This window comes from Narcine bancroftii, chromosome 10, assembly GCF_036971445.1.
Source record: "Narcine bancroftii isolate sNarBan1 chromosome 10, sNarBan1.hap1, whole genome shotgun sequence".
NCBI classification, from domain to species: Eukaryota; Metazoa; Chordata; class Chondrichthyes; order Torpediniformes; family Narcinidae; genus Narcine; species Narcine bancroftii.
Window position 1 is genome coordinate 100,574,738 of NC_091478.1, and position 144,179 is coordinate 100,718,916.

Here is a 144,179-nt window from a genome sequence, read left to right on the forward strand (position 1 = left end):
TTATGGTAATATATTAAAAAAATCTAATCTCACTTCCAAACGGAAGCTGTTTGGCAAAGAGAGAGAAAAAAGAATGACCCTTTGCAGGAATACCAAATCAAAGATTTTGAAAGTAATCTAAAAAGGGTCCGTATAGTGTTTGAAAATTTAAATTCAAATCGATATTGAGCTTTGAATCTTCTCTAAATCTAAACATGACGTTATGCCACGTAAACATTGAACATGAGCAGATGGAGAAACGTCCCTCCATCTGAGCAACACCGCCTGCCTGGCCATGTCATGAACTGTTTGCTGTGCTATGTAGAAACTCTAAGAATAAACTGGACAGCACGGTTAGCAGAGCCCCGTTATTGCATCGGAAAGAGCAAAAGTGATTATACACAGGCATGAACTCCACAATATCGGTACCGTTTTGAGACTCGGGCTAAAATTTGCAATATTTGCATAACATAATGTAAGTATGGGCAATAACCATCTACTTGACGGGATCAGAAACAATGGGATGCCCAAATCCTCCCAACCACTCTCATGAGGAGAGCAGGCGTGAGGAAGACCGTGACCCACACGTTGCCCTCCAAGTTTCACAGTATTCCCATTTGGAAAGGGATTGTGTTCCTTCATTATTAATGGTCAAGATCCTGAAGCAGCCTTCAGAACAGACTGTCGGACTATCTTCACTAGGGGGTCTACAGCAATTCGAAGGTGGCTTCACGACACTTCCTCAAGTTCAGTTGTGCATGGGAAACCATTTCTGGCTTTACTTATGATGTCCACATCCTGTGAATGAAGTGTCCTGACTGAACCCTTCTTACCAGGTAAATGGAGTAAAAGAAATCGATGAATAGTGGGGTCTTAACCTGAAGTATTGACTGTTTTGATACCTCCATGGAAGTTGCCTGACCTGCTGTGTTTCTTCAGCAGTTTTAGTTTGCTCCAGACTCCAACGTCGGCAGTCTCTGCTGTCTTGACAAATAACACAACAGCTCTGCTTCTCGTCCAAAATGAATTACTTGTCTAAAAAAAATATGGAATGTATCTAATTAAAGGCAGAATACATTTGATGCAGGACAATCTGTAGCTTTGTAGTTTGGCATGACAGACTAATGTTTTGCCTATGTGGATAAAATAATGGATCAGTTAATACTTATAAAACCCTTAAAATCTGGGCTTAAGATAAACTGACAGGCACATTATTAGAAACAAATTTCTGGCAAAGCAGTTATGTACTCTCTGATTCTCGCTCAGAGTGTGGAACAACTTTGGCAAATGATTATGGACATTTGGAATTCAAATGGATTCAGCCTGTTTTATCTGCTATGCCTGTTATAGTCATAGAACATGGAACAGACCCTTCGGCCTGACTCATCCATGCTCACCAAAAGCAAGATGTGTTCATTTGAAGCATCGATAATTATACCAAATTTATGAAAGGGAGAAATTCCACAGATCTGTATGACCTCAAGATTTGAGGTATAATTTGTAATATTAGTCCATGTCGGCCCAAAAATCATTTTGATGTTAGAATTTTACAATAATTGCTTTTTGCCATTCAGTTTGATCCTTGCTAAACTGTGATCTTGAATTAAGACCATAAGATATAGGAGCCCATTCAGCCCATCAAGTCTGTTCGACTATTTCAACATAAATTCATCCATTCTCCCATTCTATCTCACTTACCTGTCTTCTCCCCATAACCTTTGATACGTGGACTCTTCAGATACTGCTCTGGCTTTACAATCACCTTTTCTTCCCTCTATAAAAGGGCCTATAGACAGTCTGTGATTCACTATTGCACTGTGGTTACAGTGAAAAATTATTATTAATATTATTTATTTGTCTTTTAATTCAATTAATTTTTACAAGTATCGCTTGGCTGCAGCAAGTAAGAATTTTGATGGATGCGTAGATCACGCAATGTTTCTGACAATAAACTCATCTTCACATTATCTTAAGCCTGACATTAAGCTCTGGCCCTGTGAGAATGGACTGTGGGAAAAGGGATTGTCTGAGTGACCTGTTTCAATACAGTTCTGCTCCAGGATTATCAACATTATAAAGCAAACTAAATTTCAATTAGGAATGTGGATGAGACTGATGCTGAGGGATTTGATGCACAAACGGTCCGTTTAACTGCACAAATTCATATAACTGCTGCTCGAGGCAATATGGAGCTTACTGTCTGATGTTTCCCACAGTAAGGGGGGTGGGTTGAGGAAGAAAATTAAATTTGTTGCTCATTTGTGCAAGGAGATTAAATGGCCTTGTAGCTGGTTCTCGGAGCTCTGTTCCTTCGTTGCTTTTTATGCAAATCTTTGGCATGCACCAGGTATATTTTTGGACTCCTGGTCACTTGTGTCTCCAAGATGCAGCATGTGATTTCTGCACAGGATTCAAAGCACAGAGAATATATGGTACATTTGTTGCAGATACCATACTTGCACCTATCACACTGTGGATCTCGACATGTTCTTGCAAAAAGACAACAGAGTGCAAGATTACAGGGTTACATCAAGAATGTGGGAAAGAATTTAATGCAAGCTTCTCTTTTTTTTTGTCAGAAGAGAAAGATTGATGGTCATTCATCTTGGATATCACAATGAGAAAATTGAATTTAATTGTCATAATTGAGCAGAATGGAATTAATTGGTCTCATCCAAAGGGTAGATTCAGAACTGCTCGACTGAATAGCCTCCTCCGGTGATGTCTGACTTTGAGGGTTACGAAATGGTATAAGCTAACAGAATAAACTCGTGGATCTTACATCAGAAATTTTTGGTTATTCTCTACAATCTGTGCTTGTTGAACCAACGTAACATCAGCCAAATAGATTGATCCCTTTGAGTTTTAATGGTTTTACATCTGCTGTGGTACATACTGTAGCTAATTAAACTGATCATCTGTGATATTTTTTGGCATATTTCTGATTGAAGCAAATTGCAGATTAGTGGCTCTCTATATGGAAAGGCTGAAATGACTCTCTTGGTTAATTGTAGAAATGAAGCATCAACTTACACAAGCAATATCTGCTTGTCTTTAACAAAATTATGTGCTATAAGAGCTCCAAGAGATTTGCAAGTGAATAGGTGGTTGGGCAAAAAACAGTGTATATATGAACACAGAAGCAAGATCAAAGTGGGTAGTTTCATTGGAGTAGGGAAGAGCAGAGTGAATGAGAAAGTTTGCAGCTGGTTGGTCTGTGGAAGGCAGAAGGTGTTTGATAAATAATCTGTCAAAGAGTTGTCTCAAAGGTGAAATTGAAAATCTCTCTGTGAATGGGTATCAGCTCCACCAGTTCTTTCCTCTCCTTTTTTTTAAATACAAGGCTTGTGCTAAAATAATGCCCAAGTCAAGTTATCAACTAACTGCCCAAATGTAACCTGATGAAATGGCAAATACCAGTCCCTAGTGCAAAACGTGGTGGATGCAACAACACACATACAAGCAATACATATGCAGGACAAGTATTTATATATGCAAATTAATAAATAGATAGATGTTATTTCATGGATTTGAGAATCTTGGAGGGTTAGTCTGAGCACTTCCATTGGTTGTTCAGCATTCTCACTGCCCGTGGGAAGAAGCTGTTCCTCAGTCTGGTGACGTTGGCTCTGATACTCCTGTATCCCTTTCCTGATGGGAGGAGCTGAAAGATGTTGTGTGAGGGGAGTCAGGGGTCCTCAACAATGTTGCGTGCCCTCTCCAGACAACAATCCTGGTGGATCATGTTGATGGGGGGAGGAGGTGGGAGATTCTCTGCCACTATTATGGATTATGGGTTGACCTCCAATCTATTTCTCTGTAGCAACCATATCACACGGATACAGCCAGCCAACATGCAAGTTAAATTTACAAAATTTGCTATCTGTAAATTGGAACATTCCAGCACAGTACAGGCTCTCCAGCCCATGTTGATGTGATGACCTATGTGAACCTACTCCACAACTAACTAAATCTTCCCCACCTCACATTTCTTACATCCATGTGCCTATCCAAGAGACTTTTAAATGTTCCTTTTACATCCACCACCACCCCTGCACTGCATTCCAGGCACCCATCACGCTCCAGATCTGAACCTCTGATACAATCAGAAACCCTTCAGTATGCTCGACACCCTCTCGCATCCTGGTTCTGATACCTGGCATCCCTTCAGCCAGTTTTGAGCCGGTCTTCAGCAGCCTTCAGTCACCAGCAGCCTGCCACCTGTGTGATTCCTTCAGCCACTGAAAACCTCACTGGTGCACCGCAGTGGTCGCCATCCCGTGGGTTGTCTCCTCTGCTTCTCCTTCTCAGATGGAGGTTGGTTTCCCTGTTTTCTGGTGCTCTCTGACGGCCTGCTTCCCTGGAGTCTGCAATCTCTTGATGCTGCTGCCGATCACAGGTGCTGCCATCTTGGTCGTGGTATTTTAGATAAAACTACTGTCGGCTCTTTTAACAGGCAATTCAAAGCCTGTATAGAGCTGACAGCAGTCGGTTGGATCCTGCAGAATTGCTGTGTCTCCACACCAGCTGCAGCGCTGCCATTTTTTCACTTTTTATCTCTTGATTTAACTGGTGGTTACTGTGTTCTGTGTAAATGAGAACTACATTTCCCAGCATGCTATTTGCACAGTTGAGCAGAAACAGAAATGACTTGAAGAGAAATTGGTTGAAGCAGCTCAAGGAAAATAAAGTTGGTTAATTGTTAAACCTACGTAAAGTCGTTCTTTTTGAAAGAACAAGCATAACATGGTGTCAGAAGTGTTTGAATGAGTAAGGGAAGACAATATTTTCATAAGCATGGATAAGTTGAGTTCTCCCACACAGATTCAGTTTGCTGGCAATCTAGCCAACAATTGGAAACATTTCAAACAGAGATTCAACATTTATTTAGAAGCTGGTGGAATGGGAGAGATTGATGGAAAATGGAAAGCGTCTATATTTCTACACGTGATGGGTGAAGATGCCTTGGACATCTATAACAGTTTTCAAATTGATGAGACAGTTTTCACTTTGGACATTCTGATGACAAAATCTGAGGAGCATTTTGTTCCAAGTAAAAACATCATGTTACAGAGATTCAAGTTTTTCTCCTGTGACCGGAAACGGGGTATGAACTTTGACCAATACTTTGCTGAGGTTCACACACTGAGCAAGTCCTATGAATTTGGATTGCTTAAGGTGGGATGTGAGTGGGAAGGGAAGGTTGAGAATCACTGCTCTAGACCCAATTGTTACGGAAATATTTTGCTTGAGAAAAATTGTCATTGGCTCATTTCCTTTGGAGTTATGAAACCGTGTACATGACGAGTCAATTAGGTACAATTAGAACAGTGGTGGAAAGAAAAAGGTTGTGAATCAATGATCTAGAAGATGCAAATCAGGAGTATGTTTGAATCTCTTCCATTTCCTCAGAGAGTTTGTTTGCATCCACTCCATTTGCTCAGATCCATGCAGCTGCATTCATTTGATAAATGTTCATCTTTATCCAGGTCAAAGTAGGCTCTTTGATGCATTATTCATCACCCAGGAAATTTATTCTTACCACTACCAATGCATTAGACCACACTGATAGCACCATGCAAGCCTACAAACTCCACTAGCTGGAAGGACAATGGTCTTGAGGAGATGAGAACTCCATCACTTGCAGATCCTACTCCAAGCTGCAGATTGTGATTGTACAGATTCTATTACCAATGTGTATATGTACATATGTAAAGATTGTAGTGTAGGATGACTGTGATTGGCTGAGAGTGTAGCCACACCTAGAGCAGGTCTTAAAGGATTGATCCGAGCCAGACCAGGTCATTCTGGACTGGTCGACCTACTTGTGATATGCTCCAGTCTTTTAGTTAATAAAAGCCTTGGTTTGGATCAACCAGTCTTTGGTTCTTTCGACGCGCTCTACACAGATATATTGCTGCTCCTTCACTGGCCTTTGCTCTGAATCCTGGAACTTCTGTCCCAACTGCACTATTGAAAGTAGATTCACATGAAGCGCTTCAGTGGTTTAAGGAAGTGGCTCACCTCCTTCGCAAAGGATGTGCAATAAATGCTGCGCTTACCAGAGATGAAAAATTAATAAGATGCCATTGCAAATGCTTTATAAATCCCACCTTTGCCCTCTTTGCTTACAGTTCCCTTGGAATGTTATCTTTAGCCAAGGTCTCAAATTTTTTTTAAAAAGTTACATTTCTTTTGACATTGTTCCAACTTTGAGAAACAGTGACAGATTATCTCCCACAATACACAAAAGGCCTGGAAAAGGACAGCAGGCTACTCAGCATACAAAAGAAATAAAAGGCAGTTGACGTTTCAGGCTTGGGCCCCTCATAAGGTACTCCTGAATAAAAATGCGGGAGAGTGGGAAAGTGGAAAAGACCTCTTTCCTGTTGGCCTGTGCTTTTCCCTTTCCCCTTCCTCTCTCCTTTCTCATTTCCCTCCTTCCACCATTTATTCAGGCACCTGCATGTTTTTACTTCTGCCCTTTGAAGGGTCTGGGCCTGAAATATTGGTTACCCTTTACTTTCTGTGGATGGTGTGTGACCTGCTCAACCACAACACCTGGGGGAAAAAAAAGAGATGATCACCATTTTCCATAAACTTCTCTAAGGTCTCCCCTCAGCCTCCTGCCTTCTGAAAGAAAAATCCAGATTTTGGTAACTTCTCACAGATCTTTGAATCCAGTTTAATATCTCTCCTACAGCTGGGTTACTAGAACAATAGATGTGGCCTCACTATCATCTTGTACATTGTAATGTGATGTCCCTGTACTCGATGGCATTCTCCCATTCCACAGATGGTGCTGTGCCACTTCATTCCGTCCTGACCCACCTGGAGAACAATGCCCATACGGCTGACTTCAGCTGGGCGTTTAACACCATCAGCTGGTGGAGAAGCCGTCCTCGTTGGGACTCAACACCCCTCTCTGGAACTGGATCCTGGAAAGATCTTTCCTCAAGGAAAGATTACAGTTTGTCCTGGACATTAGCAGAGTGCCCAGCCCCATCAAGCTCAGGGCTGTGTACTCAGCCGGCTCCTGTTCACAACATTGACCCACGACTGGATCGGTAGTTCCAGCTCCAACAGTGTCATTAAGTTTGCAGCTGACACAAGGGACTCATCACCAACGACGATGAGTCACATGTCCGAGAAGAGGTTAAAAAATATGATGAAATGGCGTGAGAGTAAGAACATGAGTCTCAATGTGGACAAGATGAAAGAGATGATCATGGACTTCAAGAGGGCCAGGGATGACCACGCTCCACGACACATCAACATTTCTTTAGTAGAGACAGTGGAGAGCACCAAGTTCACTTAACTAGTGATCTATTGGGACATCCAACATCTCACTTATCAGGATGGTGCTCCAGTGACGGCACTTTCTGAGAAGACTGAAGGGGGCAAGTCTACCAGCCACCATCATATCAACCTTCTATAGGAGTTCTATCAAGAGTGTCCTGGCTGGCTGCGTCACAGTGTGGGTACGGTTGCTGCAAAGAAATAGATTGGAGGTCAATCCACAGGACCATAAGAGTGGCAGAGAGGACCAGGGGAGTCTCCATTCTCCCCCACCCCCATCAACTCGATGTACTGGGTTTGTTGTTTGAAGAGGGTGCGCAAAATCACTGAGGACCCCTTCCACCCTGCATCTTTCAGCTGCTCCCTTCGGGGAAGATATACAGGAGGATCAGAGCCAGCACCACCAGGCTGAGGAACAGCTTCTTCTCACGGGAAGTGAGGATGCTGAATGACCCAAAGGACTGCTCACACTAACCCCCCCCCCCCCCCCCCAAGACTCTTATAATCATGAAACAACATTTATTTATATGTATAGATGAAATACTTGTCCTACATCTGTATTGTTTATCTGTATGTGTGCTCTGTCTGGTTGTGTGTGTGCGTGCTTTGCACCGAGGACGCTGTTTTGTTGGATTGTACCTATAAAATCAGATGACAATAAACTTGTCTTGGCCGACAAACCCCTTCTTCACTGCCTTGTTAATCCGCTTCACTGTGCTATCGTGCTACCCATTTCATTGACTGTTTTGGGATGCTCTAAGATCCCCAGTGCCAGTGTTTCTTTCCCTTCCATCTTCTTTCTATTAATTAAATCCGACTTGCTTCAACATTATTTCCACTCCCCAAAGAGAGCTTAATTTTTCAGCTCTCATCTTTGCCAAAACTTCCTACGTGGTTTGTTTGTTCATAGCTCGGCAAAGGCCAGTTAGCAATGGTCAGTAAATGCTGACCTTGTCAGCAACTCCCACATATTGGGAGCTAATTTAAAATGAATATTCAGCTATATTCTTTACAGTCAATCGCCACCCTCCTCCCTGACAATCATTCATTGAAATCTGAAAATAGGTTTTGTTAAAATTGCGGTGACAGCTTGAAAGTGCTCAGTGAGTCGGTCTGATGATCATGGGTTGACGTGGAAAATCAAGATGACTCATCCTTAAGCTTGTGATTTTTGCCTCTGGTGACCATAGTTCTCTGCAGTCAAGGCTGCAGTGACGACAGCAGTATCCATCAGTTCCTTAATGCAATTGACAGGATTCAATTGAAAATAAGGGAGATTAAAAACAGAAAATGCTGAAAACTCGGCCAGATAAGTAACAGCGAGAGGCAAAAGAAACCGAGTTGGTGTTTCAGCTGCAAGATCCTTCATCAGAATTAAAAGCAAGCAAATTGATGTCTATGTACAAAGAGGGCAAGTTTTTAAAAATGGGGATTTGTTCAAGAGGCTTTCCTTCTGTAAAGGTGTACATCTTTTTTTAAATTATTTGTGTGCTGTCCAGGTCACGGCGAGCATTGCTTTCGCATTTGCCTTGATCAACTGCACTATACTGGTCAGACTGCTCAAAGCAGTGGCCACAATATGAGCTTGTGTTTTCACATAAGCATGCAGCTCGAGAGGTTCATCTGTGATGCCCAGATTATTCAATATCTCAATGACAACGGAGAGAAAAAAGTGGGATTGGAAAAAATGTTGCAAGGTACTGATTCCTGTGAGGAAACAAAAAAAAAGATTCTTGTACATTTTGAATTTCCTTACAGCGCCAGAGGCCATTTGGGCCCTCAAGTCTATGCCAGCAAGTTTTGCGTTCAGGTACTAAGATATAACGATACAGGTTGTGACATGTACGTAGGATGGCCTGGTTGGCGTAGCAGTTGGCACAACACTATTACAGCACCAGCGAATAGGATTCAAATCCAGCGCTGTCTGTAAGGAGTTTGTACATTCTCCCCATGTCTGCACAGATTTCATCCTTTCAAAAATATGCGGGGGTTGAGGGTTAATTGGCATCAACCACCCATCTCTCTGATCTGTTATAGAGCGAATGACACTCAGCGATTGTTTCAGGGATCTCGTGCCCCTCTTAAACATGTTAACTTCTTTGTCTGTTCTGTCCTGAGAGTAAAAGTAAACTTTAAATTTTGAGACTTGACGCTCCTTTTATTTTGAACGATGCATAATCTTGCAGAAAATGGGTTATTGATTGAACAACATGAAGTTCCCTCTGAAAGACTCGAGCATGTATCTGCAAATGTTTACCTGTTGACAGAACTGTGATGTTATAGACAGCTCCAGGAATCAAGACTAAGTGAGGTATTGAATGACATGATTCCACAAGAGCATAAATTGTATCTGGCAGGGTTGTATATTTTTTGTAATCTTCTTGGGGGTGGGGAACAAAAAACATTGTCATTTTTGTAAGTGTTATTGAAATATCATCTGTATGGCACCAGCTTAGTAATTTGTTGATTTTTTTTTAAGAAACTCATGGAAAGTTTGAGTCACAGAGGTTAAAAAGGCAAATTATTACAAAGCCCTTTTCAGTGATTGCTTTAGAAAATATGAAATGCCCAAATGCAAGGTGCATGAAAGCTCAGCAGAGTTTACCATGAATACTCAGCAGGGCAGGCAGCTTGTATGGAGAGAGAAGCAGTGTTCATGTTTCTGGTCATGCATCAACCTACCTTGAACAGTGCAAGATCTCTTGGCAAACTCTGCCTTTGCTTCATTTGTTTCATGAGTTTCTCTTTTTAATATTGAGGGTCCATCAAGGTGGTAGTGTTAGAAATAGATGTACCTTTAAAGAAATTGCTCGAGACAAAAATTGAGAACAAAGAACATTTATTACAACAACAATGCAAAGTTGGGTGCTTCCCCTTACCCTGGGAATACACACATACACTGGGGCTCACCCAACTTTTATACAGTCAATTTCAGTATCAGAATACCCTCCCCCTTACATTCTTCTGCCCCCTGGATGGGTTTGGCAGAGGCAATCCTTCCTGCCTATGTGCAGTTTCAGTAGACTTGGAGGATCAGGGGGTATCCTGTCGGTGTCTTCTTATGCCATTATTCCCATTGTCCTTATTCACATCCTAGCCCTTGTCCCCATTCACACCTTCCCGACTCTCAGGGCTGCAGTCCCTTCATCTGCAGGGTTCGATAATCTTGTCTAGGGTTTACTAGTTAAATATGCATACTTGAAAAATCTGTTGTATGGCTTACTAATTATATATGTATAACTTGCTAATACTATCTAAGGTCTTCTAATTATTGATGCAAGCCTTGCTAATTCTATCTGGGGCTTGGCGACCCTTATCTCGTTCAGACTAACTCTACTTCTATCCTCAATTGTCTGTCCTTCTCTCCTTCATTCAGTGAACTTGCTGCTGTAGGAGATTCTTATCTTACTCAGACAGTGTCAGCTTCCTGCCTTCTAATATCCATGTCTCATGTTGTTTGCACTGGCTTCATTCATTTACTTATGTATCAATTTTATTTTCTTCATTTCTTCATGTTCATATTGCAATGTCAGTTTTTCTCATCTCTCACAGTAGCAATGAGAAGAGGTTGTGACCAGGGTGATGGGTGTCCTTTATGATGTTGGCTGCCTTCTTGACGTAATGCCTCACATGGATGCCTGTAATGGATGGGAGGTCAGAGCCTGTGATGGGTCTAGCTATGTTTGTAATTACATCGGTGAGTCTTTTTATTCTTTCTCTTTTCCATAATGCAAATATAATTCACCGTCAGGAGAAGCAGGGCCTGTGACAAGGACTTATTACCATAAAAGTGACTCCTGGTTCATAGGAATTGGAGCTAAATATGTGATTATTGCATTGGTCTGTAGGTCATTTGGGAGTAATTGGTTTAAATGTGTTTTAAATGGTTGTTGTTATGTAATCACTACTTTTAAGTGGTACACGTTAAAGGAGAAATTTAGTTCAATTGAAATCTGCACAGATTAATCCAGCAATTAAGGGACATTTTTAAATAGCTAATTCTATTTTTCCATAATTGCTCTCTGCCAGCGATATAAAGAGGAAGCCTGCATATCTAAATTATATAAACATCCAAAAGAATGTTTAACATCGGACGAGGACATCTGGTTGGAGAAGATAAGAAAATAAGAAAAGAAATATAGGAGGTTTGCAGTTTAATTGGTATATTTGGAAGGTGTGAGCCCATGGACCTGAAGAGCCTGTTACCATGCTGTATCTCTAAATTTAGAAAGAAAAATGGGGAAACAAACACAAAAGCTGCAGATGTTGGAATCATGAGTGGAGAAAGAATCGCTGGAGGCACTCAGCTGGTCATACAGCATTCAAGGGTAGAAAAAGTTAGCATTTTGAGTCAAAACCCTTTAAGAAGGTTGAGATGAAATTACATATATAAAGGGGAAGGGAAGATGCCAGCCCTGGGCCCCACCCCCATCTTCTTTCCCCCTTATATATGTAATTTTGCCTCCTTATCTTCGTCTTGATAAAGATTCAAAACGCAGACTGACCATTTCTACTCATGGATGGTGCCGGACCTGCTGAGTTCCTCCAGCAACTTTTATCTGCACCAGTCCTGCTTCCATTCAGTCCCTCAAACCTGTCCTGCCATTCAATATAATCAGGGCTTGGGCCTCTTCTGTGCCATTTCCCCATAGCCCTTATAGATAAGGCAAGAAGTCACAGCATTTTTCCCAGGGTACAGGAATCTAAAACTTGAGGGCATCGATGTAAGATGAGAGGGCAAAGCTTTAAAAAAGACCTTATTTCTCAGAGGGGTGGTGCATGCCATGAGCTGTCAGAGGCAATATTTCAGAAAGGTAGACAGGTACTTGTATAAGAAAGGTTTAGAACAGTGGTTCTCAACCTTTTATTTTCCTCTCACATACCACTTTAAGTAATCCCTTACTAATGACAGAGCTCCTATGGTATAGGACAAGTGCAAACAAATGGGATTAGATAGACAACCTGACCAATATGGACAAGATAAGCTGAAGGCTTGTTTCAATGCTAGGAAATGCTATAAGTCATGATGCAGTTATCCAGAATTCAAGCAACCAGAAAACTGGAAAAAAAAGGCAAAAAATAATTTTTTTCAAAACCCACATTTAAAATTGGCTCATTTCATGTAACATGCAATCTCAAGCAATATGAAAATTCACTTATCCGGCATCTGTCAATCCCCGTAGGTACCAGGGGTCTTACTGTATTTCAATAGCATTTGCTTTAAATTGCTCCACTGATCTCACCTCCACAACCCTCCCTGGTAGAGTTTTCTAGAGTTTAACCGGTCACTGTGGGAAAATTCCCACTCTGCTCAGTTTTAAATGGATATGTTTTTCTTTACATTCACCCACATGTCTGTAAAACATTCGAAAGCATGTTTTGTGCTTTAAGCCATTCAGAAATTATAGGAACGATTTAGAAAAATATGAGCCAAATGCAGGGAATTGGGACTACCTTGGCAGGCACTTTGTTCTTTGCAGATAATTTAGGCTGAAGGGTCGTATGACTGGATTTATTTGGGTTATGACATCTCTGAAAGGATGCTGCGGGTAATGTCAAAGCAGTCGTCAGATCAAATGGAGATGGTTGGCTAATTCCCCAGATCAAGCATGATAACCACATTGCTGTACATAACTGTGGCTGATTTAAGGTGCACAATTGGAATGTAATTATCGTTGACTTATTGTAGTTCCCTAGCTTTATAGAGAGAAGCTCCTATAATTTCTGTCACCTTGCTCTTGAAGCAAACTCTGCATTTGGAGTAAATTGACTTTTTCGCACAATTAACCAATTATTATGGGTTTGACACTCTACCTGACATTTATGTCAATAAATACTTTGAAAGACTAACCAACTTTGACCATTCCACAGTTCCAAAACCAATCTAAATGTCTTCTAAATGCTTCAATAGTCGCTGCCTTTAGCAAGTTGTTCCAAATACATGCCACCCTCTGTATGTCAAATATATCCCTCAGTTCCCCTATAAATCTTTCCCCTCTCATCTTTAATCTATGTCTTTTTAAATTTTTTCTTAAATTTAGGCATTCAGCACGGTAACATGCCCTTTTCCGCCCACAAGCCCGCGCCACCCAATTACACCCAAATGACCAACAACCCCTGGTATTTTTATTGGAGGGTGGGAGGAAATCAGAGCCCCCATGGAGAACCCACGGTGACATGGGGAGAACGTACAAACTCCTTACAGACAACATGGGATTCGAATCCCAATCCCGATGGCTGGCGCTGTAACAGCATTGCACTAACCACTACATGAACTGTGCCACCACCTTATAGTTATCGCTACCACTGCCCTGAGAAAAAAACGATGACTTTTTAGCTGACCTTTACCCTTCATAATTTCATAAGTCTCTAGAAGGACTCCCTCAGCCTTCTGCACTCCTGAGAGAAAAGTCCCAGCCTATCCATCCTCAATTCAATCAAAGGATCAAACAATATAATTAATTGTTGTTTTCCCCTTGCCTAAAGGGCTATTGTCCTGAAGTTGCCATTACTTAGTTATTATATTTGATGGTATTTCTAATTTAAGAATAACAAATTCATTACCTGTGTGGTAAATCACTGGCCAAGCATGCCTTTTGGCCATTTGTACCTGTGGCCCCTCCTCACAGGCTCCTGTATAAAGGCAGCTGTTTCCACAGCCCCTGCAACTTGGTGCAGGACAGCCAAACAGTTCTCAAGTGAATTAAAGCACTTTGGCTTCTCCACAATAGTCTCTCTGAGTGATTGATGGTGCAGCAACCTGACTTTGTCAGGTGAATTGGAATTTTCCAACACTTCGAATGAATGCTACTAAATTTTAATATTTCTTTTTATTTGTCAAATCATCCAATTCTTCAATCGTAGTTGTACATGAATCTGATGCCACCAGTACCAATCAAAAATAAAACTTTGAGTGCCCCAGAAATAAGAAAAGGAAGCAAGGCAAAGCAGTGAATGGAGATTGACTCGACGAAGGAGGAAGCAAAGTGATTGTAACTCAAGGGCAGGCAAAGATTACATCAGGTTCTCTGGTTATCATCTCTTCCCTTTCACTTAACAATTTTGATTTACCTGGAACATTCCAATCTTGGGGCAAGGTCTTTGAGCTGAAACATTAATTCCATTTGTCTGCCCCACGGTTAATGCCTGCTGAAGATTTCCTGTTTCCGATGAAATCCTTGCAGCTGCTGTATGCAATGCTATTTTCCCAATCTTTCATCTTGATTAAGTGAGAAACGAATAATGTTCACCTGAATGTTTTGACTTGGTCTAAATATTGGGATGCTGTATAAATTGTTAAGGAATCCGATGTACATTTTGGAGACTTCAATTTCAGGAAAATACCTCCTTTGGGTTTAGGACACATTTCGAAAAACTCAAGTTTTGAGATATTTTCAATGCCACTAGTTATTTTCTATGTTATTCGTATGTTACTCTTTCTCAGGAAGGTGAAGAGGGCAAGGCTACCAGCCCCCAACATGACAAAACTCTACAGGAGCAAAATTAAGAGTGTCCTGTCCAGCTGGATAATCGTGTGGCATGGCATTTGCATAACATTGGCTGGAAGTCAAAACAGAGGATTATCAAAATGGCCAAAAAATATTGCTGGGATTTCCTTTTCCTCCACTGGGAGCATTGCTTAACAGGGCTCAAAGAATTATAGAAAACTCTTTCCATCCAGCACACAACATGAAGAAGGTACAGGATCTCCAAAATCAGGACTGCCAGCCATCTCACTCCAGAAGGGCATGGCACCCACCTGTCTCAAAATGGCATCAATCGTACCAGTGCTCAAGAATTATTTGGTAACCTGTCTAAATAACTATCGACCAGTGGCACTCACATCAACAGTGAGGTCCAGGACATCACAGGCAAACCCGATCCCACCTTCGAGAGCATCTACAAGAGATGCTGCCATTGCACCAGCAATCATCAAGGATCCACATCACCCAGCACACGCTCTGTTCTCAATGCTGCCATCAGGAAGGAGGTGTAGGTGCCACAAGACTCGAGCCATCAGGTTCAGGAACAGCTGCTCCCCTGCCACCATCAGACTCCTCAGCAACAAACTCAATCAGGGTCTCACATAAGGACTGTTACCTTTGCACTTTATTGTGCAATATAGAGAGGAGAAAAAATATCAAACAGTCAGTTGTTTACATTTGTTTACATGTGTACATTGCATTTTTTTTTTTCACTACCAATATGTGGCAATTCTTCCTGGTCCAAGGGAGAAAACAATTTCTCTGAAGCCATGTAGGTACTCTGACCAAAAATCTGAATTTCTACTTATCGGTAATTATAAATTGTACTCAAGAAAAAGATACATTTGCAAAAGAGAAAAATGTAAAGAAAGAAACAAATCATGCAATAAGTTTTTTTAAAAAGTCAGTAATAAGTAAAGTGCAAAGAATCCTTAAACAAGTCTCAAACTAAATGTTATTTAGGAGTTTGATGGTGGAAGATTAACAACTGATCTTGAACCTGGTGGTGTGAGTCTTGTGCACCTATACTCTTCCTGATGGCAGCAGCGAGAGCAGATCATGTCCTGGGTGGTGTGGAACCTTGATGATTGCTGCTGCTCTCCCACAGCAGTGTTACCTGTAGATTTTCTTGATGGCAGGGAGAGTTTTGCCTGTTATGTTCTGGGCTGGGTCCACGTGCTTTTGCAAGGCTTTCCCCTTCAAGGTATTGGTGCTCCAACACCAGGCTGCGATGCACCACATTTTCCACTACACATCTGTAGAAGTTTGCCAAGTTTTCCAATGTCACCACAAACCTCGCAAAGTTCTAAGAAAGTAGAGCCGCTGACATGTATGTTGGGCCCAGGAAAGGTCCTCTGAGATGGTGACTCCAAGGAATTTAAATTTTCTTACCCATTCTTCCTCTGATCCCCCAATGACCACTGGATCAAACTTGCATTATTACACAAGTAACACAGAGGAATGAAATAATAATCTTCCCTGCTGTTCTCCATGGCAACATACTGTTCTTTATGACTGATCTATTTGCAAATAAATTTACCTTGCTGTTTATCTCTAACTTTAAAATCCCTGAGAGAATAACAAATGGTTAAAAAATGGTTTTTTTTTAACCAATAATCTGTATTTTAAAATCTAGCTATTGAACTGTTTAGAAGAGCATAATTTTACAGCACCTCAACTGATTTGTTTTTGTTTGTAGCGAAGAATGTACAAAGCTTGATATATGCCAAATTTGGCATTTCCATGATGGATGATACCTGCACAGAAGACCCAATAATGCTGTTAGTTTCATTGAGAAATGATCACATTTTTAGATTTGTTATCAAACACTCATTTTTTTCCATTATCTACAGATGAGAGAACTTTTATGATCTCCATTGCATAGATTTCCTAAGAGGACTGATAATAATTTAATTGATGTAATTTTTAATTTATAAACTTTTTATAATGGTTCAGTATCTAACATTCATGATATATTGTTGGGAATAAGAGAGGCTCCCTCAGATAACATTAAAAAAAAGCCTGGAAACAGGACCTGCAGCTTTTAATTTCTGAAGAAACTTAGAATGTAATTTTCGAATTGGTTAATGCCTCTTTTTTATGTGCCTGCTACTCTCATCTACAATTTAAAGTAGTCCATAGGGCTCACGTGTCCAAAGTCAAACTATCTCGTTTTTATGTGGATGTATCTCCTCAATGTGATAAAAGCATCAATGGAGAGGCTTCATTAATTCATATGATCTGGACTTGTCAGTGTCTTGAGAAATATTGGATCAAAGTATTTCAAACTTTCTCTGAACTTTTTCAAGTTAGTTTTAAGCCTAATCCCTTAACTGCTTTATTTGGTATTGTTGGAGAGAGTGATGTAACTTTAACGGCATCTGAGCTGCATATATTAGGTTTAATTTCTCTTATGGCTAGGTGAGCGGTGTTGCTCAGATGGAGGGTCGTTACCCCACCTCATCAATCTCAATGGCTGCGTGACGCCATGTCATGTTTATATTTAGTGAAGATTAGATGCTCAATTTCTGATATGAATGTAAATTTTGAAACACTGTGGGGTCCTTTTTGAAATACTTTTATGATTGTTGATTTGTTATGAAGGTAGAAATGTTGACTAATGAGGTAATTTATCACTCATTAGAAATGTCTTCTTTTTAACCGAACAGCTGCTTTCTTGGTAATGGGTTTAGATTTTCCTTTTTATAATAATAAAATATCAATATAAAATAATCTGCTTGATTAAAATATGAGGTACCATAGATAAAATTATATGATTTAAGTGTAATATATCTTTTTGACTTTTAACACATATTCATATGTGTTTTGGATCTAAAATTGCATTGTTAATACAGTACAACTCCAATTATCTGAAATTGCATTATCCAAAATTTTTGGACCCAGACGTGATGTCTGTTTGGCTCTGAAAATATTTTCAGATTAGATAAGTTCCAGCTTGCTTTTGTATATTTAGCTTTATCTGTAGCGAAAAAATGTATTGCTAGTACGTGGAAAGATACAAATAGGATTGATATTAATAGATGGCATAATGAGATGAAATATTGTTTAATAATGGAAAAAATTACATGTTTTGCCATGATAATTATAATTTTTAAATTAATAAGTGTCTGTTATACTCGGAATATTAACATTTCAATTTATATTGATTAGATTTTAATATGTATATTTATTTTTTTATATATTCTTTCTTTTTACTTTTTTATGGCTTTAGGAGAGTTGGCTGAAGGGGGGGTTCTTTTCTTTTTCATATATATATAGAGAGAGAGAAAGAGAGAGAGAGAGGGAGGGAGGGGGAGGGAGGGGGAGGGAGGGGGAGGGAGGGGGAGGGAGGGGGAGAGAGGGAGGGGGAGAGAGGGGGAGAGAGGGGGAGAGAGGGGGAGAGAGGGGGAGAGAGGGGGAGAGAGGGGGAGAGAGGGGGAGAGAGGGGGAGAGAGGGGGAGAGAGGGGGAGAGAGGGGGAGAGAGGGGGAGAGAGGGGGAGAGAGGGCGAGGGAGGGCGAGGGAGGGGGAGAATGTTCATGTTCATGTTTAATTGCTGTATACGCCAAATATTATTTGTTTTTTGAATGAATAAATAAAGTTTTTTTTAAAAATTGTGGATTTCAGGAAAAATCAGAAATCTTCATTTATCTGAAAAATTTCAAAGCCAGATAAATGAGGATATCTGAAACAATCAGAAATCCTCAGTTAACCAGTTACATTCAAGACACTAACACAAATTAGGCACCACAAAGAGATAAAAAAGAGTAATCAATATGAAAGGAAGTGCAAATGTTTCTGAGTACACGACTTTCCCCATCATCCAGTCAGAATACTTTAGTCCACGTATTGAAGTTTGTTAGTATAGTAATGTGCCAAATCTCTTCAAATTGCTTGGAAAGTAAAGGCTCCTTCGTGGAGAGTAAACAACCGGGGGATACGGTGTCAGTGTAAGAGACCAGATATTTATCAAGGAAAATTGTTCAAAAAATGTTTTCACTCAAAAATGTCGTGAATGTTTCACACAGTGGGAGCTATAGAGTCATACAGTTTAGAATAGACCTTTTGCCCCAACTCCTCCATGATGCCATTCTGGACTAATCACATTTTCTCACGATTGGTTCATATTCTTCTATCCTTTCTATCCATAACTCTGCTCAAATATCCATACTCCATACTAACATCAGTTTCAGACACGGGAATCCCTTAACAAAGTTTTTGATTGGAAATTAACTCCACACTGGACACTAAATCAAGATGGCAATATTATCGAAAGCATCTTGCTTACTTGTCAAGTGAGTGATCGTGTTAACTCTGCTGCTTGCAGGAGGGTTGGTCATCACATAATTAGGCTCTCCTGATATATGAGGTAGCTCTTAGCAACCTACAGCTTTTTCTCTCTCTCTCTCTCCAGAACAAAGAAGCCAAAGTCCAAATCTCCAAGGTGAAAAGCGTTTACTTTGTGACAACAAAAATGGCCATTTATATTTCAAATTGATTTCATTTATACTGCAAAAACAGTATCCATTTCTACTAACATATTGTTTGCTCATTGCAAAGCTCTTTCTCTGTATTTGCTTCTTCTTCTTTGGCTTGGCTTCGCGGACGAAGATTAATGGAGGGGTAAGGTCCACGTCAGCTGCAGGCTCGTTTGTGGCTGACAAGTCCGATGCGGGACAGGCAGACACGGTTGCAGCGGTTGCAGGGGAAAATTGGTGGGTTGGGGATGGGTGTTGGGTTTTTCCTCCTTTGCCTTTTGTCAGTGAGGTGGGCTCTGCGGTCTTCTTCAAAGGAGGTTCTTAGGATAAACAATAGGTACACAAAAGGAAAATGCTTTCCTGATACACTTCAACTGATGGGTTTTAGGAGGTTGTTCAAGGATAAAAATCACCAGAATTGGCTGAAGGAGAAGCGAATAGTGACATGAGGAAACGTATTTTTACTCAGCTAGTTCTTTCAGTGTGAAAGGATCTGCCTGCAGATGTGATGGAGACAGATTATATTGTGGTCCTGGATACCTTTAAGATGGGGAAAAATTTGCAAGGCCATGGATAAAGGGCACGGGGAAAACATGTGATTTGTTCTGAGTTGCAGGGTCCATCCACCAAGTCCAACTGCTTTCACCCACATACAGGCTTTAAATGACCTGTGAATGGAGCCGTCGGTGGCTTCATTTAGAGATTCTGCCACCGTGGGGTCGGCATCCAAGATTGGGGAGCCTATGTTCAGCGGCCACCACAAGAGGTTGCAGACTCCAGGGAAACAGAGGACTCTTATAGGGCACCAGAAAACGGGGAGAACACCCCTCGTTTGAGAAGGAGAAGCAGAGGAGACAACCCACGTGATGGTGACCACGGTGGCGGACCAGTGAGGAGTTCCGTGGCTGAAGAATTCACAGGCCGCAGTCTGTTGGTGACTCGAGGCGACAAGCCAGTGCAGGCTGTGGACTCCTGATGACTACGGCTGAGGGATTCACACCAGGTGGCGGGCAGCTGGAGACAGGCTGAAGGAGTGCCAAATATTGGAGCCAGGATGCCAGAGGGTGCCGAGGACACTGAAGGATTCCTGATTGTTATGGAGGTTTGGATCTGGAGCTTGGGCTGCCGATGGTTTGGACTGGGTTCTGTATGGGTGGGGGGCTATGGCAGCATTGGAGGTGAATCCATGGACTCGGTGGGGGGGGGGGGGGGAGGGCAGGGAGGGAAGACTCTTTTTTACTTCTCTTTCTCTGACTTTGAGGTGCTTCTGCTGATGTAGAATCTGTCTGGCATACAGCACACAAAAGCAAATTCCTTGTAATATTGCCCTATTTTTATTGCCTGACAATAATCTGGAGATGTGGCATGGATACAATGAGTTTGATGACCTCATTCTGTGGAACCACTATTCCATGAATCTTCCTTTTTTCCCCTCGTCACTTTAGGAACATGCTGTTTGAGGGTCATTGGGAGGGTGGGATGAAATGGTTCCATTAAAACCGATTCTATCGACACCTTTCATCTTAGAACTGTGACCATTATAAATGATCATGTGACAACCTTGGGGAATAGGTTCCTGGTGTGACTGTAATGTAATCCAATAGTTGTCTGTGACTTCTAAGAGATGAATGAGAAATAAAGATGGATGTTCCTCCTCGCTGGCACATGGTTGTTGAATCCTCAACCATGATTGTGCTTTATATCTTTCTTTGGCTTGGCTTCGCGGATGAAGATTTATGGAGGGGTAATGTCCACGTCAGCTGCAGGCTCGTTTGTGGCTGATACTGTCTACTTAATATTCACAAGCTGATGAATGATACCATTATGTTCACTCGGAACCAAGCATCCTTTTCTCAGGCAACATGGGAAAATGGTCAACTTTGCAATGAACAACTAACTAATCATGGTCCATGGACAGTTCCTGGTCTAATTTTAGAGCCATCAAAATCATATTACCAGATCTGTAACTTTGTTAGCGGAACCACTGGTAAGAGTTCAAAGCTCAGTAAAAACTAGGTTCATTAGATATAACTAGTTTCTTGCAATGGTAGTCATCAAGCTATATTTGTTGTAGAGCTTTCTACTTTATTCCTTACCATTCTTCAGTAAAGGAAACCATCTAAAAGCTCCTTGGTACTACTTTACAGTGATATGAGATGGTCTTTGAGATGATCGTGTTGGTTGAGGTGATTAAACTAAAAGCAGACAGCTCAGTATATACAGAGACATGAAAAAGCTGCAGATGCTGGAATCTTGAGCAAGCAAAGGATCGCTGGAAGAACTCAGCAGGTAGGCAGCATCCATGGCTAGAAAACATCAGTCAACATTCTGGGTCCGGACTTTTTATCAAGACTAGAAGGTAGGGATAATTTTAAATTTAGATATACAGCACAGTAACAGGCCATTTTGGCCCACGAGTTTGTGTGCGGTGATACTCCATTGTATACTGTTACTTGATTACTAGCACTGTGTATATGTTTGGTTCATAGGTATAGCTGGCCAGCCTTCCCTTGGTGACTCCATCCCTTGGAATCCCCTAATAAAGGCAGATAATCCAAGTCCCTCCCTCAGTACAAGTCCTGGGATCGGGCCAGAACAGGAGCATGGTCCAAGTCCTATGGTATTAAAAGCCTGTTGTCCTGCAACTCCAGCCTTTTGGTATTATTGATAATGTCTCACTGTGCTGTCCAATTTACACCCTATTGACCTACAACCCCCAGCACGTTTTGAACAGTGGGAGGAAACTGGAGCCTCCGGGGAAAACCCACACCGACATGGGAGGAACATACAAACACCTTACAGACAGCATGGGATTCAAACCCCGGTCCCAATTACCTCCAGCCAAGAGAGAAGGCAAGGCTTGGAAGGAGTAGACGACGAGATTTTGGAGTTTAAGTGATTGCAAGGGATTTGAAGCCACAGCCTAATAACAAAATACTACCCATGGAGTCAGAGCTGTCAATCTCCAAATCGAATCAACTATGGTCTGACCGAACCACAAGTAAAACATGATTCTGGACTCTCATTCCCATTCAGAATGGTTGCACACAGAGATCAAGACTACCCGGAGCAGTGGTAAGGGTCTACCTGGAAAGGTATGGAGCTTATTATGAGGGAGCAGGTTATGCTAAGGCAGGTAAAAGCTTCTAAAAGGTTCCAAAAGATTTTTAGGATCAAGCACAAAATACTAAACAAACATTTATTGCATACCTGCACTAAATCCCTCCCCACTGGGGATGGTCACTTGGAGCTGCTTCTCTTCCTCTTTCACTGTAATGGGTACAAGGCGACATGAATGGTAGCTCTTCATATGCCTTAAGGCAGGCAGAAGATCATTTTTAGTTCTGCATTATTGCATGACAATAAAGATATCTTGATATAAAGCAGAAATAATGTTGCCTTCTCAGGAACATCACTACTGTGTATCTTCTCACAATTTGATGAGTTCTACAAACAACTTTGAAGATTCTCTCCGGCGACTATTACTCCTGGAATCCTGGATCACAATACTTGCAGCATTGGCCCTTTATCAACTTCAGGCTTCAGTCTGAATCACCATTTTCAAGCCACAAGGCTCCTTCCTCAAGGAATTCAGCCACACATTCACCTTGTCAATAACATTGAAGTTCACCACACAGACTTATCTGTAAAGGCATGAGATCAGCGATAATCATGACCTCATCAAGATTTGAACCAAGGACTAGGATTGAGCAGCGTGGTGGCTCTTTGGTGTTTAGTCTGCCCTGAAGCCAAGTTCTGTGAGCTCATTTCTTCTGTCCAGAAAACACAGAGAAAACAGGCTGCGCTAATTAATACTTGCGTCCTTCAGTTTGATCTGCCATATTTATTTCCTCCCAAAAATAATCTCCGTTTCATTAAAAGTGAGAGGGGGTCAGTTTATGGATTCATCTTGGTATACTCCTGATCCCAAGAAATTGAAGTCTCAATGAAAACTGCAATCCCCTGATAGTTCTGAATGAGGTAGAAATTATGGATAATTATAGTTGCAGCCACAAGTGTGCGCCAAGTGGAATTAGGCATTTTGGAAGTGCACTCATATCTTATCCCAATAGCTTTTCTGGTAATGTCATTTCTTATTTAAACAGGAGGAACAGATGTTTACACTGAGCCTTTCATGTGGAATTTTGCAATGCTCTCTTCAGGAGTGTATCCAAATACTATAAAGAGTCTGCTTGAGCTCACTTAACTGTACAAAGGACCATGCCCAGGACAGGAAGAGACAATGGTACCATAACCTTGCGTACCATATTTTCACTCCTATGATGAGCACACGTGCGGAAAATCTTAAACCATGTGATCAGTTTGTATATATCCAGGTAATCCATTGCCCTAATGACTGCAGTTTTTTTAGGAAGAAGGTTGAATATCTTGACTCGTATGCTAATTAAACACTTCATTGTGGGGACTTCTGTTAGAGTAAATACATAAATAAATAAATAAAACAGCTCCATAGCCAAGAAAGCCCAGCAGCGCTTCTACTTCATGCGAAGGCTGAGGAAAGTCCATCTCCCACCCTCTATTCTCACTACATTCTATAGAAGATGTATTGAGAGTATCCTTTGCAACCATATTATGGCCTGGTATGGAAGCTGTACCACCTTGGACCACAAGACCCAGCAGAGGATAGTGAAGTCAGTGGAAAGGACCATTGGGGAAACTCCTCCTAGCATGGAGGACATCTATAACACTCAATGGAGGCAGCAAGCAAAAAACATTGTGAAAGACTCCATACACCTCTCACGTAAACTGTTCCCCCTGCTGTCGTCCTGCAGGTGGTACCAAAGCACTTGGGCCCTTAGGTCCAGAGTGGGAAACAGCTTTTTACCCCAGGCCATCAGGATCATGAACTCCCAGTACAGATATAGATAGAGCTCAGTGTGTACATCTTTACACCTTAATATTTTAATGTGTTAACTGCTTTCCTAACTTATATCTATGTAAGTAGGCTCTGTGGTCCTGGAGAAGTGGTATCTCATCTTTACTACACGAGAACTTTATGAATGATAAAATAAAGTTGACTTGACTTGAAATAGTTGGTCTCAAACTGACATTTAATCAAACCTACCACCACTCCATCCTGAAAAAAGGTATCAAGAGGCAAAGCAGAACAAAAGAAATGGTAAGCAAGTTACATATTTTAGAGTCACAGGGCAAAGATCAAATATTAAATGAGTACTTTCCAGAGGATGTTGGAAAAAATATCCACAGAAGCAGAGGTGTTAGAGGTAATGGATAGATGAGATGTACTGGAAAGACTGCAGACAGGATTATTATAGGACTCTGGATTATTGGACTCACTGATGGAGATAAATGACTTGGAAATGTTTCAAAATATGCCAAGAATTGCGATGTGACAAACAATGAAGATGACTACAACATGACAGTCAAGTGGCAAATGGAATTTACTAGGGGAAAAGTACGAGTTGATTCATTTTTAATAGAAGGGATGGGAAAAGCAAAGTGCACATAAGGGAGGTGTTCTAGTGTGTGGAAGAACAGAGGTTCACGTGTGGATCTTTGAAGGTGTCAAGGCATATTGAGAGAGATGTTGGCAAAGCATCTGGGTTTTCGAGCTTCATAAAAAGGTTGAATGTCTTGACTCGTACACCTACAATATACTGTGTTATTTAGGGGTCTTCTATGAAAGTAAATGGTTTGTTTCAAAATAACTATTTAATCATTCTTAACACCAATCACAGCTTGTAAAATAGTACATGGGTAGCAAGAGACAAGATGGAACTAAAGAACCATGTACAAAATTGAGGAAGCGACATCGAGATTTTTTTTGAAGTTCTGATTAGTCCACAAATGTTGCAAATCTCCATTTTTGGTCACTCGACTCTACCAGAGATGTAAATTTATGCCCAGTTGGCAAAGATTTCCCAAATGATTCTGGATGTCATGAATTTTAGTTGCGAGGTTGGGAAGGAGAAGCTGGTGCTATTTTCACTGGAAATAATGTCTTGTGATGGAAGTGGTTGCAATGGGTTTTGAAAAGGAAAACTACAGGTATCCCCCCGGTCTTAAAGAGTTCGCTTTACACCATTTTGCTTTTACAAAGACCTGAGCTAGTACCTGTTTTTGGTCACCGAAAGAAATCAGTTAGGATTATCAGTTTTACGAAAAAAGGCGAAAAGCGAAAATAGCATTTGTTTTGCAGCGAGGCATTTAAGAAGCAGCGCTGTCTTGCCTAAAATCTGGAAAGCAGAACTGAGAGTGGGGGAGATTTAAACAAGAGGGCATGGATTGACAGTAAAAGGGGAAAAGTTTAGGGGAAACATGAGGGGGAATTTCTTCACGCAGAGGGTGTTGGGGGTGTGGAATGAACTTCCGGCAGAGGTGGAAGAAGCAAGATTTATGTTACTATTCAAGGAAAAGTTGGATAGGTATGTAGGGTTATGGGCCAAATGCAGGTCAGTGGGACTAGGTGGGAGAAGATATTTGGCACGGGCTGAACTGGCCTGTTTCTGTGCTGTAAATGGTTATATTATATGGTTATAAATTAATGGTAATCGCTTCTTCACTTTATGTAATATCATCTTACGAAAGGTTTCATAGGAACGCTCTACTTTCAGATAGCAGGGGGAACCTGTATTTCTTTTAACGTGATTCGGGGGCATGTTTTTAAGATTTTAGGCAAGAGACGAAGGGCAAATGTAAGAAAGAAGTGAAGTTACCATGATATGGAATGTGCTGTCTAGAGGGAAGAGGAAATCAGGATGATCAACGATATCAGAAGGAATTTGGACAAACACTTGAGGGACATAAACCTGGAGAGGTATTAGATTAAGCAGAGGGACTGATTGGATTACTCTTTACAGAATCACTTTGGACCAAATGGCTTTCTCCTGTGATATAATGAATCTTTGACTCTCTGACCTTTATTGATTTTTTTTATTTCTATATGTATTCATATTATGTGAGCATACAAAAAAATTCATAGATCACATAACAAAGGTATACAATGCATCAATCTATCTTATTCGAGTTCTGTTCACAGAAGCATCACAGATTTGGGCACCCGATTAACCTTATTCTAACCATCTTTTAATATCTCTATTCACTGAGAACCAAGCTGGATTCAACACATGTTAAAATGTTAAAAAGTAATCTTTTTAATCCCAGGATCATTCTGACGTATCCGTGTTTTGAAGTGGGAAAGAAAATTCTCTTTGGAGTCCAAACTGATGTTTAGCCCCAAAACAACATCGTTAAAGGAAGATGATCTGTTCATGATCTTAATCCAATTTGTGGAAGGTCGTAAAATTGGCTGCAGTGATTTCCAGCACTAACAAGTTTGACAATACTCTTCACACAAAAAAGCAGACCTGACGACAACAACAGTATTTTGTCAGGCTGTGTCATGCATGGGTCCAGATAAATCAATAATTCACCCGGATTAATTGTTACAATCGCTGGAGGGTTTGGTTACAAAATCAGAGAAAAGAAAAGGCCCTTTGTGCCAGTGGGGGTGGGGAGGGGGGCACGGCCAACATAGTGGTTAGAACAACGCTATTACATCACCAGCGACTCGGGTTTGAATCTGCGACTGCCTGTAAGGAGCCTGTGCCTGCGTGAGTTTTTCCTGAGTACTCCGGTTCCTCCCACCCCTCCAAAAACATATGGGGGTTGTGGGTTAATCGGAGTACTTAGATGGGACAGGCTAGTGGGCTGGAAGGGCCTGTTTCCATGCTGAATATCTAAATTAAAAATTAAATTATCTTGATTAAAAAAGCTATAAATCTGATATTAAAAAGATGAGCATATGGGAAATACTCAGTGGGTCTGCTAGGTTTGCCAGTGCTGCTCCAGAGGGGTTAAGCAAGTGAGAAAGGAGGATGAGAGCTCAGAGTAGCATTTTAGCAAGTGGGGGAATTGAAACAAGATGGGGCTGGGGGGTTGTGGAAGGTGTTATGCAGTAAATCCAATAGAAAGAACAATTTGGTACAGAATTGGCTTGATGGTAGGAAACAGAGGGTGGTACTGGAGGTTTGTGATTTTCAAGGAATGGGAGAAATACCCTTTCTAACCTCTTCATTGTACAATCAGGACATTCCCCCCACCACCTCCAACCCCCCACAGTCTACTCCACTCCAAGAAAAACAAAGTCAGGCTACCCAGCCTCTCCTTATAGCTCCAATCCTGGCAACACCCTGGAAAATCTTCTCTGCACGCAAACGATGTTGGTGACCCCTGACGCAGTATTGTGAAGTACCATGATGGCTGTAAATTGAGTTGGATGCTGAAGGTCATGGATGCTGCTGTGTAAATGGAGGTGCCTTGCCTGCCTTGAGTCCAACACAAGGCTCTGCAATGGCAGAATCTTGCTGAGTTTAAATAGGAGATCTTGTACAGATGCATGCCATTCAGCTAATTTGTTACTGATGCATTTTACTTTCCACTAGAAACTTCTTCTTCAGTATATTATGCCTAAATCTCTGTAATCCACATTCCTCTGATTTAGACAGCATCCCTTTGAATACTTTATCCACTGCAAGTGGCACAAAATCTACATTCTCACTGTCTATGGGTAAAAATTTTATTTCTGAAATATCCACTGCATTTTTTGATGACATGCACTTATAATAATAACAATGTTGGTCTTGTGGAGAGACCATAATGAGATCATTTTATTTCTCTGCTTTCATTGAAATACTATGGTGTAAGACTACTTTTGTGGAGACAATATTTACATTTCAGCCTCCTTGTTATTTTTAAATCACTGTTTTATATTTACACGTGGTGAACCAACATTATACAAATGCAAAACTTTTAACCATTTACTGTGACTAATGTTTTGCCAATCATCTGGTTTTGATGAAGTTTTGAAAAGCACCGGAGCGGGAAGTGAGGAATTTTCAATTGGACACGCTCGAACATGGCACTGAGAAAGATCATTTTAAATTAAATTCAATTTAGACGTACAGCAAGGTAACAGCCCCTTTGGGCCCATGTGCCCATGCCACCCAAATACAGCAATTACCCTACAAACCCCATATGTTTTTGAAGGGTGAGAGGAAACCAGAGGAAACCCGCACAGACATCGAGAGAATGTACAAACTCCTTCCAGAGAGGACCAGATTTGAAGTTAGGTCTCTGGTACCATAACAACTTTGCGTTAACTGTTGCACTAACTGTCAAATCCAGATTATGCGTTGAACCCTTATCCCCTCTGATATGAGATAGAGCCTCCCTAATTAATAAAAAGATTTGTGTGGACCATAATAAGAAAGGCCAATGGCCCTTTGGTCAGGTTTCATGAAAGAATGGGGCCATTGTTAATGTGAATCTTAATTCATCCTCCTGTGTGGTGATAATTCATTTGTCTCGATGGCATATTTTTGAAAACTTCAACAAATCTCCTGCTGAACTGCTGACTGGGAGAGAGTTTCAGATTATCGCCACTCTTAGTTTCTTTGTAACACCAAACTTTAGTATTCTTACTGTGAGATTCGGTGAAAAGCATTATTTTGCAAGCTAACTGAGCTAGTAATTCTTCTTCTCTCTGGATGATTCACTGGCCCACACTCTGAGGATCAAACCATTTTCCTTCCTCAATACGTCACATCTCTTTGTTCCTAAACTTTCTCTGACTATTATCGCACTGAGTTCAAGAGGTTAAAGATTATGAAAAGATCTTGATCATATTAAAATGATTAAGTAGATGGAGTGAATGTATTCACATGGGTAGAGCAGTCAAGGCCAGTGGGTGAAGGGAGGGGGCAATACGACTGAGCGATCAAGAGATCTCACCCGATGTGGCTTCTCCTTCAAGGTGAATAACTTAACCCAACACATGTAGCAATCTATTTATATAACATTGGAACAATTATAGCAATTTAATAATAACTAATTTAATATAAGTACACCATTCATTGGAATTATGGATAGTTTGACCAACCCCTCTGTAGACACTAAATCCAGCAGGAATCCAAAGATCAGATACTGTAACAGAAACATTCCAGAAACAGAACTAAAATAAAATCTGGCACGAAACACACTCTGATATCACAAAGTACTTACAGTTACGTTGTCACTATGAGAAGGTTATGTGGGTGAAATTATACTTTTTCTTTAATCATTATGAAACAACTCCAAACGAAAGTTGCCAAGTTGTCTTCCAAATCTCTGCCAGGGTTAACACCTGGCACATACAGCTCATGTATAAGAACAAATGCAGCTCGGCAAAAATCATTTTCACATTCAAGTTAGAAGCTTACTGTTTCAAGTATTACTGCAAAGAGTAGGACAGAGTCGAGACTTGCACGTGGCACAAAGGCAATGGTACGCCTTTGGAGGTGCTACCTTTCAGATAGGATGTTAAACTGAGGTCCTATTTGTAGGTTAAACATCCTTTGACATTATTTTAAAGATGAAAGGAGTTCTCTCCGTTAACCCTGTCCAATATTTATAGTTGTCAAAGTATCAAGATAGACAACAATTCATTCCATTGCTATTGAGGGATTATGCATTGATTGCCAAATATTTTACATTTTCAGAATGGTACACTTTAAAAGCACTTCATTAATCACAAAATGCTTCACAGCCTCCCAAGGGCATAAACGACAACCAATGCAACTCATGAATCCAAATGCGCTGCTTAACGTCCGATCAGGAACATCTGACTGCATATACATCCATCGTCCGTGGTGCGATAATGGAGTTCAGTCGGAAATCCCGATTGGAGGACGTGAGTATGGGACGTAGCAGATGTAAACGGAAGTGAAGAGGCGAGAGAAAAGTGTTTGCTGCATATAAAGAAATCTATGAAGAAAAGTAAAAGCAAACACCACTCGAGTTCTTCGTGAAGAAGCCAACACCACCCCAAGAAGATCCTCAGCCAGGTCCTTCAGGCATTGGACCTGAAGCTCTTCCTCATAGTGGAACACTGTGAGAAAGTTGAGAACAGTGATGTGGATGAGCCTGATCCTCCTGGTTAAATTGTGTGTGACGTAGGCTAATAAAGTGTTTACTTAAAAGTTTTAAAGTATAAACAATTAAACAGTTTAATTTATCATAAGTTCAAAATCTCATATAGTTTTGCTAAATATGTACAGCAATATGGTGCTCACTCGACATCCACATTGCACACCCCCAGTTTCACAGAACGTATTGTGGACATTAAGGGGCACATACTTAAAAACACTGTATTTCTAAATGCACTGTAGTGTACAACGTAAAAAATGCAAGGTTTCCTTTTAATGATTATGGCTTCAGTTTTCCTGGAAAATGTTGCCAGGGAAGGTTACTGAAGCACATTTAAGAGGCATTTGGACAGATGTATGAACAGGTAGGGAAAAGAAGGATATGGACTACGTGCAGGAAATAGGATTTGTTTAGATTGGCTCAGAAGGGCATGTCCCTGTACTGTTCTATGATCTTTGTTCTTTGGCAACAATCTACAATGCAAGGGACAAAGTGTACTTGACAATAATTAAACTTAATATTAATAACAGCTTGACTATACCATTGCACCCTGAGATGGCTTGTGTATTAGTACTCACAGATGGCTATATTGCAGAAACACAAACGCAGTCCTCTTTATTTGGTTGGTTTACAGGATCAAAAGACAAGACTCAGGTGAAGACAAACCTGTAGTCTACCTGAACACCACCACTATCTTTCGAAGTCCGCGTTCATCAGATTCATTGGACAACAAAGATTTTGCTTCCTGAACATGTTGGTGTGTATTTCATGGATTCTGGGCAGCTAATCATGAAAATCACCTTAACATTTTGCTATCACATACCATTTTTTGATATAACTGATTTTTGTGATTTCCTGTTACATTTTAAGTCTACTACTGTAGTATATTTCCCACAAAGCAAGCTGTTTTGGTCAATCCTGGGCATGCACTCAGTGTAGGTGCTATGCAAATGTTGTCGAAGCAGAAAATAGCATGGAAAGCATTTAAAGATGTTGTTGAGAATTTTCTTGGCAACAAAGGAGTATCAAACTACATCCAGCTGATTGTCAACATGCTTCAAGCATACAAAACCATGAAGGGCAGCATGTTATTGAAAATTCCTTTTCTGCATTCTCACTTGGACTTCTTCCCTGCTGATCTTGGTGCAAACATGGTGAAAGGTTTCACCAGGATTTTGTGACCATGGAAAAAGTGGAATCAGGGCAAATGAAATCCTTCAATTGTTGGACACTGACATAAGAGGCATCAGATGCTGAGTACAAATGAAAATCAGTGGCAAAACATTTTTAGGTCAGTGGAACAAACACAATGGGTCATCATCATTATGCAATTTAACAAGTTAAATTCAATGAAATTTAGATGAATATTTCTCAAACTTCCTACATCATAGCAAATCTGAAATTATCTTTGTGTTCAGCCTGTTGTTGTCAATCATAATCCCCAATTTTGTTTTCAGGAAGCAAACCTTTTGGAAAAACAATTGCTGTTCAGGGTTACTTAATGCGTCCAGGGCAGTTGCAACATGTCTAGTATTGCTTCTACATGTTTGAAACCTTGCAAAGGGCATGAAGAAGCACTCAAATATAAACTCCCAAATCCAGTCAATGATCTTTACTTCAACGCTCTATCGCAAAAATTGAATTGAACTGGTATAAGTGCTTCCAAGCATTTATAGAGTGTTGGTTCACCATGTGTCAAAAAAAAAGCATCCTCTGTGTCCGTCCAAGAATAATTAAGATGTTCTGAACCCATTGATAAAAAATAGTCCATTGACGGAACTCAAGATTCTCTAAAATTCAATAGAGCATGAATAACATTCATTTTTTTTTAAATTGAAGCTCATGGCTCCATCTCCTTTGGAACTAATGAAGGCCATGGATATCATTCTGAAAATATATAATCATATGATATTCAGGCCCTGAATATGGATCATTCTTACCTTCCCTCCTGCTTCTTCCTTTGACACAGAACAATTTTATCATCCGTTAATACTTTTTTTGAATTGACTTGTGATGTTTTGACGAATTAACATGGAAACGTAGAAAAATAGGACCAGGAGTAGACTATTCATCCTTTCAGACCCTCTCCACCATTCGAAAGGATTTAAACATAAATGTATTGACAACATGCTAGAAGGCAATTCTGGCCAAATGAAACCTGTGTCATCCAATTACATCCATTTAACCAAGCAATCGCGTACGTTTAGAGGGTGGGTGAAAACTGGATCACCCGGAGGAAAACCCTTGCAGGTCAAGGAGAGAAAATACAAACTTCTTACAGACGGCGCTGGATTTGAACCTGGGTTCATTGACACTGTAATAGGGACCGCACCAACCGCTTCGCTAACTTAGCTGCCCAAGATTACGGATAATCATCCAATTCAATAAACTAGAGAAACTCAGCAGGTCCTCCAGTGTCCATAGGAGGGAAAAATATATAACCAATATTTTGGGCCTGGGCCCTTCGTCAAGCTCAAGACATACTTTGACAAAGAGCTCAGGCCCGAAATGGGGATATATATCTTTGCCTCCTCTGGATATGGCAGGACCTGGTGAGTTTTTCCAGCACTCGTGTGTTTTAACTACAGTCACAGCATCTGCAGACTTTCTTGTTTAACTCAATCAAATTCAAGTGCCCTATTCTCACTTTCTCATTTCCATCCCTTGGTCAATTGACATTTAAGAAATAGTTATTCCTACAATGAATATAGAACCATAGAATATTTCAGCACAGCAAACAGGCCCTTTGGTCATTCTAGTCTGTGGCAAATTATTATTCTGCCTGGTCCCACTGGCTGCACCCAGTCCATTGTCCTCCATTCCCTTCCCATCAATGTACCTGTCCCAGTTTTTCTTAAATGTTAAAATTGAGCCCACATTCACCACTTCAGCTGGCAGCTCATTCCACACTCCCACTACTCTGTGTGAAAAGATTCCCCCTTATGTCCACCTTAAACTTTTCTCTTTTCACCCTTTACCCATGTACTTAATCCATGTCCTCAAGTTGGTATCTCACCCTAACCTCAGTGGAAAAAGTACTTGCATTTCCTCTCTCTGTACCCCTCATAATTATGGATACTTCTATCAAATCTCCCCTTATTCTTCTACGGTCCAGGGAATAAAGTCCTAACCTTTCCCTGTAACTCAGTTCCTGAAATCCTGACAACATCCTTGCAAATGTTCTCTGCACACTTTCAATCTTTTTGATATCTTTCCTGTAGTTAGGTGACCAAAACTGCACACAATGGTACAAATTTGGCCTCACCAATGTCTTATACAATGCCACCATAACATCCCAAATACTATAGAATACTTTGATTTATGAAGGTCAATATCAACTCTTTACAACCCTACCTACATGTGACCAATGTTCCTTCTAATTTTTAGTAGTCAGTGTACACAAAAATCTTATGTTGTGGAATTTTTTTTCCTGTGACAAAAGTATGTGCGCAATGAATGCTTGTGCAAATGTAAACTTGAAATTGTTTCAAGATAATTTTGGCACAGCCTATCTCCCATGGCTAATAAAACTGTATTGGCATATTTTAATATAATATAGGTATGATTGCATTCTACGAAATAACAGATTTAGTTAAGATTTTATTCTATATTTTCAACTACGTTAAACTACATTATTTTAGGTAATGAACTTTTTGTGCACATCTTGACTTCCTTCGTGAGCTGGTTGCAAAATGTGTGTGCGCACACAGGGTAGAGTGAGCAGTGCCTGTGACACTACTTTCAGGGAATTATGTATCTGCATTACCAATACCTTCAGTTCAACTGCATTCTTCAGTGCCCTACCATTTACTGTGTATGTTCTTTCTTAGTTTGTCCTTTCAAAATGCAACACCTCACACTTGACTGAATTAAATTCTATTTGCCATTTTTCAGCCCATTTTTCCAGCTGGTCCGGATTCCTCTGCAAACTTTGAAAATCTTCTTCGCTGTCCGCATCACCTCCAATCTTAGTGTCATCTGCAAACTTGCTGATCCAATTTACCACATTATCATCCAGATCATTGATATAGATGACAAACAACAATGGTGCCAGCACCAGTTCCTGCGGCACACCACTAGTCACAATGATGGAGAAGCAATCATCCACCACTACTCTCTGGCTTCTGCTGTCCAGCCATTGTCAAATCCAGTTCAATAATTCACAATGAATACTTAGCATCTGAACCTTCCTGACTAACCTCCCATGTGTCAAAGGAGTTATTAAAGTCCATGTAGACAACTTTCCTGGTAACCTCCTCAAAAAATTCTATAAGATTGGTTAAACATGACCAAGCATCCACAAAACCATGTTGACTATCCATAATCAGTTCCTGGCTATCCAAATAATTGTATATCCAATCTCTTAGAACACCTTCTAATAATTTCCCCACTACCAATATCAGGGTAATTTGGAGCCTTTTATAAACAACAGAACAACATGAGCTACCCTTCAATCCCCTGGCACCACACCTGTGGCTAAGGACATTTTAAATATTTTGGCCAGAGGGCCTGCAATTTCTACACTAACTTCCCTCAAGGCCCTGGAGATTTATCCACCCTTATTTGCTTTAAGACAGCAGTAACCTCCTTCTCTTTAATCTGTATCAGTTCCATGACCTCACTGCTTGTTTTCCTTATTTCCATGACTCTGTGCCAGTTTCCTGAGTGAATACTAATTAAAGAAAATCTTTTAAGATTTTCCCATCTCTTTGGCTCCATAGAAAGCCGATCACTCTGATCTTCAAGGGACCAATTTTGTCCCTTACTATCTTTTTGCTCTTAATATTGTGACAGAGTGTATAGAAATGTTTTTGGGTGATAAATTGGGAAAAGGTTTGTTAGGGTAAGTCACATACAAACACTTTAAAACAGATCTTATTTGAAATACTGGAGACATAGTGGCATTTCACACCTTTTTGCAAGAACTTTGAAGAGTGCTCCAGAGATGTCACTAATGGATTATTGTTTACCAAGGCAACAGATGAAAGAGCAGGTTGGAGCCGCTATTGTCTGCAGGAGACTTTTGCTGTTGTAAGAGAGTCATGTGGTTTTGCAAGCAGAGAGAGTCAAACAGACTTTCTCTCAGTCTCAGTGTTTGTCTGTGTGTGTGTGTGTGTGTGTGTGTGTGTGTGTGTGTGTGTGTGTGTGTGTGTGTGTGTGAGAGAGAGAGAGAGAGAGAGAGAGAGAGGCAGAAATCACTTGACAGAGTCAGCCAGCAGAAGTTGCTGGGACTGAAACAGGACAAGCTGGCAAGCTTTTGGAAGACACCCTGGTCGAAGTCCTTGTGGTTCATGCAAGAGGAGAGGATTGGCTGTCTAATGTTTCCCTTGGAATAAGGGAAACAAAAAGGAACTCTGTGGTAACCTGAAAGAAAGAGGTTCTCATCTGGAGAACCCTGAGGGGGCAACTTTTGTCAGCAAGACACTGGAGTGGCTGATGGAAGTACATCAGTTGTGGATATCCTGGAACAACAAATTTCTCTCTGAAAACCAACAAGAACCTTCCTGAGTGGTAACCATTTACCTTTCGAGCCCCAATGCCTGGTGAACTTTATAAATGTTAAATTCTGTGCACAGTAGAAGAATTGCCTGCAACCAGTGAACTTGGAGGAATGAAAAGTAAGATTGGACTATGAACTAAAGAACTTTTCTGAACTTGCACACACATTACATACACATGCGCTTAGAATTAGAAGGGGGTTAAATTAGGTAAAGTAAGTTAATAGTGATAAGTTAAAGTGTTATTATTAAAAATAATTAAAATAAACTTTTGTTTAAGTAATGATTTGCCTTGGTGAATGTCTATTGCTGCTGGGATTTGGGGTCCTCTGGGCTCGTAACACTATTACCATTAGATAAAAAGGGGTTCGGGAACCAGTTTGGATAAGCTTTTATTAATCTTTATCATAGTGTCTTTTCTGCATTTGCCCACTCACCCAAGCAGTCTAAATTGCATTGGGACATTTTTGCATCCTCCTTGAAGCAGAAGTTTCCCATCTTCCCATCCCAGCTTCATGTCACAGAGTCACAGACTGTTCACCCACTTGCTCACTAAAGCCTACACACTGAAATTGCTGCTCTGGAGGGAAACATCCTTTGTGTATCATTTGCAAATTGGGCAATTTATTTCCCTCCTCCATTGTCCTTCACTGGAGCTCATGCACTGGGGCCATTGAAAAACTAGATCTGTATGTTCCTACTCTGTTTCCTGGCCGAGGAACTGTATAAATGCATTTAGGGGCAAATTAAAAAGTGCGTGGGGCAAATGCTTTTCCCTCTGGGAGGGTGTCTGGTAAAAGTGATATTCATGTACTTAAATAGATGCATGAATATGCAGCGAAACACAAATGTCTGCAGACACTGTGACTGTAGTAAAAAACACAGAAATGGTGGAGGAACTCAGAAGGTCTCACAGAGCCCATTGGAGGTGAAAATAGATCGCCGATGTTTTGGGCCTGAACCCTTCTTCAAGGCAAGATAACCGGCATTTTGGGCCTTGAGACCTTGAAGAAGGACTCGGGCCCAAAACATGGTTATTTATCTTTACCTCTTATGGATGCTATGAGACCTGCTGAGTTCCTCCAGTACTTCTGTGCTCTTTACATCAAATCTGGCTATCCATTCCATAGGAGATGATGGTTCCTTTCAGTCAGTTTCTGGCGTTTGATATGTGGATACCCCACTCCTCAGAAAGGAACAGTGTGTGCATGAATGGATATAGGTGAGTTGGGGGTTGCACATGTTCAGACCCACCCTCTCGACATCTCCTCCTGGATCCAGCGGCACGGTGTAGTCCAAGATGACTGGGGAAAGTTCTGTTGCAGTGAATGGGCAGACCAAGCTTTGATGCAAGGGATACCCTTTCAGTACTTCATGGCATGTGTTTTCTAGATGGCCGTTTGAAGTGCCAGTTGATGAAGTCGACAAAGACGATGTGGTCAAACAATAATCATGGCTTTTATTAGCAGAAACTCATGGTACAATAATGAAAGACAATAGATGCATATACAATTATACCCAAGGGGAGTGCCCTTAACAGTAGAGATAATGTACAACTAATGTTAGTGCAGCAAGGCTCGCCAGAGGGGAAACAGGCTGCTTGGCAGACATTCACCACACCTTTGATCCTACGAGAGGGTTCATCTGCCCTTTTTCATTTCACTCTGTTCCCTTTACATGAATATGCAGGAAACAGAGAGAACTGAATCATGTGGATGTAGAAGAGACTTAGTTTAATTTGGCATCATGTTTAGTGCAGACATGGTGGGCTGATTGGTCTATCCCTATGCTGAACTGTTCCACTGTTGTCTTCTCTGTTGTTAACACAACAGTCGCCTCCAAACTCAGCTTTTACAGTCCTTACTCTTTCAGAAAGCACTCAATTGTCTGCATTGTTTACGGGCTTAATTCTTTTCCTAGAGACGCTGTGGTATGTTCATCCAAATCAAAGCTTAAATAATTGCATCAAATTCACAGAAATTTCATTGACCTTCATGAATTGAGATTTGACTCAGAGTCAGATCCACTTGTCTGATATCTCATTCCAGCTTCTAATTATTTGGCTTTATTTGCAATGTTCCTTTCTATCTGCGCATTATTATTCGTTTTTATTTTAATAGCGTTGCATGGTACCAGGCCCTTGCAGCCCATGAAACCTGTGCCACTCAATCTCACCAAATTAACCTACCGTACACATTGGATGGTGGGAGGAAACCAGAGTGCCCGTAGAAAACCCACACGGTCACGGTAGATCGCCGATATTTTGGGACTGAACCCTTCTTCAAGGCATGATAACCAACATTTTGAGCCTTGAGATCTTGAAGAAGAATTCGGCCCCAAAACGTCAGTTATTTATCTTTACCTTCTTACAGACAGCTCTGGATTTTTACCCGGATCACTGGCGCTGTAATCACGTCGTGCTAACTGCTATGCCAACCGCGCCTCTCCATCTGCTTTCCTCAAATTAAAATCCTTTAAAACTACCTCACCAATTATAAAATGTTTTGAGACATCCCAATAATCACCAGTGATACTTCTATCCCTCTGCTCTGAACCATATAGTAAAACTCCTGGTATCCAGCATCTATGGGGATTGTTAGATGCCAGATAAGGGTATTTTCCAGTTTCTTGAGACTCACTCTTACAATGCCTAACTAATACATCTGCATTAAATATAAACAGTTTAAAGGTCAAAAATCAAAAATACTGTACTTTACTTACACTGAACAAACATCACTTGCATCAATATATAAACCTTCAAGCCATATAGCCATATACAGCACAGAACAGGCCAGCTTGGCCCTACTAGTCCATGCCGGAACAAATCCCCACCCTCCTTAAGTCCCACTGACCAGCACCTGGTCAAGCATTTTACTTTATTTTCAGTCACATTCTTTGAAGACATTTAACTGTCGCTGCATCTGCAGGTTCCTCCCCCTCCACTGAGCTGCCCAACATTTAAACAATAACATTATAGATAACTAACATTCTCCCCCCCCCCCCCCCCACCACCCCCAAGCCACTCAGGTTTACAGATAAAGTATCTGACCAGAGTGACTCTTACTAAGCAGGGATAAGGAAACACTTTTAGAGGGTATCCTCAGCCCACACACACCACTGACCCATGACTGCATCACCGGATCCAGCTTCAACAGTGTCATCAAGTTTTCAGGTGACCCAACAGTAGTTGCCCTCATCTCCAACAGCAATGAATTGCACCACAGAGAAATGGTGCGAGTGTAACAACCTGAGTCTCAACGTGGTCAAGACAAAGGAGATGATCGTGGACTTCAGAAGGACCAAGATTGACCACCCTTCACTACACATTAGCAACTCTTTCAAAGATAGAATGGAAAGTACCAAGTTCCTTTGCTGGACACTCAATATCTCTTCACTTGTCAGCAAGTCGCCACAGTCACTGCACTTCCTGAGAAGACTTAAGTTGTCAAGGCTACCTACTGGCCACCATTATGTCAACTACATCACAGTGCAGTACAGTTACTACAGTGAAATGGATCACAGGTCAATTATAGGACCGTAAGTGTGGCAGAGAGGATCACTGGAGATTCCCTCCTCCCATAAATGTAATCTACAGGGGTTGTTGTCAGAGGAGGGCGCGCAAAATCATTGAGGATCCCTTCCACCCCACACACAGCCTCTTTCAGCTGCTCCTGTCGTGGAAGAGATAGCCAGCCGGCACCACCAGGCTAAAGAACATCTTCTTCCCATGGGAAGTGAGAAAGCCGAGCGACCAATTGGAACTGCTCACACTAACCATCCGAGACGCTCATATGTACAAAACAATATTTATTTATTTAGATAAAATACTTGTTCTGCATATGTACTGCTTGTCTTTATGTGTATCATGTCTGGTCGTGTGTCTGCATGTTTTGCACTGAGAACCGGAGAACGCTGTTTCATTGGGTTGCACTTGTACAATCAGATGACAATAAACTTGACTTGTGTATTTTTAACCAATTGTTTTATTCTTAATTTTTAAAATTTGTTTTCCTCAATTTTTTTTTCCAGTTACTTGAGGCTGCAGATTGTTTGAAATCCAGAAACCATGGGTTTTACTGCTTTAGGAATGGTTTATTACTTTCAGCTCAGACTTTTCTCTTGAGGTGATTTCTTCTCAACATCGATATTATCCCCCCAACTTATGATTTTAATCTCTTCCTGAATGTGGAATTTACAATTCTCATTAAATTCAAGAAATTTCTCCCCACAAAATAAAACATGCACAAGAAATGTAACTTATCCTAAATACTGTAAGACATGGGGGTATAAATTTTCAATGAGGTCCTTGGATAAATCAATGCATGTGGGAAGCGGAGGTAAAGCTGATTATATTTGTGTTAGAATGCAAGTGGACATATTGGGTGGAAACCATTCTCTTGTGAAACGAGTAAATTAAATTAATTTGCCGATTGCTTTGAAGTAACATTTTAAAAATATTCCGTGAATTTGTACAGCATTATTTCAGACCAAGGAGAGTATTTTGTCCAATATGATAGAGATCCAGCTAAAATTTGTGCGACGATAAACATTGCGACTTTTGTGGAGCAGTTTTGTTTTTTGGACAGTTCTTTGTCCATAGAAAATTACATTCTAACAAAAGTATTTTGACCAACAGTAATTGTGCTGGATTAATTAAGAACCAACAATCATTGGGAAAGAGAGAGCTGAAAGAGTTCTGATGCAATAAGCAGTATTTGCCTTTGGTCTTTAAATAAGTTGAGGGTGAACAGAAGGACAGAGCGAACGTAGAAGAAGGATGTATGTGCTCTTTGTACCTTTGGTAGCATGCCCCCCGCTCAGCGCTGCCACCCCCGTCTAGTGCCACCAACTACCCCCCCCCCCCCCTATCCAGCACCACCACCAACCCCACCCCCCCCTCCTCATCCAGCACTGGGATTCCATGCCTGGGGCTTGATGAGGGATCAAGAATTCCATGGAGGTGTCGATGGGCTGAAAAGTTTGGGGACCCTGGTTTTAAATCTTAATTGTTGTTGTTTACTCCTTTCCTTATTGTTCCTCTCTCTGTCATCTGCTCTCGCTTTGTCTGCTACTGACCACTCACCTGCCTCTATTCATAACTTAATCGTCACACCCCTTCCTCCACTTGGTTTCTTCTGCCTGTCATCATTCATTCTTTGGTCCACTTTGGTCCCTGTCTCACCCCTCCTCATCTCCTCCTTCTCCTGGTTCCCCCCCCACCACCCTTTCCACATTCAATCTCGATGGAGGATCTCAATGCGAAACACCAAGACTCGATTTCCCTCCACAGATGCTGCCTGGCCCCTTAAATTCTCCAAGCAACTCAATTTTGCTTTGCATTCATCCAACAACACACCATCTCTTGGGTCCTAAGTCTCAAAACTTCTCTTGATGGTCATCTTCTTCTACAATAAAGAATAGTGTCCATTTTGAAATACTTAGTTCCCTTTTTAATATTCATTTAACAGTAGTTTCTTTTTGAATCATGTGATTTTCCTTTATTAATCAGCAATTGACACATTTTCTTTTTTTAAATCTTCAATTGCTTGCAGTTTAGTTGGAGCAGTCAAAATTCTAAATTTCTCACACCCTGCACCTGACCAGAATCTCTGTCTTGGTCTTTGCAAATGGCCAAATATCTCACTGTAAGAATAATAGGTGGAACAAGATTCCAGGAGTATTTAAACTAAACTTTAACTTTATAAATAATAGAATCAAATTGGTCGGCATGGGTAATGTAGTGTTTAGCACCGAGCTATTTCGCTGACCTGGGTTTGAACCTGACACTGTCTGTAAGGAGTTTGTATGTCTTTCCTGTGTCTGCATAGGTTTCCTCCGGGTGCTGCAGTTTCATCCCACATTCCAAGGATGCACGGGGTTAGTAGGTCAATTGGTCACATGGGTGTTTTAGGGCAGCATGGTCCCATCAGTTGGAAGAACCTATTACTGTACTGTATCTCTCAATCAAATTTAAAATTAAAGCATTAAAATGATTCTTGAAATGTTGCCAAAAATACTATGTATAAATTAATTGAATCTCAGAATCACTGTCTGCTCATTAAGAATGAAAATATATTGACTAATAGTTAAGCTTCACTCAACATCACAGAAACAGATGGCCTATTTATTGCTATTTATGGGAGTTTGCTGAATACATAATTGATAATGTACTTCCTACTTTTTAACAGTAAGAGGATGTAATGATGGACCGTAATGAGGAAGGTTAATAATGCAGGTGCAGTGATACTTCAAAAAGGAAATGGAACATAATCCTTGATTGCAAAGGGGATGAGGTCAAAAGTGGTGGAGTCTTGCCCCAACTATGTAAGGGCATTGGTGAGACCACACTGGGTGCAATCTATAAAGCATCAATCTCCTTATTTAACTTGCATTGGAGACAGCTCAGAGGAGATTCATTCAGTTGATTCCTGCAAAGAAGAGACACAGTCCAGTGCAAAAAAAAACCCCACTGTGTCAATGTCAAGCTCTTTGCTTGTATACTCTAATCCCATTATCTGCTTTGGGAAGTATCCTTCTGTGCTTACTAAGTTAATGGTCTGTCTATTTAAATGCCTCTCAAAGATGAGAATAATCTACATGGGGAAAAGGCAGGGGGTAGGAGGAGTTGAGTTCACGGTCAGATCAGCCGTGGTCTTATTGAATGGCGGAGCAGGCTCAATAGGCCGGATGGCTGACTCCTGCTCCTATATCTTTTAAAAAAAAATTTAGACATACAGCATGGTCATAGGCCCTTCTGGCTCACGAGCCTCAATTAACCTCAAAAGTCAACCCTCGAACGTTTTGAAGGGTGGGAGGAAACGGGATCACACAGAGGAAACCCACGCAGACATGGGGAGGATGTACAAGTACAGGCAGAACCTGGCTCGGTGCGCTGAATTGCATTGTGCTATGCAATTGAGATTATTATATTGATGGTTAGGCATGGCAAAAATCAGAAACACTTGAATCAGGTTTGCGTTGGCCAAGCCAGGTTTACCTTTCCACCTGGACCTTTGCTCCAGACCTTTCCTTTTGGACCATGGGTTTCTGCTGAGGCACGGTGGATGGCGCTCCCTCACTCCTGTTCTAATTTTGCTTTATTATTAATGGCAACTTTCACTTTACATTGCCAAAGTTCAAGCTCTGACTTGCCCATTTGATAGCGGAATGACAAGGGGTGCAGCGTGGAAAAAGAGGACGCACTGAATAAATTCAAATCAAAAACCCTGTCGATACTGGAACTTTGAAACAAAAACCAGGGAAGTCATTCAATGATTATATCAATATTCTTAACTGCTCCACTTGCTCAAGTGACCCAATAGATAGTCCCTCTGTTTCCCACCTTCTCAGCTGGAGAAGACAAACATGTTTTTTTTAATCCCTGTATCTCTTGGAGGGTCCAATGGCTACCAGCTGACTTGCTGAGTGTTTCCAGCACTTTATCTATGATTTGTTATTGCCACGTCACTCGTGCACTATGAGAGGAGAGGGCGAGGGAGACGTGTCAGCATCATAAAAGATCCCATCATTCTAATAACAACGTGGACTCACTGGTCCCTTCGGGTCGAAGCATAGAACACGACAGCAGGTCCTTTGGCCCATTTAGTCCATGATGAACCATTATTCTGCCGAGTCCCACCGGGACTCCCACACCCCTCGCATCCATAGGAGCCTGTCTGGTTTAAATCTGCCTTGTGTTTCACGTTAAACGGGTCGAGTAATAATTTGCGTTTAACTTCATGAACAACCCTATCGGGATCCTACTTCAAACATGACATTTCTGAGCCAACTTGGCTGGGCTGCAGGGGAGAGATGTGGTGCATTTGCTGCTCACATGTGACCAAGCCATTCATTCAGTTCCTTGGCATACTCGATGAGCATGAAACTCATTCAAGCTGGAAACAGATTTAAAAGAAAAACCTCTCAGTAATTTGAATTGTTTTAATATTAATGGAAATATCGTCCATGCAACAAGCCCCAAGGGTCAAAGGCAACAAGGTGTAGAGTAACAGCAGGGCAGTTCCACCCCGTTTCCCGGCTCTGGAGGCGGCGTTTGGGAGGCTCGTTCCCTCCTGCCTCTTCATTGACTTTAAATGCAGAGAAGGTTTGAAAGTTTGTTCAGAACCTGAGATGCGTCACTAGATGTTTGCACCTTCGCCCTGCGGAGTTGATGGGCAGATAAGGGCGACTCGCACGCCAGGAGGGAGAGATCAGACAGGGAGGAAAGCTCTAAACCGGGAGGGTTGCAAATCGGTGGGGGGAGAGGGGGGAGAAGGGGGAGGGGAGACGGGGGGTAGAGGGGAGACGGGGTGTAGAGGGGAGAGGGGAGAGGGGAAGAGGGGAGAGGGAGAGGGGGAGAGGGGAGAGGGGAGAGGGGGGGTAGAGGGGAGACGGGGTGTAGAGGGGAGAGGGGAGAGGGGGAGAGGGGAGAGAGGGAGAGGGGGAGAGGGGAGAGGGGGAGAGGGGAGAGGGGGAGAGGGGAGAGGGGGAGAGGGGGAGAGGGGGAGAGGGGAGAGGGGAGAGGGGAAGAGGGGAGAGGGAGAGGGGGAGAGGGGAGAGGGGAGAGGGGGAGAGGGGAAGAGGGGAGAGGGAGAGGGGGAGAGGGGAGAGGGGGGGTAGAGGGGAGACGGGGTGTAGAGGGGAGACGGGGTGTAGAGGGGAGAGGGGAGAGGGGAGAGGGGAGAGAGGGAGAGGGGGAGAGGGGAGAGGGGGAGAGGGGAGAGGGGGAGAGGGGAGAGGGGGAGAGGGGAGAGGGGGAGAGGGGGAGAGGGGGAGAGGGGAGAGGGGAGAGGGGAAGAGGGGAGAGGGAGAGGGGGAGAGGGGAGAGGGGGGGTAGAGGGGAGACGGGGTGTAGAGGGGAGAGGGGAGAGGGGGAGAGGGGGAGAGGGGAGAGGGGGAGAGGGAGAGGGGGAGAGGGAGAGGGGGAGAGGGGAGAGGGGGAGAGGGGAGAGGGGAGAGGGGGAGAGGGGGAGAGGGGGAGAGGGGAGAGGGGGAGAGGGAGAGGGGGAGAGGGGAGAGGGGGAGAGGGGAGAGGGGGAGAGGGGGAGAGGGGGAGAGGGGAGAGGGGAGAGGGGAAGAGGGGAGAGGGAGAGGGGGAGAGGGGAGAGGGGGGGTAGAGGGGAGACGGGGTGTAGAGGGGAGAGGGGAGAGGGGGAGAGGGGGAGAGGGGAGAGGGGGAGAGGGAGAGGGGGAGAGGGAGAGGGGGAGAGGGGAGAGGGGGAGAGGGGAGAGGGGAGAGGGGGAGAGGGGGAGAGGGGGAGAGGGGAGAGGGGAGAGGGGGAGAGGGGAGAGGGGAGAGGGGGAGGGGACGGAGGAGAGGGGGAGAGTGGGAATGAATCTGAGATAGCGAAGGGGAGAGACGACAGCCTTTCCCTCCCCCTGACACCGCCGCGTCCCCTCCAGCGGATCGTGTTCAGCTTCGGAGCGCAGTCCCCCCCGTGCTTCTCCTGGCGCTGACGGGCTTATCCCAGGGTGGCGAGGTCAAGCTCCTCCGGCACTTGAGCGGGGGCTTGCCCGGCCCCCTTGAAGAGGCGACGCTTGAGCCGGCTCCGCTTTCAATGCACAAGCCATGGAGAAGTACGAGACCCTGGCGTCCGACACCGCCTTGAGCACCTTGGTGGCGGTGCTGGTCTACGTGGTGCTGAAGGTGAGCGTGGACGGGTACCGGCGGTGGCGAGCCCGGACCCGCGTGCTGGTGGTGGGCTCGGGTCCGGTGGGACTGGCCGCCGCTCTGATCGCCGCCCGCTCGGGCAAGGTGCAGCGCCTGGTGCTGCTGGAGGAGCGCTGCCGCCCGGCTCTGCTCGCCAGACCGCAGCAGATCGCGCTGGACTCCCGCAGTGTCCGCTTCCTCCTGGCGCTCGGCGTGGACTTTGACAACATGGAAGGCTGCTGGCAGGGCGAGCACTTCTTCACCAAGGTCGGCGTCTTTCAAGAATACCTGCTCAGTCTGCTGGAGAAGAGGAAGCAGGAGATGGAAATCCAGATCCACCTTGGGACCAAGGTAAACCCCCCCACAACAGGCCCTTCGTCCCATCGCGCCCATGCCAACCCAGTCCACCGCTTGCTCTTTGCCCCCCCATCCCGGGACGATTTGTGCAGGGCGTTTCTGGATGGGCTTCCTCTCCAAGGACTTTGTGGTGGCTCCTCCCAAAAGCAACGGATGATTTGTTTGTGGATGTAGCGCTATTGATCCAGAGAGTTGTCTATTAATAGGCTTGAATCACCTTAAGACCTCTCCCATGTTGCTGGCCTGGCTTCGGCAGGGACTGAGGGCGTAACAGAGTTCCTGGAGGGAGGGAGGGAGGAGTCGCAGGTTCAGGGCCAGCTCGCAAAATGCCCCACGGTGGACATGAAGACTGGTCCTGCGTGTTTTGCACCCAGAACGGTGGATTGTCCTTGAGAAAAGACTTGAATTCCGAAGGGCTGGAGAAACTCAGCAGGTCTCGCAGCCCCCGCAGGAAGAAATGGGTAACCAACTTTTCGGATCCCTCTGCGAGTCTCCCTTTCCCTACCCCTCTCGCCAACTCCCCATCCCCTTCCTTTGCCTCTCCTACCCCCAACACCTGGGCTGTTTTTCTCCCCTCCTACTTGCCTATTACCTGCCGGTCTGTATTCTTTCCCCTACCCCTTCCTCCCTCCCTGTCCTGCCTGAAGAAGGTCCCAGACCTGAAACTTTGCTTCCGATGAACACTGTGTGACCTGCTGAGTTTCTCCACCACGTTTGTATTGCACTGGACCAAACCTCGGCAGACTTTCTTGTTTAACAGCAGTGGATAATTATCAGTTTAGAAAGGAGTGAGTGATCAGGATAATGCCACCTGGGATTACTGTATTTTGGGTTTTATGCATCCACCTGGATGAGATGATGCCTTGGTGGGTTCATTGTCTTTAGTACTGCCCTGGGATACCAACCCCAATGATGCTCTCCCCAACGTGCAATTTGAACGAATTATTTGAAGCTGCAAGAATGTCTCTATTGAAGCCAATAAAGTGGCTCTTTCAGCAATTCACTTGCCTGATCCTGCCTCTCCCTTCACCTTTGTAGTTGGGTTTCTGCCCTCTTGCCCTTCCTGAAGAAGGGCTTTGACTTAAAGTGGCCACTGTCCCGTTGCCTTCATGGATGCTGCCTGAACTGCTCGAGTCCTCCAGTATTTTGTGTGTGGCTCCATTTTTCCAGCATCTAAGCTTTTTTGTTTGCCTCTTTTAGGCTTTCGAAACCTGTGGTGCATTTTTATGGCTGGCAGAACTCGCCCTCGATAACTTCTTTGACTCATCCCACTTTCTCTAGGTCAAAGGGGTAGCCGTGAGTACCCGCATGGGCCCTACCTAGGCCTGCCGTTTTGTTAGCTACATGGAGCAATCCATGTTAAAACCCTACCCTCAATTCTTGCTCTGCTACATTGACAACTAGTTTGGTGCTGCCTCATGCCCTCAGGAGGAGCTCATCAACATTGTCCATTCTGCTGCCAACTTTGACCATGACTTCAAATTCACTTGGTCCATGTCTCTGTCACCATCTCAGGGAACAAACTCTTGGCAGATCTTCCACAAACCCAACCACACTCACGACTACCTAGACGATAGCACTTCACACTCTGCCCGCTGTAAGGATTCCATTCCCTTCACTCAATTTCTCCATCGCATCTGCTCCCATGAAGCCTTCCATGCCAGATCATCAGAGATATCCTCCTTCAAACAAATGTGGCTTTCCCTCCACAGCCATCACCCACACATGTGTCCTGGTCCCCTCTGGCCCCATACGCAACAAGGACAGGATTCCCTTTGTCCTCCCCAACCATCCCACCAACCTCCATGTCCAACATATCCTCCTCTGCCATTTCTGTCACCTATTAATCCCACAACTAGACACTTATTCCTCGCTCCACCTTCCACAGGGGGTGTTCCCTCTGTGGCCCCCTTGTCCACTCTTTCTCCCCACCAATCATCCCCTTGGCACCTATCCCTGTGACTGAAGGAGATGCTCCACTTTGTTCTCACATAACCTCTCTTCCCATCATTCAGGTCCCCAAACAGTCCTCCCAAGCAACGTTTAATTTACTGCACTGCCATTCTGGCCCAAGAGCCCCTGCTGTCCAAATACCCCATTTAACCTATAGCTCCCATACATTATGATGGTGGGAGAAAACTGAAGCACCAGGAATGAATCTGCAGGGGTCATCTACTGCAACCAGTGCTCCCGTTGTGGTCTCCTCTACATCAAAGAGACTGGGAGATCACTTTGAGCATCTCTGCTTTGTCTACTCGAATAGTGTGGATCTCCCAGAGGCCACCCATTTCAATTCCACATCCTTTCTCCTTGCTGACATGTCTGTCATGCAAGACTGAGACCACCAGCAAATTGGAGGAACAACATCTCGTCTTCTGAATCAAATCAATTCTCACCTCTGCTCTTATCTACCTTTTGTTGATCTGGACATCCCCCCCCTCCCCCGGCCTGTTGCAGTTGTGTACTTACCTTTGTCGGGAGCGGTGCCAACCACTCCTGATGGCGTAAGCAATATGACGCCTGGGGGGTAAAGGCATGCATATGTTGAACATCAGTATACAGGAAATTAATCTCAGATGCAGGAGGAGGAGAGTAAGAGTGTCAGGATCACCTGTGTTGCAGTGAGAAGATCAGAGAAGTTTAGCTGGGTGGTGTTTTTGGGAGCTTCAGAAGGCAATATTGTGTCTAGTGAATAATAAAAGAAAGTCGACTTCATGGTGCGCTGATAGAAACGAGTGAGTGCATTCTTTATTTGTTTGTAAGCGGTGTTAAGTCAGAGCCATTACAGGCCAGTCTTCAGTCTCTTTATTCTTGTACTTTCCTGTTTGCTTATTCCTGGAAGAAGAGCTCTGGCCTGAAACGTCAGTCATGTATCTTTATGAACGCTGCGAGACCGGCTGAGTTCCTCCAGCATTTCTGTGTCTTTACTACAATCGCAACATCTGCAGATGTTCATGTTTCACTATTTTTAATGTATTTGCTTGTCCAGTTTTCCCAGATATAATGCAGTGTAAACTCAAACTTTGGTTCTATTGGCACGTGTAGATGTGAAAGAGTTAATATTGATTTTTAAAAGTCCTTTTTGGAAGGTTCGGAGTACGGAGCATGGAAATAATCCTGAAGCTGCCTACCTTGTATCCAAATTGCTTTTTAAGTTATTATGTGGCAAAATCATAGCCTGTGTATCAAGATTGGCCATAGTACAATTTGTAAAGTAACTGGAAATGTTGAGTATTTTCTACTAGTTAACATTATATTCATCTTGGTGACTTGTGACTGAATCATTATATTCAGTTCTGAGATGGTGATGGGATACATTGCTTCATTCTATCTCAGTGGTTCTCAACCTTTTTCTTTCCACTCACATCCCACTTTAAGTAATCCATCGGTGTTCTGTGATTAGTAAGGGATTGCTTAAGGTGGTAAGTGGGTGGAAAGAGAAAGGTTGAGAACCACTGTTTTAATTGTACCTCATTGACTCGTTATGTGCACGGTTTCATAACTCCAAAGGAAATGGACAGTGACAATTTTTCTCAAGCAAAATATTTCATTAACAATTGGGTCCAGAGCAGTGATTCTCAACCTGCCCTTCCCACTCCCTTACTAATCAGAGCACCAATGGCAGAGGGATTACTTAAAGTGGTATGTGAGTGGAAAGAAAATGGTTGAGAATTGCTATCTATCCACTTTTCTCTGATAACAATTTAAATTGTTTCTATAATTAATTGCCTCAATGATCTATAGAACAAGCAGATTTTTTAAACCATTGAAATATTTTGCCTACTAGTTGTTTGCTTTTCTTTATGATATAAATTACACATAGTTTATTCATTACCCCCCTGACCTAGAAGGCAGTTACTCTGGAAGTTTGTGTGTCACAAGTAAATGTGGGTGACATGGATTTTAAGTTCGTCCCATCAGAGACATTTGGACTGATCATTAGTAATTGACTGAGGGGCATTTAACCCTTTCATTTTGCATTGACTTTTGTTGTTCATTTTTCCTTCCTTCACAACCTTGACCTGGAGCAAATCCCTAAATTCCTATGATGCTCTGCATGGGCCTGCTAACCTTTTCCTGGGCGGTACAGTTAACGTAGCAGTTAGCAACGGGTTATTATAGTGCCTGTGACCTGGGTTCAAATCTGATGCTGTCTGTAAAGGAGTTTGTACGTTCACCCCATGTCTGCATGGTTTCCTCTATGGTCCAGTTTCCTCCCCCTCCCCCCTTCATAATGTAGGTTAATTGGGTATTTGGGTGGCACGGGCTCGTGGGGCAGAAGGGCCTGTTACTGTGAAGTATGTCTAAATTTTTTTTAAATGAAAAATGTGTGTATTGCACATAACTCTCGTGTCTGCAGACTTTCTCGTTTAGCTCAACTTAGTTGAGTCCATCTCTTGTTTTGAGTTGGATGTAGGAAAACTACACAAAATAGCTTTAAGAGCAGGGGTGTTGCCCCTTGCGTTGCTAAAGCACTGATTAACTGGTGATTTGATTATCACTTTATTGGAGATGGATGTCTGCAAATTTGTTGCAGTAGTTTCTACACCCCAGCAGACAATATTTTTAAGCTTAATTGGCTCCAGATGTTAGAATGACTCTTAAGTCATGAACATTCTCATGCAATTTGGATATTTTGCCTTCTGCTCAGTAACAGTATTCATTCGTCTATGTAGCTTGGCAATGTGTGGACCAAAATCACTACCTCGGGAATTGTATTTGCTAGTAAAATTGCCTGTTGGATATTGCTCATATCAGTTTTCTTTGGTAATCTTGAACTATTCACACACAAATGGGGTGGACGTGTGGCATGAAGGACAAACTCCAGAGATCAAAATTTGCTTGGGGGGGGGGGGGATTGAAAGAGCATTATGCTAATGAAGAATCAATTGATGATTTGGGGGAAATTCTCAATGTTTGGGCTTGCTGGATGATTGTGCACCATTTAACATCGTCTGAGTTTCAAAATTGTACTTATCAAAAGTTATTGTTCGTAAATAATGTCGGGTCTTTGATAAGATTCTTGTCACCCCATTTGGATTATTATCTTCTAGGAAAGATCAATTGAAAATGAGGAATTTTTTTGCTGCAGCTAATGAATTCTTTGTGGTTTGTATAATATTTCCTGTTCCTAATTCATGAAGCTACCTTGTCATTATTGGAGTTTTGGAGTCAGAACCACTGAGCTGAGAAACAGATTCCTCCCATGGGCAGTGAGATAGCTGAGCTCATACAAACCCTCTTATTTTAGAATTTGTCTATACACACTGTGGACATGTATCATTTGTGTGTGTGTGTATTATGTGTTTACAGTGATTTACACAAAGCACGCTGTTTCATTGGGTTGTACTTGTACAATCAGATGATAAATGCAGAGTAAAGCTGGCTGAATGAAGTTGGTCAGTTATAAAAGTACAATACACTTTCCCAGGAACATGAAGCACACAAACATTGTAAGTATAACTAACACAGTTCTTCCCCCTCCCCCCTTCTGCCCTCATTGTTTTGCCCCCAGCTCTGCGTGTGCATGTCTCTTCCCTTTCCTCCCCACCCCCCCCCCCCCAATTTCCTTTCACACAGCCAAAATGAGTTCTCGCCTCTCTTTGTAATATCCAAAGAACACCATTTGTTCACCTGGACTCCCTCCACCAGCCAGTCTTCTCTTTATTCTGACTCTTCCCTGTTCTTTGGTTTTTCATGACGAAGGACTCAGACTGAAACATAGGCAATATATCTTTACCTCCTATGGACACTGCAAGACTCGCCGAGTTTCTCCAGTATTTCTATGTTTTAATTGGAAAAAGCCTGGGAACAGGACCTACAACATTTAATCTCTGAAGAAACTTGGTGCTTCATTTTCAAATTGGTTAATACTTCATCTTTGTGTGCCTGCTACTCCCTCCTCCAATTTAAAGTATTATGCAGATGTATTTTCTTGTTGTGATAGATGCAATAATGGAGATGCTTCATTAATTCATATACTGGACATGCCAGAGCCTTGAGAAATACTGGAATGAAGTATTTCAAACTTTTTCTGTACTTTTTAAAGTTGATTTTAAGCCTATAACTGCCGTGTTTGCAACTGGAGCGAGTGACCCAAGTCGAACAGCATCAGATCTGCATGTATTAGCTTTTGCTTCGCTTATAGCTAGGAGTGCAGATGGAAGGACGTTGCTTCACCTACTCAATGCCTACGTGGCGTCATATTTAGATTTAGACAAGATGAGATACTCACTTTCTGATTTAAATTTTCAAACACTGCAAGGACCTTTTATGAATTATTTTCGGAATCTCTGATTTAATATAAATGACGAAGAAGGTAATTTATTACTTTGATAAGGAATTCTTTTTCCTCTCCTTACCAAAAAGCTTCATATTTGGTAGTGGGTTTAGATCTTTTAATAATAAAATAATATATTACTGTCATATAATTTGTTTAATTGAGAATCCAGGTACCTTGGTTGAATTGGTATGATTTAGTGTAATGTACTTTTTAAAACTTTTAATATGTATTCTTATGTACTCTATTTTTTGATGTGGAATTTCAATTAAAAAAATATTGAAAAAGAGAAAGATGCTAAATATTCAGTTGGCTGGAAAAATAAGAAAATTGTGCTGGGTCTGTCATGCAACCAAATTTTTGGTCCAGAAGTCGTGTTGTGTTTGGGGTTGGATGGATCTAGATCCTCCAACCTAGGGTTGCTGGGCCTCTGTACTTTCTGCCTGAGGTAGGAGTGCAAGGCCAGGATGATGGCAATCTTTTCTAATTTAGATGCTTGAGAAGTGAAAACAAACAAATTTCAATATTAGACAGATACTTCCTTCAGAGCATCTTCCTCACACTATGTGGTTTCGGTTTTGAAATTCTGTGCTGCTGCTTTCTAAAACTAGAGCAGTTGAGAATGTCCCACATGGTACAAGGTGATTTATTGGTACTTTTTTTAGTGCCAGTATTTGCTTCGTTTGTTCTCATTGCATTTTTCAGTGGCTCTGATGAGACATTGCTTAACTGTTCAAATCGGCTGGAAAAGGCAGGAAACATGAAAAGTATTTGCATTTTAGAAATTTTGAGAGGTTTACTGTTGAAATGTCTGTAAGGAACATGTGACTTGTGTATGGGAAGGTCTTGTACTGTGAGCCATGCAGTCAATTTGTTGTCGCTGCATATGTGGAGAACCGAGAGGGGTGGGACCTCATGATGGCGTTGGTGAGATCACGCTTACAGTACCGTGTGTCCTGTCAGTCACTAGGGGCATAGCTAGGTTTTAATGTGGGGGGGGGGGGGGAGCGAGAGCACATAAAGGTGCCACAACCACAGCTGTGCGTGCATGTGCAAACAAGTTTTGCAATCAGCGCACACTCAGTGAGAATCCAAATGATACGAGATATTGCATATTGTTTATTCATTTACAAGCTGGCTTCATGATTAGGCATTAAACAAGGAGAAAAGCTGCATCTATATTATCAAAGGTACAGTAAATGGTGTTGCAGTTTCACTGTTGCCAACTCAGTAGGCTCTACACAAATTTTCTAGCTTCAGAATTAATTGGTCCAGTTTTGAAACATTACTACTTAAAATAAAACTATTTATTCTCACTGCCGATGAAAGGTTTCTAGATACTGAAGGGAAAAGATCAATTAGTCTTGGTCCAAGTGTAGAGATTAGCAGACAATATCCCACATTTAAAGGTAGGGTTTTCAGGAGTGAAGTCGGGGAAATACGTCCTCAGACAGAACTGTCGGCATTTGAGGCTCCCTTCCATCCGATCTTTTTTTTTTTCTGAGACAAGGAAAATAGTGTTTATTATTATCCAGAGTAATTTCAGTAATTTGTCTTATCAGTAACAGAAATTGTCCAATACTTTTGTTAACCCAAGCATCAATTATTACGCCCTTGTATTCCAGATATTTTTCCTTTAAATTTTGCTGGCTTTCATCTGGAGATGTTAAGCATTTGAAACTGAATAGAAGACTGGTATTCACAACTGAGTAGGTGAAGGCCAGAGGAGCAGAGTATACAGTCACACGTATTGCATAGTTTTTTTTTATTGCCCATTCTATCTCTATCTCAGGTGACAAACTAGCCACGGATATCTATTACAAACACAGAGACTCTCATGGCTACCTGGATTATACCTCTTCCCATTCCCATCCCTTCCATCTGATCTTAAACAGAAAGAAAAATCCAAATGCAATATTAAAACTGTTTGCGAAACAGAGAGGAATGAAGTTTTTTTAAAAAGTGCTTTTATTTTATGCAATTTTAAAACAAAAACTAGAATTTCCCAGTGAAAAGTCACCAATAACAGATGAAGAGTAGATTGCAGGAACACAACCAACTGCAGATGGAAAATCTCCTACAAGGCAAAATGGTCAGGGAAGGGAGGAAGGATGGGATGGAAATAACCCGACAACGTGAAGGCACACATCTCAGCGTCTTCAACTGAAGTCATTAATAAAATGAAATGGGCTTTGCAAGGAATTCCCTTTGCAAATTTTGCTGCAGCCTGTGTAATACTCCTGAAGGCCTGGCCACATGGATAGCACAAACAATAATGCTACCTTGATTCAAAAACAAAATCTAGGTTTGCATTTTTCATCGTTAAAAATGCATTACAACCTCTTAGGAAAGGTCATGCAGCTTAACGACAGACCGCGGGGAAGGAGGCAAGCTTTGGGGGAAAAAGTCTGACACTTTCCAACACAACGTCTGAGAAAAAACTTGGGCCTTAATACTCAAAAGGGAGTTAAATCCACCACAGTGCTGTTAATGAATCAACTTACAAACAGAATCAGATCCACGTCACCCAAGAATGGACTTTTATGAAATATACTACAAATTCTGATTTAAAAAAAAATTCAAATGGAAAAAAAAATCCAAGGCCAATGTCAATTACTGGATATATAAAAATAAAAGTTGCAACAGACCATCTTGGTGCATGGGTGCACACAAAAGACTCAACATGATCATTTACAAATGAATTCTTCTATGCATCTGCTGGTTTGTTGTCTTTTTTTCCATTGGGTGGGTTGAGTAGAGCAGTGATTGTTGTTTGTGGTTTGAAATGCAGCCCCCGACATCTGACTCCGAACCCTCTCCTTGGCCTACTGCACCTGCATAGCGACAGGTGTTTGGAGCTCTGGTGTAGGCTGAGGGATTCAGTGGTGCCTGATTTTTGAACTGTGAGACCACAGCATCTGCCTCACATGCCGCGGTCTCTAAGCACAGTACAAAACTATGTGGGAGGGATGTGGGGGTTAGGGGTGCTGCCGAGCTGAAAAGGTGGCTAGCTACGTACCCCTGTCGGTTACCCAGTGATAAGCTGGAAGGGGGTGAGGAGGAGATTCGCCAGGATGTTGTTGACACTGGAGGGCTTGAGTTGTTGAGAGATGTTCAATGGGCTGGGTCTGCATTCCCTGGAGCATGGGAGGCTGATGGGGGTGACCTTGTAGAAGTTTATAAAATCAGAGGGACATGGATAGGGTGAATGCTCACAGTCTTCCCCCCCACACCCAAATCCCCAGAGCAGACTGTTCTAAAACACAGGTTTATGGTGGAAGAGGAAAAATTACAAGGTATCTGAGGGATAACGTCACTCTTTCAGTTCATATCAAGAAACTACAGAAGTACATAAAATTACAATATTCAAAAGACATTTGAACAGAAATATGGACCATATCTGACTTGTTGGGTGAGCCAAGAATGCCAACTTGGACAAGTTGGGTCCAAGGCCCTGTTTTGTGCTGTGACTGTCCCTATGTGTGTTGGTAAATCTTGGGTGTAATCTTTTTGAATTGAGTTGAGTGTCCTTCCAATGAATTAAGGCTGACCTTCATTTTCAATGCTCAACAGAGCAGTCGTTGTTTCTGAATTGTAGAACTCTGATCAGTGACCGTTTGGGCTGTTTGAATGCTAAAACTTGTCCTTCACATGAGTCACTGAGCATTTGTAGCATCTCTGCCCTGGAGGGTGGAAAGTACTCCATTGCATTATTTAAAGCTGGGGAGGGCATTGAACCCATGAACTGTCTACTTAATCTGTCAAGCTTTGCAGAAAAAAAATGGAAAAAGGATATTGTGATCTATTTCTAATTCTGATCAGATTTTGTCTCTGTAATTCATCTTAAATTTAGTTTCTCTAATTGAATACTACATCAAGGTGTCATCCGGGAATCTGTGAAGTAATGAGAGTTAAAATTTTGAGCAATGTTTGTGGATGTAATTATTTGTTTATCAGGCAACTTGTTTTTTTTTCTTTTTCAACATACAATAGACAATGCACAGAATACACAGAGAGAATAAGGATACAGGATTGAAAATATTACAATATACAACAATCAGTAAATAGTAACACTCAAAGGAAAAAAGAATTTGCTTTATAGTTTAAAACCCCTTATACTAATCTGAAAGGGTGGTGGGGGGGGGGGGGGGGAAAGCAAAAACTGGAGAGCCTTGGATCATCCTTCATCAAACACAGAAGCCTTGTTCTCACCCAAAGGAGAAACTTAATGGTATCAGATAGGGATGATAAATCAGAGAAAACGATAGAAATTATATCAAACAAAAATATTGTATGAATGGGCACTGTCTCTTCAAATTTAAGAGATCAAATGTTGCACTTTTATTTTTCTAAGTACAAACAGGCGATGGTTTGTGAAAACCAATGAACGATAGTAGGAGGGGTAGGATCCTTCCATTTAAGAAGAAATCCTCTGATGAGCCGAAGCTCGTACCCACTGTTAGAATCCAGTTATGTGAAACACCAGTGGCGTAGTCCAGGACGAAGAGCTGGTTGAACCCGCTATTCATTGGGGCGACTCTCTTAAAGTGTCTCCTTATCCCTGCTAAGTAAGAGTTGCCCAGTCAGAGGCTTCATCCGTAAATCTGCACCTAAAACTCCAAAAAGAGCAGTTAAGGGATTTGGTTGTGAATCAATTGTAAGAATTACTGAAAGAGGACCAAAGATTTTTTTTTTTCAATATCTTTCTAAAACTGGACAGGACTAAAACATCCGGGTCAAAGAAGCCACTTGCGAATTACACCTGTCAGATTGGATTAAAATTAGGAAAAATATAGGCAAGTTTGTCAGATATCACAGGGTCCTTGGTCTTTTCCTGGATTCTAGTTGGCACTGTTTGGTTCTTCTCAAAGCGGACATAGGTGTTCAGCTCATCGGGTAATGAAGCATCGCAGCCATCGATAGTGTTTGCCCTCCCTTTGTAGGCTGTGATGACCTGCATTCCTGCCATAGCTGGTGTGTATCAGTTTCTGTCTTTTAGCTTCTTCCAGAATTGCCACGTTGCTTCGAAGTGACCTTCCACAGGCTGTACCTGGACTTTTTGTAAAGATCTAGATCCCCTGCCTTAAACACCCTTGTTTTCACCCTCAGCAGGTTGTGGTTTCTCTGATTCATCCAGAGCTTCTGGTTGGGGGCTTCTGGTTGGGGAACGCCCGGTATTTCCACGAGGGCACACACTCATCCACGCAGGTCTTGATGAAGTCAGTGACGCCTGTTGCATATTCGTTCAAGTCGATGGATGAGTTATTGAATATGTTACAATCCATTGATTCAAAGCTGTCCTGAAGCTGCTCCTCCCTCGACCACACCTTTGCTGTCTTTACCATTGGTGCTGTGGTCCTCAGTCTCTGCTTGTACATTGGAACAAGTCGTCCAGCCAGGTGATGGGACTTGGCGAAGTGCAGACGTGGTATGGCTCAGTATGCGTTTTTCATGATGGGTAGCAGTGGTTGAGTGGCATTTTACTTTATTTTCAGTCACATTCTTTGAAAACATTTAACCGGCGCTGCATCTGCAGGTTCCTCCCCTCCACAGAGCCACTAGAAGATGAATGATAACATTATAGATAATTAACCCCCCCCCCCACCCCCAATCAAGTTTACAGATGAAGCCTCTGACTGGGGCAACTCTTACTTAGCAGGGATAAGGAGACACTTTAAGCGAGTCGCCCCAACGAATAGCGGGATCAACCAGCTCTTCATCCTGGACTATGCCATTGGTGTTTCACATAATTGGATTCTAACAGTGGGTACGAGCAAAGGACGACCAAGGCACTCTACTGGCTGAATATTTGTTCCCATCTTCTCCAAAGGTTTGTGTTACTTCAGCGAACTTTTAGTGTTACAATTTTAAACTTGCGTGTTTTTACCAATTATTTTGTTTACTTTCCTTTTTTTTGTTTGCTGGTTGCTTAAATTCCTGATACCAGGGGTTTTACTGTATTTATTATCGAACTCTATTACATTTATTGCCATTTAGTTTTTGTAGATTGTACCCTGTACCAGTTCAGCTACAGCAATTTTTAAAAAAATGGTGTAGATGTACAATGTATATGATGTGCAAGCTCACTGTTGCACTTAGTATTGTTGTTACCCCTTTGTTAAGAAAATGCTTCATTAATCAGAGTGCTTTGTTACATGATGTCCCATTTTCCTTTTTAGGTTTTCAAAATGTGAGATTCCTTGCTGCTGTTATCCTGTTTCCAGTTCAGATGTAGCTGGTCCTTAAAATTCTGTCTGGCTTCATTCAACCACCAGCTCATTCCTCTTCAGGGCTGTCACACATTCTCTTCCTCCTGTTTTCTCAATTTAAACAAAGTTTCCTTCATTTAAAATACTTGGAACTCTTTCCCAAAGGGTCGCAGCTCAGTTATAATGTAAAACTGAGTTCAGACAGTGTTTCAGCAATGTTAATTCCCTCCAGCATGCTGCCCAAGTACACCCATGTGACCAGTTGACCTACAAACCCTTTGTTTTTGAAAATGGAGGACCCCCCCCCCCGCCCCGCAGTCATGGGGAGAACGTACATTCTCCTTGTGGATAGCAGTGGATTCTAACATGGGTCGCTGGCGCTGTAATAGTTTTGTGCTGACCGTGCCTTCTCCAAGGATTAGTTGAGTTATATTTGTGGATTCATGGGTTGGGGAAGTGGAAAGCAGTCATTCAAAGCAGCATAACAAATAAACATGGAGATTAAAGCAAAGATGTATACAGCGAGGTCATCAACTATCCTCAATGGGGGCCCTGGGGACTACAGCACATTGAAGTACCTCGTGAAACATGATTTTTCTTTGTTTTTATGTAGACAGAAGAAGTACAGAAACCAAAACTTGACTGCTTCAAAGCAGACAGGGGTTATGGAAGTCATTTGGGGTATTTATACAGCACAGGCATGTGAGCACAAAGGGCCTGTTAACCTGCTGTATGTCTAAATTTAAATTCACAAGGAAGGGTGCCCGTAAACTTTGAGCAGAGTCCTCAGATTTGTTGTCAGAGTACATACATGACATCGCATACAACCCTAAGATTCTTTTTCCTGCTGGGCAGGCAGAGTCACCACTTGATCGTGCAAAGAAAAAAATTGTAAACGTGTAACCAAATAAAGAAATGTAAACAAACTGCAACACAGAGAAGAAAAAAAGTGCAAAAATAAGTCCTTCAATGAGTCTGATTTGAGTTTGTAAACTCTAACCCCTTCCACACTTGCATCCCACTAAATTGGCCATTCAGCTTCTTGGGATAGGATTGGGGGGGGGGGTGGATTTGGCTTTTCACACTTGACCACTCTTAACTGGTTCTCTGAACACTTTCACACTTGCAAGTAGCCATCCCCAGGGTTAGGACTGTTCTACCTTCTACCGATGGAGTTATGACACATCAAGTGATGGTGGATCTTCCCTAAATTCTGATCTTGCTTTTGAACAAAATTAATCATGCCTAGTTATAACATAATTAAGCTTTATGTACAGCACAGTGTTGTTGTGCCGACCTATGTAAACCTTTACAAGGGACCATGGAAAGTGCAAACAATATATAGCAACAGTGGACAATTTTTAAACAGCGTGTGAAAGTTGGTAGCGCTATCGCGTACGATTTATAAATACTATGGGGAGGAGGGAAGCGATGGTGGACCTGCCCTCCCAGAATGCCATGCGGCAGAGAAAAGGCTGCATGCATGGATCATCCATAGAGGTCTTTCTCTGCCACATGCATTCTGGGAAGTCAGGTCTGCCATTGCATTTTTCCCACCTTTTTAATAAATGGTGTGCTATAGCACTACCAATTTTCCCACGCTGTTTAAAAATTGTCTGCCTTTGCTATTTCTGTTTATTGCCTTTCTCACTCTCCCACTGCAACTTTCTCATGGCTCAGTTTATATCTTTATTTTAATCTTCCTGCACTCATGTAAAAACTTGGGTCATTTCAATCCCACAATGCAATCACCCATTTCACACTTGCCTGATTGCAGCACGGCACTTGCAGACAGACGCCGGGGATTGTACTGGGGTCGAGGCCGTCAATCCCTGGCGTGAAATGACATCATCTGACGCCGGCGTTGAGCTGATTTTTTTTTTGCTTTCACACTGGGCACTTTAAAGGCCGATTGGCAGTTAATTCCTGGGATAACTTGCAAGTGTGAAAGCGACTTCTGATACATGCACATCTGTTGTTTCAGAGACTAGTATATCAAACTCTCCCCAATGTAGCATTTAAGAGCAAAGATTTTTTAAAAAAATATCATTGCCATTTGTGAAATTGCACCGCAGACCCTGACAACCTTCTGTGTTCGATGATTCTTCATTGCATAGCAAATGCACTTTTCATTTTGAACAGAAGTCTTTGCTTATGGCCTACTTCTTCTGTTCAGATTATCCTGGTCTATTTTGATACATTTTGTGTCTTGACAGGCCTCTCCTTCAGTGTCCTAGATTTATTTATGAGCAGGCAAGGACAAATCTCCTTTTGCAAGTGATAACTTGTGTACTGACAATAACCACAGCAGCAGTGCGAGTATAAGACACCTTTAATAAACTAATATGTCCACTAAGAGGGTCTTGTCTCTCTGCAAGATGAACCTGGAAGGCGAGACTGTAGCTCTGGACTGCTTTATAGACAAGGTCACCGGGATGACCCCTGGTGACCTAGTGGTGTAATTACATATCAACACAACTTGGAGCAACAGAAATGTATGCATTTCCTCTGTCAATTTATTTGGCTTTCTACGATTAGATTTGTCAATAATTTCTGATTGTCTTCAATGAAACAGGACAAAGATTGCTATAAGTATTCAGTAGGTCGGGCAGTGTCCATGTGATGTATTGCATCAGAAATAAATATTGACTATTACTGTTGCAAAGCTGGGTTGGAAAGGGCAAAGGGAATATTTGTGGCAGTGTGGGAATCTTGTTAAATAATGCGCAGTACCCCTGGGGAGGGGGATAAATAAGATTTGAAATTTTCAGAGGGGAAAGGAATAATGGAAATGAAAAATGGGGCTGGTTATTTGGAAATGTTGAATGACGCTGATTCTGACAAGGCATAGTGTGTCTTATGGGGAAATTAGGCAATCGTCACTGAACCTGTGCTGGCGACCTCTTGGTCAGAAGAGGAAGGAGATGGAGAATTCAAGTGACCGCTCAATCAGACTGAAAATACCTGCAAAATGTAATTGAAGCCAATTAATTCTGAAGTCATTGTTGTGCAAGTTGAGGTCCAGAAATTTGATTGTCATCCATTGAAAGATCCTGTGCCAAGAGTTAGGAGGTACACCTTGTTGACTTAACAAATGCTAATTTCTAATGTCATGAAAACTAGGTAAACCAGAAAATCTTCAGATGCCGGGGTCCAGCGCAGGAGACAAAAGTGTTGAGGAAACTGGGCAGGTCACGCCGCATTCATAGAAATTCGATGTTTCGGGCCCGAGCCCTTCATCAGGAGTGGAGTAGAAGGCTCAGTCCTGGAACGTTGATTACCTTTCACATCCTTTGGGTGTTGCATGACCTTCTGTTTCTCCAGCACTTTTATATACTCCTCTAAATTGAATGTGATTGTTTAAGATTGCTGATCTTAAATATACATTACACACACCTGCGCTTAGTATTAGAGGGGGGATTAAATAGGTTAAGTAAGTAGTTTAAGTAACAAGTTAAAGTTTAATTCTGTTTTCTTGTTCGAATATAATTAAAAACTACTTTTGTTTAAATAACCTTGTGTTGTAGTGCATATCTATTGCTGCTGGGTTTTGGGGTTGTCTGGACTTGCGGAGACCCTAGGAGGGATAGCTGAACTTGAGCACCCCCATCTGTATCAAGAAACTTCAAAAGTTATTAATCTCCTTAAATTCATCCATATTCATCACTCCTTGATAAATTCAATGTTTTGAGAAATTGAAGGAAAAGTGCAAAATATGATGGTTTGCAATCTTTGATGTAAAAGATTAGTTCATTTATGGTGGTATTTGTTTTTACCACAAGGAGAAAGCTCAGATCATAAAACATAAGTAGCTAATGGATTGAATGATGTTTTTGGCAGAATGAAATGATCTTCCAAAAGAGATAGTTGCAGTCAGTTCCCTTCTGTCATTTAAGAGAAGGCTGGATGAGTGGTTGGAGGGTTATGGGCGGAGAGCGGAAGGGTTGAGCTAGTAGAGTTGCGGACTTGAAGGGCCGACATGGCCTATTTCCGCACCGTAAACGGTAATATGGTAATATGGTTATATTGCAAACCTTGCCCCATTTTCGTCATTTGTTTGCCAGATTGGTGGTAAACAAATGGTGTTTGGTTGTTTTGGTATTGCTTTCTGCAACACTTGGGGGTGAGCTTTGAGGTGTTTGATCAGAGTCCGAAGCATTGTTTGAGCATTTCGGAAGGAGCATCGCTGCAGCGCAAAGATTTGGGAGGGGTGTATGTATATGTGTTTCTACAAGAAGATAAATGGATTTGAATACCACCGGCCAGTTACCAGTCTATAAACATATGAGGAATTTGAGGTGTTGCCTTCAAACTGGTAACTACCTGATTTAAAGAACGATGTTGATGCTATTTTGCTTGTGCATTGTATTTTTATATATATATCTCTTTCTCTCTCTCTGGGTCTCGCTCTCTCTCTGGGTCTCGCTCTCTCTCTCTGGGTCTCGCTCTCTCTCTCTGGGTCTCGCTCTCTCTCTCTGGGTCTCGCTCTCTCTCTCTGGGTCTCGCTCTCTCTCTCTGGGTCTCGCTCTCTCTCTCTGGGTCTCGCTCTCTCTCTCTGGGTCTCGCTCTCTCTCTCTGGGTCTCGCTCTCTCTCTCTGGGTCTCGCTCTCTCTCTCTGGGTCTCGCTCTCTCTCTCTGGGTCTCGCTCTCTCTCTGGGTCTCGCTCTCTCTCTGGGTCTCGCTCTCTCTCTGGGTCTCTCTCTCTCTCTGGGTCTCTCTCTCTCTCTGGGTCTCTCTCTCTCTCTGGGTCTCTCTCTCTCTCTGGGTCTCTCTCTCTCTCTCTGGGTCTCTCTCTCTCTCTCTGGGTCTCTCTCTCTCACTCTGGGTCTCTCTCTCTCACTCTGGGTCTCTCTCTCTCACTCTGGGTCTCTCTCTCTCACTCTGGGTCTCTCTCTCTCTCCCTCTCTGGGTCTCTCTCTCTCTCTCTCTCTGGGTCTCTCTCTCTCTCTCTGGGTCTCTCTCTCTCTCTCTCTGGGTCTCTCTCTCTCTCTCTCTGGGTCTCTCTCTCTCTCTCTGGGTCTCTCTCTCTCTCTCTGGGTCTCTCTCTCTCTCTCTGGGTCTCTCTCTCTCTCTCTCTGGGTCTCTCTCTCTCTCTCTGGGTCTCTCTCTCTCTCTCTGGGTCTCTCTCTCTCTCTCTCTGGGTCTCTCTCTCTCTGGGTCTCTCTCTCTCTCTGGGTCTCTCTCTCTCTCTGGGTCTCTCTCTCTCTCTCTCTGGGTCTCTCTCTCTCTGGGTCTCTCTCTCTCTCTGGGTCTCTCTCTCTCTCTCTCTGGGTCTCTCTCTCTCTCTCTCTGGGTCTCTCTCTCTCTCTCTGGGTCTCTCTCTCTCTCTCTGGGTCTCTCTCTCTCTCTCTCTGGGTCTCTCTCTCTCTCTCTCTGGGTCTCTCTCTCTCTCTCTGGGTCTCTCTCTCTCTCTCTGGGTCTCTCTCTCTCTCTGGGTCTCTCTCTCTCTCTCTCTCTGGGTCTCTCTCTCTCTCTCTCTCTCTCTGGGTCTCTCTCTCTCTCTCTCTCTCTGGGTCTCTCTCTCTCTCTCTGGGTCTCTCTCTCTCTCTCTCTCTGGGTCTCTCTCTCTCTCTCTCTGGGTCTCTCTCTCTCTCTCTCTGGGTCTCTCTCTCTCTGGTTCTCTCTCTCTCTCTGGGTCTCTCTCTCTCTCTCTGGGTCTCTCTCTCTCTCTCTGGGTCTCTCTCTCTCTCTCTGGGTCTCTCTCTCTCTCTCTGGGTCTCTCTCTCTCTCTGGGTCTCTCTCTCTGGGTCTCTCTCTCTCTCTCTGGGTCTCTCTCTCTCTCTCTCTCTCTCTCTGGGTCTCTCTCTCTCTCTCTCTCTCTCTCTCTGGGTCTCTCTCTCTCTCTCTCTGGGTCTCTCTCTCTCTCTCTCTGGGTCTCTCTCTCTCTCTCTCTCTCTCTCTGGGTCTCTCTCTCTGGGTCTGTGGGTCTCTATATAAAATGAGACATGCACCAGAGTAACAGGCCCTTCCAGCCCATGAGTCTTTGCTTCTCCAATACCCCAATTGACCTACAACCCCTGTATGTTTCTAGAAAGGTGGGAGGAAACCGGAGCAAACCCGGAAGAAACTCATGCAAACATGGGGACCATCTCTTTACTGACGATGCTGAGTTCAAACCTTGATCGTTGGTGCTGTATCAGTGCTGACCCTCTGGGTCAACATCATTTAATTCCAAATGCTTCCTCTGAAGTATTCTGCCAGGTTCCATTTTTTTATGTCTTGAAAACCGGTTCTGCCTTTTCATGTTCCTCCAAAAAATCTTTTGGTTGAGGAGATCTTGGGAGAATTGCTTGATTTGGTTTGTGGAAAAATGAAGTCAGGTATTTCAAAATGTTTTAATTTCAGGTTTACTGGAAGAGATGAATGAAAGATCAACTAGTGATTAGTTAAATAAGCAGAATGTGCCCAACACAATTCATTGATTCTGCCTGTGGCATGATCCAGTACTTGTTGTTTGACTGATGTGCTCCTCTGGGCATGAATCCAGGATGGAATGCAAGTCTGATTGGTGTAACCTCGTGAGGAGGTAACCACTGTCTGTGGAAGCTGCTTCACTTGCTGCCAGAGCTCGTTTCCTTTGCCACTGCACACAATACCACAGATTTCTTTAGATCCATCTGAGAGGATTGCCCGATTTTCCTGTCTAGCAACTAAGGCAGATAAGATTCAAAGTTAATAGTTCAGATATTTGGATTTAAAATGAGCTCTGGGGTAGTTTGGTCTCTGTGTGTGTTTATACAACAAGCACAATGTTCTACTAACACAAGTGTAAAAGATTGGGCAATGGATCAGGGAAAACTGCCCAGTGAATCCTTTAACCTGGCTTGAAACCATTCTATTCAAGTGATAGAATGGACACCTCATCAACAAATCAGTTCAGATTTTTGCATCCAGAAGTGAGATTTGGAATCATGACCTTCTGGGAGTTAAAAGCGGCTGAGACTTGACGAGTTCAACCTACGATCATTACTGAGAACGTTCCGCAAGTCCCGACTCTGCGTTTGCCATTCAGAATGTATTTTTTAATTTACTTTCTTCACTGGGTGTGGTTATCAGTGGGTGGCTGGGACGGGACAGAGTTTGCCGCCCCCCCCCCCCCCCAGACCATTTCAGTAGGCAGAGTACTGACCTCCTTGCTTCGACTGGAGCTGCATAAAGGGTTGTCCAAGGACAACAGATTTCCTCTTATGAACCAGATGGGAATTTTGAAATCTTAAAGGTTCACACTTGCCACCTACTGAGGCCTCTTTTGTTCAAGTTCAAATGAACCAGCTGCTGTGTGAGATCCGACCTCTGTCTTGGCTGTTGTCGTCCAGTCTATTAACTGAAATGTTTTGCTGAAGCACCTCTGACCACTTTATATTTAAGTAAATAAGCTGATCCACTTCAAGAATCATTGGATCTTGATGATACCAAGGGACCAGAAAACAACCTGAATGTAGTACAGGTACTCCCTGACTTATGACCGTAATTGGGACTGAAGAATCGCTCGTATCTTGACATGGATGTGTCAAAATTTTGCCCTGCGCGCAGAGAACTGAAGTCTTAAAGCAAATTTTTAAATTGACCTTTGTTTGTTTCGTCGTAGATTAGATGATGACAACTTGAAGCTTCCTGAATTTATTGATCAATCTTGGCGAATCTTTCCATATTCTGGTCCATGCTTGCCTTGTTGGCTGGCATCCCAACGACTGAAGGTTGGGCATGGCCATCTTGATTCCTGTTCACATGCGCGATTCTTTGGTTGGTGCATGCATGGCGGGTTTGAGTATTGGAGTTCAGTTGCCGCATGCATGAGAGTTAAATGCCCCAACGATATTAAATTTGCACTCTTAACTCCCTCATTGGTTATGTATCTTTGCTATATAAAGTACATTGTTTGACCTGCTGAGTTTCTCCAGCATTGTTTTTAAATCAAACAGCACTGTTCTCTGAAGTCATATAACCCAGTTTTACTGCCAAGTCAAACAAAGCTCAAAATAGGAAGAATGTGCACCAACTGGATAATCGGTTCTATATAAACAAGGCAGTTGCAAAATCCCAGGAACTCATGCCAGCTTGAAGATTTTTTTTTATATTGAGGAAGTAGGGGGAATATTATTGAATCCTATGCATTCTTGCCAAGATGTGTGGAGTCACTAATCAAGCCAATGAATCACTCACAGAAGGCACTTCAGGAAGTAATTAGCAGATCAAAAAGAATTACAAGAGCAGTGCCCAGATGAAAATTTAATCGGCAGGGTTTCCTGCTTGTACATGAGATATCGGCTGGGCAAAGAAAAGGGCTCATTTTTGATGTGTTTGGTGGATAAAATGGTTGGTAAACTTTTACCTTCTGGACAGATTTTCTAGAACTTCCAGAACCCTTTGCCCATGGTCTCCTTAGAATTCGGTGTGGCGGGGGGATAGAGACGAGGAGAATTAGGGCAAAAAAATTAATTGGTGCAAGGAACAATTTTTAACCTTTTTTTTCAGAATCACTTTTCAAAATCTTGCATTCAAAATGATAGAACTAAAGTTATAAAAGCAACTCCGAATCCAATCCCTAATCCCAATATCCGCACTCTTCATTGCCAAGACACACACCTTGGTTCTCCGCACCATTCGACTCAAGGACCCCAAACCAGCTGCCAGTCTGTCACCTCTGTTGGCCACCAACATTGACCTTCACTGCGATTATTACTTGCCTTTCAAAAGCCTCCGTTAACAATCGCGGAACATTCTCAAAGGCAAGCCCAAAGTGTCTTTTTTTGAGGTGATGCTGATTAAAGAAAACAAAAGTTTCAAAAGAAACTAACATCTGCCTGTCAAAAAATAACAGTATTATTCAGTCATTTTTTTTGTATTAAAATTGTCAAATCTAGCTCGATGAAATGACATTTTCTGCTCCTCGGTGCAAAAACATGCAGACACACAACGAGACATAACATGCAGACACACAACGAGACATAACATGCAGACACACAACGAGACATAACATGCAGACACACAACGAGACATAACACACAGACGTACCATACATATGCTGTACAAGTATTCGTGTGTGTGTATCTCTATTAGTGTGAGTAGTTCCTTTAGTCATTCATTGCTCTCACTGCCCCTGGTGAAAAAGCTGTTTCTCAGCCTGGAGGTGATGTCTCTGATAATCCTGTATCTTTCCTGATCAGAGCAGCTGAAAGATGTTGTGTGCAGGATGGAAGCGGTCATCAATGCTATTGCGTGCCCTCTTCAGACAATGATCTGAGAGAAGATGTAATTGGATATTAAATGATCATTTAATTGCACTGTTGACAACAGCTTTCATCTCTTTAATGGCCATCCTCTTAAGCCTCAGCGATTAGAATACTATAATTTGTCGTCACAGAATATATCCCCTCCACAACTCCTCCAACCTCCGTGTCATCCGTAAACTTAATGGCCCATCCACTTGTCTCTTCATCCAGGTCATTTATAAAAAAAATCACTAAGAGCAGGGGTCCCAGAACAGATCCCTGTGGCAGTCCATTAGTCACTGACATCCATGCAGGATACTTTCCTTCCACTACTACTCTCTGCTTTCTTCCCACAAGCCAATTGGGGAGTGCACAGATGGAATTTTAGGTGGTGCTCCTCCAATTTGCAGGGGGCCTCAGTAATTGAACTGTTGAGTTCACTTGGACAGCAATGCTTGTCTCTTTCGAACCCGTCAACATTGAGTATAATTTTGCCTTTAGGTAGCATCCATTGCAGGCCATCGCATACTTAAAATGTGGAAAGTTGGTTTTGTTGCACCCCCCCCCCCCCCAAATTTGAACTTAATAGTGGGCAAATTGATTCTTTTATTGAAGAAGCATTGTTGGCCTCTCAGAACTAGTGAATTTAAATTCTGTTTCAAAGCATTAGCTCCCATTACGGTTTATCTGAACAGTCGGAATCCCTGCTGTGGCCATTTTGGACTCGCAGATGCATGTTTTTAATTTAGACATGCAGCACAGTAACTGGCTCTTCCAGCTGATGAGCCTGTGCTGTCCAAATACCCCAATTAACCTACAACCGTTGTTCAATTTGAAGGGTGGAAGGAAAGTGGAACACCTGGGGGAAACCCACACAGACATGGGAGAAGGTACAAACTTGCAGACAGTGCCAAATTTTAACCTGGGAGGGGCTGAAATCTTTGGCTTGGCTTCGCGGACGAAGATTTATGGAGGGGGTAAAGGTCCACGTTAGCTGCAGGCTCGTTTGTGGCTGACAAGTCCGATGCGGGACAGGCAGACACGGTTGCAGCGGCTAAAGGGGAAAATTGGTTGGTTGGGGTTGGGTGTTGGGTTTTTCCTCCTTTGCCTTTTGTCAGTGAGGTGGGCTCTGCGGTCTTCTTCAAAGGAGGTTGCTGCCCGCCAAACTGTGAGGCGCCAAGATGCACGGTTTGAGGCGATATCAGCCCACTGGCGGTGGTCTATGTGGCAGGCACCAAGAGATTTCTTTAGGCAGTCCTTGTACCTCTTCTTTGGTGCACCTCTGTCACGGTGGCCAGTGGAGAGCTCGCCATAGAACACGATCTTGGGAAGGCGATGGTCCTCCATTCTGGAGACGTGACCCACCCAGCACAGCTGGATCTTCAGCAGCGTGGACTCGATGCTGTCGACCTCTGCCATCTCGAGTACTTCGACGTTAGGGATGAAAGCGCTCCAATGGATGTTGAGGATGGAGCGGAGACAACGCTGGTGGAAGCGTTCTAGGAGCCGTAGGTGATGCCGGTAGAGGACCCATGATTCGGAGCCGAACAGGAGTGTGGGTATGACAACGGCTCTGTATACGCTTATCTTTGTGAGGTTTTTCAGTTGGTTGTTTTTCCAGACTCTTTTGTGTAGTCTTCCAAAGGCGCTATTTGCCTTGGCGAGTCTGTTGTCTATCTCATTGTCAATCCTTGCATCTGATGAAATGGTGCAGCCGAGATAGGTAAACTGGTTGACCGTTTTGAGTTTTGTGTGCCCGATGGAGATGTGGGGGGGCTGGTAGTCATGGTGGGGAGCTGGCTGATGGAGGACCTCAGTTTTTTTCAGGCTGACTTCCAGACCAAACGTTTTGGCAGTTTCCGCAAAGCAGGACGTCAAGCGCTGAAGAGCTGGCTCTGAATGGGCAACTAAAGCAGCATCGTCTGCAAAGAGTAGTTCACGGACAAGTTTCTCTTGTGTCTTGGTGTGAGCTTGCAGACGCCTCAGATTGAAGAGACTGCCATCCGTGCGGTACCGGATGTAAACAGCGTCTTCATTGTTGGGGTCTTTCATGGCTTGGTTCAGCATCATGCTGAAGAAGATTGAAAAGAGGGTTGGTGCGAGAACACAGCCTTGCTTCACGCCATTGTTAATGGATAAGGGTTCAGAGAGCTCATTGCTGTATCTGACCCGACCTTGTTGGTTTTCGTGCAGTTGGATAATCATGTTGAGGAACTTTGGGGGACATCCGATGCGCTCTAGTATTTGCCAAAGCCCTTTCCTGCTCACGGTGTCGAAGGCTTTGGTGAGGTCAACAAAGGTGATGTAGAGTCCTTTGTTTTGTTCTCTGCACTTTTCTTGGAGCTGTCTGAGGGCAAAGACCATGTCAGTAGTTCCTCTGTTTGCGCGAAAGCCGCACTGTGATTCTGGGAGAATATTCTCGGCGACACTAGGTATTATTCTATTTAGGAGAATCCTAGCGAAGATTTTGCCTGCAATGGAGAGCAGCGTGATTCCCCTGTAGTTTGAGCAGTCTGATTTCTCGCCTTTGTTTTTGTACAGGGTGATGATGGTGGCATCACGAAGGTCCTGAGGCAGTTTTCCTTGGTCCCAACAAAGCTTGAATTTTCCTTGTGATTCTGTTTAAATCCATTGCTGGATGGAATGTCTATAGAAAACTGGCCCAGTTGAATCAACAAGTTCTCTCTTCAAAGAAGAATTATGCCTTCATCAATCCAGATGAAAAAAATCAACTAATCACTAGTTGATTTTTCATTCATCACTTCATTAAACCTGAAATTAAAACATTTAGCTTGCCCTTCCTGACTAATATTACAGGACTTGTTCAGACTTTCTCACTTGGATACAGATAGGGGTCCTTGTAGGATAGCAGTCAGCCTCTTCTCAAAGTTAAAAATAGACTCATTCAACATTGAATATTCCTGAGCAGAAATAATCATGTGGAAATTTGGCTAATTGTGTTGGGGGGAGGGGGGTGGGGCGGGGAAGGGGGGGGGGGTTGAATGTGGACGACGATGACAATTTTTTATATAGTTTTCCCTTCAGCCAAAAATAAATACTCTGTGTAATAAACAAGTTTACAAAAATAGTTACCATCTATTTGATCTCGGTTAAATTCAAAGCACTAGAAAACTTATTAGAACCAGATCATTAAACAAGGAAGGAGAAATAGGATTAGTAAAGCAGCTTCCCTGTTGCTCTTTCCAAGTGAAGAGGTGAATTTCAGGAATGCATTAATCCTATTTAATGAACCAACATTCCTGTCTCAATCTGATTGACAATATTCATGTTACTTGATTGCGATGATAAACTTGGGCAGTGGAGCAGAGGAATTTATTTTGAGAGCATCCAGTGTTCCAAATGTCTTGCAATGAAATAAGCGACTTGAAATGAAGCCATCTCGTAATGAGCAAGCACTGCAAATGCCGGCAAAGCATCAATAGCCAGTCTTGGGAATGATCTGTTTTAAATTGAAAATACTAAGAAAATATCATTTTTCTAGATTAAATGATCTTGTTCAGATGAGGATCTTGAATGAATATCTCATCCAAAAGGTTGTATCTTTTAAATGGATATGTTTCCTCATGATTTTTCTACCTTTTAGTTTCCTTGTGAAGTTTTGTTCTGAACCTTGAATGTATATCAGAAATCTCCCCTTTTAAAAAAAACTTATATCACATCAGGAGATCTCCCCTCTGCAGCCTTGAAATTAAAAAAAAAGCATCTGCAGACTTTATCTCCACAGCTTTCCTGGCCTCTGATTTTGCTTGCTGTGGTTACAACCAAGGTGGTGAAACAATTGATAATTAAACTGAAGCTGAGGAGAATTTTGCTTGCCAGATAGTTGAAATTCAATGAGTAAAATGCTGTTGATGGCTTCAATTTCCTCCACCGACTAGGCTGTTTAATGTCTTCTCCATCAGAAGAACATTGAACTTCTTGATCATCTGCATAAATGTGATGTTGAAAGCCTTCACTATTCTTGAGAAAAATCTGTGGAGTAAATTCTCAAAGCTAATTGATCTTGGTTTAACCTAAGGCTACACCTAATTTGGCCAAGGTTGATAAACCAAGATGTGAACCCTTAATAAATGCACATTGATGCCTGCCATATATGTTTCTGGACTATATCATCTGCGGCAGGCATTAAGGCACTGGAACATGCCAAAAACTAGAAAAATGTCCATGGAAAGATAAGCAAACCAGTATCAGAGCAGTCTCCCAGGCAGTAAGGCTTCAGTTTATTACATTGGGCCAGCCATTTTGTTTGCATACTAGACACCAAATTCTGAAATGGACACTCTTTTCTGAACTCTTTAGAAGAATGAGGAAGGACAAAAAAAAATCAAGGATGGGCTCAATTAGTGGAACATCTTCACTGCTGACTCTTCGGAATCTCTCGGCCAAAGCTTAGGAGCATTTGGGAAGGGATTAAGGATCTACATTGGGAACAAACATAGATGTGCTGAAGCCACAGAAGGTGTGCACCACCTCACATATTACCCATGTGATATAGAGATTATAGTTCCTGTATTGGCCTCTAATTCCATGAAATTGGATTGGTGATTAATTGTTTTGAATGCTTGGGGAATTCCTAAGAAAAACACCATTTATTTTTGGCTGGTACTTAACCTGCTAGCCAAAAGACAAAGTCAGCTTTCACCCATCATCCAAGGTTCTATAACCATATAACCGCTTACAGCACAGAAACAGGCCATGTCGGCCCTTCAAGTCCGTACCGGTTCACTTGAACAACTCCACTAGCTCCTCCGCAAACTCCTCTGGAAGTAGAGGCTTGCTTCATGATGCCATTGGTGTGTTGGTTCCAGGAAAGATCTTCCGAGATAGTGACTCCCAAGAACCTACATTTGCTCATCCTCTCCACCTATCTGTTCAGAAATCTGATGGCGGCAAGGAAGAAGTTGTAAGTGCCGATTTAAGGTGACGGTACAATAGCTCAACTAGCCCATTGGCCTTGTGGGTGATAGGTGTGATGCAGCTCGATCCCCAGCCTGTTGTCGAGCTTTGCCCAGAGCCCAGAGGTGATTTTTCCTGGAAGAATCAGAAAATGCATTAAAAGTGGGACTCAGCTGGTCTTTTTAGCATCTATATTGCTGACATTTCTGGCCTGACCCCTTCAAGGATTAAGCCAGAAGAAGGAAGTCTCAGAATTCAGACAATGCTGGCTGGGGGTGGAATCCAGACCAATAAAAGGTGTTAATTGGTTATGAAAAGGGATGAGGTAAAAATTTATTATGTTCAGGAGATCAAAAGAAGAGATAGGGAAAGGTGATGGGGGAGGGTGGGAGGGAGGGAGGAGGCTTTAACGAAAGCCTGACAAGTGGATATTAATGCCATCCATTTGGAGGGTGCCCAGTTGGAAGATGTGTTATTCCTCTCATTTCCAGATGGTCTCAGTGGTGTCACTTTTGTGTTTTGCTCAGAAAATGTATTTTCAAGATTAATATAACAACATCCAGGTAATTTATGAAGATGTAACAGATACGTGAAGCTGGGGATGAGAACTTTAGTCATGCTTTAAAATGGTAAGTGAGAGGATAACCAGCTTTGATATCGTTGCTTGGATGTTTGAAGATTAAGTGGAAAGGATGATCCCAGGATTTGTCAGATCACCAGCTCTGGCTGGAGCCTGCATGCGAAACAGTAAGGTTAAGTCTGTAACTCCAAGATTGTTTGGAAGCAAGTTTAGTCTTGGTTTGCAGGCTTCACTTTCAGGAACTGGCAAGTTTCCAAAAGCCATCCTTGACGTGACCGTTGGGATGTGCAGCAATTGCTTGATGTTTCCATTCTTCCAGGATCCAGATTGTGAGCAGAATCAGGGAAGCTGCTTACTGCTGTGTTATAGGATTGCCTTTTTCTTCGGTAAATGAATTATTTTAAGCTTTAACTCTTGCTATAAATGCCTGCACAGCCTCATGTACTGAGATCACACACCTATTTGCTTCTGGAGCCTGACTGTACTCAGTCGCAGGCTGAGGTCAATTGCAACTTTTTCCAATAAAGAGATCTTTTGTAGCCTTTAACCACTGCTGCCTGTCAAGCCATGAATGGGCATTTAGTTTGGAGGTGGACTTGTGGTTTAGCAAAGTATGCTTTTTAATATGGATACACAAATGCTGGAAATGGTCAATGTATATAATTTTAAAATGAAGAACTCTTGGTGAGTTGCAGTTCTTTGTCTTATTAGTATTGACGCATTGATTATCATGGTGGCTTTCGAGTTGATGTGGGTTTAAATAGCTCTTTGCTTGTGCGCCAGAGAATCTTCATTAAAATAAAAAATAAAAAATCTGAACTGTCACAGATGCTGTCTATCAGAAGCAACGTTCTCTGCCCAGGTACAGAGAAAATAACCTTGAAAATAGAGCAGCTAAGTTTTCTTTTACTACTTGCTCATGGTGGTACAGTCTGGACCAAACCTGCCTTTTGCTGTCTGTATTGAGTGCATGTACAACCTCTGACTGTGTGCATTACATCTGGGTGAACAGAGACTAGAAGCGCATGCCCCACAGGCTCTTTAGCTCACAATATCTGCACCAAACAATCTATTGATTGATGCATGTCAGTTCATTTCTAGTATTTCGTGTGTCCATCTAGAAGCCTCTTAAACTCTGAAGTTGTATTTGCTTCCACAGCTACCCCGGGCAACCCATTCCAGACATTTGCCACTTTAAAAAAAAAAATCTTTCCTCTCAACATGCTTTAAATGCCCTTGCCTTAAATACATGCCCTATGGTGTTTGATGTTTTTACTCCAGGTGAAAAATTCAGATTGTCTATCCTGACTGTGCACCTCATAATTTTAAAAACTTCTATCAGGTCTTTCCTTAGCCGTTTGCTCTCCAGAGCAGACCACCCAAGTTGGTTCAACTCCTCCTTGTCCTTCTGAACCAGGCAAATCCTGGTAAATTTCTTTATCCTTTCCACATTCTCCTTGCAATGGGTTAACTGGAACTGCCCACGTGTGGCTCAACCAAGGTTTTTGTATGATTTAATATTGGATATTCTAGCTTCCTCCCACATTCAACATGTGTGTAGGGTGTGTAGCCACTACTGACTGCCTCTGTAATGATTGGGACAAAGATTTTTTTTTCCTCTATTTGGCCTTATGCTCCACAGTTTTAAATTTATAATCATACTATTCACGTGATTAGAATGCACATTTCAGATTTTATTCAAGGTTATTTGTATACACTTTTGGCTTGACCATGTAGAAATTATAACACATACATAATTCCCCTATTTTAAGGCAACATAATATTTCGGACATTTGGTTTCACAGATGTTTGTGATTACTCTGGTATATTTAATTGGTTCATTGGTGCAAGTATAAGAGAGCTAGGCATTGTCCAAACATTAGGATCACCAAAATGAACTGTTTGAAATCTCCTCTATGCGACAGAGCATACTGGTAAGCTTAGGAATTGCAAAGTGACTGGTAGGTCAAGGAAGACCTCCACTGCTGGTGTCAGAAGAATTTTCATCGTACTGAAGAAAAATTCTCAAACATCCGTCCATCAGGTCAGAAACACTCTTCAGGAGCCAGATGTGGATGTGTCAATGAGTACTGTTTGCAGAAGACTTCATGAACAGAAATGGTACAAGATGCAAACCACTAGTTGGCGGTTTCTGTGGCTAAGAAGTATTTAAAATAGCCTGCAGAATCCTGGAAAAAAAAGATCTTCTGGACAGATCAGGCGAAGGTTAACCTGTGCCAGAGTGATGGCAAGAGCAAAGTGTAGAGGTGTAAAGGAACTGCCCAAGAGCTAAAGCATAGCATCTCATCTGTGAAACATCGTGGTGGGTGGTTTGGCTCCTGGGTAAGTATGGTTGCCACAGGTACTTACCTTCATGTATCTGCTGATGACAGTAGCAAAATAAATTCTGAGGTGTATAGAAACATCTGATCTGTTCAAGTTCGAGGAAATTCCTCCAGACAGCAGGACAAGGATCCCAAACATACTGCTAAAGCAACAAGGGAGCTTTTCAAAGCTAAGAACTGGAAAATTCTCAAATGGCCAAGTCAGTCCCCTGATCTAAATCCAATTGAGCATGCCTTCCATATTCTGAAGAGAAAACTTGAGGGGAAAAGCCCTCGAAACAAGATGGCTGCAGTTCAGGCCTGGCGGAGCATCACCTGAGAAGCAGGTGAGGTCTGTGGAATCACAGGGTTTAAGCAGTCGTTGCATGCAAGGGATATGCAACAAAGTACTAAACGTGACAAATAAACATTTGCTATATCCAAATATTATGGTGCCCTGAAATTAGAGGACTATGACCAAAAAGTGCTGTAATTTCTATATAATGAAACCAAAATGTACACAAATAATCTTTAATGAAATCTGGAATATGGCATCTAATAGCTTGTTTGATTGTGGGAGCAGGGTCAAATAACAGGAAAATATGTGTCTTTGTCCCAAACGTTATATCGAGGGCAACATGGGAACGTGCAACAAAGGAAAAATAAAAGCATCAATTAAATAGCGAGAGATTCCAGAGCAACCTCCATACCCCTCCCATCCATGACTTTGTCCATACTTTTCTTAAATGTCAAAATTGACCACTTCAGTTGGCAGCTCATTCAACACTCTCACCACTCGCTCCTCATGTTCTCTTTAAATCTCCCGTTTTACTCTTAACCATGACCTCTGGTTCTTGTCTCACTGAACCTCAGTGGGAATGGGGAGAGGAAACCTGCTTGCATTTTATTCATAATTCTGTATACCTCTATCAAACCTCCCTTCATTTTCTTGATGTTCTATGGAATAGAGTCCTAGCCTTTATTCTCAGGAGTAAAGTCCTAACATTTCCCTGTATCTATGTTCAAGTCTTCTCTGCACACTTTTCAATCTTATTGCTACCTTTCTTGTAGTTAGGTGACCAAAGCTGCACAGAAATTTCTTCTGAATGAGAAGGATCGATGGGTGAAGTGCATGTGGCCAAGATGGGGTGTCTCTTACTATTCAAATCAAATGGGAAGTTTGGTTTAATTCCCACAACATAACTTTTTGTGCAGCTACTTTCCCAACCTTTATGTCCTTCCTTTTACTGTGAATTTTGGGATTCCATTTTGCTGAATATTTTTTGATTTACTTGGAAATATTTTGCACCCTTTTATTCAATTCCCTTTGACATGGCTGGTTTAACATATTAAATATTGAGAGGGCCGACATTTATCAAAAGGGCATTGTAAGAGTATTTTTCTAAACAGTTCATTTGCTCGAGGAGCATCACGCCTTTACAAGAATTACGTAATTTTCACTCATTTGGGGAAGAAAAGTCTGCTTTAAGATGCCAAGTATTTTCACAGAGTTCGTTCAACATGGATACGTTTCTTTCTTTTAACTTTTTCTTGCGTTTTCTATATCAATCTTTTTCTTTGGAGTCTTTTCCTGGGTGGTTGAGGTATAACCACTAGGGAGTAAATACTGGATTTACTTTTGTACTTGTATTTTTTAATTTAGTAATTGGCTGCATGTATGGTCAAAAATTTTAAATTATTAAAAAAAAACATGAATACATTTGCTAGAAGAGTTTCCCCCCCCCCAACCCCCAGGTAACGTGGAGCCAAATTGTAAATGTTTCTATGAAAGGATCTTTCATTTGGCCTTTCAGCTGATTTCAAGTCTGACCTAGCTTTCTTTTTCCTTGAAGGGTCAAGCATGCACGCTTTCTAGAACCAGAGCATGAAAGGCAGCATTGACCCGGCATCTCACATCATAGCCAGAGCACTTTTGAAGCTCCTTAACTTTGTAACATTCAGTCTGGCAACCCTCTGCTTTCTGGCATCTTTGGCCTTGATTTCAGTTGCTGAATCATTGAGACCATCCGTCAGATTCTATTGCTTTAATCTTTGGATTTTTTTTCCTCCTGAACCTCCACCTTATCTTCCGTCCTCTTTATATTAAAAAAAAGCTTCTCTATTCACTCCTGGAACAAACTTTTGATTTGCTTCCTGTGGCTCTGTCAAATCTCATTGGAAGATAGTTCCTCTGACTCGCCTTGTTGAAAATAAAAGATAAATATTTTAATATTGAACTGATCTGCTAAACAGACCATTTTGTTTCTTTCTTTTACTGTAAGGGGTACTGAGAAAGACTAATTTGACTCTTTGATCTTTGCCTTATGGCAGGCAGGTCAATCTTGTGTAATATTGCACGTTCCATTACTATAACACAACAATAAAGGAATCTTGAATTGGTCATGATCAGCTTCATTGGGTGGCGTGGTTAGAAAAGCACTATTACAGAGCCAGCGATCCGGGTTTGAATCCACCGTGAGGAGTTTGTACGTTCTCCCCATGTCCACGTGGGTTTCCTCTGGTGCTCCGCTTCCCTCCCACATTCCAAAGACGTGCAGGGTTATTGGTCACGTGGATGTATTTGGATGGCACAGGCTCATGGGCCAGAAGGGCCTCCTTCAGTTCTGTATCTCTAAATTAAATAGTCAAAGGATCATTTTTGACCAAGTGTCCTGTAGAAGGGTGTATGACAAAATCTGCAGTTCTTTCGATAACATTTTGGAATTTTTCTTTTCTTTCTGAGGGGATAGACTGCCTCCTTGCAACATTTCCAAAATTTTGGTACTTTGAACCACAGTTACATGCTTGAGACTTTTTTGAAAATTGTTTAGTTTGGTAATCAAAATGTCAGATACATTTACAACAGTTCCAAAGTTTAGATGTTATCCCAACTGTTATGTAACCACATTGTTGACCACTTAACCTTGTATTTCACAACATACTGAATGACGTGTCTGATTCTGCCTTGCATAGCCACTGCAGATGCTGAATAATTATAATATTGTCTGCTTCTAGTATGGTTGCTAAGGAGATTTGGCTCAATATCTGTGCTTCTGCAGATAAATCTGATTTTATTTTTATAGCCAACTAGATCATATTATTTCCATCTTGTTAAAAATGTACTGAATCAGCTTGACTTGTTACTGTAAGATTAATAACCATATTTGTTTTCTTTCCACCTGCTCACACTCTACCTTTGCCCAGTTCACAGAAGAGTACTTGAAGAAGATCCCAACCAGTGAATTTCCTCGTGTGATTGTGGTTTGTGATGGTTCCTGCGGTGAGTCAAGTTCTGTGCTTGGGATTAGCTCAGACTATATCGTGGAGTCCTGCAATGCTTATGGAGCTAACGCAGCCTTGGAAAGAGCAGACCAGCGGCAGGTACTGTTTCTTGAAGCTTTTTGATTTTTTTTGTTGTTGTTGCCTTGCAGGCAATGTAAATATGCCTCTACTTTGATATCTGATGAGCAATGCATCCAGTGATGCATAGGTTGGCTGAGTATCAGGGGGTACTCGGGATGCTACAACGATTTTGTAATATTGCAGGAAGTAAAGTGAGCCAATTGATGGAGTATACCGGCATCCATAGAAATGTCAGTGCTTCTAGAATTTGGGTAATGGTGACCATGCCAAAACATCAAAAATTCATGAAGGGCTTAACAGGCTGAGCATATTTCCCTAGGCTCAGGAGACCAGAGCCAGTGTTTAGCCTTAAAATAAGGAGTTGTACAGCACAGAAGTAGGCCCTTGGATCTATTTAGATAAGATGTTACTCACGGGATCACGTGTTCTGGGAATTCTCTCTCCCAGAGAACACTAGGTGACTAACACTTCAGGTCAATCTTTCTCATCTCCCTTTGGGTTGATCTGATTTGAGATCATTGAGAGACCTTGCACGTGACTATGTTAGTGATGAGAGAAGACTGATCCAGGAAACATTCATCCAACTTGCATGTAGGCGCCATAATTTGGAAAGCTCTGTGGTGGTCAAGGGCATAAATCTCAGCAGTACTAGATTGCAGAGGACCCGGACAAGAATGTGGACTGACCATCTCCAGCCCTGGATCTATTGTGTTCTTCCAGCAATTGGCTCATTTTACTACTTGGAACATTATACAGATGCGGCTCTGCCCCTAACACTCTAGCTTCTCACTGATTGCTTACAATTCCAGTGTTTGTAACTTTTGTTTCTCTTCAGTAAAACAAGCCATTCTGATAATTTTTATTTCCAATTGAACTATTTGTACCTTTGCATTGCCACAACTTTCTGCACATTGCCACGATGGCACTCCAAGTTGCAACTAATATGGCTTGATGATTAACCAGTGTTTAAATACAAGGTCTCGGCTATCTAATAGAATTGTATACAGCTTTGTGAGACTCTTCTTTTGAAGCACAAAAAGAACACTGATTGATGCAAGCTGTTGCAAATTATCACATTTGCACAGGAGACCATTTGGCCTATCAAGTTTATGCGAGATCTTTGAGCAACCCCTTTCCCTTATTTTCCTGCCACTTATTATTCCCCTTGGATTTTACTACTATTTACCACAAGTTCAAGTTTATTTATCATCTGACTCTACACACGTAACCACAAAAAACAATTTCCTTGGATCACAGTGCACACACATACACAGCATATACATGTATCTATAAAGATATAAATGGAGTAATTGACTTGATTACAGGATACTATTCATCCATCTCAACCTGCAGGATGAAGCTACTTCCCAGTCTGATTGTCCTAATTTTGTACAGTTTTGTCTTTTTTTTTTAAACAAGAGGATTTAACATGAACGTACAGATACCTTGTTCAAATTGTCTTAACTTTGGCAGCCCCTTAAATTTGAGGATGATTTGCTTTGGTTTAGTTTCAGTGAACCTCAGACAAATATAGAAACAGTAGGCTCTCCTGTAGATGTGGTATCTGACCGGATAGGCCAGGTATTGGCAGTTAGTGAAATGTCATGCTGGTTTCATCCTTTGCGCTGGCTCCTAGTGCATGGACTTGAGAGGTTCTCCATTCCTGCCTCAACAATTCCTTCTTGATTAGCAATCATAGGCACTCCCAAGTGTCAATAGAAAGGTCGTGTTGCTTCCCACCAACCACAAAGGCTTTGAGCATGCCATTGAATCTGATTGGTCATTCAGAGTGGGGTGTCGATAAACACAAGCAGGTTTTTTCCCCACTGAGGTTGGGTGAGGTGGGGACTAGAAGATATTGTTTAAGGGTGGAAAAGTTTAATGGGAGAATCTGAGGGAATATCTTCAGTGATGAGAGTGTGGAATGAGCTTCTAGCTGAAGTGGTAAATGTGGGCTTGATTTTGACATTTAAGAAAAATTTGGATAGGAGCATGGATTGGAGGGATATGGAGGGTTATGGCGTAGGTGTAGGTCAATGGGATGAGTTAGAAAAATAGTTTGACACACAAGATAGGCTGAAAGGCCAGTTTCTGTGCTGTGGTGCTCAATGGAAATGAGACTCCTTGCCCACTGAATCTATGCAGGCAGTCAAATAACTAGCTATACTTGTGCTGCTTTGCACCACGTACCATTTTCTTCTATGATCATTAATGTAGCACCTTATCAAATACCACCAGAAATGTAACTGTAGTACATTCACAAGGTCTCTTTCAAATCTCACCCTCTGTTTCTAATTCAAAAAATTCAGAATAAGGCAGTCTTAATTTTGCTCATTAAAAACTTTGTTAAGCTTGTTGATAATATAAAATTCAACATTTGCAAATCCCGATAGTTTGTCATCTGGCCCTCTTGATGCTTCCAATTCCCACTCACTGGAACCCTGGTTCCCTTGCTCTTCTGAAACTTGCCAGGTTTACTGAAGTGTAACTGTGCAGTATATTTTGGGAAATGTTATTTAAATGTACATTAGAAGGTGCCACAGTGATGTTGCCAGCAAAGCCATTGCCTCTGTGTTCAAGACTCAAGTTAAATCCTGACCTTTAATGCACAAAAATGCTGGAGAAACCCAGCAGGTCATTCAGCGTCCATAGGAAGCAAAGAACTAATGTTTTAAGCCTGAGCCCTTCAAGGTATGAGCAAAATGTGCGCAGGTGCCTGAATAAAAAAGGAGAGAAGCAGGGGTAGTGGAAGAATACAGGCCAACAGGCAAGAGGTCATTGGTAGATATGGGTGGGAGGACAGAAAAGATAGCTGAGAGTTGAAGGGGGAAGTGATAGCTCTCTGGATGGAGAGGGAAGGGGGTGAGTAGCAGAAGGGAAATAGACAGAGGAGTAGGGAAATGGAGAGAAACAGAGGAGGGGCCTGAAAGAAACTGGAGGTCTGTGATAATGCCATCTGATGAGTGAGTGCCCAAACAGAATATTAGATGCTGTTCCTCTAATTTATGGGTGGCCATATTTTGGTAACATACAAGACTATGGACAAACATGTTGGTGTGGAAATGGGGCACGGAATTGAAACAGTTGGTCCCCAGGAGGTTCCTGCTATTGCAGCGGACAGAGCGAAGGAGCTCAACGACGCCTTCAACCCAGACCTATTGTGTCTGAATGAGGTTTGTTCATTCACCTTCTGATCACACGGGTTCTTTCTGGTTTTGACCCACTGCCCAAAGCCATGTGGATTGGTCGATTTAATTGGTCATTGTAAAATTGAATCGGCTGCACAAATCAGTGACTAAAATATTAATGAGGAAATGGGAATGCTATATTAGCCAGCATCAACTCGATGGATGGTATAGCCATGCTTGTTGTAAGGTACTGAGGAAATGTGGAGCTACAGCTAAGCTGAAATCATATCACCATATCTCCCCATTTCCTCCCACACTTTATCATGAATAACATGATCTGAAAAATTGGAATTTTCTTTGCTGTTCAGGCCAATACACAATTCCCAATCAACATTTTTGCTTTGTCTCATAATTTATATCCTTATTATTGGAGGTTTTTTTGAAATCTAAAACCTGAATTAAAAATGATTTATGTGCGCTTCTCGTGATATTGGTAGGTTACTCTGACCTACATTGTGCAGAAAAAAAGTATTTTCCGGTTGGCATGCAGCCAGGCCTCCCAAACAGTAGGGACACAAGTTGGTCCACATTGTATCTTGTAGACAGTTTGGAAATATGGCTGCTTGGTAGGACATTCCATGTGAAATGTGGTCACTTCATTGGAGCAGTGTTCACCTAATACTTTTGTGCCCCAATCTTTTGGCCAAGCACATAACTGTGAAACATGACAAGCAAAGGCCAGTGCAATAGAAGAACCTTTTAATGGAAAGTATTAATCACCCATTTCAAAATGAACAATTAAAAGCTCCATCGGTTAACCTTTTAGGTGACTTGCAGACAAAAATCTCTCAGAAAACACAAGAATAGCAAATGCTGGAATATTGAGTAAATGAAGAGGAACTGGAAGATCTCAGAAGCAGATAACATCTATAGAGGATTGGACGGTCAGTTATTTGGGTCAGGACCCTTGTTTAGAAGAATCTCAAAATTATCCTGATCTGAAATGCTGACTCTCCATTCCTCTCTGTGAATGCCACTATGACTTCCCCTATCTATTTCCATATCTGATTTTGTGTTGAATTCATCTATTCTCACGTGCATTTCTAAAATAGAGGCTTGACACTATAATCTTATCATTTTCAAGTGGAAGTTGGTTACTGAGATGAGTCTATACTATAGATTTAGTTGACATTTTGAGTTGGTCAATGTTTTTCTTGCACCCTTGATAATTCTTCTGGTTCCCTTGCTGAACCATGGAAAATTGAGCCAGTAAAGACATAGAATATAAATGAACATTAATGTCTTGGGTTTCTAGTCAATATAAACAAATTCATCTAATGGGTTTATTTTCAGTTTTGTTTATTGAAGTAGCAAAGTTTTTAAAGTTTTTCCACCAGTTAACCTCTTGATTATAAGAATGTGGTTTTATTAAGGATCCAGAGTTGGTTGGGATAGGGTATCTTGCACAGTCCCCAGTTGGGTGTGTGCTTCACTTAAATGTTCTTTCCCACAGCAATTGGCAGTACTGTTAAATTCCATGCTGAGGGCAATGGGTCATCTGGCTTTCTGGTGATGAATGGGCCAGACAATATTTTCCCTCCCATTTCCTAGGTTCAGGAGGGAAGGGAATGTGGGGAGGATGAAATTGAATGAAGTCAAGCCAGATATGGGAATGGAACATAGGATTCAAACATTTATATATTCAGTGTCCACTTTGTGGCTGAGTTTGATGGTCAGTCAGAAATACTGTTAACTTTTTAAGGCAATTTTTATTCATTGGATTGGCCTTTATCAGGCTTTATGGACAATCTGTACTGCAACCTTTCACTGTTGGTATTTGTGGGGTAGTGGTATTTTTTAGAACATAGAACACTTCAGAGCAATACAGGGCCTTTGTTTCATGATCTTGTGCTGAATGATATAAACCTACACCAGTCTAATCCTTCCCTACCTCTATTTTCCTTGTGCTGATCAAAGTTTTCCAATGTCCCTATTGTACCAGTCTCCACAACTACCCCTGACAATGCATTCCAGGCACCATCACTGTGTTTATATCTTTAAAAAAAAATTATTTAACCACTGTCCCCCATAAAAATTCCTCTTTTCACTTTAAAAACATGCCCTCTGGTATTTGCCCTGGGAAAAAAACGTGCTGCCTGTCCACCCTATGTCTCTCTCTCAACATCTATGTCTATTGTCACCTCTTATCCTTTATCTCTCATGGTATTTTCAACCATAGTAATATGAATTGATCTGTACCTTGTAGTTCACAATTTATAGCAGATCAAGTTGTCAGTCATTTACCTGCTGTGATCTACTATTTGGGAGATGATGGGGTAAATCTGGATATCATGTCTAAATGAGAGGCATTGATCGCAATCCTTTCCCAGAGCAAAAATGTTCTAGTGTAGAGGGCATGTGGCGAAGGGATGGAAGTTTTAAGGGAGATACGTGGGGCAGATATTTTAAACAGCAAGCAGAGGGTGCCTGGAATGGGCTGTCAGAAGTAGTGGAGGAAACTGCATTTTTTTTCACTATTGAGAGGATATCAGGGAAGGCTCTTCAAGCAAGAATTTATGGTTTGGGATTGGGAACAAAAGGAATGTAAAATTGCGAGTGGTCTTGTGCAGATGTCCAGTCAACAGCAGGTACAAGAACAGATGCATGGCCAGATATCGGAGAGAGGCAATAATAATAGGTAGGTATGGAACTTTTGGCCGATGAGCTTGAAGCACCACTGAGCTGATCAAGAGGAGACCATTGGCAGTGAGGGAGCATTTTGAGAAGAGTGATCATTACAAAGTGTGTATTCATGTATATATTATTAAATGCATGTTGGTATGATCACTTTGAAATATTATTGGAATCATTCAGACCTGGTAAGATAAACTGGGACCATGGTGCAGGTCTATGTCTGTAGGAGAAATGGCAAGAGTTCAGGCCAATGTAGTCCTCTAAGAGTAATACCCAGGAGTAACCAGTTCAGGAACTCTGGATGTCAAAGGTTATTGAGGCTTGAGTAAAGAGTAAAAAGAAAATTTATGGGAGACGAAAAGCCAGTAAGATCCATTAGGAGTATTTTTTTTAAAAAAAGCTAGTGAAATGCTCAAGAAGGAATTTGGCAGACAATGAGCAGTTCTGAAAAATCACTGGCAGGTAGGATTGGGGTAAATTTGAAGGCATTTTATAAATGTATTAAGGATAAAATAATAACTAGGAAAAGATGGGACCCATAGGAACCACAGGGCAATTTATGTATGGAGTCAGAAACTCGTATTCTGCTTGTTGTCCGAACCACCTTTGTGCACACCCATGTCTCCTGATTATCTTCTTCAATGCATGTGCAAGGATGTCTACTCACCATTCACCTACGACTGGCTTGGTATGACAACACCACCATCTACAAATTCCCTGATGATACCACAGTTATGGGTTGTATACAAAAGGTGATTAGGCAGGCATATAGGATGGCGGGTGAAAACTTAGCTGAATGGTGCACCAACAACAACCTTGCACTATGTTACCAAAACCAAGGAGCTGATTGTTGACTTCAGGAAGGGAAAACCAGATGTGTACGATCCAATGATTATTGGGGAATTGGAGGTGGAAAGGATGAAAACAAAATGTAAGTTCTTGTAAGTTAGTATCTTGGAGGATCTTTCCTGGACCCAATACAGTAATGGTATCATGAAGAAAGCACATCAGCACCTCTACTTCCTCAGGAGGTTTGGTATGACGTTGGAAATCCTGGCAAATTTCTACAGATGTGTGGCGGAAGGTGTGCTAACCGGCTGCATCATGGTCTGGCATGGGGACACCAATACCTCTGAGTGGAAAGCCCTGTGAAAGGTAGTGGCACAGCCCAGGACATCACAGGCAACCTTCCCCACTGTCTGGAACATCAACAGGGAACACTACCATTCGAGAGCAGCAGCAATCATCAAGGACTCACATCACCCAGCATGCTCTCATTGGGAAAGGGGTATTATTGCCACCTTCAAGTTCAGGAACAGTTGCTACCCCCTCCACCATCAGACTCCTCAACAACAAACCCAATCAGGTTCTCATTTTGGGACTCTTGCGCACTTTATTGTGTTCTCTCTCTCTGTATTGAACATTCAGTTTGTTTACATGTCTTTTTTTGTTTACATGTATCCACTGTATACAGTTTTTTGGCACAACCAATAAGTGGGAATTCTGCCTCGTCTGCAGAAAAAGAATCTCAGGGTTGTATGTGATGTAATTTCTTGTCCTGTGACAAGAAATCTGAATATCTCCAGCTGAAGATTGCATGGGATATTGAAGGGAATGAGGTTTGAATTTGGGAACCTTGGGTTATCTGGAGTGTGGATCCTATTTCAGTATAGAAGATATTTCTGCCAAGTTGTGCAAAGCAGGTGCCACAATCAAATTGTGTTTAAAATGTACGACATTTTCAAAATCGTGCCCTAGGATCCTCTGTATCAATTTGAAATGCCTGTATTTTTTTTTTAAAAAACAAAAATATAGAATTGTTGCGTTGAAGTATCAACCTAAATTACTTGCTTAAATTTTTGGAGCATGTCTGAAACTGGTTGCCCAAATCCACTCAGACCCTGACAACCAAATGCTTTCCATTTTCATGCTTTACTTAAAAAGGTTATTTCTGACTATTTTCTCGAGGGTGGGGATTGGATTTTTGAGGTGGTTCTACAGATAATTCAAGACTTCCTTGTATTTGGATTTGGGTTCAATGTTTAGAAAATGGAGGGAAAACTGGTTGGTTGATTATCATAAATGATTGACCAAGGAGTGAATACGTTGAGAACATGAAGTTTCTGGCTGCGTCTTCACCTGACAAAGATAAAGCAGAGCTTTTAATAACCTTGTTCCCCGATCTTCCTCCATGCATCTTGATCCAATCTAGATGCTGCTTCCAGTTATTTTTTAAAACAAACTCAAAAGTCCAGATGTTGAAACTTGATGTATCCTACTTTATAGCTTATCCATTTGGCTAAAGACCAAATCTTGTATTGGCTCTGATAACTAATACATCAACACAAGGAAAGACCACTTTTAATTTTGCAGACCTGTATTACAGGGCATTGTTGCTGAGAAGATGCAATGAGAAATCTGGCTTCACCCCTCTTCAAAAATGATGGGTTCAGTTGTTTTAGTTGAAAAATGTGACCGCAGATTTAACCCCTCCTTTCTGATATGCAGGTTCCCACTCCGGAGATCCGTGCTCACAGTTTATACTTCGACCTTTCAGCCTATGGAGCGGAGTTTGCCTCTTCCAACAAGGAAGCCCAGGGCCTGCAGTCCTCCGCCTTGAGGCCAGGTTCCCACCTGAAGATTTACGGCACTTTTCGGAACCGTTACATGGCACTTGCTTGCCCAATGTCTGACTCCAAGGTCGTCAAGTTCCTGCGTCATACACCGAACTCCTCGGTAGGTGTAAAGTTAAAAACTTGGTTCTAACCTTGAACTGCTCTTCACTCTGCCACCATCGCTGTAGAAGCGAGCACCTGAATGGTTCTAACACCTGACATTCATAAATGGCCTCTGCAAGTCCATCTACCCAATCTGCTGCTTTGTTTCATGTGATCTAGGCATTTGCCCTTCACTTCTTCCTGTTGACCTGTTTCTTTCTGTCATTTCCTCCAAGACTCCATCTGTGTGACCAATCTCCTTCTGACCCTGTCTCTCCCCTCCCACATTCTCCTACTTAAACTGGCTCCCTATCCCCTCTCCAAGATCAGTCTGAGGTTTTTGATCTGAACTGTCAATAATTGCCTTCTCCCCACCTCCTGGATTGCTGAACAATCCACTGAGTTCCTCCAGCTGATTTGTTTTTTCTCATTCGTTGCTGCTTGTCTCTTTGGTCTGGGAAGAACATATCAGGTCTGTGTAATTGCAGCTAGGCATTTGTACCTGCTAATTGTGTGTGTGGGTGGGTGGGTGTCCATCTGCGTGTGTGTCCATGTGTCCGTCCCCAGTGGAAGAAGAAAACTGTCAGCGCGCCGGCGACAAATGATGTAATTTCATGCCAGGAATTAACCACCTTGACCCTCCCCCCCACCTCGTATCCCCAGTGTCAGCTGATGCCAATGAGTGATGAAAATGAGTGGAAAAGGGACAGCAGAATGTCACCCATTTCCAGTTGGAGGCAGAACACTCCGATCCATGGGGATGAGTTGCTTTCAGTAGAAAAGCGATTAGTGGCCCAGTGGAATTGCACATGAGAGAGACAGCATTTGGTGGACATCTGAATTGGGAGAATGTTGGAAATGCTGAAATATCTGGCAGTGTTGGCTGATGCGAAAGAAAGTTAAATGTTGTAGGTAGATTATTTTGAAAGGGGAACAGGTGGGTAAGTAGATCCAAGTCTGTGGTGTTACAGCTTGCATTATATATAAATATGTCTTTAAAAGAGATTATGGGGGTTCAGTGTAGGTTACTTCACAGAGTAACAAAATGCATCTTATTTAAAATGCAAGAGCTTTGCTGAAGCCAGACATTCAAGCACCAGTGATTTTTGCAAAGACAATGGAACTGCTTGGGAAAGAATTTCAAAAGCAAGTTCAAATAAAAAGTTTGGGCTCGAGTGCTGACAAAGAACTTTCAAGGTTTGGGTTTGGAGCCTTGGGAGGGGGTTTGGTTTTTTTTTCTTTTTCACAAGCAGAAAGAGAAGTCGGTTGCTTTTGAGGCTGCAACATGGCAAGCTGGCAGGCTTGTTGAAAACCCCATTTTGAAGATGGATTGTGAGTTCTGAGTTCAGCCTGTTGAAAGACCCTTGTGGTCCTTACAAGAGCTAGTGTTTCTCTTGAAATAAGGGAAACAAGAGGAACTCTGTGGTGACCTGGAAGAAGAGATTATCATTTTGAAAACCCATGATGGGGCAAGTTTCTTTAGAAAGATAGTGAAGTGACTGATCAGAGGAAATTAGTTTGTGTGTCAAATGAGCAACAGATCTCTCCCTGAAACCAACAAGAACTTTCCTGAGCAGTAACCATTTACCTTTAAGCACAAGAGCCTGGTGAAAATTCATAAATGTTAAATTCTGTCCACAGTATAAGAATTGCCTGATGCCAGTGAACTTGAAGAAGTGAATAACTATGAAAGCAAATAACTTTCCTGAACATATACACATTACATACACGTGCACTTAGAATTAGAAGGGGATTAAGTTAAAGTTTGATCCTGTTTTTAAGTTTAAGGTAAATTAAAAGCAACTTTTAAGTAACCATTAGACTTGGTGAATTTTTATTGCTGGGCTCGTAACAGTTGCCACATCATCACCCATTAACATTTTAAAATCTGACCAGGCTCGATGGGCCAGATGGCCTATTCTTTTCCTTCTGTATGGATCTGGATAACTCCGATACAAACAGGATGGCTAGTTTCTGAAAGCGCTGAATTGGGAAGGCTCAGAGAATTTGTCATTCCCTGAGTTTTGCTGTGTTCCTAAAATAGAGTTCAGAATAGGAAAGGGATTAAAAGTTGGGCACGTGAAAGCTCAGTCATCTGAGTGGACTGAGCAAGTTTTTCAAAAAGTGGTCACACAGTCAGCGTATAGAATGTCAATCGGTGCACATAATTCTCCATTTTAGAGAAGGTGACATTGTAAGCACTGAATGGGGGCTAAAAAAGTACATTGTAAATTGCCTGTATCATTTGTCACCAGGATCCACAATATCCAGCGCTGCCCTTGTTGTAGGTTCTTTGTCCCACTCTGAATCATGTAACATTATACCCTGAGCTTTTGTTTTATTTTTGCATCACAGAAGTATTGGCCAACATACTTGGATAGCACACAAAACCAAGGTTTTTTGCTGTATCTTGATGGCTGTGACAATAAGTAATTCAAATATCTGATTTAGCCCATCTTTTACTTTAATAAGGCAGCTGATCGTCAACTTGCTACCACATGCGACATTGTGAGAAGACACCCATCTTGCACTTGATGAAGCTGGGATTTTTTTTAAAATAATCTTTCTACAAATGCTTCTGTGAGCAGAGAAAGTGCTTGGGCTCTGGTTGCCAGATTTCATTATGTACCAGGACTGCTCATGGAAAATTGGCTTTGTTTTTACCCCTCCCTACAATTTCCGTTTGACAGGCAAAAGCCAACTGTATTGAAAAGTGGCACATGGGCTTGATCTGTCCATCAATCACTGGCCCAGTGCTTACTCCTAATGAAGATTATTCTGCAAAGAACAGCTGTTGTACGAGGTTCTGGCTCAAAACATTGGTTATCCTTTGCTTCTTATAGGTGCTGTGTGAACTGCAGTTTCTCTAACACTATTGCAAGTGCAGTATGAGAGTTTAAGTACAATATACAGATCCACCAATGTTGTAAGTTTGCAGCAGCCCTTCAGGTAGTGGATATAAATTCATTTACTCTTCTTAATCTGTGGCTTGAAGTATTTGTTGATCAATTGTGCTGATTTGTTGTAAATAACGTGTCTCGCTAATTGCACGTTAGAAGCCATTACCTCGCTATCTGGGCAGTTCTCTCAGAGACAAAAATCGAGATTGGGGTTAAACAGGGTAGGCACCTCTCGAAGAGCAAGATTGGCTACTATTTTCCCCGCTAATGATGTTCTGTCTGCTTCAGTTTGCAGACTATTTTCGTGTTAAGTCAAGGTTGGCATGTTTCATCCTGCTTTATTTCACTGTTTTTCATTTATCATTGCAAGGACTTTTCAAAGGGGGTTAACCTCTGCATGTTGTGAATTTGATGGCATTTATCAGCTTGCATCTTGAGTAAGGTGCCTATCCCTTTAACCCAGTGGCTCTCAACCTTTTTCTTTCCACTCACATAACACCTTAAGTAATCCCTATGCCATCGCGGCTCCATGATTAGTAAGGGATTGCTTAAGGTGGGACGTGAGTGGGAAGGGAAGGTTGAGAATCACTGCTCTAGACCCAATTGTTACTGAAATATTTTGCTTGAGAAAAATGGTCATTGGCCCATTTCCTTTGGAGTTCTGAAACCGTGCACATGACGAGTCAATGAGGGACGATTAAATCAGTGGTCTTCAAACTTTTTCTTTCCACCCACTGTGAACAATCCCTTACTAATCACAGAGAACCTATGGCATAGGGAATTCTTAAAGTGGTCTGTGAGTGGAAAGAAAAAGGTTGAGAGCCATTACTATTAGATATGAAAATCATTTCAGTTGGAACACTTCTAAATGATCTGTCCACCTCAAATTATTTCACCAAATTTTTATTCTGCACTTTTTCCTGGATTACCAACGCAAGTGTTGAGCTGTCATTTAATAATCTTTTATGGACTCTTTACCAACACAAGATGAAGTTGCAGCTGACTTATTCAAGTACCCATTGTTCAGACTTGACTGTACAGGAGTTAATACTGCTATCTCATGGCTCTAGGAGACCCAGTTTACTCCTGGCCTTGATTTGCTGCAAGAAATATCCCTGCCCTACTTTTTCGATTCAGCTTGTAACTTGGACATAGAAGAAAAGTCTGCATAATCAGTAAAAAACACAGAGAAACATTAATACAGGGATCTGTATTGGGCCCATTGTTGTTCGTTATATACATTAATGATCTAGATGATGGGGTGGTGAATTGGATTAGTAAATATGCAGACGATACTGAGATAGGTGGGAATAGTGGATAATGAAGAAGGTTTTCAAGGATTGCAGAGGGATTTGGGCTGCTTAGAAAAGTGGGCTTAAAAATGGCAGATGGAATTTAATGCTGATAATTGTGAGGTGCTTCATTTTGGTAAGAAGAATCAGAACAGGACATACGTGGTAAATGGGAGAGCATTGATCAATACAGAAGAGCAGAAAGATTTAGGAGTAACGGTACATCGTTCCCTGAAGGTAGAAACTCACGTGAATAGGGTGGTGAAGAAGGCTTTTAGTATGCTGACCTTTATCAATCATTGCATGGAATATAGGAGTTGGGAGGTGATGTTGAGATTGTATAAGACGTTGGTGCGGCCTCATTTGGAGTTCTGTGTGCAGTTCTGGTCGCCTAATTATAGGAAGGATATAAACAGAGTGGAGAGAGCGCAGAGAAGGTTTACCAGAATGTTACCTGGGTTTAAGCATCTAGAGTACAGGGAGAGATTGGACAGATTAGGTCTTTATTCTTTGGAGTGTAGAAGGTTGAGAAGGGATTTGATAGAGGTATTTAAGATTATGAAAGGGATAGACAGAGTGGATGTGGATAGACTATTTCCATTAAGAGTAGGAGAGATTGAAACAAGAGGACATGAGTTGAGAGTTAAGGGGCAGAGGTTTAGAGGTAACATGAGGGGGAACTTCTTTACTCAGAGAGTGGTAGCGGTGTGGAATGAGCTTCCGGGAGAAATAGTGGTGGCAGAGTCAATTTTATTATTTAAGAAAAAGCTGGACAGGTATATGGATGAGAAGAAGGTGGAGGGTTATGGTCATTGTGCAGGTAGGTGGGACTAGAGAGGAGTGTTTGGTTCAGTATGGACTAGAAGGGCCTAATGGCCTGTTTCTGTGCTGTAATTGTTATGTTATGTTACAGGCCATTTCGGCCCATGAGTCTGTGCTGCCCATTTTTCACCCCATTAACCTGCACCCCTGGTGGGAGGAAACCTGACCCCACCCCCAGAGAAAACCCATGTAGACGAGAGGAGAATGTACAAACTCCTTATAGACAGTGTTGGATTTGAACTCTGGTCCTGATCACTGGCGCTGTAAAGGTGTTGTGCTAACTGCTACGCCAACCATGCTCTTCTGCCAAGCTGCAGATGCTGGAGTCTTGAGCAAACAAAGATCTGTACTGTTGAGAATGAGATGGAGAGTGTCAGAACCTTCAAGTTCCTGAGTTCATAACTCCGAAGATCTTTCCTAGAGCCAGCACATGGAGGTTTGATCAAATTTCTACAGACACACTGTCAAAGCTTGGTTTTGCAATTTAACTGCCCAATAATATAGGAGGTTGCAAAACGTAGCCAGGTCCATCGTCCGTGAAGCCAAGCCAAAGAATGTAGGAGGTCGCAAAACGTAGCCAGGTCCATCACAGACTTTGACCACCCATTCATTTGCAGGCATCCTTGTGAGGTGTACTTCAAGAAGGCATCCAAAATCATAAAGGAGCCCCATCACCCTGGTCACATCCTCTTCCCACTTCTACCTTTAGGTAGAAAGTACAAAAGTCTGAAAAGCAGCACTTCTAGGTTTAAGAATAGTTTCTTCCCAATAGCTATCAGACTCCTGAACCTCCCTAACATTTGTCTGTCATGTATTTCTTGTCTTCTAATTTAATTCAATGAGTTTACTATCATAGTTTTTTCTTTCTAAACAGTAAGCATTTTGGGGCATATGTACATGAGACAGTTTGTATGTCAATAAACTCATCATCAATAAAGAATTTCTGGAGGAACTCAGCAGGTCAAGCAACACACATGGGTAGAAATGGTCAGTCAGCATTTCAGGCAGTGATCCTTTATTCAGGGTAAGATGGGGTGGCATACATCTATAAAAGGGGATAGAATCTGACAGAGGGGCCAGAGATGATAGGGCCTATTACCTCTTGCCCTCTTCCCCAGCTTCTTTTCCACTTTACAGATGTATTTCATCTCCATATTAGTCTGAGGCTTTGACTGATCATTTCTGAGATTGTTTTGTACAATCAGATGATAATGAACCCTTGAGTTCATCCAGAAATTCTTTGTTTAACCATTAATAACTTCCTTATTGTTGATCACATCTAGAGTTTTACTTATCGATGTCGGAAACTCCAAGCTGACAAAATCCTTCAATCTCTTCTGATTCCTTATGCCTGAGAAGAATTTTGGAAAGTAAAATGTATGTTGCTCTTCAGTTCAAGAACATGAATTTGGTGATTTCTTGTGCTATTGCAGGAGCTTAATTCAAGTCAATTATCGTGTGAGTGTACAGCCTGAAGAAATGGGTGCAGCTGAAATGTTTATTGATTTGCACTTTACTGCCTTCTGCCTGTCCTTTGTTATTCAGCAGACCGCTGGCAGGAACTAATTATCATCGGAGATGCAAAGGTTTACGCAAGGGCACTGCAACACAAAACCATTGATTCCCTGATTGAACAAAGAATTTGGAGGGACTCAATGGGTTGGGCGGCATCCATGGAGGGAAATGATCAGTCAAGGTTTCATGTTGACTGGACCATGGTGCACACACATACACAGCACACAATAATCCCATTTATACTTAAAGACAACATTTAAAATAAATATATGAATATTTACTCAGTTACTTGATACCATTCATCAATCTAATGGCCTGCGGGACTAAGCTATTTTTTATTTCCTGTTTCTGTCAGTGGTGAAAGATACCGTGTACTGGGTGGAAAGGATCATCAATCATTCTTTGAGCCCTCTTTATGCAATGCACCCGGTAAATGCCATCAATAGCCGAGTGCAGATAGGCTGGTGAAGAAAGCTTTTGGTATTTGTCCTTCATAAATCAGAATATTGAGTACAGGAGTTTGGACATCCTGTTGAAGTTCAATATGGCATTGGTAAGGCCAAATTTGGAATATTGTATACAGTTTTGGTTGCCAAATTATACAAAGGACATCAACAAATTAGAGAGAGTGCAGAGAAGATTTACAAGAATGTTGCCTAGGTTTCAGGGTTTAATTTGCAGGGAAAAGTTAAACAGGCAAGGACTTTATTCCCTCAAGTGTAGAAGATTGAGGGGTGATTTGATAGAGGTATATAAAATTATGAGGGGAACAGAGAGAGTCAATATGGACAGGCCTTTTCCATTGAGAGTGGGGGAGATTCAAACAAGAGGATATGGCTTGAGATTGAAGGGGAAAAAGTATAGGGGAAACATGAAGGGGAATTCCTTCACTCAGAGGATGGTGGGAGTGTGGAATGAGCTTCCAGCCAAAGTGGTAGATGCGGGCTTGATTTTAATATTTAAGGAAAAGTTGGATAGGTATATGGATGAGAGAGGTTTGGAAGATTATGGGCTGAGTGTGGCTCAATGGGACTAAGTGGGAGAAAGTGTTCAGTGTGAAGTCGAAGGGGCCGAAGTAGCCTTTCTCTGCTGTAATTGTTATATGGTTAATATTCGAAAGGGAGACCCCAGTGATCTTCTCAGCTCTTCTGATAATCCTTTGGATTGACTTGCCTCAACATGAAACGATGACTGATCATTTCTCTCCATGGATGTTGCCCGACCCATCGAGTCTCTCTAGTTTCTCTTTGTTCAACCAGGGGATCAACTGTTTTGTGTTGCAGTGCCCTTGCATCAACCTTATTTTCTCAGATGTTTAGTTCCTGCAAGCGGTCTGCTGTATAACCAAGGACTGGCAGAAGGTAACAGAAAATGCAAATTAATAAACATTCCAGATGCACCTGCATAATCCTGGGCTTCCTGTTTGATTTTAATTTCATCTTGCTCTGCTGAACTAATGTGACACAAATGATAATTGATTAAGGACAGACTTGTTTCTTCATAATATTTGACATGTGTAAGTTGAAGTACAGCATCCATTAATCCATCTAGATGATAATTGGTGTGTATTTAGAAACACTGATGCCATTGTGCTTGCACTCTGTTTACTGATTGGTTTATTAATACACCGGCTATAGATGAATATGTACTCGGTTGTCTCGTAAACACCAGGCAACTAGTCTCTGAGATCTAGTCTGAACAGGATAAAGTGGCCAACAAATTATCAGTGATTGTGGAAGAGAAAAAAGTTTATTATTCCATTTAATAGATCAATTGATTCAAAAGGTCAATCTGAGTTGATGTTGGAGCTTTTGGAACAGTTATGGTTATTTTTAGCAACTGAGGCATGTGGTGACCTCTGAGCAACGCTGGGTCTCTCTCTGATGCAACCAGTTGTACAACAGGGAAACAGTCCTTGTACTCACCACGTCCAGACTGACCATCGACCACTGATCCTGCATTCAGCCCATTTCACTTTCCCCACGTTCCCATCAATTGCCATCCAATCTCTACCACTTCCTGCAACTTGGGGCAAAATACAATGACTAATTACTGACCATAGGTCAAATAGGAGTCTGACTTATTTAAGGACTCTCACTTTAGATATTTTTTATTTTTAAATTAAGTTTTAAATGTAGGCATGCAGCACAGTAACAGGCCCTTTCGGCCCACGAGCCCGTGCCACCCAATTATAGCCATTGACCTTCAGCCCCTAGTATGTTTTGAATGTCATGCATATTTATATTCTGTATTGCAATTTGTTTGTACTGCCTTGTATACATTTCTCTTTTGTACATTCATCTTGAGTACATTTTTTTTGCACTACCAATCAGTAGAAATTCTGCCTGGCCTGTAGGAAAATTAATCTCAGGGTTGTATGTGATGTCATGTATGTCTTGCCTGCAGAAGTTGGGGAATGGTGCATTTTTTTTCTTGGACTTGGGTGGTGCCAAGATCTTGAAGTATCTTGAAAGACTTTTGTGTTGGGTATTGGGGATAATGTAAAGAGCTGCATTAAGAATTAGTTGCAGGATAGAATTCAAGGAGTTGAATAAACAGCCAGCAGGCAGTGACTAGTGGTGTAACATAGGGATCAAGTCTGGCTCGAATTGTTCATAATCTGTATCAATCAATTTTAATGTGTTAGACTTTTACCCAGATTGGTGGAATTAGTGACCAGAGAACATGGGTGCAAGGTGAAGGGGAGGCGGGGGGGGAGAGATTTAACAGGAACCTGAGGGGTTACGTTTTTTTAGAATGGGTGTATGGTATGGGCTGCTGGAGGAGATGGTTGAGGCAGGTAATATTGCCACTTATAAGAAAAAATCGGTTGGATAAATGGATTGGATGGGGTTTTAGAGGGGATATGAGTCAAACACAGGCAGGTGCAGATGAAATATAATTTACAAAAATGTGAAATTATCTATTGGTGCAAAAAATAGACAAATTTTGTGAAAGATGGTGAGAGATTGAACACAAGCCGCTGAAAGCCAACAAGTGCAGCACTCGATTGGAATGGCAAATGTAAGTGAGGTTGAAGCCTAAAGAATTAAAAAGGTTAATAACAACCTGGAGAATTGGTGCAATGATGGGACAAAGATAAGTGCCAGGATCTCTGCCTCATGAGTTGTTGCATTTATAGGAGGTGATTCTAATTTTGCAGATGACACCAAGTTTGAAAATACATACAGGATATGGGAGACTCATGGAACATATTACAGATGGATTATGGAAGTAAATGTAAGAAGCAATGTAGAGGGCACAATTTGGAAAGAGGTGCAGAAGCAAATCACGGGAGAAGAAAATATGGGATCTTGGGTTTGGATTGAAGAGTCAAGGTTCATCAAATGGAAGATGCCACAACTAGAATTGTCTACCACTGGGGATTTTGCTGAAGTTGGGGATTTTGCTCAACAAGATTTTGGGATGGAATTTGATGGATAGTTAAATCATGAAATGTGAACCATTGATAAAGAAAAATATGTTCCCATTGGTGAATATTAGGATGAAGGTGATTGGCTTGGAAAATTCTTTTTCCAGAATGAGTGGTTGGGTTCTTGATTTACTGTGGCGGGTGGTCTTTGAAAGAAAGCTGGAGAAGAACTTAAAAATGCACGGATAAGGGGAGAGGACAGGGGACTGGCATTTAGATAGATTGGTCTTGCACTGAATCAGTATAAGCTAGATAAACTAGCATTGCTGCACCTTTTGAGAAAGTGAACATTGCAAAATGAGTTAAATTGGTTTTGTAGACTATTCTGTCAACACGTCAATGCTGTTGTACTGCTGGACTAAAGTTGCAGCTGGCACCACGCTTGAAGCTTAATGGTCCATGTCGTCTGTGTAAGGTGTTTGGTTTTATTGATTGTGACATTTCACTTCCTGCTATTTGAGGATTTCAAAGCAGGAATTGATGGGGGATTGCTGAATGCAATTAACATAAATCACTTTGGTTGTTTCATGAGCACATTTTTATTTATCCACTGAAAAAGTTTGCAGGAGACATTTTAATGAAGGCAGCATGCTGCACTGAATTCAAGGCAATTCACATAAGATTTTGTAAACTGAGGCTTGGCCCAATTCTTCAATGTACACTGGCAACTTTAGTCTCCCGATGGTTGTTGACAGTTGATTATTTCACTGTCGCCCTGTGGTCGACCACATGTGACAGGCTCCGTGCCTTTGCTGGTCGTTGGCAATCCCAGAAAAACTGCACTGTTTCCTTGATCTCAATCATCAGTCTGTCTCGATGGGCTGACAAAGTAATTGAAAGTCAGCAGGCATCATGAGTGAAACTGAATGCTGCCTTTGTCGAGGGGTGGGGGGAAATCGAGGCAAGCTTCAATAACCGTTAACTGGTTCTCTGCGCCCTTTTACATTCACCACCTGGCATCACAGAGCAAAGGGGCACCTATCCTCCAGTAGTGACATCCTGCATAACCCCTGACCTGTACACACTGGGTGAACTGGTATGCCAATTCAAAATGAATCAGGGATACCCGAGGCAGTTCATCCCTGGGGTGATTTGACCCCTGCATGCCGGCTTGCGAGCGTTGATACTGGCATGTCAACCGGTAGATTGGTGGTTAATTACTGGATTAAAGTGTCAGTTCGAAATGAATCCTGTGGACTTGGCCTTGTATGGTGGTCCTTTCTTTTACGAAAGGCTTTGCCAATAAAAATAGTTCCAGTAATAATCCAAAATTTAACAACATACCTGAGATTAATTTAAAAAATGATATTTTGCCATTGAGGTCAGCAACCCCATTCACGTGAATTTGGTGAGAACCAGCAAGGCGCTAGACAGAGTTCGATCCAAAATGGTGTTGAATCCCACGATAATCTCGAAGTGAGGGAGCGGAGAATGTATTGGCCCTCAGCGATGTTGTTAGGTGATGCTAGAGAGTTCTCTCAGCGTAGAGTTCTAGATAATTATCACATGTTGAAAATGCGCTGATTGAGGTGGTTTTGCGAACAGACCAGTAGCCAGCTTGTATGTAATGAGACAAAAATATGGAGTTAAAGATCGGATGGTATGGAGCAAAGGAAATGTTTTGCCAATCCCACAGAGTCCCTCCAGCTTCTGTGTTGGCTCAGGATTCCAACATCTGCAGTTTTTTCATTTTAATTTTTTAAAACTTTAGACATTACTGTAACAGGCCCTTGTGATTCATGAACCTATGCTGTCGAAATACACCAATTAACCTGCACACCCCGTATAGTTTGGAGGGTGGAAGGAAACTGGAACAGCACCCAGAGAAAACCCACATGCAAGTTTACCTTCAGGCTACCCTGCACGAGGACCCCCACTGCATTTGGGGAAATTTCAGGGGTTTTCCCCCCATTTGAAATGCTGTCAGTTGCTGTAATTTAAGAAATACAATGGTCAAGGTATGTGCAATAATCTCCCATAATCCCATGCCACCCAACATACATTTTAAACAATCTACCACTCCCATATGTTTTGAAGGGTGGGAGGTAGACTGAGGAAGCCCACAGGAGAACATATAGACAGAGCCAGATTTGAACTCTGGTCTGTAATAGTGTGGCACTATCTGTAATGCTAATTGTGCTACTATTTTGACACAACCGAGCAACTAAAATGTTCTCCCTTTGGTGAGGTGGATGCAGGGAGCTCTGTCAAGTTCATCCCCAGTGACAGCGTGACAGAGGATTCCCTGATTTACGGACTGTTCCCGGGGACCCACTCTGAGTCCGATGTCCAGAACTGCTGGAAGACCATCAACTTGGTAAAGGACGCCCTCTGGTCGGCCCAAAACCTGGTGGTCTTTCAGCACAATGAGATGTCGGTCTGGGAATGCTGCCTCCTGGCACACTCCAGGCTGCAGGACTGCGCGCTGAGGCTTGGTGCAGCCAATGCGAGGGCACTGGGGGAAGGAGTACAGTTTAGAGCCTTCTCCCCTCCCAAATTACGGGACTCTGAGGGGAAGATCCTTAAACTAATCGGGGGGGGGGAGGAGATGATGAACAACAAGGTGCCACTGGTGATAACTGATGACCAAATATTAAGGCAACAATGTCAAACATGGAAGGTACATCGATAAGATGACTGATAAAATGTAAAAAGTTTCTGAACAGCTTCCCCTGTATGAGTCGAGAGACTCTATGAAAATATTGGTAAATATCGTACTCAATAGGATGTAAAGTGTGGATCAGATTTCAGTCTTGTATTGAACATAATTTATTGCAAATAAACTTGACTTTTGGGGGGAAAATTGTTATGCTATAGTCTGAGTTCTATTCCAGTTGCAAAATTGCCTTGTTCCAAACCCTTGCAGTTCTCGTGTGTGCCTCTGAGGTTAAGAATTGGTCAGATTTCTTCACTTGACCTATGAACACAAGAACCTGGATTGTGAATGCTTAATATACCATTGGACTATGTATGAACACTCCATCAAAAGCTGGTGGAGCTGAATGAAGATGGTAACCAGTGACATCTAAAATGGAAAATCATCCAGCTGTGCAGAGTGACTGTGTTATTCTATGTTACATTAAATGAAGTACAAGATCTATGATCTTTCCTGAAGTTATTCACTCTGGTTCATTTTGAGATCAGCTAAAAATGTGGTGCAGAAAGCATTCAATGATTCTGCAACTGAGTTTGGGGCATCTTGACCCAGTTCGCACTGGATGGATATCTGGGAATAAATTGTTTTAAGAAAAATTGAAATGGGATGTCCATGGATCAAAGCCAGCATGGGGAATTTCCAGCCTCCAGTTTGTGACTGGAACTGAATGTTGTTTTAATACATGACTGCAACGATCTCTTTCCTCTTTTAAGGTTTACTGAAAAAAAACCTCTTGGTAAAAATTTAATTTGATCCCTGCAATGTTTCACCGCTTAAAACCTATCAAAACGTTCATGAAAGTCTATGCTCACGGTGATTAATCGACATTACAGCATGGAAACCAAGCTATCATGTTTTTTTTTAAAATAACAATTTACTTGGCAAGTCAAACACAACTGTTTGCATGGAATTATATGGCAGTTCGGACAAGGAATTCAGCTTGTGTTTTCTTTTCTATATTGAACGACAACTCCCTTCTCACTGGCTGTCCTCCTCCACATACTGATATTTTTTCCCCATCAAAGTGGTTTATAAAATTGAAGCATAGATAGAGTAGACGGTCAGAATCTTTTTCTCAGGGTTAAAAATGCAAAACACTAGAGGACCTACCTTTAAAGTGAGAGAGGAAAAGTTTTGGGTGACAAGTTTTTTTAAGCAAGAGCAGAAGGTTCCTGCATAAGTTCTGGGGCTATGGAGGCAGTAGAAATAATGGAGAATTTAAAAGGCTTCTAGCAAGCTGCATGACTATAATGAGTTTCTTGTCACAGACAGTAAAATCCCTAGAATCCGGCACCTATGGGGATGTGAATGCGGAATATGCAAATTTTCGGTTGATTGAGACATATTCTTCCAATGCCTAACTAATACACCTGCATTAAGAATAAAGTGTTTAAATGACAAAATGTAATTTGAAAATAAAATCAGTATTGCAGTCCTTAATTATGTAAAGTTCACTTTAATCGGGTAATTCCGTAACAAAATTTAAATTTGAACCCCCGATCGCTGGTGCTGTAACAGTGTTGCGCTAGCTGTGTTGCCATCATAATTACCCCCCTCCCTCAAGCCTTACTAATATACTTGATATTAATAAAGATAGACTCCTACTCCGATGGGATAAGGAGACATTTTGGAAGGGGTCACCCGCTTCATACTGGGTGCTGTCATTTTATTCGAACACAACTTTATCGAAACTTTATTCGAACAGCTGCTGTGGGTGGGGATGCAACTGGGCCGCTCTGCTGGCTGAATAGTTGTTCCTATCTTCACCAAGGGTTTGTGTGTTGCTTTGAAGAAGATTTACTGTGACAATTTTAAATGTTTATTTAAATTCTTAATTATTTTTAAAGTTATTTATTTATTCCCTTTTTCTGTTCATTGGGTTGCTAGTTGCTTGAATACTGGGGATTTTACTACACCATATATATGCCACATTGACCACCATCAGTGGGCTGATATCGCCTCAAACCGTGCATCTTGGTGCCTCACAGTTCGGCGGGCAGCAACCTCCTTTGAAGAAGACCGCAGAGCCCACCTCACTGACAAAAGACAAAGGAGGAAAAACCCAACACCCAACCCCAACCAACCAATTTTGCCCTGCAACCGCTGCAACCGTGTCTGCCTGTCCCGCATCGGACTTGTCAGCCACAAACGAGCCTGCAGCTGACGTGGACATTACCCCTCCATAAATCTTCGTCCGTGAAGCCAAGCCAAGAAGATATATATATGCACCAAAATTCTTTCTTGTTGCAACTGAACAGGTTCCGGATGTGATGGTAGATAAGACCCATGCTTATTTCCCCCAAAAATTAGCTCAAAAATATCCCTGGGTCTTGTGTGCAAAGTTGAAATTAGGGTGAGCAAGATCACCGGCTACTCACCCAACTTCAGGAAGCCCGCGGAGGTGTTGCGGCTATCCAGGAAGTGAGCCTGCGGCTTTGCGGGCCACCTTCCCTCGGGTGACCTGTGCTTTCCGGAGCCGCCGCTGTTGCTCACTTCCCTCCCCAGTGAGAAGGCCAACCACGGCAGCCCCTGCTAGCAGCACAAGACCGTACTTTTTGGAACCGCCAAACCCCCACTGCCCTCTTCATCCAGAGATGCTGCCTCTGCTCCAGCAGTGCAAGAGGTGCAGGAGGAGCTCATTTGGAAATGTCACCAACACCCGCGAGTTGCTGGTGGCGGAGGGTGGGGGGGGGGGCCTGGTCCTGGGCGACCTGCCAAGGAGAAGTCGCACAGCAAAGTGAGTGAGAACTGAATTAAAACATTCTTCTTGCCTGTAAATACACTAAATATTGTGAGGCAAAGGGTCTGTTTCATGCACTGTGTAATGTACCATGATGAAGGGCTCAAGCCCAAAAGGTTGGTTATGGATCCTTATCTTTGCTACATAAAGTATACTTTGACCAGTTCCAGCATTGTGTTTTTACTATTGTTCCATGTAAATTGGTTGTCCCAAGGAGAGAACTCTTGAATATATAAGCACCATTAAACCCTAACCCAAATTGTGTTCACTTAGTGAAATTCCTCATGATTCATAAATCACAGGGAGGAAAGCAAACTCTGTAGATCTACCCTCCTTCATGTTTTTGGAACTGTACACATCTAGATTAGAGGGCGGATGCAGGTGGGCCAGGTAGGGGTCCCCTGCGGAGGGCGGATGCAGGTGGGCCCATCCGTGAAATGCATTTCACAGTATATTGCTTTTTACCTTGCAGATAATGAAGAATATATTTCATCAATCCTTCAATGCGTATAAAACGGACATTGAACCCAGGGTGAACGACCTGACTATTCACCTTCTCCAGTGCAGCCGAAGATTATTCGAAATTATGCTGTCACACAGGAGGATCACGGCAGCTTACATTGAAGGAGATAATGTTGTAGTCACCATCGAAGGGGAAGCAGCTAGAGTCTTGAACTTTGACACAGGTAATGTTTGTTGTGTCACAGCATAGTCATCCTGAGTTGATGGTTCTTGGTTTCAGGAATGAAGAATTATTGTGTTGGTCTCTGGTCATCTGACCCTTTCACTTTCTCCCTACCACTGTGAAGTAATATGTGCTTTATGCTCTGGCTCTTCTCGCCAGAAATGTCCACCATTCCTCGCAAGATGGGGCGAGTAAACCTCGCTTTTGAAAACCACTGCCAGTGCCTGATACTTCGGGGAGTTGGGATTTGTGGGATTAACTATCAATATTAGGGCTTTTCACATTGGAAACTCTCTAAATTGGCATGTGAATGACCTGTTTTTAAAATCCAAGGGGGGGGTTATTCATACTGAACCAAGAAAAACTGGTTCAGTGCACCCTTTTACATTACCTCTCCAGGACAAAAGGGTGGCCCAACCTCCGGCAGTGATGTGTTATGCAGTGCAGTGAAATTGTAGTGGTAATAAAACACGCACAATTTATGAAAGATCTTGGAGGAAAAATGGGCACAATTTATAATCCCTGCTACCTATCGTTGGGGGCTGGTGCCGAGCTGTTGGTGAGGGAGTGGGGAAAAGGTTACAGACTGTTCAAACTGAGGATCCTGCACCTCCCCACCCCTGTCCCCAATTCACCACCATTATCCTTAGATCACTACTAATGCCCACTCCTGCCATGCTAGAACTGCTGAACCTGCCTTCACCACCTTTTCAAAGTGATTAACTGTCAGCACATCACTAATAGGAACCTAAAAACTGGTTCGCCCATTCACATTGGAGCTGATTCACAGCAGATCGGGTCTGATACTACCTCCCTAGGTGGTTAAGTCTCGGGGTCGAAATGGACCTCCCCCTCCCCCATACCAGTTTGGCACCATAGCTCAGTCAAGAAGTAAAATATAATTGCAGGCAGAATGATCCAATCCTGCAGGAAATAGTGGTGAGCAAGTGTGAGGCTGAATAATGTTGACCATTAAAAAATTTTTTGGGTCTCTGTGCTTCCATTTTGATGTGGTTTGCTGAGACTGTGGGAATGGGATGGAAATCAACAAGTGGTTTTATTGTAGAGCTTTTGGGTCAGGAACTTCATCCTTTTCCAGAAACCTTGGATGCTTTCCTTCCTTTAATTGGATGGGGCCCTTCTCCGTGATCTCCCGATTTCTCCTTTGTTCCACCAGGCAGCCACTGAAGGCTATGCTTGTCCCTCCACCCTCTGCCAAACTTTCTGCTCATTCCTCCAGTGTGACCTTAGTTCAGGCTTTCATCATTGACCTTACAACTCATTAAATGGAACTGGCTGACAGGGGAAGTGCCACTCTTGTCTCTGACTTGAGACCAGCAAGACTATGGTAAACTACACCTGGAAATGCTCAAGCAAGCTGGAGCTAATCGGGGAAACCACTGAAGCAAGAAAAGGCTATTCAGTAGATGATGGGTGGTCTTTCAGCTCAGCATCACTTGCTCTATATTTGGATAGACATGTGGATAGGATAAGTTTAGAATCATTCTCAACCTTGTTTTAGGTCATGGCCTCCTCAGGCCCCCTTAAAGTTTATGGGTCCCTTCCCTGTGAAGCATTCAAGTTTAGTTGGTTTCTTCCAAACTTCTCTCCTACAGACTATATCAAAAACCTAAACAATATTTTATGATTTCAGTCTGTGTCTTTCCCCCCTCCCCCACTTAAATGTGCTGTTGCTCCTGGAGAGGAGGGGGTGTGGTGGGAGGTTGCATGCCTTTAATTGAGAATGGACGGTTTAGAACAATCAGGACCAAATTAAGGCAAATGGGTCGATGTTCTAGAATGCCATATTTGTCAGCATGGGCAAATTGGGATGAAGGGTTGTATGACTGAATCTATTTCTCATTTGCCTTAATGTCCTAAATCCATTGACCCATGAATATTGTAAGAGGCCTGGTCTTTGGCCTTGCTGTAGAACAAGGGAAAGTTGACTCCATTGTGTTTTCTCTCCCGTCTTCAGCTAACCATCAAAACTGATTGCTGGTAATTCAATTACATTGCTTATTGATCATTATCTGCCTCTGCTCCACATGACTGCATCTTAAAAAGCCTTTTAATTAGCTGGGTTGTGCTTTGGGTCATCTTGAAAATGTTTATTTTAAATCGTGTGGATTGCAGTGTTTATCGGAGGGGGGGGAAGAGGGTAATCTATCTTCTCATCTACTCTGTTTACTGGTGACATTCTTTGCTTGCTTCCAGGTTGTGGAGTTAACCTTGGGTTAAATGGCTTGGAATCCTTGGAGGAATTTATATACAAGATAGCGACGGCTGTCGACCAGAATGATGTTTTTGAAGCGCTCTCTGGGAAAATCAGACACTCTAAGCAATTAACGGAAGAGTTCCGCCAGAATGGCTTGACTCTGACCATGTTTCAGTGAGAAATCAGTGTGCCTGAGGTTTGGGGAGATCTGATGACTGGCTGAGAATAATGAATGTGAACCCTGTCCTGAGTGGATCACAAGTGATGGATAAATATCTGGTCATTGGAGTTGAGTAGACATTTAACGGAAGTACATGGGTACAATGTGAGGCTTAGGCTTGGGCAAACATTACAAAGCCAAGGAAATGGCTGTGGAAAGCCTAAAGAACTATTCATGCCCACGCTTTTCCATTAGGCCTTCAGTCATAGTGGTTTAATTAATAGAACATTTGCATTATTTAATTTCCCAATATAATTAACATCTCAAGACATGGGAATTGGTGCTCGGTTTAGGGGTTGGCGGTTCAGAGGGAAACCTTCTTTGTGAGAGACAGTGGATTGTGGATCTGCAATGCTCCTTGGGGAGATCAATCAATGACACCGCAGTTCGTTCTTTATTAACCCTGCCCTGCAGGTTGGTCAGAGTTCTTGAAATATCAGTCACTTTCACATTTCTGTTGTGCATTTTAAAAGGAAATAAATTGGATCTCACAAAATGTCTGGTGGTCAGACTTGAGAAACCAACAGCATGGATTGAGAGGTGGACGTTGGTTTGTAGTGTTACGTTGGAAGATCAGTGGATTTTGAGTGATGTGATTATTGCTGCATTGTTTTCAGGTAGAAGGCATTTTCTTAACCAACAGATGCTATGGACTGCAACAATGATATCTTTCAAACCTGAGAAGTTGTAGTAAATCAAATATTTCTGAGGAAAAATTAATCCAGTCAAAGCAGATGCGAAATTTGGCCTGAACCATTGGTTACCCTTCACTTTCTATGGATGTTGTGTGATCTGCTGAGTTTCTCCAGCACATTGGTGTGTGGCACTACAATCCCAGCATCTGACTGCTTCGCTGCTTAATACTATTCAAGAATGAGTTGGATTTTGTGAGCATTATATCTATTGGTTCCTGTAAGTGTAAAGGATAATAGTTAACATGGTCCAAGAAAAGTGGCGTTATGATGGCATCATCTACCCAAAAAATCCTGATGAAACTTACCAAGTCATGCAATGTTCTTTAAGTAGATAGATGTGTCACCCACATTTCAGGTCTGAACCCTTTGTCATGGCATGAGCAGAAAGTGTCACGTATGATGCAATTTCTAATTGAAATACTCGGGAGATAAACTGATAAGGGATTCATTTGCATCTTTAACTGGTGGGATTGTACAATTTCTCAGCTGAACCCATTAAAGCAACATAACAATGTGAATTTGTTGCTTTGCATCTTACATTGTCCGTTTCAGGGAACAATTGTTTATTTCAGTGTTTGAGGTGGTAAGAGCTGCTTGCCAAGGGAATGGTAATATATCTGGGAGTCGAGGACTAGATGCCAAATGATCGCAGACAGGAGGAGTCAGGAAAAGTTCATGTGCATCAAGAACTGCCAAGAAAAGCAAGTCTCCTGACGATGCGGGGATCTGACATGTGTCATTCCTCTTTGCTCTCTCCCACAAGATAAGTTTAAATAAGAATATTAGCTCCCTGTAAAGAAAAGCTGGGGTAAAAGGCTTAGGGTATTGCATGCTCATGAATGGTGCCTCATCGACAACTTGTGTGTAAATTGACACTGGAAAGCTGGACAGAACCACTTGGAGATGAGGCTAACATTTGGAAAAAGTGCCTCACTAATCCAAAATACTCAAGTTAGACTTCTAGTCCACAGTTACTATGTTTGGTGGAGAGATTGTGCTACATGGAAGGTTACACTTCACTATTTCTTAACCGTAATATTGGCCCCACTGGGTTAAGGTGAGTTTTTTTTTTAAAAGCCAAGGTTGAGAGTTAGAACCACAGAATATTGCAGCACAGAAAACTGGCCATTTTGCCCTTCTAGTTTGTGTCTAACTATTAATCTGCCTTATCTTAAGGGATTTGACAGGCTGGATGCAGGAAGATTGTTCCCATTGTTGAGCAAGTCTAGAATCAGGGGTCACAGTTTAGGACTGAGATGAGGAAGAATTTTTTCACTCAGAGGGTGGTGAATTTATGGAATTCTCTGCCACAGGAAGTGATTGAGGCCGGTTCCATAGCTATATTTAAGAGAGAGTTAGATTTAGTACTTGTGACTAGGGGGATCAGGGGGTATGGAGAGAGAGCTGGAACTGAGTGGATGATCAGCCATGATCAAAATGAATGGCAGTGTAGGCTTGAAGGGCCAAACGGCCTACTCCTCCACCTATTTTCTATGTTTCTATCCCACTGACCTGCATGTAGTCCACATCTCCAAATTTTTCTTAAATAGTAAAACTGAGCCCGCTTTCAGCTTGTTATGCACCCACCTTGCCTTGTGAAGAAATTTCCCCTTAAACTTTCCCTCTTTCACGCTTAACCTGTCTTCTGGTTTGTATCTCACTTCTTGGGGGAAAAAAGCTACTTGGATTTACTCTGTACTGACTGGAACCAGTCAAGGATATTAATGAATACTGTATTTATTTTTAAAAGCAGTTGATAAACATCATGGTTCATAACTCGAATTTGAACTTGTGCTGGATTTTTAACTCTTCAGATCAATGGTAAGCATAAGGTATGAGCATTCATAATTGGACTGCACCATCTTTATCTTGCTGTGCAAAAAATATCACCCTCACTGCCTTTGGTTCTTCGGCAATCACTTTAGATTTAAGATTCTTTAATTGTCATGTAAAAAAAAAACCCAGAAAATGTAATATATTACACAAAATTCCCTTTAGTCTACCATAGGGCAGACAATCAGCTAAAATTTCAGTCAGAGAAAGTGAAGTAAAGGAGATTCTTTCTGGAGTTACTGAGTATCCATGGATTTGCTTCCCAGATTAAACCTCAGCAAATATTTGTGTACTAATCAGCAGGTCAGAATCCCCTTGGAGGCTGGGTGAAGTGATCTCCCTCATTTTGTTAACGTCAAGTCATGCCACGACAGAAATCCTCAATGGCTAATTATGCACGACTGTTTGGCTTATAAATTAACCCCAGCTAAATTGCTCTATCACTTTGGACTTCAACCTTGCCTCAATTACTCTTTAAGCTGTCCACAATGTGTGGAATTTGAAAATGTATACAACATTTTCATGTATTTATGAAATCTGACCATCAATGCAGAATAGTCTTTAGAAATGTGGCAATATGGTCCATTTTCATTTCATTTCCTCTTTTCATGTCCTGACTGTATCTCAAGGCACAAGCTTTGTTTCCCTGAGGGTGGTGCATACTGGTGTCCTAAGAACTTTATCTGCATCTATTTCTGGTTACCTTTGGATGTCACAGCAAACATGCTTTCATTGCCCTGAGAAGTGGGTGAGAGGGAGTAAAGACTAATCGGAGAACGTCACAACCTGAAGGAGTCCATTCAGCCTGCCTCGCCGATCGTACTGATTCCCTTCCTGCTCCGCGTTAGTGGCTTATCACAGACCTCCTATCACCATCTCCAAATGCTCATTTCCAATGGTGTCTTAAATGTGCTTTCAATTAATTTTATTTTGCATTTTTGTTTTAAACCATCAGCCATTCTCAACAGGGGCCGCAGCATTTTTAAGTTTTCTTTTCAATTCATGTAACCGCAATAATTTTCATGTTTATCATTATCATATAGTTGGTAGGAGAGAAGTTTAGAAGAATCCAAAACTTGGCCCATAAACTTTGAGCAGAGTCCAGTGATTGGAGAAAGGGTCGATGGTTGGAGGGCAGGGATGAATCGTCAAAAATATGTTGAGAAAGGGTGCTCTATAGTTCTCTTGTTGTTGAGCATCATCTCATTCAGCCTCCAGGATGAAAGGGATGTGAATACAGGTGGACATGCTGCTTGGGAGCTAGGAGCCCGAGAAAAATTCTGAAGTTGCCAAATTTGGTAATTCTGTTGTGATAAAATCACAACAGGGGGGAATGAGGAAGTTGGCTAAACTGTAGGTAGAGGTAGGGACTAGTATAGTGTAGTCGGCCTTTGCAACATGATGGGAAAAGAGCAGAAGAAATAAATTAGCAAAAAGCTGACACAAAATATGTCACAGCAGCATCTGAGAGAACAATAGAGCACTTGTTGATCAGCACATGTGCTGATTACCCCCTGAGACTTCGCATATGCGAGAAACCAGCTACTAGTATTGATAAGCTGCAGTTTTATCATTGGTAAAATATTATACAGCAAGCAGACTAACTTAGAGATACCTTGTATATGTGAGGAACTAACTACTGGATATTAAAAGATGAGGTCATTTATGATTGGTGTAATGCTACAGATCAGGATGAAAGAGAATGTATTGTAGATGTTCTAGGGGACTTTGGTCACTGTCTCCTGAATGGCATTTCAGCAGGTAGCGGTGAATGAAAGTTACCCAATCTGCAGATTAAAGAACGATCCAACCAAGACTGTAGTTGAAGTCAGTAATTTTGTGCGAGCACCCTATGGACCCAAAATCCACAATTCCAGACTGGAATTAGCATTTTATTAAAGTTTGCAAACCAAACTGATGTTGTAAAGTTTTTCCCAAGGTGCGAGTTCAGCTTTCACTTCCCAATCCGCTCCAATTATGGCTGACGTCTCGCCCTCTGAGGTGGTGGCTTTCAATATTGGGATAACAGAACACAAGAAACATATTCGATTTTTACCCAGACTATTTTCACCTGTTAAGTAAATCAATAAAAACCAGATGAATATGGGATCAGATTTTTCTTAAAATATCTAATTGAAAGCATCATTTTCAGTTATCTTTCAATGTAACCTATTCTCTCTTTTGGATTTGAACATCTGTAATCTAATATAAAAATGATTGCTGACCAACGCCATGAATAGTATCAGCCAGTGCTTGTAAAAATAGATCTGAATAATTCAGTTAATGTTTATAATGTAATTTCACCCAAATGTTTGGGGAAACTCATTGTCCTGCATTCCCCCTCCAGACTGCTACTACTACTGGCCATCCATCCCATAGGTCAGTTTGTGGGGCTTGATATGAGGATACCCCACTCCTCAGAAAGGAACAGCGTGTATGTGAATGGATTTAGATGAGTAGGGGTTTTGCAGAGGTCCAGACCCACCCTCTTGACATTCCCTCCCAGATCCAGTGGCATGAGACGGCTGGGGAAGTTCTGTTGCGGTGAATGGCCAGGCCAAGCTTCGATGCAAGGGGTGCCCTTTCCGCACTTCCGGGTGTTTGCTAGATGCCCGTTGACCCTACAAGAGGATTTGTCCGCCCTTTGACAGGTCTTGTTCTGCAAGGTGTCTAGCCACTCTCCCCACCAGACAAGCCTGCTTCAGTCGCTGACCACGTAACAGGTAGTACTGGGTTACATGGTACCAGTAGCACTCAGACCTGACTAATCGTCCCTTAGTAGATCTCTGCCTTGTCGGAGACCCTGGTTGTCTTATCATCCCTGTGTTTTTCATTCATCTGCTATTTTCTAGCGCAATAAAAATAAACAGGATGAAATATAAACTGCAATGAAGGGTTAATTCAAAAACCTGTTCAATGCTGCCACCCTGTGGAGTGGTAGAGGAACCTCCGCTTGGCCTGACAGCCCATGTACTTTCAGAGGAGACCATTTGATGCTCAGCCAACATGAATGTGGAGAAGGATGTGCATAGCAAGGAGGTATGAAAGGACTAGGCAGAAAACTGGATGGAATTCCAAGGAGGACATCAGGGGTAAGTGTTTTTTTTTACACAGAGTTGTGGGTGGCTGGAATGCCTTGCTGGAGATGGTGGTGGAAGCTGCAACATTGGGGGCATTTAAGAGACAAATGGATGAGAGAAAAATAAGGGGTTATGGGGTAGGAAGGGATCAGTACATGTGAGAAGACAAAGAATATCCAGAAAAGGAAGAATTCTGGGGGGACAATAGCATAAATGAAGGGATCTTGAGGCGAAGGAGGCTAAGGGAAGATTTGATCATGTACAAGATCATGACTGGTTTTAGACAAGATTTAGAAAGTGCTTCCCTTTAAATAAACCAAGGATATGGTGAACAAAGAGAGGGAGTAAATGAAGGAATTCATTATTAATGTAAAAAAACATTGAATTAATGGAGCTAAAGGCTGACAATTCCCTGGGGCCAGATAATCTGCCTTCCAGGACACGAAAGGAAGTGGGTCAATAAATAACGAATTTGTCACTGGTAATCTTCCAAAACGTTTTGGGAGCATTTCCTACAGGATTGGAAGGTGCAAAGTGGTAACACCATTATTTAATAAATTAGGAAGGGACAGAGAGAAAAAAAACACAGTGGATTACTTGCAAGCGAAATAGAAATGCAGAAACCTATTAACAAATGTATAACAGTATCACACTGGGAAAGCATTCATGGGTTTGGATTCAATCGGCATGGGCTTGTGAAAGGGAAATAATTCTTCAAGTTCTTGAGGATGCAACTAATGAAATAGTTTGGGAGAACCAATGGATGTGGAGTATTTGGACTTAAGGAAGCTTTTGATAAGGAGCCAGCAAAGAAGTTAGTGAACAACATAGCCGTGGATTGAACATTGGTTGATAGACATTAAGCAGAGAGTATGAATAGGTGGGTCCTCTTTTGGGTGGCAAGGTCCCTGCTGTTCACAAGGTTCAGCACTGATCTGATAGGGGAGCTAAATGTAACATTTGTAGTTGACAAAAGGCTGAGGGTGTTGAGCTGTGAGAAGGAATTGGTTTAGGAATTGATTTAGTGGGCAAATGCATTGCTGATGTCATCTTGTATAGAGACATTAGAGGTTAGGCAAATTCGATCAAAATTCGGGGCCCCCTTGACTCCTAACTGAAGCTAGATGTTCGCCTGGCCACTTTTGTGTTCCCTTGCCCAGTTAGCCCCTTAGCAGAGTAGTTCCGGGACTTCATTATCTCACAGTGACCATATACTGTGGTTTTTCTCCCCACCTCCCCCCCCGTCCCATTTTCAAATACCTCTCCACGTTGGAGGGTCGGCGTGGTGGCCTCATGGCAGGCCTGAGATCGTGTGGTCATTGCAAAGGCATCTGCACGCAGGGAGGAGGAAATGTGTCATAGGACTCATCACCATCCATCCATGCATACCCATCCCCCAACTGCGTGTTGATCCCATCCTCCCCTGCTGGACAATGACTCCGACTTACCCTAGGTCAAATTGTAAGCCAGACCAGCAAGCTGCTTGCAGCTGCTGTTTCAATCAGCTTGGAAGCTGCTTCCATGACTTTCATTTCTAGGTTGGTCACTTGGCCTTGGGCAGCTTACACTGCCTCTTGCAGAGCACAACAGAGATTCTATCTCCCTATCTTTCTGTGCGGCCTGATTACATGATACCCCACTTGCACCCAAGTAATCATAGGGCTCCTCACCAACCCTCCCCAGCCTCAGGGAAATCCCTGTAATTCCAGGTGGGAGACCATGTGATACCTTAACTTCTTTCTGTGAGGGTCCAACCTATTGAGCCAGTTGACTGGCATGGCACGGCTTGATTGACACAACGTCAAACGGCTGAACCCCTGATGGATTTTATAATCCGATTCCGGGGTCTCTTCCCTATCTATGGATCGCCTCCTGCTGCCCCCATTAGTGAGCAGGTACGCAGTTACACATGCACCCAACAGGACACTCACGTGCACTTGTTAATAAGATCTCCCACATTGTTAGTATGATCTTCCGCTCCCATAAAACTCTACGTGTGTCCAGCCAAAACTTTTTGAATCCTGCTTGCAATGCCAATTGTCATGGAGGGAAGGGTATAAGGTTCAGTGGCTTCACAGAGAGATGAGTCTGGACACAAGTGTTACAATCACACGTAACTTTAATTCACACACGGGAGGCAAACGGGTGAATGTTAAATGGTACTCGATTACTATTTTCACTTAAGTGACGATATAGACATTCCCCTTAGAACTAGGTTGGATTCTGTTAGTAGTGAACCTATACTGGACATGCTCACATGTGTGTGTACACACACTACAAACAGGGACTCTTACACACAACTGGGATATGGCTCCCTGCAAGTATTGATCTATTCACAATACTATGGCTGTGGTCTGCACACCTTCATTTATTTTAATTTAATTCCGGCAAGTACAGTCCAAGACGACTCTATGACCCCTCATAAGCTAATCCCCTCACCTCTGGGATCAATCTGGTGAACCTTGTCTTCACTGCCTCCATGGTGAGCAATAAAGGAAATGTTGGCGGTAATGTACAGTTACAGTGGTCTCCCCTCAGTTTTCTAAATTTCAAGAAAATTGAATCCTAGTCTGTACGATCTCTGCTTCTCCACCATCTCTGCCACTCCTGAAGGCAGCTGACTGTCATGGTCATAATTGATCCTTTTTTTTTAAGGAGACTAAAACTGTATATGTTATTCCAGGAGGTGTATCGGCAAGGCCCTAAAACCTTTGTGATAAATTTGTAAGGGGTAGCAGGGAGTTAGTGATTGAAGGAAGGAATGGTGACCAGGTTCAAGGCAGTGAAGGGGTAGACGTTACAGGTGGAAAGGAGGGGAATGGAATGAGAGGTAGAGGCAATCAGGATAATAACGTCGAGAGGATGGAAAGCTGGAGGGAGTAGAGGGATGTTGTGAGATTGAAGGTTGTTGGAAGTTGTGTGAAGGGGATTAGGGAAGTGTGGGTAATGTGAGTGGAGGAGGTGTGATAGAAGTGTTTGGGTTTAACAGGAACAGAGTTGGGGATGAAGGCTGGAAGAGATTTGTGAGTGAGGATTATTGAGAGGTATGAGATATGGAAGTGTGAGATCTTGACATTGGGTAAGGATCAATTTTTACATATTCTCCCAGCACTAGGATCCAGACTAGTGAGGTGGGTCGCTGCTATTATTGGATTCTCTTGGGTTAGGTCAAGACCTTTACCTGTCGAGAGTATACTTCAGTGGTTCTCGAACTTTTTCTTTCCACTCACATACCACTTTAAGTATTCCCTATGCCATTAGTGCTCTGTGATTAGTAAGGGATTGCTTAAGATGGCATGTGGGTAATTTATTCAGATTCTGTAACTCTTGTTGCTGGAGACGAGGGGTAATGTCCTCTCTGTCCCCACCCTTTCATCTCCAAGAATTTTCAAAGTTTCAATAAGATCACCTCTCATTCTTCTAAACACTCGAACATAAGCCAGACTTTTAATTTCGCTTCAAATGGAAAATGGGTCATTCTTGGAGCTAGCCTGTTGAATTTTCATTGCCCTTCCCAATGGTAAATGATATTGATAGAGATTCAAGATTCCTTTATTATCAAGTAATAGAACAGAAATAGCCTTCTGGCTGTCGTAAGCCAGACAAAGAATCACCATTACTGTTGCCTGCCACTCCTTATAGTAAGAGAGAAAGAAAAGCAAAAGAGTCCCTTTGCAGTCACCATGTGTCTGTGGATTCACCTCCAGCATTCCCGCAGGCTCTGCAGTTGCACAGACATATTTTTGATCCATCGGCAACCTGAGCTCCAGATTCAAATCTCTAACACAAACAGAAAGCCTCAACGGGCAAGATTAAGAACAATTGGGAGCAAGATTTGAATAGAGCATTCTTGGATGAAGATTGGGACACAACTCTTAATTTGATCAATGAGTCTTTATTTTGTGCTGGACATTGTTTGTTGCAATTTAAGGTGGTGCACAGAATAAATATGTCTAAAGTTAAATGATCTAATTTGTATCCTGATATGGATCCATTATGTGATGAGTGTAAAAATATTTTGAAGATTCATTGATTCATATGTCTGAACTTGGAACATTTTTGGAAAGATATTTTCTAAACTTTATCAATGACTCTTGACTGAATTAGAACCATGTCCTTTGATGGCTTTATTTGGTTTTTATCTAGAAGAGGATATATTTCTGTCCTCAACCCAGAAGCGAATCCAAGCTTTTGCTTTGTTGATAGCTATATGAGCAATTTTGATGAAGTGGAACGATAATGTTTCACCCACTCGCATTCAAAGGTTACACCAGTTGTTTCAACCCTTTTCTTTCCATTCACATACCACTTTAAATAATCCCTCTGTCATCAGTGTTCTGTGATTAGTAAGGGATTGCTTAAGATGGTATGTGAGTGGGAGGGAAGGTTAAGAGCCACTGCTCTTGACCCAACTGTTACTGAAATATTTTGTTTGAGAAAAATTGCCATTGGCCCATTTCCTTTGGAGTTATGAAACCGTGCACATAACGAGTCAATTAGGAACAATTAAAACAGTGGTTTTCAAGCTTTTTATTTCCACCCACATACCACCTTAAGCAATCCCTTACTAATCACAGCCTATGGCATAGGGAATACTAAATTGGTATATGAGTGAAGTGACAGATTATAGATATGTTTTTGGGAGATAAATTGGGGCAGGTTTTTTAGTGTAGCCACATACAAACATGTCAAAACAGATCTCATTTAAAATACTGGAGCTTTGCTCAAGCCGGACAGGTCTGACTCCAAGAGCCTTTGCAAAAGCTTGGAGAGTGCCTAAGAAACTTCACTAATGGATTGTTTTGAAAAGCAACAGATAAAAGAACAGATAAAGGAGTAGATTTGGAGCCGCTGTCTGGGAGCACTGCTTGCTGTTTTAAGAGGGTTATGTGGTTTTACAAGCAGAGAGGGAGTCAAACAGGCTTTTCTGTGTGTGTGTGTGAGTGTGAGTGTGAGTGTGAGAGAGAGAGATCAGTTCTACATTTCTACAGTTCAGCAGCAGCAACTGGGACTGGAACAGGACAAGCTGGCAAGCTTGTGGAAAACCCCATTTTGAAGATGGGTTGCAAGTACTTTGTTCAGCCTGGTCAAGGCCCTTGTGGTTGTCTTGGGTAAACTTGTACCTCTCATTTTTTGTTCGTTTTAGATTGGTCACAGTGTTTGAACTACCGAAAGAAAATAGACACACACACCGAGAGCAGTTCAGATTATACAAATGTTTATTACTAATTCAAAAGCTGATTTCACACTACAATACGCAAGCCCTTCCCAACTATACTTATCAACGCTTGGACTGGTCCCAACTGCTGAAGCGAGGCAACGACTGCACACTTGTAGTAGGTTGTCAGGGTGCTGGTAGCAGCTTCTCCACCTCCCCTGACCGGGACGTTGGCTGGACTCTAGAAGTTCGTCTTCTTGCTGAGAGATGTTGCCACCTCTCGAAGAGTCTCTCTCTCCAGCAGCGGGACCTTTCCTTATATTACCCAAAAACTGCTTACCCAAGCACCTATTCCCAGCACAGCAAGAAAGATAAGCAAGCAAGCTAGCGTGCTAGGTTTCTAACTAGTAACATAATTTTCAGCTTATCACTTTTAATACAATGGTTTATTCTACATCAAGGCTAGGCTCTGACAGTCTGTGACCAAAACAAGCAGGAAGATTAAATGTTCTTGGTACACAGATGTCCTTTCTTCAGATAACAGCATCTCTGGCCCCTCGGTGGAATTTTGCTTATGTCTGCTGATTCTAAAACACAAGCAGGTTCTCAGCCTTGCAGAACCCAAAGCTGCAAGTCTTTAAAAAAAGGTTCTCAGCTCTACAGAACCAAGAGCTGGGAATTAAGAAAAAACAGGTTAACTAAAATAGGTTAAAATCTTCCATTACAGTGGTTCATACGAGAGGAGAGGATTGGCTGCCTAATGTTTCACTTGAAATAAGGGAAACAAAAAGGAACTCTGTGGTGACCTGAAAGAAAGAGGTTATCATCTGGAGAACCCTGATGGGGTAAGTTTCTTCGGCAAGACACTGAAGTGACTGATTCAAAGGAATCAGTTGTGGGTGTCCAGCGAACAATAAATCTCTCTCTGAAAACCAACAAGAACCTTCCTAAGCAGTAACCGTTTACTTTTCAAGCACCAAAGCCTGGTGAACTTCATAACTGTTAAATTCTGTGCACAGTATAAGAATTGCCTGCAACCAGTAAACTTGGAGGAATGAGAAGTGAGATTGAACTGTGAATTAAAGAACCTTTCTGAACTTACACACACATTACATGAACGTGCATTTAGAATTAGGGGGTGGGGGGGGGGTTAAGTTAATAATGATAAATTAAAGTGTGATTCTGTTTTCATGTTTAAAGATAATTAGAAGCAACTTTTGTTTAAGTAACCATTTGTCTTGGTGAATATTGCTGCTGGGTTTGGGGGTCCTCTGGGCTTGTAACAGTGGAAAGATAAAGGTTGAGAACCACTGGGTTACATGATATCATGTCTTAAGTTTGGGGGAAAAAAATTAGATCTAATATTAAAGATGCAAAGTGTGATAAGATGTGGGGCCCCATCATAGATTATTATCATAATCCGAGGATTGAAGTGGGGTGGATGTTCTGGGGATTCCCTGCCTGGTGTCTGGGGGGCTGTTAATCGATTCATATTTACAATGTACATAGGTAACCTTGTTTAGAGGGAGGGGTTAGATTAGTGGGGAGATTTTTTTAAACTTTTTATTATTAAGACAAATAAGTAAATGGGGTTTAACTACAGATCACAAATCACATCAGAGAGAAGTATAAAATATCTTGTATAAGGGAATTTGTATTATTTTTGGACATAGCATGCGTTATGATATAATTGTTTAATTATTATAATTGTAGAATTTGATGTCCTGAATTCAATAAGTTATGTATTAATTATGGCCATGCTTCTAATTTACAATTGATGTGTGATATTTATATGATTACGTTATCAGTAGTTTACCTGGTGTGAAGGGGTTTTGTTAAACTCAATATTTTAAAAAGAAAAGAAAGCCTTCAGCGTCTGAGGCTTTTGGAATCTCTGGTCGCCCTCCGCACCTCCTCGAATCCCAGTTCCAGTACCTGGTTCCCATGAGCCCGTCTCCAGCAGCCCCCAGCCTGTGTGGGTCCTTCAGCTGCCGAGCCTATCCTTGTTGAGATTTCTCAATATATTGGTTAACCGTAGGTGACTATACAATCACCTTTCTTTCTGACCTTCTGATGTATTGATCCAGTTGTTTCATCAAATCTGAGGAGGGTGGGGTGTATGGAATTTAAATCCACATTCTATTAAGTTATGTCCTTCATGTGCTGTTGATATCAACAAATCTTGGTGGTCTATGCAGGTTTTAATCATCAGTATCTTGACCTGCCCATTCCTATCAGGTCTGTGCCTTCAGGTTGATTAAACAGGGAGTAACTGGAAAATATATCAGTCACTTTGAGTCAGTTGATTAGCTTTGCTGCCAAATTTAGCCCAGTGCTGATGTGTTTGATATCTTCAACTTTGATGTTTCTTCGTTTGACCCAAACAGTCATGGAATGTCTGTATAAATGAATCCCTGAATATCTCATCTCATTACAGCCCAAAGAGTATGTTTGCTGTCGCATAACAAAACTGAAAATGGATTCTTTCGGACAATTCATTTCTTACCAGTCAGAAGGTGATGCTCAAACTGGCCGTGTCCTTTGGAATATTAGCTGCGGTTAATTCTGATTCCCAAGAGATCTAAATTCCCTTTCCCTTAGTGTGAAAAAAATTCCAAAAACCAACTTCCGTCCCATTTGGAAATTTGCTTGATTTATTTGGTCCCCTTTCCTTTATGCATCACATGTCCTTCCTCCAAATTTAAAAGGATTCTATTGGCTTTCTATGACATGCCCTTGCTATCCATTGCAACGTATGAAACACAGAGAGAACCAAAAAACACTACTGCACATAAATAGGTTCTTCTCATGAATTACTTATCACTCTTTTTCAGCAAAAGAACTATGGAAACCATAGAACACTGGAGTACAGAAACAGGCTCTTGATCCATCAAGTCCACTGACCTGCACACAGATCATAGCCCGTCATACCCCTCCCGTTCACCTACCTCTCCAAATTTTTCTTAAACATTGAAATTGAGTCCGCATCCACCACTTTAATTAGGTACGAATAAAACCATGGTTATGTGCACCGTTATGTGTAAAACCATGGTTTTGTGATTCTCAACCTTCCCTTCCCACATCCCACCTTCAGCAATTCCTTACTCATCACAGATGGCCTCGGGATTATTTAAAGTGGTATGTGAGTGGAAAGGAAAAGGTTGAGAACCACTGCGGTCTAGAACTAACCTCAGCGGAAGAAGTCTGCTTGCATTTACCCTCTCCATCCCTCTCAGACGTTTGAAGGGAGGGTTATACAATAGCAAGTCTTTATTTAAAAGAGCACTCAAGCATGGACACCACCCCCGTGATTCGCTAGAAAGATAGAAGGAGAGAACCTTTGGTGTCTCTGAATGATTCATGGGAAGCAATTATACCAGACCCTACTGACTATGAGCAAAGTGACCAGAACCCCCAGAAGCAAGGGTCATCTGGCAGAGACTTTGAATTATTGCATAATTTGCATAAAGTTCCAACAATGTTTTTGAGGGAGTGATGAAATTGGTTGCTTTCCAAGAATTAATTAGCCTAATTTTTCCTTGGAGAGGTTTGAGGCAAATGTGCAGTTTTTCTCACACCTCCCACGTGACTTGGATAATTGCCACTGACAACTTCCTTTCAGTTGTTATATGCATGAAATTTGCAGTGTTAGGTTGGGATTATCTGCCCCAGGAGTTGGGACATTCTTTTTCTGCTCAAAATATACTTGGTTAATACAATGGGTAAGATACATTTCTCTCTATCTTCATTGTACAGTAAAAATCCCTGGTATTCAGCACCTATGGGTATTGTTAAATGCCAGATAAGTGTCTTTTCCAGTTGCTTGAGACTTACAAGGCCTAACTAATATACCTGCATTAGGAATAAACAGTTTAAAATACTGTTCTGTAGTAACACTGAACAAACTTCACTAGCATGAATATATAAACCTTAAAGCATTTTACTTTATTTTCAGTAGCATTCTTTGAAAATGTTTAACCATTTCTCCATCTGCAGGTTTCTCCCCCCTCCACAGAGCCACTCAAAAGACTAACAATAACATTACAGATAGTTAACACCCCCCTCCCCAAATTTACAGATAAAACCTCTGACCGGGGAAAATCTTACCAAGCAGGGATAAGGAGACACTTTAAAAGAGCCTCCCCAACGGTGAGCAGCATCCACCAGGCCTTCATCCTGGGCGATGCCATTGGTGTTTCACACAACTTTATTCAAACAGCTGCCATGGTCAAAGCACGATTAAGGCACTCCGCTGATGGAATATATGAATATATATTTTTTCAGGAGGGGATTGGTGCCGATTGCCGGCGCCATCTTGTGTAGCGGTGAGCAAAGTCAGTGCCGGCGTGGTATGTACCCTACCCGTCGATGATTGCTGTGGTCGGGGCTGTGCCAAAATCGACGCTGGAGGCTCCATTTGTCCGGTAGGCTGAGTTTCTTCGACCACTCCAGTCTGTTTTATTGCCATTTTCTTTACTATCTGAGCTTTAATCTTCCTCATAGCTGTTAGTAAGGTACTTTAACAATAAAGTGAACAGTTCCAAAAATTTTTTTTAAACACTTTAAAATGGGCTTTGAATAGCTCTGTCAGGGGGAGGTGTTTTACCACGTCTTCTCCCTACGCCATCACGCTGGTGGAATATTTGATCCAATCTTCACCAAAGTTTTAAGTGTTGCTTCAGAGAACATTTACAATTTTAAACCTTTTCATTATTATGTTGTTATTTATTATAATTTCTATTTATTTTCCTCAATTTATTTATTTTTTTGATAGTTGCTCGAGGCTGTAGGTTCCTTGAATTCTGGATTCCAGAATTGTATTGCCATTTCAAAGCATTTTCTTCTAGTTCCTCCTAAACAATGTACCACAATGTATTTGAGAGGCTGTTCCACTGGTTCTGCAATGACTGACAGTGGAGTCTACACCCGAGACTACAGTCCTTCTTCATAGAGTCTGCCGTGATAGCACCAAGCTTCAGAGCTCCTCCCAGCACACACTCCTGGAATGTGGTGGACCCACGCACTCACCTCTTTGCACCGGATCACCAACAAGTGTCAGGAAAACCAAAGTGGATGATCAGTTTCCAGAAGAAGGATCTTTGGCCCAAAACGTTGGTGATTTATTTCCTCCCATGGATGCTGCCTGTCCCGCTGAGTTCCTCCAGCTGATGATGATCTTCAAGATGTCTGGCTTGGTATGTGTTAGTGAATCATAGAGTTCTACAGTGTGTAAACAGGCCATTTGGCCCAACTGTCCCACACCAGCCAAAATGTCTCATGGGCACTAGTCCCACCTGCTTGCGTATCTCTCTAAATCCATTCTAATCTTGCATTTTCTTAAATGTTGCAACAGTGCCTGCCTCAGCCCCTCCTCCAGCAGTGGGAGTAACCCATTGATCAGAAAATCCTCTGTCGAGCAGCTGCTCGGGATGAACCTCATCGACTAGGACCCTTGCCTCCATTCCCCAACTTTTTTTTGTGACACTCAGTCCACAAGGAGGTTGGCAATCATCTCATCCTCTCTGCAGCCACCTCGGGGGGCAGCATGCACGGTAAGTGGGGCATGGACTTATTTTTTCAGTCTGCTCAGAAAACCAGAGGACTGCCCAGGAACAGGCCCAATGGCCCATGTTTCTGCACGGAACGTGGTGTGCAAATTAAATCGGTTGTTTACATATAATACGTGGCCCTCTCGACCCTACATGTTCACGTTTCTATCTCGAAACCTCTTCACTGTTAAAACTGTATCCCGCACCATCTGTGACACCTACATCTGTTTAAAGCTTGCCCTGCTCATTCCCTTTAAACTTTCTCCCTGATGCCCCCTTAACATGAAATGCATGTCCTCTCATATTTGACTTGTCTGACCTTGTATGAAAGGATTCTGATTCTCTACTCTGTGCTTCTCATAATTTTATAAATTAAATCAGATCTCTTGCCAGCCTGTAACGTTCCAGAGAAAGTTTGCCCAATCTCTTCTTGCTTACTAATCCAGGAAGTAACCTGGTAAATATCTTCCGAGGCCTTTCCAAAGCCCCCACATCCTTTCTGTAATGGGGTGACCAGAACTGCTCACTATATTGCAAGTGTGGCCAAACCAAAGTTTTGTACAATTGCAACATAACTTCCTCACTGTGAAACTACAGTCTCTCCTAGTCTGTCATTCAGATCATTTTATACCTCTGCAGAGTTCAGTCTCACTGACTTATCCTTCTGTGTACCATACTCTGTCAATCCTACATCCAAAAAACTTGACGCAAGTATTGCCAAGTCTTTACAATTTCATGTTTATGCTATAAAAGTCTCAAAAAAATCTCAGTTGAATCAGGACTTGTATACAAAAATCAGTGGAGAACTCCCACGAGCCCACGCTGGCTAAATACACCCATGTGACCACTTAACAAACTAACTCCATGCATCTTTGGAAAACCAGAGCACGTGGAGGAAATCCATCTGGAAAAATGGGGAGCGCCACACTATTACAGCGCCAGTGACCTGGGTTTGAATCCGGCGCTGTCTGTAAGGAGTTTGGATGCTCTCCTTGTTTCTGTGGGGGTTTCCTCCAGGTCCTCTGGTTTCCTCCCATGTGCCAAAGATGTACGGAGCTCGTTAGTTCATTGGTCACATGGGTGTATGTGGGCAGCAAGGGGTCGTGGGTCGGAAGGGTCTGTTACCATGTGGTATCGTCAAATTTAAAAAAAAATGTTGATGTGTGTTTTAGTTTGCAGCTTTCAATTCAATAACTGCTTTTTGATGTTGCAAGGACATTACAAAATACATTGGGTAATTAACATTATTTCCCCCCCCCCCCCACACACACAGGTCCTGCTTGACCGATTTCCACTGATTTTGTTTTATGGCTCCTATTTTTGTGACCTCTCCTTCATCCTCTACCTTGAATGGCTTTATGCTGAAAAACAAAACAGTGGTCCTGCCAGAGCTGTGTAATGACAGCACTGGTGCAGATCCACAGGGAGTGAGGCACAATGTTCCTCCAACTACCTATGGCTAAAGCAAATTTACACCTGTTTTATTACATGAGAATAAAGGTATCTTGATCTTGCATCGTGCTCTGGGAAAGGTGATGGAGATTGGGATGACTGCCATTCGGGAAAATGAGGCAGGAAATAATGGAATGAAACCTTTTCTAGAATCAGCAGGAGGTATGGAGGTCCAGGAATGAATCAATGAAATTCCTAGCTTGGAGAAGCTTGCTGACGATGGGTTTGGCAGATAGACCACTGGAGGGCAGTGCAGGCACACCAAGACCAGAGGATGGCGCTGAGTTGTAAGATCTGGATAAAACTGAAAATGCGCAGTTTATATTGGATTTCAAGTGGGAAAAGTGTTTAAATAAAATGGCTGCTTTCCATTCATTAGCCCAGTAGAAGCTGAGCCTTGTTTATGTCTGGTATAGGAACTGACTGAAATTGGTTTTAATGCTGAATTGTGGAACATTTATCAGGATGTTACCTTGTTTGAGGGTATAAATACAGGGAGAGATTGGACAAACTTAGTTGTTTACCCTCAGACGCTGAGGGGAGATGTGCTTAGAGGTTTATAAAGTCACGAGAGGCAGTGGACAATTCCGAAGATCCCACGTGTCCGTATTTGAGGATGATGTGCTTGCTGCCTTCAGGAGAATGAATTCAAGGAAAAGAATCTGGCCCGGATGGAGTACCTGGCTGAGTATTAAAAATCTGTGCTGACCAACTTACCAAGGTATTCACAGATATCTTCAGTGTCTCACTCCAGCAGGGCATGGAACCCACCTGTTTCAAACAGGTGTCAATCATACCAGTGCCCAAGAAGCGTGCAGTAACCTGCCTTAGTGACGATCGACCAGTGGCACTTACATCATCAGTGATGAAATATTTGAAAGGCTGGTGATGAAGCAATCAGCTCCTGTCTGGGCAATGACATGGATCCATTCCAGTTCACTTATCATAGTAACAGGTCTACAGCAGATGCCATCTCACTGGCTCTACACAAAGCCCTGGAACACCTGGACAGCAAAGATGCATTCATTAAGATGCTCTTTATCGACTGCAGTTCGGCATTTAACACCATCCTCTCAAAATTGATCAGAAAACTCCTAATTGGATCATGGATTTCCTCACCTCCAGATCCTAATCGATGAAGATTGGTAAGAACTTCTCTTCCACAATCCCCATCAGTACTGGAGCACCACAAGGCTGTGTTCTTAGCCCCCTGCTCTACTCACTTTACGACTGTGTGGCTCAGTATGAGCATAACACCAGCTACAAATTTGTCAATGATACCATGGTAGTGGGTTTTATAAAGGAAGGGGATGAGTCAGCGTACAGAATGGAGATTGGAAACTTGGCTGAAAGGTGCACCAACAACAACCTTGTTCTCAATGTCACCAAAACCAAGGAGCTGATTATTGACTTCAGGAAAGGAAAGCCAGAGGTTTACAATCCGGTGATCATTGGGGGATCAGAGGTGGAGAGGATGAACAAAGTTCTTTGGAGTCACTATCTCAGAGGATCTTTCCTGGATCCAACACACCAATGGCATCATGAAGAAAGCACGTTAGCACATCTGCTTCCTCAGGAGTTTGCAGAGGTTTGGTATGACATCAGAAACCCAGGCAAATTTCTACAGAGGTTTGGTAGGAAGTGCACTGAGCAGCTGCATCATGGTCTGGTATGGAGACACCAAATCCCTGAGGGTAAAGCCCTCCAAAAGGACATAGACATTGCCAAGAACATCACAGGCAAACTCCTCCCCACTATTGAGCACATCTACAGGGAATGCTGCTGTGGGAGAGTAGCAGCAATCATCAAAGACCCTCACCACCCAGCGCATGCTCTGTTCTCACTGCTGCCATCAGGAAAGAGGTGTTGATACCACAAGACTCGCCCCACCATGTTTGGGAACAGCTGCTACCCCTCCATCATCAACAATAAACTCAATCAGGGACTCATTTAATGACTCTTGCTTGTGCACTTTATTGATTTCCTTTTGTTATCTCTGTATTGCACAGTCAGTTTGCTTACAGTTCGTTGTTTGTTTACATGTTCATGTTGAGTACAGTTTATTTTTTACACTACCAATTAGTAGTAATTCTGCCACATCCGCAGGAAAAAAGGAACCTCAGGGTTTTATGTGATATCATGTATGTACTTTGACAATGAATCTGAAATCTGATGTTTTGCCTAGGGTAAAAGCATCGTACACTAGAGGATGTGAATTTTAGGTGAGGGGGAGAAAGTTTATTGGAGATGGGAGTGGCAGGTAAGGATAGAAAAGGTCAGTTAACATATTGGTAAAAATTAAAAAAAAAACACAATGCTGGAGAAACTCTGTGTTCTTTATATAGATTTTGTATTGTTTTGGGTCTGAATCAATGATAAAAGCCATTTCTACCCAGGGATGTTGCCTGACCTGCTGAGTTCCTCTTGCAATTCTTCATCTGCTCAAGATTCCAGCATTTGCAACCTTTCTGTTTCAACAGGACGTCGCACCTCATCTCAGTTTGTACAAGGTGAGGGGAGGAAAGTTAAGGGGAGACCTCAGCGGTGTGTTTTTTCCACAAAGAAAAATGGGCACTTGGTGTGTATTTTTGCCATTGGTGGTGGTGGAGGCTGGCACAATAGGGGCTTTTAAAAGACAGACGGATACATAAAAAATAGGGGATTATATGTGTGAAGGAGGGAGGGTTCAGTTTGTTCAGTAGGATTCTTTCAGTCGACGCATCTTCTGTGATGTAATGTTCTCAACCTTTTTCTTTCCCCTCACATCCCACTTTAAGTATTCCCTATTCCATCAGTGCTCTGTGATTAGTAAGGGATTGTTTTAGGTGGTATGTGGGTGGGAAGAAAAAGTTTGAAACCCACTCTTTTAATTGTACCTCATTGACTCGTTATGTGCATGGTTTCATAATTTCAAAGGAAATGGGCCAATGACAATTTTTCTCAAGCAAACTATTTCAGCAACAATTGGGTCTAGAGCAGTGATTCTCAACCTTCCCTTCCCACACACATACCACCTTAAGCAATCCCTTACCGATCACACAGCACCGATGGCATCAGGATTACTTAAAGTGGGATGTGAGTGGAAATAAAAAGGTTGAGAACCACTGTTGAAAGAGGAGATTGAATAGATTGGGTTTGTTCTCAATGGAATGCAAAGAGCTGTGGTTTATGGATAAGGTTGATACTTCCAGAGTTGAAACGAAGAAACATGGGTTTAAGGTGAGAGGGGAAATATGACAAGGAGAGCTGAGAGAATGTTGTTTACACATAATTTAAAGTAACATTTGGACACATGCATGGACGGTAAAGGAACAGAGGGTTATGGGTCTCGTGAAGGACAACAGGATTAGTGGAGATAGGCATTTTGGTTGTCATAGGCATGGTTGGTTGTGCTGTTTATCTCTACAACTTAATACCACTATTACTTCCTGCCCCTTTCATTTCCACCCAAATTAGTAAGCAATAAATAAACACAGTCCTTGATTTAAAACTACTTACTGTGGTGATGTTTTTGATGTTGGTTATTGAACTTTATGTCTGTGGATTTAATCATATCATGGTTTTTACTTTCACCCTATCCCCCTGACAAGTGAAGGCTTTCCAACCATAACTGCTGTGAGAAAAAAGCATCAATCACCTGACATTAGCTCTTCAATCAAGCCAGAGCCCTCTCCCTTACAGAACCCCTGCTATTTTTAACCTTGCTTCCCCAACTGCTGCTCAAGACCAAAGCAGAGGCTGAAGAGATTGCTGGCGTGCCTGAGGGTTTGAGGACAGCCACGTAACAGGTGCAGCCTGAGGCAGGACAGGTTGTTGCAGGTCACTGCGTCCACTTGTATTCCCGTCACCCGAGATGCAGCAGGTTGGGCTGTAAAATCCATCCAGTGATATTAAATGACTCGAGCAGCATGCCCTGTGGTCTTGTCATCGATCACTGAGAGCAAGCTTTGGCTCTGCAAAGTTGGGTTCTGTACAGAACGTGAAACAGGACAGCCCAGGCCCTTTGGCTTGCATGTCTGTACCTAACATGATGCCACTTTAAATCAAATCTCGATCAAAAGATCGATATCCCTCTATTCCCTGCATATTTATTAGGTATATTTAGGAGCTTCTTAAACATGGGGGGGTGGGGGGGATACAGTGAGCATAGCAGTTAGAGGAACGCTGTTACAGTGCCAGTGACCCATGTTCGAATCTGGCGCTGTAAGGAGTCTATAGGTTCTCTCAGTGTCTGTGTGGGTTTCCCCAGGGGCTCTGGTTTCCTCCCTCCATTCAAAATTTACCAAAGATAATTGGGTAGCACGGGCTTGAAGAGCGAAAAGACCTGTTATCGAGCTTTATGTCTAAAATTTAATATAAAAGAATCATCTCATCTGGCAGCCCATTCCAGGCATCCAACCACTCTCTGTTTAAAAAGAAACTTGCCCACACGCCTCCTTTAAATTTCTCTCCCCTCACTATTATACACGCTGGTATGTGATTCTTTAACTGTGCGAATAGATTTTGCCTGTTTATCCTATCTTGGACCATAAGGGTGTCAGAGATGATCACCGGAGTCTCCCCCCACCTCACCCACCTATCAACATGATCAACTGGGATCATTGTCTGAAGAGAGCAGGCAAAATTATTGAGTGTCCCTTCCTCCCCACACACCCCACCTTTCAACTGCTACCATCGGGCGTATCAGAGCCAGCACCACCAAGATGAGAAATAACTTCTTTCCATGGGCAGTGAAGAAGGCTGAACGACCAAAGGAACTGCCCACACTCACCCTCTGAGACTCTCACATTTCTGAAATTTATATATTTATATATTTATTTATTTGATTATGAATACTTGTCCTGCATATATATTCTTCGTATGTGTGTCATGACTGGCTGAGGGTTTTGCACTGAGGACTGCAGTGAGAAAGTTTGTTTAATATTCCATACATAATGCAGCAAGAAAGACATGTTACAGAGTACAGAGAGATCTGTTCAAACAAAGCAAAGGTACCATTGTTGTACGAGTGTGTGGTCCATTAATGAAGCTGATAACAGTGGGTAAGGAATGGTGGCGCATGATCTCAAACTCATAAAACTTTTTCCTAATGGGAAGAGAAAGAACGGGGAGTACCAGGGTGGGATGAAAACACAGAAATGCTGGAGGAACTCAGCAGGTCTCGCTGTGTCCATAGGAGGTAAAGATATATAACCGATGTTTGTTTTGAGCCTGAGTCCTACTTCAAGGAAGGGCACCAGGGTGACACAAAGGGTTTAGACTCAAAATGTTGACTGACCATTTCTACCCATGGTTTGCTGTCTGACCTGTTGAGTACCTCCAGCAATTCAGGATGCCTTTGCCCCATTTCAAAGAGGAATTGGTTTATCCTAGAAAAATATTTATTCCTCAAGCACCATCTCCAAGAGAGGAATTGGATGGCATATTCTGACTTTGCCACAGTGATGATATTAAAGGTTTCCGAGAGAGGCAGGCCATTTGGCCCTCTGGGTCCCATGCGAGCATCAACCATCACTTACTCTCTACTATTACTAATCCCATTTACTGTCTCCAGATTCCCATCAACTCCCCTCCCCTCCAGCTTCCATCTCTTGCCTTCCAATGGGGGAGGGGGGCGGTGGGCAATTAGCGGACCAACCTGCACAAATTTGTGAATTGGGAGGAGAAGGGAGCACCTGGAGGAAATCTATGCAGTCATGTGGAGAACATGCAAACTCCTTACAGACAGCTCCCAAGGCCAGGCTTGAACCCAGGTTCTCAAGCAGTATGAGGCAGCAGGTCCACTAATTATTCCACTGTGCTCTCCTAACCACTGTTCTTTCACAGCATTTGGTATCTCCTGAGGACGTGGATGGACCTTTGAAGTGAGAGCTCTTTCTGCTTTTTGATCGAGATTTTGAGATAGAATTATCATCGGAGTGATGGGACAGTGGAGCGATTGTTGAAGAGCATCTCTGAGAATGTGAGCAGGGCGATGTTGTTGGGTGCAGGTTGGGCTGGACGTGGTAGAGACGAGATGTAGAAATGGGCAAGAGTAGAACAGCTCACGATTCCCATGACTGATGTTCTGTTGTGGACTGTGCCTAACCAGGGAGTGGGGTAGGGTGTGTGAAATGGTTCATGATTTATCTTTTATGATTTGTCATCTTCCCCTTGTGGATGTTGCATTGAACTTGGTTCCCAGAATTCTTTTGAAGAGTTCATTCTTTATTTTGAGGGCTATCAAATAGAAGAACAAGAGGGGACCATCTGTTCCTGTGCCTGCTCTGCCTTTCAGTTCTATAGTTGATCTTCTGGCTTGTCCCATACTCCCAATGTTCATCAGCCTCGGCACTGAATATCTAACAAATGATCTGCACGTCGAGCAGCATCAGTGAAAGAAAAAGAATGGATGATGATTTAAGCCTGAACTTGTTATCTGGACCTCCTTCTTGAAGAAATATTCTGGCCTGAAACATCAACTCACTGTGTCCTTCAATGGGTTGTTTATTGCTCCATATTCCAGCACATGTTTGTCTTCAGGCTTCTTTGACTCAGTGCTTGCATTTCTCAGAGGAGAGAATTCCAGAAATGGGGAAAAATGGAATTTTGTTCCTGGTAAGACTGATAAGAAAGGCAATGCTTCCAAACACCATGGGATGAAGCCTCTGTGAATCCCAGTGAGGCATTTTCTCTGACTATAAACCTCGACTGTCCATTTCTCACCATGGATGCTGCCCTGACCTGCAGAGGCCCTCCAGCTTTCTTGATGTTCGATGTCCCAAGATTCCCGTGCCTGCGTTATTTTATGTTTCTCTTCTCTGCTACGCATTATTGTGTCTTCACCGAGGGTGACGTGGAATGTGTGGAGAAAACGAAAAGAGGTCAGCTCGCTGTAACCAAAAGGGCACTCTATAGCTACAGTGACGCTGCCTTTAGTCTCCCAGCACCTGCTTAAAATCTGCTGTCTCCAGCAGTAAACTGGTCATGGATGAAGAGTTGCTGAAACTAGAGCTCAGTTACTCAGTGATGTCACTAAGTTTTGGATTGGGTGTCTGTACTAAATAAAAACCCAATTTACACTGTCAGTGAGGTATTCTGAAAGCAAGGGTTTGATATTCCCACTGTAATCAACAGAGCTGAGAAAGAGCCATATTTAGATATTTCCCTTCATCTTTATTTTTCTATTATGCATTATTTTCTTTCTCTCCAAACTCCTCTATTTTTTGTATCTTTTAAAATATCTGACCCTGTCTTACACACTCTTCCCCACCCCCCCCCCCCACCCCGCCACCACCTCTTTCTCTTTGTGTATATGAGAACAACAACACAAGAAAATCGGAGTAAGATAAGGCCACCAAGCCCTTCAAACGTGTCCCAACGTTCAATCTGTAGTCATCTGCGCCAGTTCTCAATAACCTTCAATTCCTCGATCACTCAAATATTTCTCTAATGCTGCCTTAAGTAAATCTAATCATCTGGCCTACATCACCCTCAGTGGCAGAGAATTCCAGGGATTTACCTCCCTCTGAGAGAAGGAATTTCTAGGCACCTTGGTTTGAAATGATCAGCTCCTTATTTTGTTGCTATATTCCCTTGCTTGAGAATATCTCAGTTTTGAAAATGTCTCAACATCTACTCTATCAAGCCCATTTAAGATTGAATAACATGACCTCTCATTCTTCCAATCTCCAAAGAATACAGAATATAGAGTGTATATTTTATATTGGTTTAAAATTTTAGTGTGTTTGGAGATTTATTTATCCTTAGATTCAGATCAACTTGAAAACTTTCCTGGAGGTTCCACCATGTAAAGTGAGGGATCAATGTTCCTTTTACGAGCCTCCACAATAGCAAATGTGTATGGAGCCCGTCAATTCACGCCAAACTCATTGCCTTGAGACCACAATTTTTTATCTTATTCTCTCTGACTTGTTTCTCTAGCTATCTGTCTCACTTTCTTTCTGTCTCTATATTTCCTGCTTTCTCTGATTTGGCTGTCTCCGTGTTTCTATTTTCTATGTCTCTCGCTCTCTCTCCCTTTGATGACCCCTTCTCTCTCTCTTCTGCCCATTTCTCCTTCTCTCGCCAATTCTCCCCTTTCCAGACTTCCTTTTTCATCTCCTACCCTTTCTCTCTTTTAAATTTTTTAATTTAGATACGCAGCACGGTAACAGGCCCTTTCGGCCCACGAGTCCATGCTGCTCAATTAACCTACATGCCTCGTATATTTAGAACAGTGGGAGGAAACCAGAGAACCCAGAGGAATCTCACACAGACAGGGGGAGAACGTACAAACTCCTTACAGACAGTGCAGGATTCGAATCCCGGTCGCTGGCGCTGTAACAGTGCTGCACTAACAGCTGCGCTAATGGTGTCACTCCATATTTTCCTTTCCTACACTCTGTTTCTCCTACATTCCTTTTTCTCCTCCCCAACCCCCTTTCACTTCCAAACTCGATGTCTCTATACCTCTTCCTCTACTCTTTCTCTCCTCCCCTAATCTCACTTGATCGCTCCACATTTTTCCTCCCTCCTCTCCCCATCATTCTCTCTCCCTTTCATCTGCACTGTTTCTTCTTCCCTTCCCTAACCTTCTTCTGAAGTCCCTCTCTCTCCCCCTCTCTCTCCCCCTCTCTCTCCCCCTCTCTCTCCCCCTCTCTCTCCCCCCCTCTCTCTCCCCCCTCTCTCTCCCCGCTCTCTCCCCCCTCTCTCCCCCCTCTCTCCCCCCTCTCTCCCCCCCTCTCCCCCCTCTGCCCCCTGCTCTCCCCCCTGCTCTCCCCCCCGCTCTCCCCCCGCTCTCCCCCCCGCACTCCCCCCCGCACTCCCCCCCGCACTCCCCCCCGCACTCCCCCCCGCACTCCCCCCCGCTCTCCCCCCCGCTCTCCCCCCCGCTCTCCCCCCCGCTCTCCCCCCCGCTCTCCCCCCCGCTCTCCCCCCCCGCTCTCCCCCCCGCTCTCCCCCCCGCTCTCCCCCCCGCTCTCCCCCTCTCTCTCCCCCTCTCTCATCTCTCTCCCTCCCCTCTCCCACCCCCTCTCCCCCTCCCTCCCTCCTCTCCCTCCCCTCTCCCCCCCCCTCTCCCCCCCCCCCCTCTCTCTCCCCCACATATGCTTCAAAAAGCCTGAGCTGCACTTTGGTTCATTTCTCAGCGGCATCTTGGGTCAAGTTGGGATGGTATCTGTTCTTATTACAAGGATAGATAACTTATAATAATAGCTCTTTAAAATAGTGTATAGAGAAATGTCTTAAATTGACAAAATTGTCTGACCATCGTTCAGTGCACATTCAACTCTGGACTCTCTCCTGGGTTTAGGTGAACTAATAAAATTCTAATGGTGATGATAAGCCTTTTAGTGAGAGATTTCTCTGCTCAGCAGCCAACTGACCTTGGTACTTAATCAAAGACCCGATCCTGTGCACTGAATGTTGCCAACAGTAAGGTATGATGTGGACTTGGACATTAGCTGCTGCAGGAGTTACTTGCCCATGTTGCAGCCACCATTCCATGCTCTCGTTAGACGTTCACCATGTTTGTTCTCTTCGAGACGCACTGAACTTGCCAACCATTAATCTTATATTTACTTATTCTTGCCACTTTCTCATAAACTTTCCCCAGTTCCACTGCTCACCTGCATCAGGCGTAATTTACAGTAGCCAATAAACCTTCTGACCTGCTCGTCTTTGGGATAAAGGAGGAAACCAGAGCAGCCGGTGAAAGCCACGCAGTCACAGGGAGAACGTGGAAGCTCCACACATGCAATGCCTGAACTCAGCTCCATGACTCTGTGAGGGACAGTCTTCACCAGCTGACCCACTGCATTGATGTGGGGTCAAATGTAGATTAATTTAATTTGGAGACAGCACCCATGAGCTCATGCTTCCCAAATGCACCTAATCAACAAACTAACCCCATGCCTGGACATCTTTGGAAAGTGGAAGGAAACCCGAGCTCTGGGAAGAAACCCACGTAGGCATGGGGATAATGTACAATCTCCTAACAGACAGTGCTGGATCTGAACCTGATGTTGTCATGGTTCAGTAGTTGGTGTCCCTTTGTCTGGATTGGTTGCAGGTTCAAATCCTCATCCAGAGCAGAGAAATCTAGAGAGGTGCTTAAAGATCTAAACAGAGAGAGAGGTGGTGATGCTTTTGATTGTACTTTCCGACCACACCTGCTGTGAAAACTAATGGCAATACTTCACCAGATCAACATTTGTCACCTTTAATATGCCCAAGTGAAGCAAACTTATCTTCTTTCTATCACTTTGCTATTTCTGGGCTCTTGGCTGCTACCAATTTGCTATCACATTCTCTCCATTACAACAGTGAAAGCAGTGCTTTGATCTCAAACATTGACAAACCCCTTTCCACCCACTGATGCTACTCGATCTGCCGAGTTCCTCCCGCAATTTGTTTTCTTTTGCTTCAAATCCCAGCACCTGCAGTCTCCAGAGTCGGTACTTGATTGGTGGTTGAGACTTTGGAGAATTTGAAAGGGATGAGTAAAGCACTAAATAAAATCAGGCTGACATTTCAGGTTGGGGCCCTGCATCAATCCTGAAGCAGGACTCCGAACCGCTGACCATTCCTTTCTCCTCAGTTGTTGTCTGACCTATGCGTTCCCACAGCTGATGAATTGCAACGGGATCCATGGACATTCAATGGCCTGAAGGAACTGTCTTGTTTCTCTACCTGCTAGCAGTGCTGTATTGGTGGCCCCACTTTGTGTGCTTTTACAGGGCAAAGAAAGGAAATACTTTTTTTCTACACATAACAATAAACTGAATCTTGAGATTGTTTTCTGTTCTGCATTGCCCAGTCAGTATTTTGCTCTACTTTCTTTGTTTATGTAGCTTTCTTTCATCTACGTCAGTAGTTCTGAACCTTTTTCTTTCCACTCACTTCCCACTTTAAGTAATCCGATCACATCGGTGCTCTGTGGTTAGTAAGGAATTGCTTAAGGTGGTAGGTGGGTGGGAAGGGACGGTTGAGAATCACTGCTCTAGACCCAATTGTTGCTGAAATATTTTGCTTGAGAAAAATTGTCATTGGCCCATTTCCTTTGGAGACATGAAACCGTGCACATAACGAGTCAACAAGGGACGATTAAACCAGTGGTTTTCAAACTTTTTCTTCCCACTCACCTACCACCTTAAGCAATGCCTTACTCATCACAGAGCCCATGTGGCCTAGGGAATACTAAAAGTGGTCTGTAAGTGGAAAGAAAAAGGTTGAGAACCACTGGTCTATGTTTCTTCTCTTGGGTAAAGTTGTTACACTACTGATAACTAGGAATTTTGCCTTGTCTGCAGAAAAAGAACCGCAGGGTTATCTGTGATGTCATGAATGCACACTGGCCATAAATCCGAACTTTGACCATTGGGCCCATCAGCAGCGCAAATGAATGTTCTACAGTCGTGCATAACCTGGAGTGGAGGATTGTTATGCACTTTTCTGGATGATTTAAGAGACTATCAAAGAAATGCAGCTGCAGTCTTTTTAAGGTTATCTTTTCCCTCTCACTTTCTCCAGGAGTCCAGAGTGCACCTCTTCTGAATGGAGGCAAGACCAGTCCATCAGAGAAAACTAACTGAACTGAACATTGGCCATTTGAATGTCTTGGTGGTTGGTAGTTTGCAGGGAGATGTTTGACTTTAGTGATCTGCAAAGATGAAGTCTCTTCGAGAGAACAGTCAGGTTTTCCAGACTTCTTGTTGGTGAAACCGTGCTGCCAAAGGACTGATGTGGAGACTGCATTCTTTGTTCATACCAAGGCACCCCACTTTCTCTCAGAATAAGGACCAGAGAGTTATCCAGCATGGATCAGGCCCTTTGGCTCTCTGAGTCCATGCTAATATTAAACATTCATCCTGCCATAATACATTTTATTCTCCGCGCGTTCCCGTCAACTTACACCTCACCCCAAGATCCTAAATACTAGGTAGTGTGAGTGACCAATGAACCAATCTCGACTACTAGGACTGTTCACATTAAGATTACATTTCCCTCTCAGCTTCCACACTCATCTCTGCTACTTCCCATGATTTGCTGCATTAGGAAAATCATCCACACTCACAGTCAAGAAAAGGAGACATCTTCCAGCCTGCAAGAATGGCTTGGGGACTGCCATGAAGACTTTGCCAAGGTGCAGGATTGCACTCATGTCCTGACTGAGATAGCCCTGACACAGGTACCTAACTATAGCTCTTTAACATTTCTGTAATCATCTTGCATAAAAATGATCCTCCTAGATGTTCTGTTTACCATTGCAAGTCCAGGTACCTCCAACTCCCTGGAAGCACTTCCTCACCCTCTTCTCCTTTCAACATACCCTCAGTAACAACATTCCCCCACAGCTTGATCAGTGTAGGTCACAAAGTAAAAACACAAAATGCTGGAGAACGTGCGGAGAATAAAATGTATTATGGCAGGATGAATGTTTAATATCAGTATGGACTCGATGAGCTGAAGGGCCTGATCCATCTCCCGCCTTTGCCACCTCCCTCCCCCACTCTTTTGTTCAGGCACCTACCAGTATTTTTTCATGCCTTAATAAAGGACTCAAGCCCGAAACGTCGATTACGTCTTTTTACTTTTGCCACATAAAGGACACTGTCTGACCTGCTGAGCTTCTCCAACATTTTGTGTTTTTTCTTCAACCACAGTGTCTACAGATATGTGTGATTTACTTCACTTTATGTGCTGGCTGCAATAATCACCTCAACTTGGCCAAACAGCAGTTGCTGCAGGAACATAGAACATTACAGAACAGTCCAGGCCCTTTGGCCCACAGTGTGGTTCTGACCTATTCAAACGTACTCCACAACAAACTAATTTCTCCCTACCTCTCACCCATAACTCTTGATTCTTCTTGCATTTTTCATATGTGAAAGAGTCTGTTGAATGTCAATGCGGAAGTAGCCTCCACCACAACCCCTGGCAATGCATTCCAGGCATCCACCACTCTCTGTATCAAAAACTGAGAGTCTGAAAATGTTCAACAGGCAATGCCACATTGAAACCAGTAATTAAACAGAAAAGTCTGCAAATGCCGTGGTTATAGTGCAATGCACAAAGGTGCTGGAGAAACTCGTCAGGTCATACAGCATTTATAGGATGCAAAGGGTAACCAATGTTATGGGCCTGAGCCCTTCGTCAAGATACGAAACCAGTAATGTCAGTTTCAGGGTGCATAACATGAGGAAATCTGGCAAACTTATCCTGTGACTATCACGACTGAAGAGATGAGAAAGTTGGATACATTTATTCTCATGTTTACCGAGGAGGAGGAGGAGGAAGTTCCTAAAACCTGTCGTTTAAAAAAAAATCTTCATCGCTAAGGGAGGAATTTCTTTAGCCAGAGAATGGTGAACCTCTGGAATCTGCTACCACAGATGGCTGAGGAGGCCAGGTCATTTGGATTATTTAAGATAGAGATTGATAGGTATCTGAATAGCCAAGGTATCAAAGGTTATGGGGAGAAGGCAGGGGAGTGGGGCTGAGTGGGAGAATGGATTAGCTCATGATGGAATGATGGAGCAGCCTCGTTGGGCTGAATAGCCTACTTCTGCTCCTATATCAAAGAGGTTAAAGTGGTTAGGACTTTATTCTCTGGAGTGTAGAACAGTGAGGGGAGATTTGCTGGAGGTATACAAAATTATGAGGGGTGAAGATATTCACTGAGATTTGGTGACACAAAAACTAGAGGATACAAGTTAAGGGTGAAATGGGCAAGGTTTAAAGGGAACATTTGGGGGAACATCTTCAAGCAGAGAGTGTGGAACAAGCTGCCAGCTGAAGTGGTGAAAGCGAGCTTGATTTTGACATTTAAGAAAATATATGGAGAGGTACGTGGGTGGGAGGGATATAGAGGGCCATGGCCCAGGGGCAGGTCATTGGGACCAGGCAGATTAATAGTTTGGCACAGACTATACGGGCTCTAGTGTTCTATGGTTTCATGGTTCTATTTCTGAACAAGAATGATAAGTAATTCATGAGAAGTGGCCATCGAGTAGCAATTAAGGCATTTCATTTACATTTGTTGACTGAGTCAGAATATTATTCAGATTGAATAAGTAGAGGTGCTAAAGTACCATAATCACTGTCGCAGATGTCACAGTGTAATTATATTAACAGTTTATTGACTCAACCAATGTTTGACCACAGAAACATTGCGACATTGACCTAGAGGGCCATTGATTTTGTTAATTCAGTGATCATTAAGCTATCAAGACATCAGTGGAACAAGACTGTGTCTTCTGTTGACTGGAATACAAAGCGATGTTCCATGTGGTCAATGAAATCCGTAATGATAGCCACGTGTATGGCTATTGATGTTCTCTTGTCAACATTAGGGAATGGATTGCTAACTTTCTATGTTGTTTAGATAATTTGGTAAGGAAGGTGAGAGATCAGAGGTAGAATGGTTTGCAATTTACTCTTTCTTTGGCATGGGAGTCCAGATCCTAAAGTTCCAAGCCATCATCTTTCCCAGGAGTTCGCATGATATTCTCAAAAACATGAATGGAGTTTTGACTTCTATTGAGTCATGGAGCTCCACTGCACAGAAATGGGACCTTCAGTCCATGGAGTTCACTTGGCCACACATGAGTAATCAAAGGCTATTTTCATAAACATATGTACAATTTACAGATTCATACTTGCCTCAGCCACACAAGAATGTCAGATCTACCAACTCCAATAGAATGCATTACTTCCTACAATAGGCCAAGACAGATAAAAGGTAATAAATATAAAAGGATAGATAGAATTTTTCTCCTTTTCTGTGTATCTCTTTCTCTCCAAACTTTGAATTTGTTTAATTATTTTCCTCTCTCTCTCCCTCTCTCTCTCTCTCTCTCTCTCTCTCTCTCTCTCAGTGCCAGTTATTACTTTGACAACTTCATTCTACTGCAGACGTCCTATCTCTGTTTCTCTCCCCTCAAAAAAATGCTACCTGACCTACTGAACACTTGTGATATTATTCGTTCTTGTCTTGAATTTCCATCTTCTGCAGTTTTTCTGCTCCAGTTACTGTTCTGGTGGCACTGGCTGTGAAGTAATGGGTACCATTCTTGTTCATGCCTGACAAGGTTTTAGGTTCATGCTTCCACTTCTGAGACTCCAATTGATGCTCTGACGTAGTCCTCAGGAACTCGATGGGTTTAATGGACAGATTCTGCTCCTAAGCCTCATTGTCTCACGTGTACAATGTCCTGTTGACGATAAGTGTGTGAGCTTGCCAGTGAAGGTGAGGATGTTTTAAGTGAAATGTTAAATTATTTATAACCAATAGACAAAAAAAAATTGAGGCCACGAGTTCAAAACTCACCAAGAATGTGGAGGAATTTAAACTCAGTTAATAAAATATTACAAAATTGAAAAATTTGTAAACTGCATTGTTCTTAAAATCTATCTGATTCACTCACGTCCTTCGAGGAAGGAAACCTGTCATCTCTATTTGTTTTAGATTACATGTGACTCCAGAAATGTGGATTCTGGATGCTGGTGTGATTGCAATAATAGATGTGAGTTGCCCAATTCAAGGGCATGTGGAAGAGGGCAATAAATCCTGGTCATTCGAATAGCACCAATAATCTGTGACTGAATAAATTTGTGGGCTGACTGAGGAACTGCACCCTCCACCTATGTCAGCACCTTCTGCAGAGGAGGCAAAGTGGACAAATTCTTTCAAATCAATCACTTTTTTTTGCCTATCAATGGTGTATATATCTAAAAAAAAAACCCTCATCATTTAATTCTCTGAGGCTTTGAAATTAAATTGCAGGATTCTGGTGATTGCCTGAATTTCTTTACTGCTGTTTCAGCCCATTTAAAAATTAATGGGTCTAGTGAGGTTTGCTGAAAAAGCAGGCAAAGGATTTTCAGGCGAACGAGAAAAGTGTTTGCGCACAGTTATCCGACAGTGTCATTACAAGGCCATTAAAAAAAAATTACAATTTTGACTTGGAAAAACAAGTTTCAGCAAGTGATGGAAGCAACTCGCAGTTAATTTTATTTGATCGAATCAAATGGTCACTGCATGGAAAAAGGCCATTCAGGTTGAGTCTGTTTTTGTTCTATGCAAAGGGAATCCAGTTAGTCTCAGACCCCTGCCTTATCAAGTTCAAGTTTACAAGGCATTGGTCAGATTGCCTTTGGAGTGCTGTGAGCAGTTTATCTGAGGAAAGATTTGTTGGCGTTAGAGAGGGTCCAGAGGATGTGCACTAGAACACTCTCTGGAATGAAAAGGATATATGATGGCTATGGCACTGTGCTCACTGGAGTTTAAAAGATTGAGGTGATCTTACTGAAAAACCTATCAAATACTGGAAGGAGTTTTACTGAAAGGACTGGATAGAGAGGTCGTAGAGAAATAGTGTGGAGGTGGGGAGCATATTTTGTATGGTGGGGGAGTCTCAGATCAGGGGGCACAGTCTCAGAGTACAAAACCATTCCTTTAGTACAGTTGAAGGTGGTGAATCTGTGGAATTTGTTGCCATGGTCGGCTATGAAGGCCAATTCATTGGGTATGTTTAAGACAGAGGTAGATTGGTTCTTGAAGGGAATCGATAGTTACGGATAGAAGGTGAGAGAATGGAATTTAAAAGAATAACAAATCGGCCATGATGGAAAGTGGAGCAGACTCGATGGGCAAGACAGTCATTTCACCCCAATTAGATACGTTCTCAGGACATTTGCAGGCAGACCTGGCAATCCCTGTGGCTGTGACTGGAAAACCATCAATGTAAGATGAGTGCCAATGTGTGCTCGATGAACAACAAAGATTTGATGGGGTGGGGGGAAGGGGTCTTCTTTCTGTGCTTGTTGCCTTCTTCACTAAATGTATTTAAGGCAAGATTAGATAGATTTTTACATAGTAGGGGGATTAGTGATATGGAGAAAAGCAGGTAGATGGAGGAGAGCCTGTCATCAGACTTGATGACAGACTTGACAGCTTGACGGACCAGATGGCTGACTCCTGCCCCTATTTCTTATGCTCTTGAGGCAGTGTCTCATACAGCTGCTTTCTATAGTTTAAATCATATCTATGTTGTTATCGTAACCAAACATGGGCCAAAGCTATAGCACACTAATTTTATTAAGTTGAGCGAAGGGCCTATTTCTGTTCTATATTATTCTATGACTCTAATACATCTATGTAGAAAATTCCAGATAAAAAAACCATTATGTGAGAAGAAACTCCTGCGCACTTTGTTTTTATATGACATTCCCCTTAATTTGTCACTCTATTCCCTTGTTCAAGATTCTCCCACTTGTGGAAGCATCTGCCCCATCTTGCCCCTTAAGGATCTTGTCTGGTTCAATAAGATCGCTCCTCATGCTTCCATCCTTCAAATGTAATAGATCTAATTTCTTTGGACACTGGAGATAGGGCAGGCCTTTCACCCCAGGAGTTAACCCCCCACCCCCCGCTTGTTTAGAGTACTTCTCTGTTCTTCCCTTTTTTCCATGCTCGAGCCCCTTGCCTCTGTGGTAGAAGCAACAGGAATAATAAGCCAGCATAGGGCTATGAAAGTGACTGATGCAATCAATCTTCTTCTTTGGCTTGGCTTCGCGGACGAAGATTTATGGAGGGGTAATGTCCACGTCAGCTGCAGGCTCGTTTGTGGCTGACAAGTCCGATGCGGGACAGGCAGACACGGTTGCAGCGGTTGCAAGGGAAAATTGGTGGGTTGGGTTTGGGTGTTGGATTTTTCCTCCTTTGTCTTTTGTCAGTGAGGTGGGCTCTGCGGTCTTCTTCAAAGGAGGTTGCTGCCCGCCGAACTGTGAGGCGCCAAGATGCACGGTTTGAGGCGATATCAGCCCACTGGCGGTGGTCAATGTGGCAGGCACCAAGAGATTTCTTTAGGCAGTCCTTGTACCTCTTCTTTGGTGCACCTCTGTCACGGTGGCCAGTGGAGAACTCGCCATATAACACGATCTTGGGAAGGCGATGGTCCTCCATTCTGGAGATGTGACCTACCCAGCGCAGTTGGATCTTCAGCAGTGTGGATTTGATGCTGTCGGCCTCAGCCATCTTGAGTACTTCGATGTTAGGGATGAAGTCGCTCCAATGAATGTTGAGGATGGAGTGGAGACAACGCTGGTGGAAGCGTTCTAGTTCGAAACTTGCGTCACCTTCAATACCGAGTATCAAACAGTCTAACAAACCATCCAAGTTCCTCCTTCAGGAATGAATTTCCTGCAGCTTTCTGAGTGATTATTTATTTTTAAATTTTTAATTACAATTGGTGTTTTGAATAGACATATGGCAAAATTGAGTATTTTAAGTTACCAACAAAATTTTCACTTAAGAGATGAATTTACATCTGGAAAGTGTAATTTAGTTAAAACTGGTATTAATAATAATTCAGTCCATACTCTAATTAATTTCACAATAAAATCTCAATTTTTCATGTAATCACATGGAGGTATTATTTTCAACTTGGTATTCATCCTTCTCGGCTCTTTTACCACCGACCACCACCTCCCACAGATAAATGGGCTTGGATGGTCAGTCCTTTACACGGCCACTTCCAGAGCCTTCCTTAAAGTGCAATAAATGAAAACATTATTGAGTGGCTCAGTTAGTGTGATGCAGCTACAGCGTCAATGGTCGGGATCAGAGTTCAAATCCGACGTTGTCTGTAAGGAACTTGTATATTTACTGCATGGGTTCCCTCTGGGTGCTTGGATTTCCTCCACCATCAAAAAATAACTTACTGAGGTTGTAGGTTCATTGGGTGTAAATTGGCAGCATGGGTTCTTGGATCAAAGGGCCTGTTACCGTGTTGTATGCCTAAATTAAAGAAAAGAATTAAAATTAATTCTTTGAAGGTAGATATTTATAGCCAGCTCAGTGTTTTATTGCCATTGTTTTCAATTGTTTTTTTCACCTTTTTGATATTCTTTCCTTGGAAAACTGTGCGTGAGCGCATGTTTATAGACATAAAAATAGGAGCAGAGGTTGGGCATTTGGCATGTCGAGCCTGCTCTGCCATTCAAATGTGTGTTCTGGCCATGGACTCAGTTCCACTTACCTCTGGTTCCCCATTACCCTTAGTTTCCCTATTCTTCAATAAATTTTCTTAGCACAGCTTTTTTCCCCAATAATAAGCACACAACTGCTTCCTTGGGCACGGAATTCTGGATTCACTACTCTCTGAGTGTTCCTCCTCATCTCTGGCTGAAATTTACACCCCCAAATCTTTTAATTTAATGATGAATATGAGCCTGTGAGTGAACTGAATTGTTCATTGTCTCGTGCTCTGAGATACAGGGTAGGGTCAAGCGTTACTGGACAAAATGCAGGGAATTGAAAAAAGTACCATTAAAACAGAGCATCATTTTTACACACAGTGATAGGAAACTCAGCAGGTCACTCAACATTGATGGGAAATAAAGCATAACCAACACTTCTCCCTTGGCCAAGCTATAAGTAAAATCAAGGGGAGGGGAGGGGAGTACAATACACAAAAGTGCTGGATAGTAACTTGAGGCAGTTTTATTGGAAAACTGAAGCTGGGAGTTGCATCTCCTGCATTAATGCATAAATTAGGCAGAAGCGGAACAAATGTGATGTGAAAATAGAGGTCAGGCTTATTAATGAAAGGAATTTGAATGCACTTTGGGTGTGATTTGTAGTGCCAGCCTGTTGGAAACAGAGCATGCGCATGTAACATTCTCTCCTTGTTATTTCTGCAAGTTGCCTCAACATCTTCTAACCCCAATAAACGAATGAGACAAAATTGTGCACTCCTGCCAAATTAAACAGTTATTCCCTGCAGATCCACACCCACAGGGAGCTGGATTCATGCTGTCCAAACATCAGCTATTAGAGAGGAGACTTTCATTGGTGCCTTCTGGGTTCATTTCAAACCCTGGGTCCCAAGAGTGATAGGGTAACATCGCTCAATGCCCACACTGTTACTTTAAATGATTGCAGTCATTCCAAGTTAAACGCGATTCATTCACGGTGCAAATATTTATTAAAATTAATGTCCCATAACAAAGTTTCAGGCAGGAATAAAAAAGCAACTTCTTTTGCCCTCACAAGCACGGCTTGCAAAATGAATGAAAGCAGGGTCACGGCTAAAATATTGACCAGGATGGTAGTACATAGTGTTCAATCATAAAAACATTCCAAAAACATCTGCTGTTGGATGTCATTGGATGAATTTTTAATGTTGGGGTTGGAAGAAATGGTGTTGAGTTTCTGGATTTTTATTTGGTGATAACATAAGGACAATCCTGGCAGAAATTGACTACAATTATTAATAAAATCCTTTTGTGTTGTGCCTTACAACACTTGGACAAGTTTTCCCTCATTACCTCGGTTGTCTTGGGACTTAATTCACCCAATTTCAGACATAGTTCCGAAAACTGGGAGGTTTAAAGACTTGTATGACATTTGGGTTTGGAAATGCTCTTCAAATTGTGCTTTTTGTTTAATGCAGCTTAGAAATATTTCTTTTCATTGAAAAATAATTAATTTACAAACTTGTGTGCACTACTTGAACCATTCAATGATTCAAAGTAGTTTACGCTTTTAATCACTCAAAGTGATTTTAAATCACTTTATTTACAAATTGAAGACTGGGCAACTTTATTAAATTGTTTACTCTTTGCGATTATTTTAAGAAAAAATCCATTAAATAGCAACTCTTAAATATGTCAAGAAATGCTTGGTAATGCAAAATGGAAACCATTATATTCCATTACATTCTCCAATTGCATTGGATTGTGGAAAATTTTACAAATGTGATTATGCAAATATCTCTACTAAATATTTGAATATGAACGCAGCTGTCATAGTAGCTCCACAACAGAATATTA

General features: G+C 42.3%; 1 protein-coding gene across 5 annotated transcripts; it reads left to right on the forward strand.

Moving 5' to 3' along the window:
- The first annotated feature begins 44,961 nt into the window (after positions 1–44,961).
- LOC138745036 (uncharacterized) lies at positions 44,962–108,072 on the forward strand. Of its 5 annotated transcripts, none has more exons than XR_011345921.1 (5): positions 44,962–45,684; positions 78,417–78,593; positions 86,906–87,133; positions 89,958–90,063; positions 102,945–103,009. XR_011345921.1 is itself a non-coding variant. In XM_069902082.1 (5 exons), the coding sequence occupies exons 1-4, from the start codon at positions 45,253–45,255 to the stop codon at positions 93,481–93,483; spliced, it is 909 nt and encodes a 302-aa protein (XP_069758183.1). In that variant the 5' UTR covers positions 44,962–45,252; the 3' UTR covers positions 93,484–93,505; positions 102,945–103,033. The 5 variants fall into 5 exon arrangements, 3 of the variants coding, with proteins under 3 accessions (XP_069758183.1, XP_069758184.1, XP_069758181.1); XR_011345920.1 differs by lacking the exon at positions 102,945–103,009 and adding an exon at positions 93,412–93,499; XM_069902082.1 differs by lacking the exon at positions 89,958–90,063 and adding an exon at positions 93,412–93,505 and having other exon boundaries at positions 102,945–103,033.
- The last annotated feature ends 36,107 nt before the right edge of the window (positions 108,073–144,179 follow it).

Excerpts from the sequence above, each read along its gene's own strand:
- LOC138745036 (XM_069902080.1), top strand. The coding sequence starts at position 45,253 with ATGGAGAAGTACGAGACCCTGGCGTCCGACACCGCCTTGAGCACCTTG. Across the intron at positions 45,685-78,416 it reads AGATCCACCTTGGGACCAAG|TTCACAGAAGAGTACTTGAA; the intron begins GTAAACCCCCCC and ends ACCTTTGCCCAG. Across the intron at positions 78,594-86,905 it reads AAAGAGCAGACCAGCGGCAG|GTTCCCACTCCGGAGATCCG; the intron begins GTACTGTTTCTT and ends TCTGATATGCAG.